Source organism: Microcebus murinus, chromosome 3 (assembly GCF_040939455.1).
Source record: "Microcebus murinus isolate Inina chromosome 3, M.murinus_Inina_mat1.0, whole genome shotgun sequence".
NCBI classification, from domain to species: Eukaryota; Metazoa; Chordata; class Mammalia; order Primates; family Cheirogaleidae; genus Microcebus; species Microcebus murinus.
In genome coordinates, this window is record NC_134106.1 from 39,006,811 (window position 1) to 39,114,530 (window position 107,720).

A 107,720-nucleotide genomic window follows, 5' to 3' on the forward strand; every position below is an offset into this window, starting at 1 on the left:
CCTGATTAGCAGTAAATCTCTGGCATCAATCTTGACTCTGATGACCTAATCAATTTATGTAATAGGGAAATGATGAGTTCCCTGCACATAGGCACGGGTCCTTTAGGGAACCAGCCCCATGATGAATGCGGCTTTTGCCCACTGAATCAATATTTAAGCTACTGACTTCCAGCTGGCTGTGCTCAAAGCCTTTCCTTCAGCCCTGAATTGCTGCAGCAGCCTCCTAAGGATGAGGGCATGCTGTGTCAGATGTCTCCCTGCTTAGGTCCATCCTGCCTGCACCTGCCAGTCATTGCTGTGATCATGAACATCCGATCTGATCACATGACTTATGTCCCTAAACCACAGTCTCCAATGGTTCCTTCAAAGCTATAAGGAATTTAGCCTTTAAACCCTTGAGGTTGGCATTCAAAGCCCTTGATGATGGGTTTCCCAACAAATTATTCCAACCTCACCGTCTACTACCTTTTACTTATTCCCCAAGTACTCCATACTCAACCCAGTCACCAGGCTTTTGCTTGTGCGGTGGCCCCTAATAGAATGCCATCTTCTTTCTTCTTCACTACAGTTCTTTAAAAAAACACCGGCTCAACTCAGATTAGAAATTTTTTTTTACATAAAACTTCTCCTTTGTAGGATATTTTCACCCAATCACTTTGATGCCATCATTGGAACCCCATCATTATTGAATCTGCCATGTACTCAAGAATTTCAGAGAAGATACCTGAACAGGTACAACCTCTCTCTGTCTTTCTTTCTATCCCTCTCTGTGTGTCTTTCTGTTTTTTTATAAAAGAACATACAATGCAAAAGTGTTAGCCAGGAAAATTAGGTAAGGTCAAATGCAACCAATTGGCAAATTGACTCCTAGGTATATACCCAAGATAAAAATGTACATGCACAAAATTTATACATGGATATTCATAGCAGCATTATTTATATTACCCAAAAAGTAGAAATGACCCATATGTCCATCAACTGATGAATGGATAAATAAAATATAGTATATGCACACAATGAAACATTTGGCAACAAAAAAAGAATGAAGTGTTAATATGTGCTACAACATGCATGAATCTGATAACATACCAAGTGAAAGAAACCAGTCACAAAAGACCACATATTGTGTGATTCCATTTGTATGGAATGTCCAGAATAGGCAAGTCCATAAAGATAGAACAACTTAGTGGTTGCTTGGGGTTGGGGTTCCAGGGGGAATGGGAATGATTGCTAGTGGGTATGGAGTTTCTTTGGGGGGTGATGAAAATGTTCTAAATATACTGAAATACTGAAAACATTAAATTGTACACTTTAAATGGATGAATTGTATGGTATGTGAATTATACCTAAATAAAGCCATTAAAAAACAAATACAATACCACTAATTGAACAAATCTTCATTGAAAAAATGGAAATAGAAAAAAATTAATCCCAAGAAAAACAATTTCTTTAAAATAAAAAAATACAGTGATTCACACCCGTTATCCTAGCACTTTAGGAGGCCAGGAGTTTGAGACCAGCCTGAGCCAGAGCAAGATCCCATTTCTACAAAAAATAGAAAAATTAGCCAGGCATGGTAGTATGCTCCTGTAGTCCCAGCTACTCAGGAGGCTAACCCAGGAGGATCACTTGAGCCCAGGAGTTTGACGTTGCAGTGAGCCTGGGTGACAGAGTGAGACTCTGTCTCTTAAAAAATAAATAAATAAAAATTTTTGGCCAGGCGTGGTGGTTCATGCCTGTAATCCTAGCACTCTGGGAGGCTGAGGCAGGAGGATAGCTTGAGGTTAGGAGTTCGAGACCAGCCTGAGCAAGAGTGAGAACCCCCTCTTTACTAAAAAAAATAAAAAGAAATTAATTGGCTAACTAAAAACATATAGAAAAAATTATCCAGGCATGGTAGTGCATGCCTGTAGTCCTAGCTACTCAGGAGGCTGAGGCAGAAGGATTGCTTGAGCCCAGGAGTTTGAAGTTGCTGTGAGCTAGGCTGATGCCATGGCACTCTAGCCCAGGCAACAGAGTGAGACTCTGTCTCAATAAATAAATATATAAATAAAAATTTTGAAAAAATGGTTTAGGAAAATCAAAGATAGTCATCTTTTAAAAAATGGGAAAATTGGAATGGTTTAGCTGTGCTATAAAGAAAATTTTGAAATTAAGTTTGAATAAAGAAATTTGCTCCAGAAAATACTTTCTCTTAAAAAGTAATCTGTAATAGTAGAATTTTGATGAAAAAGTCTGCATACCAAGTAGCAGATGCAAAACTATGTCCTGGGTGCTTCCAAACCTCTTTGATCTTCCTGTTCTCAGAACAGGAAGATCACTCCTCTAATACTCACTGTCTGCATTACTCATTGGTGGTTAGCTGTGTAACAGGATACTTTTTTTTTTTTTTTAATCTGGAGAAGCTGATTATCTCTATCCGGTAAAGGGTCACTTGAATTGCCTTTTAGTTGTGTAGATGCAGCAAACCTCCTCTTGCTGTTCTCCTGGAATTAGGGTTTCATAAAATCTTTTATGTTTTAAGTGATTTGGCAAATGTTTTCTCACATCATGTTTCACAGAGCTGGTGGCTGGGAAGGAGGGAACCAATTTCACCCAGGGCCTTCTGAGATGGAAAGCAAAGACATCTGATCTGTCTTCCCTGAATTTAAGGTCAAGGAGTCTTGCTGAGAAAAGGGAGAGGGTGTCTGGCCACAGCCCAGGAACTGGGAGAACAGCCTCTTGAAATGAAATTATTCTGAGGAAGGAGAAGTCTGACTTGAGGCTCAGGCTCAGACAAGGTACTTTGGTGGCACAGGGCATAACTGATGCTGGATGCTTTGTAGGTCAATCTCCCTGGAACTGTGTGGGATTTGAAGATAAGGGTTGAGCCTGGACTTGTGACCTAAAAAGAAAGCAACCTTGGTGCTCAGGTGGTACCTCATGATAAAGTGCATTTGAGTGGTGACAGACAAGCAATGTCACAAATGGTATAGTGGCTCTTACAATAGCACTTGTAATAGCATTTACAATACCTTGCTCCTTTGTTTTCCAGTTGGCATTTGGAAGAGGGAGTTTTTTGGGTTTTTTTGGAAAAAAACTTATGGGAAATAAGCCTCTATTTCCTTATTGATCTGTGTCTAGATGTTCTATCCATTATTGAAAGTGAGATATTGAAGTCTCCAACTATTATTGTAAAACTATCTTGTTCTTCCTTCAACTCTATCAATGTTTGTGTCATATACTTTGGGGCTCTGTTGTTTGGTGCATATATGTTTATAATTGTTATAGCTTCTTGATGGATTTACCTTTTTACACATGGTATTATGATGGTTTGACTTACGATATTTTACTTTATTGTGGTGTAAAACCATCACAATTTTGACTTAATGTACAATATTCAATAAATTACAGGAGATATTCCATACTTTATTATAAAATAGGCTTTGTGTTAGATAATTTTGCCCAACTATAGGCTACTATAAGTGTTCTGAGCATGTTTAAGGTAGGCTAGGCTAAACTATGATGTTTGGTAGGTTAGGTGTATTAAGTGCACTTTTTGACATAATATTTTCTACTTACAATCGGTTTATTAGAACATAATTTCATCATAAGTTGAGGAACATCTGTGTATAATGTCATTTTTTTTTTTGTCTCTTCTAACAACTTTTGACTTAAAGTCTATTTTGTTTGGTGTTAGTATAGCTACCATAGCTCTCTTTGGTAACTGTTTGCATGGAATATCTTTTTCCACTCTTTCATTTTCAACCTATCTGTGTCTTTAGAACTTAGGTAAGTCTCTTATAGATGACAGCAGATAGTTGGGTTGTGAGAGTCTGTGTCTTATGACTCCACTTGTGAAAAATTACTATAATTGTTCAGTGGTCTTGGGGTGTATTTCCAAATAATCAATGAACAGATATTTATGGAAAATCTACCAGGTACAAAGCAGTGTACTATGAACTCTGTGTATGTGATGCGCCCTGCTTTCCGTGTGAGAGCTTAGAGTTTTTTGGGGAGACAAGACGCACATGTATGAAGCAGTAAGGACTAAGACACAGCAGATGCAGTTAGGAGCTGACTGCATGGTGCTGATCGTGGGAGGTCAGAGAAGGGAGCCTGTCGTGAGGGCTGCAGGGGTCTGAGGAAGCTTTGGATAGCAGGAAGAATGTAGGCTGGGCCTGAAGGATGGGTAAGGTTAGGATAGACTAGAAGAGAAGGAACATCCCAGCCAGGAAAACTGACCTTGGTACAAGTGTGAAGGGAAAAAAAAGCAAAAAAGCATATGTGTTCAAGGAACTGTAGTGGGCTGATGGTGATTGAGGGTGAGAGGAGAGGGAAGAGTCTCTCATAATCCATACCCCACTGGCTAGCTTCTCAGCCTCTCAGTACAACTGTAGTGTATATAATAACCGAAGCTGTGAAACCCAAAGGTAATTTTTTATTAATTCCAGAGTGAAAGTCAGATATCTAAAGTACATGGGCTTGGGTTTGATGGAACCAATTTCATGGCAAACTTTCAGTTTCCCTGCAAACACTGCCATACTGAGAGGCATAAGCTATGTCTGTAGAGGAAAAGGACAAATGAGGAACATATTGGGTGCGAAGTTAGGGGCTGCAGTGTTAAAACCTCCCTGGACCATGTCTGCCTTTGGGAAGAATGCACTGTCATCTCTATGTCATCATGATATTTGAGGATTAATGAAGCTGCTGATCTTGGCCTGTTTGTAAGGAGTCTGGAAATGAAGACCAGAATCCCAGGGCTAAGAGGAGTTCTAAAGCCTTAGGGAGACTCCTTGTCCAGAAAGCTGTGGGATCCTTGTCTGAATATCTCCCATGGAGTCCTCTCTTCTAACACTGAATCACTCTTTATTAAGAAGTACTTGTTTTTAAGAACTGATTTTAAAATATCTATTTCAATTTTTTACTTTTAAAATTTGAGACAGAGTCTCACTGTCATCCAGGCTAAAGTGCAGTAACAGCATCACAGCTCACAGCAACCTCAAACTACTGGGCTCAAGCCATCCTCCTGCCTCAGCCTCCCAAGTAGCTGGGACTATAGGCATGAACTACTACACCCACCTAATTTTTTGGTTTTTTTGTGGAGACAGAGTATTGCTAATATTGCTCACATTTGTCTTGAACTCTTGGCCTCAAGCGATCCCCCTACTTCGGCTTCCCAAAGTGCTAGGATAACAGGTATGAGCCAGCACACTCAGCAATTGATTTTTTATTATTTTAAAATCTGATCCAGATTTTTTTCTGTTGGTAAAGCCATACATGTATTGATTTTGTCTCATATGGATTTTTTTTTTTTTTGAGACAGAGTCTCACTTTGTTGTCCAGGCTAGAGTGAGTGCCGTGGCGTCAGCCTAGCTCACAGCAACCTCAAACTCCTGGGCTTGAGTGATCCTTCTGCCTCAGCCTCCCGAGTAGCTGGGACTACAGGCATGCGCCACCATGCCCAGCTAATTTTTTTTTTTATATATATATCAGTTGGCCAATTAATTTCTTTCTATTTATAGTAGAGACAGGGTCTCGCTCTTGCTCAGGCTGGTTTTGAACTCCTGACCTTGAGCAATCCGCCCGCCTCGGCCTCCCAAGAGCTAGGATTACAGGCGTGAGCCACAGCGCCCGGCCTCATATGGATTTTGATATAACTTTTAAGACTATATAAGTAATACATAATTAAATTTTGATATAACTTTTAAAAACTCTATAAAGTAATGCATAATTAACTTAGAATAATTGGAAAATTCAGAAGACCAAAAAATAAGAAAATAAAAATTACCCCAAATTCTATCCCATTATCAAGAGAGAATTACTGTTATCAATCATTTTAATGACTCCCTTGCCTGGCTGGCTGGCTCTATCTATGTGTCTGTGTATCTATCTATCTATACATTTACACACATATTTGATTTCATTAAAATTATGGGTTATTTTGCATACTGCTTTAAACTTTTAAAATTTAACATCATATGCAATTCAAAAAATATTTCAATTCAAACATATTTGTTGAGCACCTACTACTATGTGCCAAGCACTATTCAAAGTACGTGGGATCGATCAATGAACATGGAGCTTACATTACTTTCATGTTAATAAATATATATAAGGTATCATTTGCTGGCATAGTGTTCCTCAAAATAAAGTTTTAGCTGAATTTCACATTGGCAGGTGTTGCTGGATGTTTAAGATTTCCCCTTCTGCCCTCTCCTCCGTCCTTTGTTCATCACTCCTTTGTTTATTTCTCCATTAAAATATCAGTAAATATTTGGATTTGGCTTCTCAGTGAGACTGCTAGTTCACTCCCAAATCCATGTTCTACCTCTTCTTTTTAGTAACAGAGCACCTATTTTATTTGAAGTGTCAATGTGCCCAATTAAAAACCCCTATTTTCCAGCCTCCTTTGTAGTAAGGTGAGATTGTTTTTACGTTCTAGCAAAATATTATGCGGGACTTCAAGAAAGCCGCATAAAGGAAGCTAATTCTATGGGAAGGAGGTCCTTTTTGTCCTTTCACCATTTCTTCTTCCTCAGTCATGCTTCCTAGAACGTGGATGTAATGGCTGGAGCTGCCATCTTGATCAGGAAGTGACTTTGAGGATGGAAGCCACAGTGCAAAGGAGAAAGATGATGAAATGAACTTGCATAATAGAGAAATGCCTATCTTCTCTCTAATCTTCTTTAATAGGAGAGATTTAACCTTTATGCATTTGGCCTACTGTTGCCCAATCTCTTTTGCTGAGTGTTCTTGAATATTCAAACGCTAATATCTTATCATTTGAATGAGTCAGAGGTCTAAGAATATTGAACTGATCTTTTTAGAGGGTTTGCACACTTGTGTTGGCTGGGCAACTTTCAAAAGTGGGGCGAGGCCCCACGGAGAAAGGAAAGGAAGTCAGTGCTGGAGAGTGGACAGAGTTTATGGAAGCGATTGTTCTTATAACCAAACCATTCTTCATTTCTTAACTTGGCTGCAGGTTGTGAAACACGTGCAAAGACAAGAGATTTGTTCATTAGATGTTAATTAAAACTCCCATGCTGAGGATGGATCACAGCACAGAACATGATGCTCGATTTAAAGAACTGAGGGGGGAAATGGGGCTGTTTTCGTTGCTAGTAGCCCAAAAATGAGTTCTGGGGCAGTCAGAGGAGGGGTGTGGAGTGGGGACTGATGTTTGGAAGGGTAGGATTGGTGGCAGTGGATATGAGGATGGGGTTCAGAGAAGAGGCTTGGGGATGCCTTTCTAGGTATTACTAAAGTCAATAGGGCTTCTGGGGGAAGGAATGTTCCTTGTGGATAGAAGGTCTTCTCTCAATCTGAGGGAATGAGTGTGGTCAGCCTGTCTCCGTCCCTCCCTCCCTCCCTCCCTTCCCTTCTCCCTCGCTCCTCCACCCCCTTCCTTCCTTCTACCTATGCAACAAATATTTCCAAACCTATACTCTGTGCCAGGCACTGTGCTATTCGAGATTCTAAGTCATTACAGATTGCTTTTATTTCAACAGCTGGGGAGGAGGAAGGTTGAGAGTGCCACTGGGGGTGGTTGGAAAGTCAGATAAGGAAGCTAAGCTGGGGGGGTGGGCAGTCAAAGGTGCTCACTCAGCAGCGCATTTGCAATCTCCAGCAAGCCAACCATCCCCTGGACTGGCTGGGGTGAAATGGACTGTGTTTTCCCTCCCTGCGGTCCTGACCTTGCTGCATCCGAGTCCCCTGGACTCTCAGTGAATATGCAGATCCTTCCATTCAGCACGATCAGCAACTCACACCGTGTAGTAGAATAATTGGAGGAGAACTGCCCGGTGGAGAGATGAGGGAGAATGAAAAAGGAGACAGGAGGGACCTGCTCTGGAAATGTTTGCTGGGAAAGTTCAAGTCTTTCCAAGCATATTGAGCAGGAGGGAAAGTGATGACTCAATGCACTCTTGGACAGTGGCTACAATCTGGGAGGGGCTGTGTCACTGTATGAGCCCTCATTATGTTATATGTAAAAAGCATAATGTACTGTAACCTGAGGGTAATCAACCAGCTGAAGCACTAGCCGGATTTGCCCTGGGAGCTGCAGCTGGCCCTGGCATTCCTGGAAAGCCAATTTTATCAGGAGAAAGGCCCAGGCTGGGGTGGAGGAGGCCCCCGGTGAAAATGCCAGGATTCCAGTGACTCTCTCCTCTCTTCCCATTGCCCTTAACAGAAACTACACCTGAAAGGGCCTCAGATTCATTGGAAAGATCCCCGTTTGGTTTGCTCATTCCCTTTTCCAACAAGTATTACGAGACACCAACCATATGCCCGATATGTGGCTAGGTGCTGGATGTAAGGGCCAGAATTGACTTGGTCCCTGCCTTCATGGAGCTTCAGGATCAAAAATTGCACAAGTAAATGATAAGTGACCATGGTGACACTGTGGAGGAAGGACTGCATGCTTCTGGAAGATGCATATAGCAGGATTTGGCCTAGGCAGGGCTGAGATGGGCAGGTACTGACCAGGAAGAGGGGGACGGCGTTCCAAGGCTGTCGGCAGGAGGAGAGAACTGCAGAAGACACCGCCTGACCCTGCAGGGCTTTGGAAGCCCCATAAGAATTCCTCAGAAGAAGGGGAAGCCGTGGAGTTCTAAGCAAAGGGTACTGGGTTCACAGGCTGCCTCTGCCTCTCCCAAAGTCTCATTGTGCGCTGGAGGAGCCTGGTCCAGCACCCTAACTCCCTCTCTCTTGCACCTGCCCCTTCTAGGCAGACACCCAACTACTGTCCATTCAGCCTTAGAAATTCCTCTGACATTGGCTTCTATATGGATTGATTTGAAAAAGAAAAAAATAAAAAAAATAAAAAAAAAATAAAAAGAAATTCCTCTGACATGGACCTTTCCTGCTGCCTGAGCCCACGGCCACTGCCAGAGCGGGAGTGTTGTATCCTGTTTCTCCATTTGAGCTTCTTCCCTCTGTGATCCACCCTCCCTGGCTGGTTTCCTCCTAAAACACACGCTTGGCCTCTGCTGGCTCCCCAGAGTCTAGGGGAGCCCCCAAGGCTCCTGCTGACCTCACCTACCTGGTGCCTTATCTCCTTCCTCCCCAGTCTCTCCCCACCCTCCGTACACATGATGCGACAGCCCTAAGGGACCCGTCAGCCTTCCCCAAACAGCACATCTCTTCCCTGTTCTCTCTTCCTGGAAGATTCTTCCTTTTTCTTTACTAGAAAACCCCTTTTCCTTCGTCAACATAGCAAAAGAAATGCCAGGACACTATTGACTCTGCAGGTCCTCTCCCTGGCTGGCTGGCACCCCTGGAGGACAGACATTCACAGAGTGCCTGGCGCATGGTGGGTGGGTGCTCAAGAGAAGACGAAAGGAAAGGTCACATATCATGTGCTCCTATTTATATGAAATTTCCAGAACAGGCAAATCCATAGAGACAGAAAATAGATTCGTATTTGCCAGGGGCTGGGGAGAGGAGGGAAACGGAAGGCATAAGCTTTCTTTCTGGGGTAATGGAAATGTTCTGGAATTAGGCAGTGGTAATGGTTGCACCATATTGTGAATATACTAAAACCCACTCAATTGTACACTTTAAAATGGTTAAAATGGTGAATTTTATGTTGTATAAATTTAGCTCAATATTTTTATGAAAGAACTGTTGAATACAATTGATAGGAGGCCACTGGTTTGGACTCAGCTCCTGCCCTAGGCCCGACAGATCAAAGCAACATGGAGTCACTCGTGCTGAAGTTCCACGTCATCAAACAGAAACTAAGTTGTTTATCTGACTTTACCTGGAATCAGGAGAAACAGGGAGACACAGAGAGACACAGAGAGACAGCCCTCACGATGAGGAAGTCCCCTCTGCTTTAACCCTTACAAGGAAGGGAACTGAAGTAACCTGATGCTAACCAATCCTCTTTTTGTTCCCTGTTTCTTCTTTCTTCAGTCTTTCTGCCTATAAAGCCAACCTCCTCTGGTCAGCTCATCCCGAGACAGGGAACCAGCAGGCCCTGTTCCAGAAGGAGTCATAAGACCCGCCCCAAGGTCTCTGAGAAGACAGAGGTGGTGGAGAGCAGGCTGAAACCAGCTGGAACCAAGATGGCCACAAAAAAGGACCTCAGCTACCCTCACTGCTCATGACACCGGCGGTAAGGTGTCGGCATACTAAACGAAACTCGCCCCTGCCATGCCATGCCAGTTACAAATGCCATAGAGCAACTCCTGGAAGTTACCCTATATAGTTTAAAAAGAGGAGGAACCCTCAGTTCTGGAAACTCCCCACCCCTTCCCCAGAAATCTAATGAGCAATCCTCCCTCTGCTTAACATAAAATTAAATGAAACATATAAAATAAAACCCAGAACCTTACAAGGTGCTATTCTCTGTTGCTCTAGACATAGCTGCTGCTGTGTCTCAGAGGCAGCCTCCTCTCTCTTTTTCTTTTCTTACCTCAGTGAACTTGCTTTTGCCTTGCTCTGTCTGCTCTCAAGTTCTGTCCTGTGGGAAGCCAAGAATCCACTCGGTCTTCAGGCTAGATCCCCATTTTAGGGTCCACTTTCCTGTATCCATGGGAGCAACTTTTCTAAATTTTTGGAGATGTCAAATCCAATTCATGAATTGCAGATAAAAGCCAATGAGATCATTTAACTAAATGTGTTATAATCTTGCCTTTTGACAGAAATGATGAAAATATGAGGGAATAATAAAATACTATAAAAAACTTTGTGAAGATAGGGTCTCTTACTATGTTGCCTAGCCTAGTCTTGAACTCCTGGTCTCAAGAGATCCTCCCACCTCAGCCTCCCAAAGTGCTGGGATTACAGGTGTGAGCCACCACACCCAGCCGCCCTTTTCTTATTTTCTAATTTGCTTTTATCCCAAATTCTCTTGCTATTCTTCAGTCACTCCCCCATTGGCAAACGTTATAAGTTAAATGGCAGTATTTATAACCACAGACCACATCTGAATTATAATCAAGCACCAATTAGTAGTCTTGGATTGATGGGGTTTGTTTCTTTTGCTGTTTGTCTTTTTCTTGCTCAAGCAGAGGCTGAAGAAGGAGAAGCTTCTAGACCTGGTATGTGTCAACTCTAACACATCCATCTGTCCACTTTGCTAGCAACTGAGCTTGGGCAAATACCTGCAAAACAGAAAGCAGCTAGGAGAGGAGGCATTATTAGGACTGCAGTCAGACTGTGGCAAAAATAACTTTTCAAAGCCCTTCACACACGGGCTCATTTGTTCATCATGAAAACCTGAGTTGGCAGTGGGAGCCTTTTGATGGAGAAAAAAGCTTCTGACCTGTCCTTACTCGTGAGTGGCCTGAAGGGGTGAGCTGGGCTTCTCTGACCTGCTGGTCATCTCTGCTGGTGAAGGAGAGAGAATGTGCTGGATGTTCTCTGCATGTGGATTGTACTTGTTGCTGTCATATTTCCTGAGCAAAGCCCAGCATCCCTGGAACACTGGAAAGCACTAGAAGGTGCAAGCATTGAAGACACCAGTGTGGCCACTTCAGGAGAGAATGGCAACCACAAGCCCTAATTAATGAAATTCCTTACGGCAGCTCCACTTCAGACAGTTGGCTCAAATTCTCATCTTCAGCCCCCAGACATCCATGAGACACACGGTTGAGTATAAATTACAGGGCCCCCTGGACCCCAAATGTCCCAAACACCATTGTAACAAAAGAATTCTAAGCTGAGAAACTTAAGACCTGATTTTTTAAACATGGAATTGGGGAACCAGTTATTCTATGGAAGCTTTTGTAAATATTTTCCATTGAATGATAAAGAAAACCTGTACTCAAATTACACAAACAGAATTTCAACCACAGATGAGACAAATTATGTAAGTTGTCATAGCACATGCTATGTTGCAAGCACTATTTTAAGTGCTTTAGATAGATTAACCCATTTAGTCCTCACAACAGCCCTTTTAGTAGATTACAGTCCTTACCATCTTACATATGAGGAAATTGAGGCACAGGGAGATTGAGTCATTTGCCCAAGGTTATACAACTAGCAAATGTTAGAGCCAGGGTTTGACCTTGGGCAAATGTCAGAGCTGGGGTTTGAACTTGGGCAGCCTGGCTCCAGAATTGGCCCAACAAGTGGAGCCCCCGGGGCTGTGTAGTGAGACAGGCATCAGTGTGAACATGCGACCTGGGCTGGAGTGCTCCGGGCAGAGGACACAGCACAAAGAAGCAAATCTGTACTCAGTAGGGTTTCACAGAAGGCTAAGTTGTGATTGTCAAAGCTTTCTGTTGTGCAGTTTGGGTTTTTTCCCCAGAGAGGAAACAGTCTACATGGACCATCTTTAGGCCAGTCAGGCCAGAAGGAGGGTTCTGGGCTGGTGGGGAAGGGGGTGCAGCTAAGCGGGAGCAGAGAGGAGGCGGCCAGTTGCCCCCCCAGCCCCACCTCCTACGGAGCACTCCTGAGGCTTCCTTTGCCTCTGTCCCCTCCCTTGGCACTGGGTCCCTTCCACATTCACACAGACCCCAGAACAGTCCCTGCTCAGCTGCTGGGGGAGGCACGCCTGGCCGGTGTCTGTCAGTCATTTCATCTGTGCCTTCTGCCTCAGTAGCCCGCCCCAGAGCAGTGCTGAGAGGTCACAGGCTGGTGGGCAGAATTTCAGGCAGGTTCAAGGCTGTGGGATGGTCTGTGTCTCTATAGTTCCAGGGCTTGGGGGCCAAATTGGTTAAGGTCACAGCCACCCCAGCCATCATCAGATATGGGAATGACCATAATAGGTGCTATGGTCTGAGTGTTTGTGTCCTCCCCAAGATTCGTGTGTTGAAATCCTCACCCCCAAGGTGATGGTATTAGGAGGTGGGGTCTTTGAGTGGAGATTAGGAGGGTGGAGCCCTCCTGAATAGGATTAGTGCCCTTTAAGACACCCCAGAGAGCTGCCTCACCTCTTCCCCCATGTGAAGACACACAAAAAAGACACCTTCTATGAGAAGGTGACCCCTCCAGACACAGAATCTGCCAGTGCCTTGATCTTGGACCTGTCAGACTTCAGAATTGGGAGAAATAAATTTCTGCTGTTTATAAGCTACCTGGTTTATGGTATTGTGTTAGAGCAGCCCAAGCAGACTGAGGCATGGGGTGCCCATGGAGAGAGTTGAACCAGGGCCAGGACACTGGACTTTATCTGCCAGCTACCCAGTATGCGACCTTAAGCAAGTCCCTTTCTCTCTCTGGGTCTCAAGTTTCTCAAGTGACAAATGAGAAGGCCTGTTAAATGATTACACCGACAGTCTCAATTCCTGAGCACTTTTCACTCTACCCTGCTCCCAGGCTTTCCTGCTCTCTCTGAATCTTCATAAAAGTGTAGGATTTTGCAGCTGGCAGGAGGCACAGAGATAATCCAGTCCACCTGCTCTGGTCCTGGTCGCTGCTCTCAGAGCCTGCGTGCTGCTTTCTCGGCTGAGCGCAGCGGCGTGTGGGGGTGGGTCCCGGAGGGCAGTCCTTTTAGCGCTGGTGTCCTCTTGTGACCGCCCAGGAGGTGAAGCAGTTGTTACTGACAGGCACGATAAGGGGTGCTCCCCACAGCTGGCCCGTCGTGTGCTGGAGCTCCCCAGGACTGGATGGACGAGGCAGCTTCCCGTCTAAATGCCGAGGCTGGGGACGCCAGTTCCATCCAAACCACCAGGAGCCCCGTAAGTGCCCCCCACGTCTATTCCCAGGGGCCTTGGGGGGCTGAGCAGCTTTGAGGTGTCTCTGTCTTTCTTCAACACACATGTGTGCAACCCTCCCCCAGCTCCTAGGCATTTGCTGGGCGGGCAGGACAGGGGCACAGAGAGGGCCATGGGCTGTTCTAGGGGAGGACCCGCAGAGCCACCACTTCTCCACTAAGCCCGGGCTGCCCAGGGGAGAAGCCTCTGTTCCTGCCCACCTGGAGCCAGCGTCGCCCTTTTGTTTAGACAAAATAGCTGCCTATGTGGTATATATTAAGAATTAGAAAGGACTCCAGTGCTACCCTCAGCCTAGTTCTCTCTTGTGTCCGATGCCCCCTCCTCAGCAGTTCTCACTCTGAGTTGTGGTTTTAAATGGATCTGTCTGGAAGGGGGGAGGGAGCCACACTTGAAGGCCCCTCTCTTCTGCGTTATGTGTCTCCCACGAGAGGAGGGCCCCCGGGTGGCACAACCCTCATCCCCCCAGCCTGGAGCAGGGTGGGGGGAGGTCCCTCGGCGGGGCAGGAAGTCCAGGGTTTCTGACTCGCCCACTGCCGCGAGCATCTCAGCAGTGCGGGCAGGAGTGGGCAGGCAGGGGAAGGGTAGGCTTGTGTGAGCGGCTGCTGTGAATCTTAATTCAACTCAGTCTGGCTGGCTTACTGAATCAATGTTGGGAAAACACAGCACTCTCCTGGGAGGAGAGGTGTTTGGTATAAATAGAAGGTATTATCCTTGTGAGGCAATTGGGGGACGTCACGTCACTCAATACAGCTGATGGCAGCAGCCAAGGCCCCAGCCGTGGGCTGCAGAGCTAGAGCAACTGCTTTCATCTGCTTGTCCCAGGAGAAAGAGCCCTTCCTCCATCCCAGCGCCCTCTCTGGGCCCTGAGCCCCTTCTCTGCGGGAGAAATTGGGCCACCCCCATTCTCAGGGGGTACTCGATAGGGTTCTGACAGCCAAAAGGGGTCACTCTCCACGCACATTCTGAGTGATAGCTGTGCCTTCCCTGACGTACTATCTTGCTCTTTATTTTTAAACAGCTTTATTAAGATATAATTTATCCATCATACAATTCACCCATTTAACGTATATGATTCAATGGTGTTTATTATATTCACAGATATATGCAACCATCACCACAATTTTTCTTTTTTTTTTTGAGTCAGAGTCTCACTCTGTTGCCTGGACTAGAGTGCCATGGCGTTAACCTAGCTCACAGCAACCTCAAACTCCTGGGCTCAAGCAATCCTTCTGCCTCAGCCTCCCGAGTAGCTGGGACTACAGGCATGCGCCACCATGCCCAGCTAATTTTTTGTATATACATATTTTTTAGTTGGTCAATTAATTTATTGCTATTTTTAGTAGAGACGGGGTCTCGTTCTTGCTCAGGCTGGTCTCGAACTCCTGACCTCAAATGGTCCGCCTGCCTTGGCCTCCCAGAGTGCTAGGATTACAGGCGCGAGCGACCACGCCTGGCCACACAATTTTAGAACATTTTCATCACCCCAAAAAGAAACCCTATGCTCTTTAGCTCTCACCACTCTATCTCCCTGTCGCCACCCCTAGTCCTGCGCAATAACTAATCTGCTTTCTGTCCCTGTAGAGACTTATTCTGGACATTTTATGTAAATAGAATCATAAATGGTCTTTTGTGACTGGCTTCTTTCTCTTAGCATAACGTGTTCAAAGTGCATGCATGCTTTGGCCTGTGTCGTCAGTACTCTGCTCCTTTCTCCACGGTATGGATGTGCTGCATTTTGTTTCTCTAGTCATCCGCTGATGGACATTTGGGTTGTTCTCACCTTTTGGCTGTTGTGAACAAGTTTTTGTGTGGACACGTGTTTTCATTTTGTTTGGGAACATGCATAGGAGTAGAATTGTTGGATCCCGTGGTAACTCTATGTTTAATCATTTGAGGGGTTCCTTCTTGTTCTTTTTTTTTTTTTTTTTTTTTGGAGACAGAGTCTCACTTTGGTGCCCAGGCTAGACTGAGTGCCGTGGCGTCAGCCTAGCTCACAGCAACCTCAAACTCCTGGGCTCGAGCGATCCTTCTGCCTCAGCCTCCCGAGTAGCTGGGACTACAGGCATGCGCCACCATGCCCGGCTAATTTTTATATATATATATCAGTTGGCCAATTAGTTTCTTTCTATTTATAGTAGAGACGGGGTCTTGCTCTTGCTCAGGCTGGTTTTGAACTCCTGACCTTGAGCAATCCGCCCACCTCGGCCTCCCAGAGAGCTAGGATTACAGGCGTGAGCCACTGCGCCCGGCCGCTATGTGCTTTTTTTAGTGTAACTTCTTTAATTTGGCATAATTATTTTGAAGTTCATCTATATTGTTGCTTGTATTAATATGAACTAGTTCATTCCTTTTTATCGTTGAGTCGTAGTCCATTGTGTGGGTGCACCACAGTTTGTTTAGCCACTCCCCAGTTGATGGACTTTAGGGTTATTTCCATGCTGGACCTTATGATAAATGTATGCTTAACTTTGTAAGAAACCAACAAACTGTTTTTCAAAGGGATTTGATCATTTTACACCCCCACCAGCAGTGTATAAGAGTTCCAATTGCTCTACATCCTTTCCACATTTGGAATGGTCGATTTTTTTCAATTGTAACCATTCTAATAGGTATGTAGTGATATCTCATCATAATTTTAATTTGCATTTCTCAATGTCTAGTGATGTTGAGCATCTTTTCATATGTTTATTAGCCATCTGTATATCTTCTTTAAAGAAGAGCCTGTTTCAATCTTCTGCCCATTTAAAAAAATTGGGTTTCTTGTTTTCTTGTTGAGTTTTGAGAGTTCATTTTTAAAAGAGTGCTTTCAACAATGTTTTGTAGTTTTCAGCATGCATTCAGATAGTTTTCATATCTCTCTGTGAGATATCTCCACTCCCACATATCCTAGCGTGGAATAGCCACCTACTGGGTGGGCTTGAAGCTCGTTGCAATCGCTATTCTGATTGACTGATAGAGCGAGGATCCCCTCCTGGGGCCACTTGCTGGGAACGAGGAGATAGTTATCAACACATGGTACCAGCAGCTGCCTACTTTCCCTGCCAGAGAGTACCCTGTGGCTGCCACTTGGGAATTGATGAGGTTTTCTGGCTGCCATCCCACAGATCTGCAAGAGTAGCCCCAAGCATTGGTGCTTCATGCTCAACCCAGGCCTAGCGTGTAAACTCACAGAGCAAGGTTGAGCCTACAGGGGAGGAAAAATATCTTTTCTTCACTTGTTGCTAGATTCACAGCTGAGGTCCCTATAACAAAAGATAGATTAACAAAAGAAAGGCATACAAATTTATTTAACATAAGTTTTACATGACATGGGAGCCTTCATCAGGAAATGAAGACCCAAAGAAACAGTTAAACCTTATGTATTTTTATGCTAGATTTAATGAAGAAGTAAATAGTAATGGAGAAATATGATTGCACAAAATGTATGATCTAATGGTAGCAAACTGGGGCAACTCAGCAAGGCCTGTTTGTTCACATTCCTCTCTGGGACCCTGTGTCTTCAGACACAAGGATGTTCCTTTCTTCTGGGCATAGGGAGGGCAGCTCTTGCATGACCTGCTTTAGGTTAAGGTCAGAAAATCCTTCCTGGGCCTTATGACCTGCTTCAGGGGAAAGGGAAGGAGAGTGAGAGTGACCTTCCTGCTTTTGGTGGTTTCTCAAATGCCAAGATGCCATTTTGGGGGGTTGCATGTCCTGCAGAAAGCCAGCTCCTTCCTCCCACTCAGCTTTGTGCACATCTTTGCTGACACAGGCTTGTCACTTGAGCTCTGCATCTGTCCCCTGAATCATTTTCTTGGCCACTACTCTAATTTTTTCCAGGAAAACACCCACAGATGAGAAATAGCTAGACCAGTATTGTTGATGCCAAAAGCCAAGAAGTAGTGGTGGCAGGGTGAGTCTGGAGCCCAGAAGAACTTCTGTGAATTCTTCCACTGGGTGTTTCTAAGATTGGTCTATTCCCCTCACCCATGGCCCATTATCTCATTCTGGGCTCGAGCCATCAATGACAGACAGGTCTTCTTTCCTCTTATCTCTAAACCATTTCTCATAGGGTGGGCTAGATTTATTCTCTTATGTCACAATATTCATCATATTGCTCTCCTGCTCAATAACCACCCATGATTCCCTATTGCCCTCAGGATGGTATCCAAACTCCTTGGTCTTGCATTCAAGAAATCCCAATATCCGGTCCTTCCCTATGTGCCCCCAAAGACTCTATTCCAACCAGACCTGTCTTCTCGCTGGCCCCAGCATGCTCCCACCTCTAAGCCTTTGCTCATGCATGCCCTTCCCACACCCATCTGCCCAAATCTCACCTCTCCTTAAAGGTTAGTTCAAATCCTATTTTCCTATGAAATATTATTGACAATTATGGACCACTTAGCTGTCTTCTGTTCCTAGGGTTTAATTTTACAACCTGCTTTTAACTTTCTCAGTTATAATAGTTCTTCATTGGTTGTTTCTATTCGTTCTATCAGTTCCCTTTTAGTGAGTCTGTCCGTGCCAGACACCACACACACATGCACACAACATACAGACACACACACACTCTTGTACATTTTTTGCTTGGTTTATAAATGTGTATTTCCTTATAAATGTTGTTTCTAACTCAAACAGCAAAAGCCTGGACTCCCAGCAACTTGTGTATAGATGCCGACGTGAAGATTCAGAGAACCTAAGTGGCTTGCCCAGGTCCCACGGTGGTGAGCGGTGCGGGTGGGCTTTGTGCTCGTGCCTGCACCCTTACTGCTCTCACACGCTCCCCAGCCCTGGAGGACAGGCAGGGCCGAGAGCCTTGTGCTACAGGGACTGAAGCACAGAGCGGTTGCTCCCTCCAAGGTCACTCAGGAAAGCAAGTGGACCTTTCCATTTCTAAAAAATTTTGGAAAAATAGCACATACATAAAATTTATTATTTTAACCACTTCAAAGTGAACAATTCAGTGACATTAAATTAAATATACTCCCAATGTTATACAACCATCACCACTATCTAGTTCCAAAACCTTTTCATTACCCCAACAGGAAACCTTGTACCCAGTAAGAAGTCACTCCTATTACCTCCTCCCTCAGCTCCTATAACCACTAATCTGCTTTCTGTCTCCATGGCTCTGCCTATTCTAGGCATTTCAAAGAAATGAAATCATATGATATGTCGGCTTTTGCGTCTAAGTTCTTGAATTTTCTTCCTGTTCTCTCTTTTGCTCTCAACTTCTCAGCAATAAGCATTACACATAGATGTGAAGGCTGATAAATTCTATGCTCAGTGGATAAAGGCAGGTACTGTCTGGGGCAGGTACTGTTACAGACAGGGCTGGCTAGATACAGAATGAAATGACCACCCAGATGCTCTGCAGACTCAGCAGCTGGGGGAGCAGAGGACAAGCCCTCAGGCCTTCTAGAAAGCACTGCCTGCCCAGGCATCATTGTCTTTTTCAGCTTTCCTACCTGGAAAGCAATTCGCAATCATTCTTGCCAACCTGCCCGTCTCACTAAGGCAGAGAACATACTTTGTTGGCAGGGATTTGCACACTATCTTTTGCTCTCAAGGGACCTCCTCCATTGAGGCTAATTTTCTGTTCCTGGCTCTGATGCCTGAAACCCACCATTAGAGAGTCCTTTTGGGGGAGCACAGCTCTGCCCTCTCTGTGCGCCCCTGGTGCCTACTAGAGGCAGTGCCCAGGGGTAGCTAGGAGGGGAGTTAGCTGTAATCTCCACTTCAGAACAAAAACACTGTACTTGCTATGCTAGCACAGTGTCTACCCAAGTCTGCCAGCTTCCTCCTTCCAACCAATGACCCTCTCTAAATCCTTTCTAGATAGACACTCCAGCACCCTCACTGCCCCTCGGTAGGAATGGGTTTATGCAGCCTTTTCCTGTGTGGGAGACACAGCTTGCAGATCGGATCTAGTTGCAGAGTTTCTGCATCTCAAGCTCTGTGCACACATAAAGTCCAGACTTCAGCCCACCCAGGCAGCTTTCAGACCGTGCTTCACCGTGGTCGGCATGGGTGTAAGGAGCTGTGTGGGATACACACCCCAGGGGCAGCATTGGCTTGAGGGCACCCATGGCCCCCTGCTTGGTCTTTAGGCTTTCCTAGGCCTGGAGAAGCTACTGGTATATTTTCCCCCTTGCCCCCTTACCTCCGTGTGACCTAACTGAGATTCAATTGTTTCCAATTGTTAGGCTGTTACAAATGATGCGACAGTGACCATGTTTGTGCTTTCTGGCTGTCATTGAAGCGACCTCAGTGGGAGCCAGACAGACAAGGAGGGATGCTCAGAATCCAATTGGACTTACATATATTCAAGAGGTGTGGCCTGGCCAGATTGGAAGAGCATGAAAAGAATTCAGAATAGCATGAAGCAGTCAGTAGAGGAGTGCCAATGAAGTGAGGAAGGATCTGGGGTCCTTCGCGGGGGTGGGGGGGGGTTGCAAACTCAAATTAGACTTGACAGTTAGGGAAGATACAGAAAGTATAAGGAAAGACATAGTCCAGGTCACAGGCTGTAAGATCACCCCATTTCGAGTGTTTGGACTGGGAATCACAAAGTGTCCCATTATTGTCATGAGAAAAATCTCCCTATTTCTATAGCTCCAGATGTTGTGACCCAGCCAAAAATGGGGTCTATGGGCAAGCTTAGCATAACAAGGAGGTCACCCAATTTGCTTAGAATGGTAATCCCAATTCCTTGGAATGGTAAAAATGTTATTCTCTTAGTGAGTTAGTCTTTAGCCCAAGGAAGATTTAGAATTAAATATGGACATTAAAAAGAAAATTAAAATTATTACTATTAAAAGTATTACTAGCTTCTCTTTTTATTAAGTTTAGTAATAATCTATATATATTTGGTGTTTTTAAAGTGCTTGTTTAGAGTGATTAATAGATTAGCCTTTTAAGTGGGTCTTTCCCTGCTCCTCCCCAAAGTACCTAAAAAAAATAGCAGCATTAATTTTGCTGTCTTCACCTGGCAAAATCAGGGCCTGCCCAATTTCAAGAGGAGCAGAGATAAAGCCCCACTTCGTCATGGGAAGTGGCAAGGTTCCTCAAGAGCACGTAGAACTAGAAATGTTGCTGTGGCCCCCCAGAGCCATCCGGCTTCCCCTGACAGGCTCTTTGAGGCCCTTTAGGTTTTCATTAACCCTTTCATCAAGGCCCTTCAGCCTCCATTGGCCACCCAAGCCCGAAGCCCCATATTTAAGTTTTATTATGGTAGCACCCTACTCCCAGGTACCTACATCTATATCTGGTATCTTTTGCTGCACCCCCAATAAACCACCCCCAAACCAATAAACCACCCCCAAACATAGTTGCAAAAACAATGACAATACTAATTTTTCTCATGGGTCTTCCATTTGGGTGGGACTGCTCATCTCTGCTCTAGTCATGTTAGCTGGAGCAGCTGAAAGACTGGGTCTGGGATCCTCTGGCGGCTCTGTCACTCACACACCTGGCAATTGGTCCTGGCTGTGGGCTGGGACCTTAGCTGGAGCTCTCAGCAAGCAAATCTATACAGACCGTCCCCACGTGGCCTGGGCTTCCTCACAAGTCGTGGCTCGGTTCCAAGGGCGAGGTTGCTAAAAGAGGCAGGTGGAAACAATGTCTCCTTTTATGGCTACTCACAAACTATACAGCATCAGTTCCACTGCATTCTGTGTGAAGATAGTCACAAAAACCCACCCAGTTTCAAGGGGAGGGGGAAATAGATGCCACATCTTGGTGGGGAAGCAACAATGTTCTGGAAGAACATGTAGGACCAGAGATATTGTAGCCATTTTTGGGAACTGCAATCTGCCACACTTCTGCACTGTTCTGCAATGGGCTATGATCTACCCCTGGATTGGAGGTTGGGGGATATAAACTCCTAGGTTATTTCATCTGGGAAAAGTCTCTCCAGTAGCCGAAGGGTTATCTGTTTAAGATAGTCACTGGTGTGGGGTGTTCGTAATAAAGGCATGTGGAAGTTGGGGAAGACGTGTACAGAAACACTCAGGTAGGTCTAGGGCTTATGGGTAGAGCATCAACAGTGTCTGTTATAGGATAATAAAAGAAAATACTGAGGGTGAATTATATCTCTGTCTCTCATCTCATGTGATCACAGGCAGAGAAGGGAGAACCTGACATCTCAGAGTTTCAGGGGACATTAAGTGACAGAAAATGTGAGACCCAGAATAGCTGGAGGCCTGACTTACAGAGTTGGCCTGGCCCAGTGTGCCCATCTCTCAAATCCTTCTGATCTCTGATTGCTGAAGGGGTGGACCAGTGGCTCGCCCATGAATCCCACCATCATTTAGCCATAACTTGCCTTGATCCAACGTAGATTGGAAATCAATCATTTTGTTTTTACACATGGTCCCATATGCATGCAAATAAGGAAGTCTTTATCCACTGAGCATATTGTTTAAATAACAGCAACCAAAATACATCTCGAGATCTGTAGTGTTTGGGGTATGGTGAACTAGCTTCTCTGAGAAGACAATGGGAAAGATCTTTTTCTAAGGGTGAGCAGGCAGAAGGATGGAGCATGTGCACAAAGTAGCTGATGAGCACATGGTCTTGGCTGGCAAAGCTGGCGTTTTGCATATTAGTTAAGACAGTGCCATGGAATAGGATCTTCTGATATAAGATTTTGTACTCTATACCAAACCTAGAAGTTTTACTGCCAAAACTTCACAGGCCCTTAAGACCCCTCCTGCTGTCAGCATTGTAGCTTTGAGGGAGGAAGACAGGATTCCCTGAGGGGTCACAGGAAAGCAGCCAGGGAGGGAGAGGCCGTTCCTGGATATAACAGACATCCTTTGCTCTGAAAAGTGGTCTCTACAGCAACCAGCCATCTCCAGTTATGACATCACAGGAAGATAAACCTGCCACGCTGCCTCAGTTTCCTCAGTGCAACAGGGACAAGACTGGTCTGAAGAGACACTGATGGAGGAAGGAGCACTTAGGGGTCACTTGTGCTTGGCCATCCAGCAGGTGAGCCACACTTCCCACCCACCTCCAGGAGGAACGCACGGGTCATGGCACTCACGGGACACAAATATCCACCCAGTGTCTCCGGGGAGGATCAGGCTCCGGCCTCTCTAAGGGCCTAGGCCTGTGGCTGCGACCTCCATGGCTGTATGCCATCGATTTCTCCTCTAAACCAAGATTCTCTGCTCCTGGTCCATCTCCAAGTCTTTAGTGGAGAAAGGTTATAATATACAAAGTATCTTCTCTGGGGAGATTGCTCATCTAATTCCCGGCCTCTGTCTCACTGGAAGTGGCCCCAAACCATAAGAGAAAGCCATTGCAAACCCACACATGGGTCTGGGCAGCGCTGTAGGAGAAGGGTGGCCGACGCTCGGGAAATACGGCAGACTTTCATTGGATCCCAGGGTCGTACTCCTCCCAGACCTTCCTTCTTTCTTCTTCCTTGGAGGATGCCACGGGAATGCTCAGATCTTCTCTGGGCTTTGCTGCTACAACTGTCTCCCCGGGCAAAGGAAAATGCATCAGATTTGGAGATGCAGAACTGGGGATAAGCCCCAACTGCCCCTCACCCCTCAACACCAGCTGTGTGACTGGGCAAATCCCTTAGCCTCTCTGCGCCTGCTTTCCAGTCTAAGCCTGCCTGCCCCTCACAGGCAGGGCTGGGCCAGCGGAGCCGGCATGGCACAGAGCCCGTTGAGTTCCCAAACTCTGTCCAAATGCAGAAGGTCATAAGTGGAGATGACTTGGTGCAAAGCTTCAGGGTCCTTGTCTTGGGACATTACACAGAGCAGGTTGTGAGTCCTCTGCAGGGTCTCAAAGACAGAACTGTGCATTCTCAGCCGAGCGCCAGGCTTCCCTGGAGACAGACATTGCAGCCGCACTTCCCTGATGCATCCCTCGGGCCCCTCGGGCACTCAGCACCTCAGAGCCGTGGTGCGGAGGGTGGACGGTCTGTGGGTGAGGGGCGGGGTGGATTCCTCCTGTGACTGGCTGCTGACACAGAATACAGAGGGTGGGTTTATGGAATTGATGAAGACTTCAGAGGAAAAAGTTGGAATGAAACACCAGCATGGTGCTGGGCGATGGGATGTGGTCACTAACTCAAATTCATGGCTGAGCACCCTCCTTCTTCAGCTGCCCAGAGTTCCCGCCTGCTGGAACCAACTTTCAGGCAAGGCCTGCTGTCAGTCAGTCGCTTCATCTTTGCTGCAAATGGAGGTCACTTGGCCCCTCTCCTTGGCGGTCTGCCCTCCCGGTGTAGAATGGAAGGCATTGGCCCTGGGGGAGGACTATCAGGCCTTGACTGTCAGGTTGAGGAGAATCTTTAGGGACAGGAAGGTCCCTCTGATGTCCTAAAATCCCTTTCTCTGTCTGAGTCAGGCTGACCTTGGAGAACCCTGAGATCTGGGCTGTGAGAGGTCATGGGAATGATTTTCAACTTTGGGATGAAAGAAACAAGTCTAGAGAAACGTGGCCTCCTCCACTGGGATTCAAACAAGGAGACAAGCAGGCACCTGGGGGCACCAACAGGGCTAAATATAACCATCTGAAGCCGGGCTGGTTCGCTCAGCTTTCTGTTGAAAGGGGCATTTTCATTAGAATGGGCCTCCTCAAGGTCAAAGGCCTCTGGGAAAGAATTACCAAGAGTCCAGACTCCGAGACAGCCCCATGTGCGGTGTGATTTCAGGGGCTGGGAAGAAAGCCTCCCCTTCCCCACAATTAAAAAAATAACAACACATTGTGGAGGGGAAGGGCATACCTCTAACCCTTCCTAGGGAGAGGCAAAGATATAAAATGTAACCAAAATGTTAAGAAAAAAAGAAAAACAAACATTTGTCGGGTGTGGGGCAGGGGGAAGGGGGGAGGAGGGGATGGGTATATACATACATACTGAGTGCGATGTGCAGCATCTGGGGGATGGACACGTTTGAAGCTCTGCCTCGAGGGGGGAGGGGAGACAAGGGCAATGTATGTAACCTTAACAATTGCACCCCATAATATTCTGAAATAAAATAATAATCATAAAACAACAAACAAAAAGCATTGTTCTAATCTGATCCTTAGGCTGTGGCTAAAATGCACATTTCCTTGGGAGGGTCACAGTACTTTCAGTTACTGGTGATTTGCCTTTCAGTGCCAATGAGTTCTACAGACCTATTCTTGGAAATTTTTATTGGAACAAAGCAGGTGATCCCTGAAGGGTATTGAAGGATGAGGCTAATGGTGATGGAGTACTCAGCACCAGGCAATGTTAGACACTAAGGTAGGTTTTCTCATGTTGTCTCACAATAGCTATGCAGAGCGGGGCTTATCCCTACCGTATAGATGAGGAAACGGAGCAACAGACAAGCAATTCATCTGAGGGCGGTCAGCACACAGTGGGGGCTGGAAGCCACATCTGCCTGGCCCCAAAGCAATGAGGATCCCACTGCCCTGCACTCTTCCAAGGCAGAGGAGAGGGATGGGCCAGTGGTATCAGAGGGGAAGGGTGGAGACCAGACAGCAGGTGCAACATCATCAGGCTAAATATCACCAGGCTGTGAGCATCTTAATGCAAAGCCCCAGGGCCTTCAAGGAGAGGCTCTTCCAAATCACCCTCACGGCCACCATGTGCCCTGGACAGTGGATGGTGCCCTGAGTGTGGAAGGAAGAAAACCTAGAGCAGTGGGTCTCAATCTTGGGTTTGGTTCTTAATCTTGGGTGTCGTCAGAGGGCTTTTTGACACATGCATTGTTGGGTACCATCTTCAGAATTTCTGGCTCAGTAGTCTTGGGGGAAGGGATAAAATTTGCAATTAAAACAATTTCCCGGGGGTGCTGATACTGCTGGTCTGGGGACCACACCTTGCAAACTGCTGAGTCAGCGCCTGTCTCACAGAGTCTCTCTCCGTTGGGGGACAGGACATGACCAGCAGAGAGCTTCAGGAGATGGGAGGGTGAGGCTTTTGTGATAAAGAGACCCTACAGTAAACCAGTGACTCAAAGAAGATCAAAGTCTGTCCCTTATGTGACAGCCTACAGTGGATGCTGTGGTGCACCGCTTGGATCCCCCCTTCACCCACCTCCCCTGCTGCTGGATGCGGTGTTTGTTAAGGGCTCATAGCTGAGTCCCAGTCTGGGAATTGCCCTTGGATAAAAGGAGCTGCCTCGCCCAAGTTATGCAACTTGTGGGAGCAGCTCCCACCCAGGAAGGACAGGTAGCTATGGAGTACAAAGGTTCCCTTCCCTCCGCTCAGTCTAGGCACCTTGGAAGGGCCGTCCTAGCTCCAGCGCTCCCCACTGGATCAGCGGAGGGCTCTCATCCCCCTTCTCTGCAGTTCGATTTCTTCTGCCCTGCAACTCGCATAGGCTGCTCCCTAGAGTACACCTCAGTAAACCGCCAGCACACCGAGTCTGTCCCAAGTCACCTGACCTAAGACACAGGCAAGGTGAGCGTTCCTGGTTGGCAGGTGGCTTGGCCGCCCTTGGTCATTGAGGGACCCTTCTTCTTTCCATCTTGTTTCTTTATCATCCCTCCGGCTTTGTCTGGGGGTGAAGCCAGGTGGCAGGCCCCTCTGTGCTCGTTTGTGGAGATGGGAAAGAGGAGGTAGGGGAGACACACTGTGCCTCCCAACACATCGGCCTGGAAGTGGCACACATCCCTTCTGCCACTTCACTGTTTCTTAAAACTTAGTCACGAGGCCATACACAACCTCTGGGGGGCTGGGAACTCCCAGGTGGCTGGGCAGCCCCCGCAGGCCATGACTCCTACTCTGGAAGGAGAGGGAGAGAGATGAGGGGGACGTCCAGGCCCTCCTCTGTGATGAATGTGAAACTGTGGCCCTGATTCCATGTGCCACAAAGCACAAAGCTCTGTAGATGGAACAGTAAATGTGAGCCATTTATAGGCGCAAAGACCCTAAGGCATTGTCATTCACACAGACAAAACCTCCTGGGGCTTCCTGGGGCATTGCTCACTGCCGGCTCTGCATGAAAAAGCTGCACTGCAGATTTTGCACAGTGCTCGGGTATCAGCCATAACTGGTCGTTTCTCTCCCTTTGAAGAAAGCTTGGCTTGATGTAAGTGAGACAGAGTGATGTGATACAGATAACCTTCAACAGACTCAGGCAAAAGAAAATAACCCCCAAGCTTCCATTTTTTATCATTAGTCACAAATTACTTGTAAAAATCTATCTGACACACAGTTGCCTGATCTTGCCTGCGCCCTCCCTACTCGAAGGAGGGGTCGGAGTGGGTGTGACGGTGGCAGGGAGGGCTGGTTTACTGCACCCGGCTGGGGCAGACCAGCCTTGGCAGTCCCCAGAGGTCTTGCCAAAGGCCTGGGCACATCACACTGACCCTATTGTCCCCAGCATAGCGTCCACTGGGGTCCATCTTTGTCATAATTTTGTTGCAAACCCCCTTAACTCCCTCCCCCTTCCCTCTCTGGCAGGCCCTAGCCTCCCCGCTGTGCCCAAGAGGCTGACCCCTGCTGGAGAAAATCCTGCGTCTGGCCCGACTGTGCTGCCCGCCTTCATGTGCACGACCCCAACCCTCAGCTGTACGCTGACAGCGCCAGGCAGCTCTCCCGCTCCCCTGGAGGTCCCTTTCCTGCACCACTCCCCACCCTCCCCTCCCCACACCCACATCCCCTCGCTACCCCGTGGAGAACATGGAACCCATTACTGGGGACTCCTGCCCTGGTGCCCGCAGTGCCCACATGCCCCTCACCCGTCACAGCGGAGCAACCCTCCCTGCTCTGACCTGAGGCCACTCTCCTCTCCCTCCGTAAATCCTGTCCCCAGCCCTGCCTCCCTCTGAACTGTTCAGCACCTGCACTTGGTGCCCAGAGGCAGCAGGGAAGACCGGGCTGGGGAGATGAGGGAGGGGAAGGCGTGGGTTCATCTCCACCAGGGGGGAGCAGCCCACTTCCCCCCACGCACCTCTCATGCCGGCGCAGGTAGCGAATGGGGGTTAGGCACAGGCCCTCTCGTCCTGCTGCCAACAGGCCGCACCGGTGGCTTCCCTTTGGCCTCAGAGATGACCACCTCTCTGGAGGTGACCTCCAGGCCGCTCTCTTCCCAGCAGGTGGGGAGTGGGGCCAGGCTCTGGTGGCGCTTGCCCTGCTCCCTCTCAGGGGCGGCACGTTGCCCAATGCCCACGCCAGGAAGACTTGCTGACAGGCCCGTGTCCTGGAGTTGCTTCTGGGTTAGGGAAGGGACGACTCGCTGGTGAAGAGGGACAGCTGTCACAGAGGAGCCCCTGCCTCCTGCCCTGCCGGGGGGCTGGGCAGATGCGTGGCAGGGACACCTCGTTACAAAGCTGCCTAGTACAGGAGAGGGGCGGACTGTTCACTCACTCCTGTCTCACCCACCCTCTCTTCAACGCCCCACACTGTCCAACCAGCTTGTTCTTGGGCCAGCATCTAGGAGCCAATTTATTCAGGCCCTGAGGTTTGTTTTGTTAAGGACTTTCAAATGTATTAAGAAATGCGTGAAGAGCTTTGTCATCAATTTCCCATTACTGGGGACTCCTGCAAATGTCAGCTGTTTTCTCATGTACCTGAGCAATTGGATCAGGAAGTCCCTGCTCACCTCTCCCCCTGGCAGCCCCCCAGGGCTGCTGACGTCCCGTCCCACGGTGGAGCAGGGAGCTGAGGCTCAGCCCCCTTCCAGCCGTTCCTGCAGCCATGTAGCCTGGGCTGCAATGAGCTGAGTAAAGAGAAGGCGTGTGAGGGAGGAGGGGTAGGAGGGAATGGCCTCCCTCTCTGCTCTGTTTCTTCACTCAGTGTTTTATAGGAACTATGAGTCTCCAGGAGGTGGACCTCAGACCCCACATCCTGGGTGCCCACTAGCATGGCACAATAAAGACTTGAGCCGCCTCTGGGAGGCTGAGGCGGGCGGATCACTCAAGATCAGGAATTCAAAACCAGCCTGAGCAACAGCGAGACCCGTCTCTACTAAAAATAGAAAGAAATTAGCTGGACAACTAAAAATACATATATATAAAAAAATTAGCCGGGCATGGTGGCGCATGCCTGTAGTCCCAGCTACTCGGGAGGCTGAGGCAGGAGGATTGCTTGAGCCCAGGAGTTTGAAGTTGTTGAGCTAGGCTGACGCCACAGCACTCCAGCCCAGGCAACAGAGTGAGACTCTGTCCCAAACAAAAAGAGACTTGAGCTGTGAGGATATATTGAGCAGGGAGGGTGAGGTATCTACCTTCATCTGTCTCTGGGCCTGTTTTCAATCCCCCACATGTGACGTGTCCTCAGACAGGCAGCAGGGCTGGCCAGGGTCTGCCCTGGGAGTTCTTCCTCTGAGTGCAGGGATAACATTTGCTGTTGCTCTCATCTTAGCTCAGGCACTGAAGAGAGAATGCTTGTCTCAAAACGGGTTTAGAGGCTGTTATGGATTCAATCGTGTCCCCCAAAAAGATATGTTGAAATCCTAACCGCTGGTACCCAGAATGTGACCTTACTTGGAAATAGGTTTGTTGTGGAGGTAATTAGTGAAGATGAAGCCATACTGGACTAGAGTGTGTTCCTAATTTAATGTGACAAGAGCCCTTATAAGAAGAGGACAGACAATGGAGACAGAGATTGGGGTGATGCACCCACATCCCGAGGAATGCCAAGGACCAAAGCCAGAAGAGGCAGGGAATAATCCTCCCCTGGGGGTTTCAGAGGGAGCGTGGCCCTGCTAATACCTTGACTTTGGGCTTCCAGCCTCCAGAACTGGCAGACACTACATTTTTGTTCTTTTTAAGCCACCTATTTGTGGTACATTGTAACGGCAGCCCTCAGAAACCAACATAGAGGTGAAAGCAACTTCACTCCACAGCAAGCATGTAAACAGCATTAACTGGCCTGGCGCAGTGGCTCACGCCTATAATCCTAGGATTCTGGGAGGCTGAGGCAGGAGGATGGCTTGAGCTCAAGAGTTTGACACTAGCCTGAGCAAGAGTGAGACCCTGTCTCTACCAAGAAGAAAAAGAAAAGAAAAAAACAAAAATGTAAACAGCATTAGCATTGTCTGTGTGCTGCTAGCTGGTGGAGCCAGCACATACTGGTGACTCATCTGTCACTCTACTCCCGGAAAGCTTTGGACACGACTGGTCACAATCAAGACGGGGGGCTACCTGTGTGATGAGCTCCACTGGGCAGAGGTCAGGCCATTTCACCCTCACAATAACTCTATGAAGGAGTCTGCGGTCTCCTTGTTATAGAGGAGGACACAGCAGCCCAGAGAGGTTGAGGACTGGACCCAAGGTCACACAGCTGGTGATAGGCAAAGCTGGAACATGAGCCCCTGGCCATCTGACTCTGTCCCAGTGAGAGGGTCTCTCTGCCCTCCTCCCAGGGTAGCTGCCTACTTTCTGTCAGGGGCCTTCCACAAAGCCATAATCCTTAAGAATTTTAGGCAGTGCAACATGCTGTGGATGGAAAATGTCGGAGAGGCAAGTCCTTCTGGGGCAGTCTTCATGCTTATGAATTCAGAAGAGTCTCAATGCTCAGTTCTGGATCTATTTTTAGCTCCTCTCAATCTTGCCAGTGGCCCAGGTGTGGCCTAAAATTCAGCTGGCCTCCCCGGGCAGAACTGCAAAGCGGATTAGGCTCTACCTATTTGAAATGTTTGTGGCATTTGAGATGAGGTGCTTTTCTCAGTTAATTCTAACCTGTCAGTTTTCATTTCTTTTTCTTTGAAAACTGAATAGCAATGTGTCTCTTTTCTAGACAAAGGGCCAGCATTGACTTTGACTTTTCTCTTTGGGTTAGAATCATGGAAGGTGCCAGAATCAGGGAGTTGGGGCTTGTGTTTGTGTGTACAGGGGCAATATCATGGTGTTACATAAATTACGGGAAACATATCCCGTGGAAAGTAGTGCAGCTGTTAAAATGCCAATGTATTTATCAGTATGAAAAGGTGCTTATCACATATTGTGGAGTAAAATGAATGGATTACAAAACTGTGCGTAGCATAATCCATTATGTACTTTAAAATATATCTACCTATTTAAAGGATCAGGAAGGTATATTCTGAAATAATTATAATTGTTATCTTTGGGTGATGAGATTTTAGGTGTTTTTATTTTCTTTTATCTGCTTATCAGTTTTTTCCTAAACTTTTCCCCAAACTAAGCATATATATGCTTAAATTTAAACATAAATTTTAATACTCTAACAAATGTACTGATAAGTGTGGAGCTGTAACAGCAAATGCCAGCCCTGAATTTCAGTGGCTACTGGTTTCTCAAATTAGTCACATTAAACTTGACATTTGAATGAATTTCTATGCAAGCCCATGTTTTATTCATTTAAAAAAGTTCTTAGTTTTAAAATTAATTTTGTTTTTACTGACACATAATAATTTTTTATATGTATAGGATATAGTGTGACACTTTAATACACCTATTGTTAGGGTATTTAGCATATCCATCAACTCATACATCTATTATTTGGTTGTAGTGAAAACATTCATAATCCTTTCTTCTAGCTACTTTGAAATATACAATACAATATTATTAACCACAGTCACCCTCCTGTGCAGTAGAACTGCGGTCCCCAACCCCTGGGCCGAAGACCGGTATAGGTCTGTGGCCTGTTAGGAACCAGGCCGCACAGCAGGAAGTGAGTGTTGAGGGAGCCAGGGAAGCTTCATCTGTATTTACAGCCGCTCCCCATGCTCGCATCACTGCCTGAGCTCCACCTCCTGTCAGGTCAGCAGCGGCATTAGATTCCCATGGGAGCATGAACCCTACTATAAACTGCGCATGTGAGGGATCTAGGTTGAGTGCTCCTTATGAGAATCTCATGCCTGATGATCTGAGGTAGAGCTGAGGCAAGGATGCTAGTGCAGGGGAGCGGCTGCAAATACAGATTATCATTAGCAGAGAGGTTTGACTGCACAATAAATGTTATACCCTTGAATGATCCTAAAAGCATCACCACGCCCCACCCCCAGTCTGTAGAAAAATTGTCTTCCATGAAACTGGTGCCTGGTGCCAAAACGTTTGGGAACTGCTGCAATGAAACACCAGAGCTTATGCCTCCTATCTAACTGTAACTTTGTACCCACTGACCAATGTCTCCCTCATCCTCTGTCCTCCCTCACCTCCCAGGCCTCTGGTAACCACTATTCTACTCTCTACGTCCATGAGATCAACTTCTTTAGATTCCGCATGTGTGTGAGATCTTGTGGTATTTATCTTTCTGTGCCTGGCCTATTTCACTTAACGTAATGTACTCTAGGTTCATCCATGTTGCCGTGAACAACAGGAAAATGGCTGGATAGTATTCCATCGTGTGTATGTACCATGTTTTCTTTATCCACTCATCTGATGATGAACATTTAGGTTGAGTCCATGTCTTTGATATTGTGACTGGAGCTGCGACAAGCATGGGAGTGCAGATATCTCTTAAACATACTGATTGCCTTTCCTTTGGATATATACCGAGCAGTGGGATTGTTGGATCATATGGTTGTTCTATTTTTAATTTTTTGAGGAACCTCCATACCGTTTTCCACAGTGGCTGTACTAATTTGCATTCCTACCAACAGTGTATAAGTCCTTTCTCCACACCTGTACTGGCATTTGTTGTTTTTTGTCTTTTTGATAATTGTCATTCTAACAGGTGTGAGGTGATACCTCATTGTGGTTTTGATATGCATTTCCCTGATGATTAGTGATGTCGAGCATTTTTTCATATACCTGTTGGCCATTTGTATGTCTTCCTTTGAGAAGTATCTATTTCAAGTCTTTTGCCCTATTTTTAATTGGAGTCTATTCATTTTTTACCTAGTTTTCTATTTTGAAAAACTTAAAACCCGCAGAAAAATTGTAAGAATGGTACAATCCACACAGCCCATTTCCTTTCACCTAGATGGATTGGCTAAGAGCATTTTTGCCATGTGTGCTTTCTCTCTCCATGTGGTTCTGTTTACTTCTCGGCCCATGACGTAACACACTGTACTCAATGAATGAGTGGCTGGAGTGGCAGGAGGGCAGGTGGGCTGTGCAGTGGGCACCACCCGAGGCCCAATGGGCGTCTAGAGGAGAAGCAGAGGTGCAGGGCAGCATGAGCGTGGAGGGTGGGCAGCACAGAACATCAAGGGGGTCCACAGAGCTGGCCAGCAAGGAGTCGGAGGGCAGGTGGAGGTGGAGCTGGAGGCATGAGCACTGGGGAGAACCCAGGGGTCTCAGGTACCACCCCAAAGTGTCAAAGTGTGAGGGGAGCCATTGAGAGGAGTGACACAAGCAGTTTTGTGCATTTTAAAGATCTCTCTGCCACCATGACGGACATGAACTTCAGAGGTGCAGACGGAGGGAGGGAGGGGAAGCCCAGTTCAGAGGCTGTTAAAGCGGTCCAGGGCAGAGACAAGGAGGGCTGAACAGGCAGGAGGAGGCAGAATCAGGAGCTCTTGGAGTGACTGCCTGGGTGTGGAGAAGAAGGGAGGGATCCAGGACAACTCCTAGGGTCTGGATGGGGACACGTGTGGGGCCAGTGCTGTTTCTCCAGATGGGGAGCACAGAGGAGGAGAAGCCACCAGGAATGGTAAGAGAAGCAGGAGGGGCCAGATTCTGTTTTTCTGCATTGCAGCTGAGTAGCCTACAGGATAACCAAATGCAAACACCAGCAGGCCACTGACTATGGGCCTGGATCTCAGGGCCAAGGACAGGTCTGGGGATGGAAATTTTGGAATCATGAGTCTCATGCACAGGATGACCACTATCATGGATGGTGGGGGCAGCCCCTGTTCATGCCTGTGCTGTGGTGTATTCATTAACAGCCCCCCTTCACTTGTCCCTGTTGAACAATAACTCATGTGGTCACCCTAACAAGGGGAGACTAGTTGTTCCCCGTGTTCACTTGACACTCAGCCCTCCCTGGCCTGGCCTGGTTCTGTGTGTGTCCCCTACCATATGCGGTTAATCACTGGAGGTCTGTGTCCTCTGTCCCTAAGTATCCCGCACAGCGCCTCCGTTGGTGTCTTTCAGCGAGGCAGAGTCTGAGGAGTATTTGTCTGTCCTGTGGTTGAGAGACCCACAGGCCCATCTACTGAGGGGCGAGAAGGAGGGAGAAGCTCTATGGGTTATCTTGCTGGAGGCTGGAGGATTAAGAGGCCCCCTTGGACCAAGCCAGTGCTAGGTATGGGATTTAGGAAATGTCAGAGGGGTGAGGAAACTCTAAAACATCCCCCGTTCTCACAAGTGGCCCACGCTGCTCTGTTTCCTAACTCCATGCTTGGGCAGTGACACTGGGCAGATCTGTCACTGTGTGGACCTGTCCCCCACCGTGCCTCCTCAGGCTGGTATGGCTGCCCAGCCCAGAATGAGTGCTTTGCGGGCACAGTCTACTGACAACAGCCACACTTGGCTGTCCTTGGACAAGCCCTGTTCACCTCCACCCTCTACTGTGCCCCTCTGTGTGGCCTTTTCTCCAGACACACAAACCACTTTTGCCTTTGGGACCAGGAATGTCTTTTTTCTATGCCTTCATTGCCCCTACTCCCTCGCCTAACTGCTAGAATCTACCCACTCTTCAGAGCTGGCTCAAATATGGCCAGGGGCCCAGGAGACATTCTGGCTCCCCTGCTGGGGCAATGCCCCCTTCGTCGATAGTGCCCTTGTGGCCCCCTCTGCCTCCCTGGTGGTTTCGGCTGGGCTCTTGTCTTACTTGCTCTTTGCAACTCAGGGTGGAAACATTCGCTTTTGCATTTTTGTATTTCTTCATAATGCCAAAGATAGGAGTAATTATTCCATGGTGTGTACGGACAGTGTGTGGAGTGAATTGCCAGGGATTTTGTCTCTAGGAAAGAGGGCGCCATTGAGGGTTATGGAACAGGGTTATGGAGCAGGGTAAGAGCAGAATATGCATGCATTCCTTCAACAAGTATTTATTGACAATTTCTGTGTACTAGATGCTATGTGGTATAGTGGATTTAAAGAAATTGTCACCATCTTCAAGGACCTCATTATCTAAAGGAGGGAGGGAAGGAGGCAGACATATAAACAGAGAGTCACCAAACAATGTATAAGTACCATAATTGCAAGACAAATGCTTAGATGCAGGAACTGATTCTGTCCCATAGAGTCTGGAAGCGCCCTTCACCAGGAAAGTAACATTTAAGCTGGGTCTTGAGGCATGCCTAGGAGTTTGCCAGGAGTCAGGGAAAGTGTACTGTTGTGGAGGGAACAGTGAGAGCAAAGGCACTGAGCCGCAGAGAGGCTTGGGTAGGGGACTGGAAGACAGTCACTGGAGGAGGGGGGCAATGAGGACGGGGACGGGGAAGGCAGGGAAATGCCAGGAGATGAAGCAAGGGAGGAGTAAAGGAGCCCAGCATCATAGGCAGAGGGCAGGTGTTAAGGAGAGCTAAGTCCTGGGGACCATAGCGGCCAGGAGAGTGGCAGGGAGGCCGTCCCGAACACGCAGCTGTGCTGCTCTCCACCCACGTTTACCTGGCACTGCCCTGAGCTCTCAGTCACGCCTGCTTCGCTTTGGACTGTCAGTCGCTGCAGGGAGCCACCCACATCGCAGCCCTGAGTTGCCAGCAACTGATCCAGATCCCAGCCACCTCCTCACCTCTTCTTCTGTACAAGCATTTCTGGGGACAGAGTCCTTGGCAGGGCTGGTCCCTGGGTGAAACCTCCTTTACCACCAACAGAGAGATGCATGTGTCCTTGAAGGCAGGCAGATGGCAAGTCCTGCCCTCCCAGCTGGGCAGCCACGCTGCGCTGGCAGTGCCTTTCAAGTGTGCTGGAGCCTGCAGGCCAATCTCCGCCCTCCCAGGTATCCGTACTTGGCAGCCTACCCTGTGTCCAGCCCACTGTGTTCCTGCAGGTGAAACTGGCAGAAGGAAGCAGATTGGCTCCCTGAATTTTTTTATTTTTATTTTATTTTATTTTTTTGAGACACAGTCTCGCTTTGCTGCCTAAGCTAGAGTGAGTGCCGTGGTGTCAGCCTAGCTCACAGCAACCTCAAACTCCTGGGCTCAAGCGATCCTTCTGCCTCAGCCTCCTGAGTAGCTGGGACTACAGGCATGTGCCACCAGGCCCGGCTAATTTTTTCTATATATATTAGTTGGCCAATTAATTTCTTTCTATTTATAGTAGAGACGGGGTCTCGCTCTTGCTCAGGCTGGTTACGAACTTCTGACTTTGAGCAATCTGCCCGCCTCGGCCTCCCAGAGTTCTGGGATTACTGGCATGAGCCACTGCGCCCGGCCTCCGTGAATTTTTTTAAAAAATCACAATTTTGATGTCTCCAATTCTGCTGGGCAACACCATTAGTCCTTGTTTACCACCTCTTAGTGCTCCTTGCATGGTGTTGGTCAGTCCCTGGTCCTCGCTGGCCTGCCTGGAGAGCAGGTGGGCCTTCCTATCTTGTGAATGTTTAAGCGAATGGAAGATGTCAGTGTTGAATCTGTAACAGGAGCCCAGGTTGCAAAGTTCCAAAAGCAAACATCTGAAGGTGCAGTGTGCTTCCCCTGGCTGTGGGATGTCATGATGTCACGTCAGCTCACATCCTCACATCTACTCAGCACCCTCTGCGGGCAAGACCGCCTGGAGGGTAGGGAAGGCTCCCTGCCCTTCTAGAGCTTCCTGAACAAAAAGACAAATTCACAACCTGCTAAATTTTAAAGCCAATGTCACAGTGCTGTGGTGAGCTGCCAGGCAGGCCAGGCAACTTGCCCCGTGCAAGGTGGAGGAAGGGCACAAGGGCTTTCTATGAGCTGGGGGCTGGGCACCGCATGGGGAATGGTGTGAGGGAAGAGATACGAGGGGTGACGAGGGAATTCCAGGCTGAGATATGGTAGGGCAGATAGGTGAAGGGCAGAGCTCAGGGACATGGGTGGCGAGCGAGCCTGAGCATGCTAGAAGATTCAGGGAGCCTTGAGTGCCCGTCCAGGGAGCAGGTCCTTCTGTGTGCGGCAGGGCACCGGCAGGCATGTCCAATCCTGGCTTTGCCGCTGCTCCTCGGCTTGAGCCTTGGGCAAGTTACATCTCCCTCCAATCCAGATGAGGGGAGTGGACCAGAACAGAGCTTCCCAACCGGGAGGACAGGGTGCTATTCAAAAACCACACCTACAACTAGAGCTAGTTCTACTGGTGGATATCTCTGGGTGTGGCCTGGACACATCTGTGTTTAAAGGATACTGGTGCTTCTGGCGTGTGTCACTGGTTTAATGCACTTTAAGATCCTGTTAGCTCTAAAATGACCGCGTTACTGAGGCGTGAGAAGTTGGTGAAATGGCCAGTGGGAAGGGATTCCTGGCTGGCCTTCACCAGCAGAGGAAACTGGTGGCTGAGGATTCGTCTCGCTGTGTAGACTGTGTGTCTGGGGCTCTGGGGCTCTGCGGATAATTTCAGAACAAAGCTGGGGGTGGGGTGGGGGGTGCAGAGACCTGTTTGGGCCTGAGGGATCTAGATAATTGCAGTGCTGGCGCTGCCCCCCCAGGGTGCCCGGGTGGGGGGCGGGCCCCCGTTAGTCTTAGGCTGGGTGACGGGAGGAGGTTGAGGCACAGGGAATAAATAAAAGGAGTGAGCAGTCATGTCTCAAGCAGGACTGCGAGGGCGGGGGGTGGCTGCCAGTGTCCCAGGCAGGGAGGCTGAGACATGAGTCACACCCGGAGACGCTGACCTGGCAGCACCCAGCCTCTCTCGGAGAAGGAAGGAGGAGGCGGGCGCTGGAGGTTCTGAATGTCAGGCCTGCCTCTTGCCATATCCTTGGGCTCCAGATCTTTGTCATCCCTTATCACAGCCCTTTGTGAAGCTGTGTGACAAAGAGACCTCTGTTCGTCATTCTTCTGCCACTCTTTATCCTGAAGCCACCAGAAGCTCCACATCGGGCCTTAAGAGCTATAGCCACCCAGTCATTGTCCTGGGCTGCAGTCACCAGAGCGTTCTTCCCTCGAGCTGCCGCGTGGGACGGTGCTGTTTTAGACAGCGGGGCTGGTGTGTGAAGACGGGAGGAAGAAGTGACTTTCGTTGCTACATTCCCAGCAGTCTGCTTCTCCCCAGGGCCTCAGTCCACTCTTGTTCCCACTCAGATGTAACCCCTGGCCGATACAGGTCTTTCCTAATGCTTTGAGAAGGTCAGAGCCCCACTCCTGAGCAACGTAGGCAGTTCTGCAGGGCCCCCAAAAACCCAGCTGTTGCTGAGTGGAGCTGCCAGGCTGACCACGCCCTGCCTGGAGGGCCAGGGCCACCGGGGAGAGAACAGTCACAGCCCTTCTCCTCCCTCTGGGACCCTCTTTCAAGGGAGCCAGCCCGAGCCCAGTGTCACTGTTCGATCTCCTCCTACTCTTCCAAATCTTCCTGGTTCTGAGTGCTGGAGCAAGTACCCTCCTTTTTTCTCAGCTGTGTTTCGTGGCCTCTTGGGTCACAACCCCTGCCCAGTCCCCTACTCTCCCCTAGATCTGCTCCTGCACCTGCTCAGCCCCCTGGCTCGGCGCTCCAGGCAGGTCTGGAGCTTGGGGCTGGATGCCTTAGGCCTTTAGCCTTGCCCGGGGCAGCCTGGGCAGAAGCTGAGGTTGGATGTCTTTTGCTAACCTTGGCAGAGAAGTGCTGAATCTGTCTAAAGTAATCGAGGCTATTTGCTGCCTGTGGGAAGGATTTTTATTCCCAGGGATTTTACTGGACCACTGAGGGCAGCCCTATTTGGCTAGCTGAAGGTTTACATGTTTTTCCACAACTGGATGTTTACTGTTTGTAAGCACTTGCCTTTTAAAAGTGTCCTCATCAAGAATAGCTGTCTTTTATTTTATGTTTGATCTTCCTTTTTACCTTTTAAGTGGGAAATGGGAGACCAGTAAAATTGGGCAATTGTGAAGCTTGTCCATGCTCCAAGGGAGGGATACGAGTTTGCCCCTGTTGTCCTTCTGGAATTGCAGATCAGGGCTGGTATTCCAGCCACAGTTGGGCCCCTTGACCTTGGTCAAGGCTGACGGCCCTGGAGCAGTTGTGCTGCTGCGAACTAACTCTGATGCATCTTTCCAGAGCAGTGGAGAGGCTGGAAGGAGTCAGGATGCCCCAAATCCTCAGCCTCTGGCTTGCAAAGCACCTTGACGTCCCTGGGTGGGGACGGAGAAGCCATTTTACCCACAGAGGACCCCTTGGTGGGCGCCTCCGTCCCAGCACTGAGATGTGGTTGATAATATGAGATTCTCACCAGGATTGGCTATCTAATATAGGAGTCATAGCCACGTGGGGCTATTTACACCTAAATTTAAGTTAATTAAAATTAAATAAAGCTTAAAAAACAGTTTCTCATTCACACTAGCCACGTTTCAAGTGCTCACAAGCCACATGTGGCTGGTGGCTGCCCCACTGGGCAGCACAGGCACAGAACAGCTCTGTCACCACGGGGTTCTCTTGGCAGGATGCATCAGATTCCCTTTGCACTGACCTGTCCACAGAGCTCATGTTGCCCAGATGCTTTTCCTCCCTTTTGGTGGATGTTCGGAGGCTTCATTTGCCCTGCAGACTCTCCCAAGCTACTTTCTCAACCCATAGAACCAGCTACGTGGCCTAGTGAGGTCTCCCTTCTAGAAAGAACAGGTAGCATGCCTCTGATAACCTGCTGACCAGGCAGCTGTAGGCACCCCTGGGATCAACTAACTACGTGGCGCACACCGCCCAGACTCACATTCTCCCTGTCCTGCAGCAACACTTCTCTGCTAGGCTGTCCTCTGCCTCTCTGCTACTTAGTAACTGGCTGGCACTGGGATGAAGGGACCCTTGAGATACTCCAATGCCTGAAAACATCCCTTCCCTGCTCCTCAGTGTCACCTCTGCCTTCTCCCAAGCATCACCATCACCACATATAAAGCTGTTAATATCCTAGGCGCAGTCCACAAAGCTCCTGCATTATAATTATGTGGTAGGAAGGGACTTGTTTAAAATGCAGATTTCTCTTTCTCTCTCTCTCTCTCTCTCTCTCTTTTTTTTTTTTGAGACAGAGTCTTGCTGTGTCACCCAGGCTAGAGTACCATGGCATCAGCCTAGCTCATAGCAACCTCAAACCCCTGGGTTCAAGGGATCCTCCTGCCTCAGCCTCCTGAGTAGCTGGGACTACAGGGGCTCATCACCACACCCAGATAATTTTTTATTTTTATTTTTAGTTGCCTGGCTTATTTTTCTATTTTTAGTAGAGACGGGGTCTCGCTCTTACTCAGGCTGGTAAAATGCAGATTTCTTTCCCCACACTCAGCCAATGGATTTGAACTCTCTGGGGTGGGGGGATGGGAATTTGAGAACCACTGCAAGTGGGGAAGCAGCCCAGACCCCGCCCTCTGCATCCCTGGAAACTGGGAGTCAACCCCCTTTGCATTGTGAGCTCTCTGGTTTATTGCAGACCCCGTCATCCCAGACCACACTGCTGATGCTGGGAGCTGGCAGGGATCAGAGTGTGACAGAATGTTCCCCATCCCTCTTGTTCTCCTCCTGCCCTCCCCCGACCTGCACACACACAGGCGAGCTCAGATACGCAGGTGCCCACACACGTTCACATGCACACACTACTTAGAAGGCCTGCGGGATGTCTAACAGACCTCAGCTTAAGAAAAGCTTGTTCCGAGCCTGGCTCGTGAGGCACAGTGGCCTCCTCTCACAGGCCCTGGTAGCGGAGGAAAGAATTCTTTTCCTCGCCCATTACTAGGTTCATGGCTGAGGAACCTGTAGTAAAAGACAGATGAACAAGAGAAGAGCAGACAGATCTATTTCATATCTAGGTTTTATGTGACCCAGAAGCCTTCAGAAATGGAGCCCCAGAGAAACATTTGTGTGTTTTCATGCTTAGGTTGGATGGAGCGTGGACAGTTGTGCAGAATTGTGATTGGACAAAGGGGGTATGATCGAGTGGCAATAAACTGGGGGGACTTAGCTAGGCCAGTTTGTTCAGAGTCTTCTCTGTGTCGCTGTGTCTTCAGAGATAAGAACATGCCTTACCTCCAGATAGAGGGTGGGCCCCTCTCACATAAGGGTCTATGACCTACTTTAGAGGAAGACAAGAGAATTGTTTTATGCCCCTTCAGGAGAGAATGGCGGGAAAAGGTCAGAGTGATCTTCCTCCTTCTGCTGTCTTCTCAAATGCCACGTTTTGGGATAGTGTGTCCTGAACCCCATCACCCTGCTACATGAACCCCCACGACCTGAGTCCTCAGGGCCTGTCTCACAGAGACCTCCTTTTTTCCCCTCTAAAGCAGTGTTTTACAACCTTTTTATAAAAAACCCTTGCCCACTTTGGTGAACATAAAACTCTACGTCTGGGATTTTATTTTATTTTATTTTATTTTTTTTTTTTTTGAGACAGAGTCTCGCTTTGTTGCCCAGGCTAGAGTGAGTGCCGTGGCGACAGCCTAGCTCACAGCAACCTCAAACTCCTGGGCTCAAGCAATCCTTCTGCCTCAGCCTCCCGAGTGGCTGGGACTACAGGTATGCGCCACCATGCCCAGCTAATTTTTTATATATATATCAGTTGGCCAATTAATTTCTTTCTATTTATAGTAGAGACGGGGTCTCGCTCTTGCTCAGGCTGGTTTTGAACTCCTGACCTTGAGCAATCCGCCCGCCTCGGCCTCCCAAGAGCTAGGATTACAGGCGTGAGCCACAGCGCCCGGCCTGGGATTTTAATATGCCATTGTCTTCCTTCTTCTTGTCCTCCCCAAACATTTTGTAGTTTGTGTTACAAAAATAAAGTTTCCTCCTCATTTTCCAAATATAAAATTATATGCACATGATACTTGAAAGAGTATAAAGGTAGAGTTCATGACCAGAAAGAAAGTCACACTGCTATAGCAGAGTTTCTCTAGCACAAGCTTGTATCAGAGTCACCTGCAGGGCTTGTTAAAGTGCAGTGCAGATGGCTGTGTCCAACTCCCACTTTCTGATTCAGGAGATCTGGGGTGGCTGGAGGAGCCACACTTTGAGAATCACTGCTCTAGAATGATTACACTCATGCACTCCCTCCCTAGAGCCAGAGGAAAGGCCAAGCCTTTAAGTAGACACAACATGCACCCAGATCATCCTGTGGATCCTCTTTCTGTCTCCTTCTTCAGAGTGGAGCATCTTCCTTGACCTCAGTCACACTGATGGGCTCTCCTGGGCCAGTCTCTGTGTCATGCCGGCCAAGCCTCTGTCTTGGCAGACTCCATCCTCTCCAGTTAGGGAGAAAAGAAGGAGGTGAGGAAGGAGAAGCCTTTCTTGCCAAAGTAATATTGGACACACATTTTCAAACTCCACATCTGGAAGGTTTGGGGTGTGTGTGTGTGTGTGTGTGTGTGTGTGTGTGTGTGTGTGTTTATTATTCCATAGATTTCTGGACACGAAGTACAGTAACCAAAGTAGAGCACTCATCTGGTGAATCTGAACAGCATTAAGGGGGAATGTAGGTCTCCTATTCCAGCCAGGACCTGGAACAGAACAATGGCATAGCTTGCATATTTATTTAGGGCTTGCCATCTCAGCAGTGAAGAAGTTCGTGGAGTAAATGAGCAAAAGATGGAGAACTTTTCTGCTCTGTGTTTATAGGTTTTGGCTTTTCCCAAACAATCCATCTCGAGCTCTCACCATAAAGAAGGCAAGCGGCCCCCTGACACGCACATCTTATTGGAAGTTTTACACTATTTATTTTTGGCTCTGGGAAACAATCTAGTTCTCTGCCACCGAAGCTGTCAGGCAGTAACAGAGCGCCTGAGCACATTCAATTGTTTATGAGGCTTTCTCTGAAATCCTCAGCTCTTTCCAGCGACGGGAAAAGCAATGAAAAATCTCTTAGCAACGACCCAGAGGGGCTCATCTGTCCTCAGCCGTCCTGAGGCTGCTCCTTGTTGAGTATTTATCATGTTGCTCACTAGTCTCTTTCTACCCTAGGCTGGTCAGTCACACCTGGAGTGTTACACTCAGTCACAGGAAGGAACTTGGAGAGGAGAACAACCCATATGGTGAAGGACTTTAAATTATGCCTTGCAAGGAAAGACAGAAGGAACTTGAAGACATAATCTAAAGGAGGGTGCTCGGGAGGACACTACCCCTTGCCTTGAAATAGCCAAAGAGGTGTCAGGTGGAAGCACCTAGAACTTGCTTCCTGGGGCTCTAAAGCCAAGTCCTAAGTTTTCCTTGAGGTTATTTGCCAGGGTTCCCTCTACCAGGCGTCTCACATTAGCAGTCCCTGGAGACGTTTTTCTCTCTTCCCTCTCTGTCTAGGCAATCTCGTTTTTTCTCATGGCTTTAAATATCATCTTTAGGCTGATGACTCCCAACTGCATATCCCCAGCCCAGATCACTTTCTAAAATGTAAACGTGTATTTTCAGCTGCCGGCTCACATCCCCGCATGCTGACACCTCCAATGGAACACGTGTAAAAGTGAACTCTTGATCTGTCCCCCTGACCCAAATCTCACCCTTCCCCAGTCTTCCCCATCTCAGTAAATGGCACCAGCCTTTATCCAGTTGCCAAGTCAAGAGTGTTGGAGTCATTTTTGGCACTCCCTTGTCATTCACACCCCGCATCCAATCCGTCACCCAGTTCTGTCTATTCTGCCTCCAAAATAGGCATTGAGCTTCTCTACTGCTCTCCACCATCCTCATTCAAGATGCTGTCGCCTCTCAAGGGGGACTCTGACAACTACCCTCTAAATCGGTCTTCCCACTTCCATCTGGCCTGCCACCCTCCTGCACAACAGCCCAAGAGACATCTGACCGTGTCATTCCCCTGCTTAAAACGCTTCACTCGTATCTGTCATCATTGTGATAAAGCCCAAGGCTCCCACTGAGATCTACAGGGTCCCGCCTGACCTCTGTCACCTCACCTGGGACCGTCTTCCCCATCACTCTGCACTTGGGCCACACTGGCCCTCCAGTGTGTCCAGCTCTCCCCTGACGCCTCACTCCGGCTTGCCATCCCTCAGCGCCCTCCCTCAGTCCTTTAGTTCTCACTTTACATGCCACCTGTTCAAAGAAGCTGTCCATTGTAGTTATCTTTTGCTGCAAGACAAACCATCCCCAAACTCAGTGGCCTGGAACAACGACCACCTTATTATTTCTCATGATTCTGTGAGTTGCCTGGGGCTCAGCTAGGTGGATCTTCTGCAGGTCTTGCTTGGGCCTCTTGCAAGTGGCCGCAGCTGGAGATGAAATATTTGAGACATCTTTACTCACATCTGTCTGGCATCTTGGCAGGAACATCTCACCTGGGACGCCGGGATGGCTGGGCCTCGCTGTGCTGTCCCAGGACCTCACTCCCCCCAAGGTGGCCTCTCCCTGTGGTCTCTCTAGTAGGATGTCTAGACTGATTTAAACCTGGAATGATCCCATTAAAAGCCTTGTTAGAATAGAGAGCTGTGGATATGTATATTCATTAGTGTGGATAATGGATGGTTCCCAGGAGTGACCGTGTGGTACAGTGGAAAAGAACATGTCTTTGGAGTCCAAAGTTCAAATCCCACCTATACCATATGTGACTCTTGCTTATTAATTAAGGTGCCCTTGGTTGCTAATGATAGAAATAGATTCTAGCTAGCTTAAGCCCAAAAGGGGAATTCGTTAAAATGTATTAGGCAGGGTTCTTCAGCAAAACAGAACCCACAGGATATGGACAGATATATAGAAAGAGATTTATTATGAGGGATTAGCTCAAACAGTTATGAAGGCTGAGAAATCTCATGATCTTCCCTTCACAAGCTGTAATTCCAGGAAAGCTAATAGTGTAGTTCCAGTGCAAACCCACAGGCCAGAGAACTAGGGGGTTGTGTGTTCGTGTTCGTGTGAGTGTGTGTGTGTTTGTTGGGAGGGAGTGAGGTTTGCTGTGTAAGAACTAGTCTAAGTCAGAAAGCCCAGGAACCAGGAGTGCTGATGTCTGAGAGCAGGAGAACATGGATGTCTCAGCCCAAGCGGAGGGAAAACACACCCTTCCTCTGCCTTTTTATTCTATCTGGGCCCCCAACGGATTTGATGCTGCCCACCTGCATTGGCAAGGGCCATCTTCTTCAGTCTACCTATTCAAATGGTAATCTCTTCTGGAAACACTCTCACAGTCACACCCAGAGATAACATTTCATCAGCTACCTGGGCATCTCCTAGCCCAGTCAAGCTGACCCATAGAATTAACCATCACAGATCACATGGAAGGGTTGACAACCACGACTCAACAGTCGGAGTCAGTGGGCCTTTTTCCAGAGTGCTACCATTAACCCGTCTCCACCTCAATGATGCCTTATCTTTGTGTCTCTCATTCTTTAGCTCCAAGTCTCACATCTCCCTTTCTCTCAAGATTCTGTTTGACCCAGCTTGGTTCCAGTATCAAATTCCTTGGTTGACCAACCAGCTGAGGCCAGGGGGTATAGTCACATGGTATAGGCCAGGATACGTAGGGCCCTCGAGGATGAGGTACACATCAGAAAAAGGGGAATCAGTGGGAGGCCACTAGAGAACCCAAGATGGAATGGCTGTACTGGTTCAAGTTACTGGAAAGCCTCAGTTTTCCTCACATATAAAGTAGGATCCTCTACTTCTCAAATTTTTATAAGGATTAATCAAAGTAATGTCAAAAAGTAACAAACATAAAAATTAAAAAAAAAAAGTAACAAACACATAGTAAACACTAAATGTATGGTGTCATTATTGGTTTTAAAACAGTATTTTTGTTTTGCTATTTATTTATTTTTTGAGATGGGGTCTTGCTTTTGCTCAGGCCGGTCTTGAACTCCTGAGCTCAAGCGATCCTCCCACCTTGGCCTCCCAGAGTGCTAGGATTAAAGGTGTGAGCCACCAGACCCACCTTTAAAACAGTTTTAATACTAGTGAAGAAATGAATAGACTGGTAATAGCTTCAAAACATCATCATGGTCTTAAAGGAAGGTTCTGGGCTTATCTTATACATATCTCGCTCTAGCCCTGGAATCAGCCATTTCTCCAAGGAACACTTGTTCCTTTTCTAAAAAATGGTATTCAGATGCCAAGACCTGGTTCCTAGGTATGCTCACTGCTGTTAACATGTCAGTTCTTTCAGGTGCTGTCGGGGGACAGAGCTGGGGAACACACACACCCATTTATATGTACACTTATTTCTGTGCCACTGTGTGGAAAATCATGAGTTCGCACTGATACCTTCAATCCCAGTCCAACAACATAGGGTTCGTTCTGGGTGTCTCCTTGTCATATTTGTTAATTTCCTGATTTTTGATGGCTGTATTGTGGTTATGAGGGACAATGTTCTTATTTGGAAGAAATACACACTAAAGTGCTTACCCAGTGAAGGGGCATAAAGTCAGCAATTTATGCCCAAACGATTCAGGGGAAAAAGAAACAGTTCTTTGAGCCATACTTGCCACTCTTCTATAAGTTTGAGATTTTTGAAAATACAATTAAAAACAAACACTTCTCGGAGGCTGAAGCAGGAGGATCACTTGAGCCCAAGAGTTCAAGGCTGCGGTGAGTTATGATTGCAGCAGGGCACTGCAGCCTCGTGACAGGGTGAGATACTGTCTCTAAAAAAAAGTGAAAAAAGAAAAGAAAAGAATGAAAAACAAACAAAATCCTACAATGAATAACCTCATGGATGTATAATTTCCTCACACCGGCAGGCGAATTACCAAAGGGAGAAATGTTGCATCAGAGGGCCCGTGCATTTGTAATTTTAATGGGTGTTGTTCCAGTTGCCCTCCATAGTGGTGATTTACATAAACCAATTTACCAATTTACATAAACCCCCACCTGGACTGAACAAGAGCCCCTACTTTCCCTTCCCTAAGATAGTGTTTTATCAAACTTTACATTTTTTACAAATAATTCATTTTGTGAAAGCTATTCTCTTGTGTAGTTTTAATTTGAATTACTCTTATTATGAGGGAGTTTGAGCTTCTTTTCAGAGACTTAAACACCAGTGTGTTTCCTTCTCCTTGAGTGCTGGTGCGCAATCTTTACCCATGTTTTTGTTGGTTTATTTTTCTTTTATTATTATTGATTTAGCATCTCTAGATATGATGGCAATTAGCCCTATATGAGTAGCAAATATTTTTCCCCATTTGTCTTTTTACTTTTTTGAAGATAATTTTGGCATGCAGATAGGCTTTATTATGTAGTCACATTTATCATTCTTTTATTTTATAGCTTTCTGGGTTTCGTTTTACACCAACAAAGGATTATTGAAAAGTTGTTTCTCTATGGTTTCTTCTAGTACATGATTTTAAAATTTATTATACATTTAGATATTGGACCCATTTAAAATTTATACTCATCCAACTTCACTTTTTTTTTTTTTTCCTAGAAGGCAACCTCATTTATTGAATAATTTCTTTTTCCTATGTGGCTTAAAATGCTGCCTTTACTGTACACTAAATTTCTGTAACTACTGCATTTGGGACTATTTCTGAGACTTCTGGTCCACAGATCTCTCTCCCCTCTCCCTCTCTTCTCACTTATGTCTCTGGCTGCTTCTCCCCCACCCCTTTCTTGTGGCGTTCCCTATTGTTCTATCCTCGTACATCTTCCCTCAGTTCTCCCAAGCTGATTTCCCCAGGCTTCCTGGTTTCGATACCAGATGCGTGTTGAAGGTATATGATATTTATACCTCTACCTGTCCCTGTCCCCTGATCTCCAGACTCATGCAGCAACTGTCCCCTCAGTGGCTCCACTTGGAAGCTTAATCTGCATTTCAAAAATAATATTTCCAAATGCAAACTCCCCATCCTCCCCAGAACCTGCCGCTCCTACAACATCCTCCCCTTGAGAAACGGCAGCTCCATTTTCTCTGTAGCTCCAGTCAAAACTCTTCAAGTCTGGACTCCACTTCTATCCTCTCCAGCTACTCTATCAAGTCCTGTCCACTCTGCCCCCCCGATAGATCCAGAATACAACCAGCTCCCCAACCTCCACCTCTGCCCCCATACCTGTCTTTGCCCTGGGGTAGGGCAGGAGCTTTTCTTTGTGGCCCCAATCCCACCCACTGACCCCATGTCCATTCTCCTTAGCAGCCAGAGTGATCCTTTTAAATGTAAGTCAGATCATGTCTTCCTCTGCTCAAAATTATGCAGTGGGTCTCAAAGTCCCACAAAGGCCCCCGTAGCCTACCTGACCTTCCCCCATCTAACTCTTAGAACTTAATCTTCCTCCTTGCATCCATTCTCTTGGTGAGCCCCAGGCACCCTGGCTCCCCTTCTGCTCCTTGAATAGGACAAGAAGACTCTTGCCTCAGGGCCTTTGCACAGGCTGTCTCCTCTACTTACAATGCTCTTTCCCCAGCTACACATATGGCTCTCTCCTTCACCTTCTTCAGGTCTCTACTCCAATGTACCTCCTTTGAATAATTCTACATAAACTTGTAACTTATACATCTATAAGACTTACATAAACTGTAGACTTAAGTGGACAGAAGTTTATCATATATGACACTTGGACATACATTTAAAAAATAAGCAAAATAAATTGGCTAAGGTAGTCCTAAAATTTCTTAATATTAAGAGTCTGTCTCTTCTTAATCATATTTTGATTCTGACTACTGATGTTCTTGTTTTTCCAAACAACATTGTCCTCTGTGCCTTCAAGAGTGCTAGTTTGATGAGGCAGCCTTTCTTAAAGGACTACCCTACCATCATCTCCAGGATTTCTTCCAATTTGCTGACAATCTTGGCTGGTGCTGCTGCATATGGACAGGTGACAACAACTATATCCTGACTGCCACCTGAATGGCAGGGTTGTAAGAAATACTGCAATTTCTGAGATTTTTTTTTCTTGCTAGCCACTAGACAACCATGGAAATTTCAGAGATGTTAAATTGTAAAAACAACAAGAAACAGAAAACAGAATTAGTGAATGATGCTACTATCTGGTAGGGCTAATATCCGTTATTTTCTTTTCCAATTTTTTTTTCTGGTTATTCTTGCTAATTTTTATCTTATGAGTAGCTAAAGTCAGGAAATCTTATTAATACAAATGATTGATAATGAATGACAAGCAAATAAATGATAATAGCAAATAGCAGCACAATCAGAACCAGACCTAATCACTTGGTTAATTATTTCATATATCAATTATAAGAGCCTTCTGCCTCAGTGTGGAATTAAATACTTGCCAGTTTCTCCCATCCCATGCTCTTGGCAGACATTGCTAATCAATCAAGGTTCTGTTTTTCACTGATACCAGAGGAGGCCTTAGACGCTTTCTCAGCACGGCATTCCAGGTAACCATTACCAGTTGATTAGAGGTGGCACATGGGGGATTAAATCCCCCCAAGCCAATAGTCACCCAGGACATGTGAAGGTAAAAGGCAGAGAAGTCAAAACCTGTTATCAGTTCTTCACCAAGGCGGGATGCACACTCTGAATAGCACTACCCCTCCTTTGGGTATCGGCACACTATCCCTGTATCAATTGGAGGACGTTCACAGACTCCCCCTACCCCACACACACACAGGCCTGCTGAGTCCAAGGCCCTGGATCAAACTACTCATAAGCAGAGCCATGTAAGACTCCTCTTCAGCGAAGCTGAGAGGCCAGCAGCTATTTTAAGTTCCACAGTGTTCTCCTTTCCCGCCCTAATGTATTCAGCAGCCTCCACTGAAGCTCCCTGATTCACACTGAAGAGTAAATGACTGAGGCCCAGGCAGACCCTCCCAGGGCCCCCACACCTTATTTTAAGCAGTGCTTCTAAATCACCTGGGCATCTGGCTGCAACGCGGGCCGACTGAGCAGGCCTGGGCGTGGGCTCGGCGATGCTGGCTCACGGACTGGAGAAGCAAGGCGCTCCGTGTATTCGCTCACTCAGGCTGTGCAGCAAAATACCATAATCTGATGGCTCAAACAACAGAAATTTGTTTTTCACAGTTACAGAGGCTAGAAGTCCAAGATCAAGGTGGCAGCAAGGTAGTATTTATGATGGGGCCTCTTCTCTTAGCTGGTAGGCAGCCACCATCTCGCTGTGTGCTCGTATGACCTGTTCCTAGTGCAAGGGAGGAGACGGAGTGAGCGCTCCGCTCTCTTTTTATAAAGACACAAATCTTATCCGATCACAGCGCCACCCTTGAGACCTCATCTAACCTTAGTTACTTCCTTAGAGGCCCCATCTCCAAATACAGCCACCCTGTGGGGTTAGGGCCTCAGTGTATGTGTCCCACCAGGGGGACACAGAGTTAAGTCTATTACTGAGGAACAGAACGGGGGTGCGGGGGACGTCCTACTTTGTCAGGTCACTGTGGAAAGTGAGTATTCTCAGGACACCCACACCCGGCCTGTCCGCAACACCTGCAGCCAATCTGGAAGATTTCTCAGTGACTAAGGCCAGCAGTGTTGTGCTGCTGGCAGGAAAGATCCATTGTCTAATTATGGACCTCGGCATCTGAGAGTTGCGGGGAGAAGCCAGTTTTCAATTCATTTTAACAGAGCTTCTCTCTGTGGCAATTCCAGCCAAATAAGCCGACTCTGCAGGTTCCAGGCGGAGAGGGCTTTGTGCGTGGGCTATATTTAGTGCCCAGGTGGCAGGTGGACATCTGCCACGCTGAGCCCAGCACTGCTGTGCTCACTGCCGCAGCATGTCAGGGTGACTTCCGAGGGCTTGTGTGGCAGCGTGGAGGCTCCCATGGCCAGCCACCTCCGCCCTGCCCTGGATGGCTTTGGAAAAGCTGCCTTAGGTGGCACTGTGCCTTTTTATGGGCACCATGCCCTGGGCCTACTGGCTTTTTATTTTTATTTTTATTTTTTTTATTTATTTATTTTTTTTTTTGAGACAGAGTCTCACTTTGTTGCCCAGGCTAGAGTGAGTGCCGTGGCGTCAGCCTGGCTCACAGCAACCTCAATCTCTGGGGCTCAGTGATCCTACTGCTAACTTTTTGTATATATATTTTTAGTTGGTCAATTAATTTATTTCTATTTTTGGTAGAGACGGGGTCTCCCTCAGGCTGGTTTCGAACGCCTGACCTTGAGCAATCTGCCCGCCTCAGCCTCCCAAAGTGCTAGGATTACAGGCGTGAGCCACCACGCCCGGCCCCTACTGGCTTTTTAAAGGGCTATCGACATGCTATGGTTTGAATGTGTCCCCCGAAAAGCATATGTTGGAAACTTAATCCCCAATGCAACGGTGTTGAGAGGTGGAGCTAAGTCTTCCTTTGTGAAAGGATTAATGCTGATTATAAAACGGTTTGAGGCTGCAAGTTCACTTTCTTGCCCTCTCTCACCTCTCTGCCTTCCACCATGGGAGGGTACAGCAAGGAGGCTCTCGCCAGAGGCAGGTCCTGGATTTTGGACTTCCCAGCCTTCTGAAGGGAGAGCCGATAAATTTCTGTTCAATAGAGATTGCCCACTCTCTGGTATTCTTTTATAGCAGTAAAAACAGACTAAAACAAGGAAATATTTGAAACCTGAATTAAAAATTTATTGGCTTCAAGGGATAAATTTCTAAATTGAATTTAGTAAATGTCAACTGAATGTCCATAAAATGTCAATGGTCATCTATGATTCAACTCTACTGTTTTTTTTTGTTTTTTTTTTGTTTTTTTTGTTTTTTTTTTATTGAGACAGAGTCTCGCTTTGTTGCCTAGGCTAGAGTGAGTGCCGTGGCGTCAGCCTAGCTCACAGCAACCTCAAACTCCTGGGCTCAAGCAATCCTTCTGTCTCAGCCTCCCAAGTAGCTGGGACTACAGGCATGAGCCGCCATGCCCGGCTAATTTTTTCTATATATATTAGTTGGCCAATTAGTTTCTTTCTATTTATAGTAGAGACGGGGTCTCGCTCTTGCTCAGGCTGGTTTTGAACTCCTGACCTCGAGCAATCCACCCGCCTCGGCCTCCCAGAGAGCTAGGATTACAGGCGTGAGCCACCGCGCCCGGCCTAACTCTACTGTTGTGTAATATATATCTAATAACTATACAGTTATTGTATAATATAGCATTTATATATAAAAGGATAATATGAATAAGTTATTTTTAAAAGGCATAAAAACCCTTTCAAATTTTCTAGAGCAAAGAGATATAGTTAATCTGGGCTATGGGTGCATTTTCATGTTTGGTATGATATGGTGGAAGGCCTTGCCCAGGTATGTCCTCTGATGACCACAGAGACCGTGGCCCTCACACAAGGCCTGGTTCCCGCCCCACTTATGGCCATGTTTTCAAGGACACTCAGCTTGGCCCATATGGTCTAAGAATCACCTGGGCTCAATGCTCCACAGAAGACCAGTGTCATCCAGGAACTCTCTGCAATAATGGGAGTGCTTGTTAAAAATGCAATTTCCTGGGCCTCAGGAAATACTGGATCAGATTATCTGGAGGAGGGCCCCAGGAAGTGTACTTTTAGCAAGCTCCCTGGTGATTCTGATACACAGTAAGCTGTATGAACCAGAGGTCTAAGGGGTCTGCTTCCTGTTTGGCAAAGAGCTGAGATGAGATCGTGAAAAGCCAATCTCAGCGCATGAAACCAGGACACTCTGAAGGTTCATGGCAGAGGGCTGGCACCAGACTCAGGATCCAGGGAAGAGGTTTTGAGCCAGATGAAACATCAGGTAAAGCCGCAGACATGGGTTTGTGCCCTCTCTGGCTCCTGAATTCTCCCACATGTGCCAAGCCACTCAGGGCTCAGGGCTCAGGATTCAGGCCCTGGCAAGAGCTCTTTGGAGCTGGATTAAATATCCACAGCAGGATCAAAGGGATAGACATGGGGGTGTGGGTGGGGGAGGGAAGATATGTACTCATTTATTCAGGGTGCATTCATTCATCCAATATTGATTGAGCACCTCCTCTGCCCCAGGCACTAGGCCTTGGCCGTACAGCAGTAGGCACAAATGGATATTCTTACTTGCCTTGTGGGGCATGCAGAGATCTGGCACAGCTTCTGGGCAGATGGTGACAGGCCTGCTTGGAACTACTAGGTGTTGCTGTGAAGTGAAGGCAGGGTCATTGGCCACAGGAAGGGGTCTGTCTTAGTCTGTTTTGTGCTACTATAACAGAATACTTGAGGCTGGGTAATTTATAAAGAACAAAGATTTATTACTTTGGGTTCTGGAGGCTGGGAAGTCCAAGGTCAAGGGGCTTGCATCTGGCAAGGGCTTTTTTGCTGCATCATAACATGGTAGGAGGTATCACATAGGCAAGAGAGAGAGAGAGAAAGGGAGAGAAGGAGGGGGGAGATGAGGGGAAGAAAGGAGAGGGGAGGGAAAGGGAGAGGAGGGGAGGGAAGGGGAAAGGAGAGACATGGAGAGAAGAAGGGAGCCAAATATCTTTATCAGAAATTCACTCCCACTCCTGTGATAACAGTATTAATCCATTCATGAAGGCAGAGCCCTCATGACCTAGTCATGAGGTTCCACCTCTCAACGCTGTCTGTTTTTTCTAGTTTTATTTTTTCATTTATTTTTATTTGACATAGCCATGGAGTATAAGTGCAGTTTTGCTGCATTGATACATAGCACTCCAGTAGAGTCATGGCCATCAGTGCATCCATCACTGGAGCACATTGTACCCACCAAGCAACCTTCCATAATCTACCCGCCATCCCTCTGAGTCTTTCCATTGTCCATCATTCCACACTCTGCTTCCAAGTGTACACATTATTTTGTTCCCACTTATAAATGAGAACATGTGGTATCTGTCATTCTGTGTCTGAGTTGTTTCACTTAAGATAATGGCCTCCAGTTCCATCCATGTTGCTGCAAAAGACATTTTATTCTTTTTTATGGCTGAATAGTATTCCACTACATATATATACACACCACCTTTTATTTATCTAATCTTTAGTTGATGAACACTTAGGTTAATTCCATATCTTTGCTGTTGTGAATAGTGCTTTGATAAACATACAAATGCAGGTTTTTTTTAAATATATTCTTTTTTTTTTTGAGACAGAGTCTCACTTTGTTGCCCAGGCTGGAGTGAGTGCCGTGGCGTCAGCCTGGCTCACAGCAACCTCAAACTCCAGGGCTCAGCGATCCTCCTGCCTCAGCCTCCCGAGTAGCTGGGACTACAGGCATGCACCACCATGCCCGGCTAAATTTTTGTATATATATATTTTAGTTGGTCAATTAATTTATTTCTATTTTTGGTAGAGACGGGGTCTCGCTCAGGCTGGTTTCGAACTCCTGACCTTGAGCAATCCGCCCGCCTCGGCCTCCCAAAGTGCTAGGATTACAGGCGTGAGCCACCACGCCCGGCTTAAAATATATTCTTTTCCCTTGGGTAGATACCCATTGGTGAAATTGCTGGAGCATGTGATAGTTCTATTTTTAGTTCTTTGAGAAATCTCCATACTGCTTTCCATACAAGTTGCACTAATTTACATTCCCACTAACAGTGTATAGAGTCCTCTTTTCTCTATATCCTCATCAACATCTGTTATGTTTTATCTTTTTTTTTTTTTTTTTTTTTTTTTTTTTTTTTTTTTTTTAGGGGGCCAAACCACGTGGCTTTATTATACACTCGTGGACGAGGTTCTGGGGCCCCAAGAGCGGGGCCCGGGAAGTCGCCGCCCTGTTTTATCTTTTTAATAATAGCCATTCTGATTGATATAAGATGATATCATATCTCATTGTGGTTTTAATTTGCATTTCTCTGGTGATTAGTGATGTTGAAAATTTTTTCATATGCTTGTTGGCCATTTGTCTTATTTTGAAAAATGTCTATTAATGACCTTAGCCCCTTTTTAATGGATTTTTAAAATTCTTTTTTATTGTTGAGTTGAGTTCCTTGTAAATTCTGGATATTAGTCCTCTGTTGGATTATAGTATGCAAATATTTCCCCCCATTCTATAGGTTGCTTGTTCATTCTGTTGATTATTTCCTCAATAATTCTGTTGATTATTCCCTTTACTGTGCAGAAGCTATGTAGTTTAATTAAGTCCCATTTGTCTATTTTTGTTTTTGTTTTTGATTTTGAGGTCTTAATCATGAATTCTTTTCCTAGACCAATGTCCAAAAGTGTTTTCCCTAGGTTTTCTTCCAGTGTTTTTATAGTTTCAGGTCTCACATTCAAGGCTTTAATTAATCTTGAGTTATTTTTTGTATATGGTCCAAGTTTCATTCTTCTGTGTATGATAATCAAATTTTCCCAGCACCATTTATTGAAGAGGGTATTCCTTCCCTAGTGTTTATTTTTATTGACTTTAACAAAGATCAGGAGACTGTAAGTATGTGGCTTTATTTCTGGGTTCTTTATTATGTTCCATTGATCTAGGTGTCTGTTTTTATACCAGTACCGTGCTGTTTTGGTGACTATACCCTTATGGTATAATTTAAAGTCAGGCAATGTGATGCTTCTAGCTTTGTTTTTTTGGTCAAGGTTGCTTGAGCTATTTGAGCTCCTTTTTGGTTTCATATAAACTTTAGAATTGTTTTTTCTAATTTTTTTTTTTTTTTTTTTTTTTTGAGACAGAGTATTACTCTGTTGCTCAGGCTAGAGTGCTGTGGCATCAGCCTAGCTCACAGCAACCTCAAACTCCTGGGCTCGAGCAGCCATTCTGCCTCAGCCTGTAGCTGAGTCTGCAGGCATGTGCCACCATGCCAGGCTAATTTTTTCTATATATTTTTAGTTGTCCAGCTAATTTCTTTCTATTTTTAGGAGAGACGGGGTCTTGCTCTTGCTCAGGCTGGTCTTCAACTCCTGAGCTCAAACGATCCTCCCACTTCAGCCTCCCAGAGTACTAGGATTACAGGTATGAGCCTCTGCACCTGGCCTGTTTCTTCTAATTCTATAAAAAATTTGATAAGGATTGCATTGAACTTGTAGATTGCTTTGGACAGTATGGTCATTTTAACAACATTAATTCTTTTTTTTTAAATTGTTTTTTCTTTTTTTTTTCTGACTTACACCATAAGTACTTCTGGTTGTAACAATATTAATTCTTGAGATCCATAAGCATGGGATGTTTTTTCATTTGTGTCATCTACAATTTCTTTCATCAGTGTTTTGTATTTTTTCTTGTAGAGATCTTTTAGCTCCTTGGTCAAATATATTCCTAGGCATTTTATGTTATTTTTTCATATCTATCATAAATGGGATTGTCTCTTGATTTGTTTCTCCTCTAGATCGTTATTAGTGTATAGAAATGTTACTGATTTTTGTACATTGATTTTGTATCCTGAAACTTTACTGAATTTATTTTTCAAGTCTAAGGTTTTTTTGGTGGTCTTTAGAGTTTTCCAGATGTAAGATCATAGCATCAGTGAACAGAGAAAATTTGACTTACTCTTTTCCAATTGGGATGCCTTTATTTTTTTTTCTCTTGACTGATTGCTATGGCAAAGACTTCCAGTACTATGCTGAATATGAATGGTGAAAGTGAGCTTCCTTGTCTTGTTTCAGTTCTTAGGGAGTATGCTTTCAACTTTTCTCTTCTTAGTTTGTAGTCCTCTAAGACATCTGAATTTTTTGTTGTTGTTATTTTGTTTTTTTGTTTTTTTGAGACAGGGTCTTGCCTTGTTGCTCAGACATGAGGGCAGTGGCTCAAACTCCTGAGCTCAAGCAATCCTCCTGCCTTGGCCTCCCAAAGTGCTAGGATTACAGGTGTGAGCCACTGCACCCAGCCTGTGCTTTCAACTTTTCCCCATTAGGTATGATGTTGGCTATAGGTTTGTCATATTACTTTTTTTTTATTGGCCTTTATTATTTTGAGGTATTTTCCTTCTATGTCTAGTTTCCTGAGGATTTTTTATCATGAAGCAATGCTGAATTTTATTGAATGTCTCTTCTGCATCTATTGAGATGATCATATAGGTTTTGCCCTTAATTCTGTGTGTTGATATATCACATTTACTGATTTGTGTATGTTGAACCATCCTTGCTTCTCTGGTGTAATACTCACTTGATTGTGGTGTATTGTCTTTTTGATGTGCTGTTGGATTCAATTTGCTGGTATTTTGTTGAAGATTTTTATGTCTATATTCATCAGGGATATTGATCTGTATTTTCTTTTTTGTTGTATCTTTGTCTGGTTTTGGTATCAAGGTAATACTAGCCTCATAGAAAGAGTTAGGGAGAATTTCCCCCTTCTTGATTTTTTGGAACAGTTTCAAGAGGATTCATATCAGTTCCTTGTATGTTTGGTAGAATCTGTCCATGAATCAATCTAGTCCTGGACTTTATTTTTAGTTGAGAAATTTTTTAAATTTCCAATTCAATCTCACTACTTGTGATTGATCTGTTCAGGAGTTCTATTTCTCCCTGGTTCAATCTTGGGAGGTTGTATGTTTCTGGAAATTTATCCATTTCCTCTGGGGTTTTCTAATTTGTAAGCATATAGTTGTTCATAAGTTGATTTTTTTTTTTTCGAGACAGGGTCTTGCTTTGTTGCTCAGGCATGAGGGCAATAGCATGATCATAGCTCACTGCAACCTCAATATCCTTGGTTCAAATGATCCTCCTTCCTCAGCCTCCCAAGTAGCTGGGACTACAGGTATGCATCACTGTGCTCAGCTAATTTTTCTATTTTTGTAGATGGGTTCTCACTATGTTGCCCAGTCTGGTCTTGAACTTCTGACCTCAAGTGATCCTTACACTTTGAGCTCCCAAAGTGCTGGGATTACAGATGGGATCCACCACACCCGGCCTCTGATGATCTTTTGTAGTTCTGTGTTATCAGTTATAATAGCTCCTTTTTCATTTCTGATTTTGTTTATTTGTTTTTTGTGGGTTTTTTTTGAGACAGAGTCTCACTTTGTTGCCCAGGCTAGAGTGAGTGCTGTGGCATCAGCCTAGCTCACAGCAACTTCAAACTCCTGGGCTCAAGCAATCCTTCTGCCTCAGCCTCCCGAGTAGCTGGGACTACAGGCATGTGTCCTGGCTAATGCCTGGCTAATTTTTTGTATATATATATTTTAGTTGGTCAATTAATTTCTTTCTATTTTTGGTAGAGATGGGGTCTTGCTCAGGCTGGTTTCAAACTCCTAACCTCGAGCAATCCACCTGCCTCGGCCTCCCAGAGTGCTAGGATTACAGGTGTGAGCCACCACACCCGGCCTGATTTTGTTTATTTGGATCCTGTCTGTTTTTTTCTTGGTTAGTCTGGATGGTGGTTTATCAATTTTGTTTATTTTTTTTAAAGAATCAACTTTTTGTTTCATTTATCCTTTTTTTGTGCATGTAGTCTATTTAGTTCTGCTCTGAATTTTCTTATTTATTTTCTTCTCCTAACTTTGAGTTTAGTTTGTTCTTGTTTTTTACTTTCTTGAGGTGTGACAGTAGGTTGTTAATTTGTGATCTTTCTACTTTTTTGAAGGCATTTAGGCATTTAGTGCTATCAACTTCCCTTGTAGCACTGCTTTTGCCGTATTTCACAGGTTTGGGTATGTTGTGTTTTCATTTTCATTCATTTAAAAAAAATTAATTTCCATCTTAATTTCCTCTTTGACTCAGTGATCATTCAGGAACATGTTGATTAATTTCTATATATTTTCATAGCGTCTGAAGTTCCTCTACATATTGATTTCTAGCTTTGTTCCACTGTGGTCTGAGAAGACATTTGATAAGATACTTGATAAGATTTCAATTTTTGTTCACTGCAGCACAATTCACAATTGCAAAGATATGGAATCAACCCAAATGCCCATCAGTTCATGAATGGATTGACAGAATGTGGTATATGTATACTATGAAATACTACACAGCCAGGAGGAAGGATGAATTAAAGCCTTTTGCAATATTTGGATGGAACTAGAGAGCATTATCCTAAGTGAAGTATCTAAAGAATGGAAAAACAAACACCACATTTACTTGTTATTAAATTGGAACTAACTTATGAACACACGTGCACAGAGGGAAGTAAGACTCAGTGGAAATCAAGCAGGTGGGAAGGGGGAGGAGGGGATGAATGAAAACCTACTTATGGGTACAATGGACACTATCTCAGTGATGAGTACACATAACCCTGATTCAAGCATAACAAAAGCGATCCATGTAACAAAAACATTTGTACCCCCATAATATTTTGAAACAAAAAGAAAAAAATGTTTCAATTTTTAAAAATTTTGTTAGGACTTATTGTTTGGCCTAACATGTGGTTTATCTTGAGGAATGTTCTGTGTGATGAAAAGAATGTATATACTGTAGTTGTCAGGTAGAATGTTCTGTAAATGTCTGTTAAGTGCATTTGGTCTAAAGTCCAATTTAAGTCCAATGTTTATTTTTTTATCTTCTGTTTTGATTGATCTGTCTAGTGCTGTGAGTGGGGTATTGAAGTCTCCCACTATTATTGTATTGCTATCCCCCACTATTCTTTAGGTCTTGTAATATTTGTTTTGCCAATCTAGGTGTTCTGATGTTGAGTGCGTATGTATTTAGGATTGTTATAGCCACTTGCTGAATTGATCCCTTTATCATTATATAATGACCTTCTTTGTCTTTTTTACTGTTTTTGATTTAAAGACTGTTTTATCTGATATAAGTATAGCTACTCCTGCTCACTTGTGTTTCCATTTGCATGGAATATCTTTTTCCACTCAGTCTATGTGCATCTTTATGGGTAAGATGAGTTTCTTGTAAGTAGTAAATAGTTGAATCATGCTTTTTAAATCCATTCTGCTGGCCAGGTGTGGTGGCTCATGCCTGTAATCTTAGCACTCTGGGAGGCTGAGGCAGGAGGATTGCTTGAGGTCAGGAATTTGAAACCAACCTGAACAAGAGTGAGACCCCGTCTCTACTATAAATAGAAAGAAATTAATTGGCCAACTAATATATATAGAAAAAATTAGCCAGGCACAGTGGCATATGCCTGTAGTTCCAGCTATTCGGGAGGCTGAGGCAGGAGGATTGCTTGAGCCCAGGACTTTGAGATTGCTGTGAGCTAGGCTGACGCCATGGCACTCACTCTAGCCTGGGCAACAAAGCGAGACTCTGTCTCAAAAAAATAAATAAATAAATTCTGCCAATCTATCTTTTAAGTGGAGCATTTAACCCATTTATGTTCAAGGTTAATATTGATACATGCGGCTTCATTCTCATATTGTTAATTGCTTTCTAGTTGTTTTATAAATTCTTTGTTTCTTTTTCTCTTTGTGATGTGATAAAATTCTGTCATGTTGCCATTTGATTCCTTTCTCTTTCTCCTTTGTGTGATAGTTTTACAAGACCTGTGAGCTTTATATTTTCATGTGTTTTTATGATGGTGAATATTGACCTTTTATTTCCATGTTTAAGACTACTTTGAGCATTTCCTGTAGGGCTAATCTAGAAATGACAAATTCCCTAAGTATTTGCTTGTTTGAGAAAGACCATTTCCCCTTCATTTATGAAGTTTATTCTGGCAAGATATAAAATTCTTGGCTGGCAGGGTTTTTTTTTTCTTTCAGCACTTTGGAAATACCATCCCATTCTCTCCTGGCCTATAAGGTTTCTGATGAGAAGTCCACTGTTAGTCTGATGGGGTTTCCTTTATAGGTGACTAGATGCTTTTCTCCTGCTAATTTTAAAATTCTTTCTTTCACTTTGACTTTAGACATTTTGAATATCACATGCTGTGTTGATGTGCGTTTTGCAGTGTATTTGCCTGGGGATCTCTGGGTCTCCTATGTCTGGAAATCTAGATCTCTAGTCTTCAGCCCCACAGCTGCCCATAGCAGGATGGTGGGTATGGTCCTAAGTGACCATTAGGACACAGCCAGCATTAACCTCTCTAAATGGCACTGGCTGCGGGCCTGTGACTGGAGAGTGTGGGCTCCAGTCAGGAGAGCAGCACGGACAAGAAGCTGTGGGGAGTGCAGTCCACTTGTGTCTCGGTCTCACAGCAGCCCACTGCAGGGTGGTGGCATTGTCCTGGGTATGTGTAAGACAGCCTGGTTTCCCTGTCCCTCCCTGGCCAGGAAGCAGCTATTGCCACTTTAGCCCAAACTCAGTCCAAGGGCAGCGCACAGCCCAACACTAAACTCTCAAAATGGTGCCTTGGGCCTGTGACTAGGGAGGATGGGGGCTCTCCCAGGCATGCAGCATGAGCAAGAAGCTGTAGGGAATGCAGTCCACCCATGTCTCCATCTCACAGCAGCCTGCTGCAGGGGCAGGGAGTGTTGTCCTAGGTATGTGTCAGGAAGACTAGTTTATCTGTCCCTCCCCCACCTCTTAACACTGTTGCATTCGGGGTTATGGTTCCAATAATGTGAAGTTTGGGGGACACATTGAAACCACAGCAGGGTCCCATTTTCACTCCAAGAGAGGAAGGGACCCCAGCTAAGGCTGTGGAACATCTGCTGAAAGACTTGACATCATCAACCAATCAGCTAGTAAATCTTAACACCTGCCTCTCTCACTCTCTTCCATCCATTTCCAGTTCCTGTCTATTCTACTTTTAAAATATCTCTTGCAACCATCTACTTCTCTTCATTCCTATTGCCACTATCCCAGCCCAAGCCACTGGCATCTCTTCCCCAGGATAATACCACTGACTGCATCATCATAACCTCATTTTTAACCATCTCCAAAACATTATCCTCATAATCTCCACCAGGGACACCAGTCCTCTGTTTATAGCCCCTCCAGTAACTTCTCAGTGCACTTAGAATAAAATCCAAACCATGTAACATGATTCACAGACTCCTGATGATCTGGCCCTGGGCTTCCTCACTGATCTGTCCCATGCCGGTGCCTTCCCAGCTAACTCTGCTTCCTGCAAAAATCTGTTGGACCCAGGACACTCATGTATACCTGAGTATATATGCTTCTCCTTGCTTCCTTTCCCATTGCCTAGGTGACTTCTGCACATTCTTTAGGCTTCTTCTTAAATGTTACTTCCACAGAGAAGCCTGATTTCATCCTCCCTACTCTAACATGAATGAGGTCCCTTGTGTCTTTTACCTTTACTTATTATTCAGAGCATTTACATGGTAATTTTTGTGATTATGTGTTTGATGGCTAGATCATAAGTTTCTTTTTTGCTTCTTTTTGTAAACACAGTGCCTAGCACAAAAGTATTCCATAAATATTTTGTAGAATGAATGAACAAACAAGTGCATCCTCATCCTGTGCATGTCCTAAAGTGTCTGTCTTTGTAGCAGAAGTCAAGGGAAGTACAAGGAAGAAAGACAAATGATAGTCTCTGAATTTTAATAGATTTGAGAAGATGTTTCTTGAATAAGACAGGTATATTAATTATTTACTACGGAATGACAAATTACCCCAAAATTTAACAGCTTAAAGCAATAAAATTTACCATCTTACTATTTGTGTAGGTCAGGTATTTGGAAGCAGTTCTTCTGGGTGGTCTGGCTCTGGGTCTCTCATGAGGCTGCAGTCATCTGAGGGCCTGACTGGAGCAGGAAGACCCACATCCAAGATGGCCCGCTCACATGCCTGCCAAGTTAGTGCTGGTGGCTGCCTAGTGGCCTCAGTTCATCACCATGTGAACTTCTCCGCAGGGCTGCTTAACTGTCATCCTGACACGGTGGCTAAATTCCTCCAGAGCAGGAGATCCAAGAGAGCACAAATCAGAAATCATAATGTCTCATATGACCTAGCCTTGGAATTCACGCTGTGTCACTTCTGCAACCTCCTATTGATTCCACAGGCCAACTCTATTCAGTGAGGGAGAGGCCTACACAAGGGCATGAGGACCAGGAGATGAGGGGCCATCCCAGAGGCTGGCTACCAAGTGCTCAAGTGGAGTGCCCTGTATGTAAGTGTGAGTTCAGAGGCAGGAACAATCTCTGGGTGAATTAGGATTGGCTTGATGAAAGAGGCTGACTTGCTCTGTATCCTGAAGAATAACTAGCAACTGGAGGATTATCCAGGGGTGATGGGAAGGCAGGCAGGTGGGATCGCAGCATGTGCAAAGGCCTGGAGGCAGCCATAGGTATTGTGAATTTGTTAATTCGAGAGGACAGTGGTCTGGCTAGAGCAGAGAGTGCATGTAGTGAAGTAGAGGTAATAAGACAATGAATGGATGGGTGTGGTGGCTCATGCCTGTAATATCAGCTACCCAGAAGGCTGAGGCAGGAGGATCACTTGAGGCTGCAGTACAAGACCAGCCTGGGCAAGAAAATGAGACCCTGTCTCTTAAAAAAAAAAAAAAAGGACTATGGAGTTGGGGGATACCAAATTCAAGAGGGCTTTGGAAGCAGGCGGTAGCATTCAGTTTTGATGAGTTGTCAACATTCAATGCTACGTGCTGTGATGATCATGATGAAAGCAGTGATTCAGGAAGAATAATCTAGTGGCCTTAGGAATGGGAAAGGAGGCAGAGTTTTAATTGTTCCTACAAAGGAAGAATTGACAGTACCCAGAAAGCCAGGGAAATGGAGGCTGGGGTAGGAGGATGGGTTGGGCCTCACTTCCTCCATGTACCAGAGGAGAAGTAGCACCTGCTGCACTCGCCCCGCAGGACGGAGCCGAGCATCACGCGCTGTGGCTGTGAGACCACTCGGATAGAAGAGAAGTTTTAGACACCCAAGGGATTACTGTTGTTGCAGGGATGATTCACTTGGTGAGCAGTGTTTATTTTAGGACCGAGGGAGGTAAGGTTGGGAAAGAATAGGACTTATTTGTGGACATGTCTGCCCAGCTCCCCACCCCCCTTTATCCTCTCCAGCCGGACGGATCCACAGCCTAACGCATCTCTTCTCCCCTCTCCTAGTCTGTGCCCGCTGTTCTCCCAGTCTCCCAGCTTCAGTCTGAGCACCTGACTCCAGCTGCCTTACGGACCTGAAATTTTCCCCTCTCCCTCCGCCCCACCACAGCACACAGCAGTCGGGAGACTGTGCCGGGGACAGCGTTTGTCCTGGCGGCTCTTGCCAGCTACTGCGATTGGAGAGCAGCCTGGGAGCCTGAAGCTGTCCCTGAAATGGCCCCGTCGGAGGAGACACTGACCCAGCCCGTAGACTCTGACTGCAGTGTCCTGTCTTAATCTTCATATCTCCTAATCTCTGCTGGTCTACTTAGTTCCCTGCCCCAAGTTAATTTGCTGAGAAAACAGAGCCCTTTCCACTTTGCTGTGCTCATTCTGCACTGCCCTGTGTTGTTATTTTCTAGACTAAATGTTTGTATGTGTCCCCCACAAATGCTTATGTCGAAACCTAATTCCCGAGATGATGGTGTTAGGAGATGAGGCTTTGGGAGGTGATTAGAGCATGAGGGCAGAACCTCATAAATGGGACTGGTGGCCTTATGTTAAATAAAAGGGCCCCCAGAGCTCCCTCGCCTCTTCTACCACATGAGGACACAGTGCAAAGACGGCCATCTATGAACCAGCATGCAGACCCTCACCACACACTGAATCTGCTGGCGCCTCGATCTTGGACTTCCCAGCCTCCAGAACTGTGAGAAATAAATTCTGTTGTTTATAAGCCACCCAGTCTATGGTATTCTGTTATAGCAGCCCAAATGAACTGAGACATTTTAACAATAATGAAATTCTGGGTTTGCATTGTCCTAGTCATTTCCAAGTATGTTCACAGACATTTTCACTAAAGGGCATATAGCAAAGGATAGCATTATTGTGTGTGGGTTTCAGTTCCAGCTTGACAACTTACCAACCCGTTACTTGTGTTCTGTAGGCCTTGGTCTCCTCATCTGTGAAATGGGATAGCAATAGGACCTACTTCCTGAGCAATGTGAGGATTGAACGAGGCTCCCAGGGGTGCCTGGCAGGTCATGGTGATGGGGTAGGGCCCCCCTCTCAAAGTGCCTGCAGGCTAGTTGGAGAGACACATGAAAAGAAAAAAAGTCTGCTTTTTTGGGCTGCCTGGGCTTTTGTTAATAAATTTCCAGCGGGACGTTTCCGCCACTTGCCTTTTTTTAGAGACATGAAGGGAGGAGAATTGAAAACATTTCCTATGTTGAAATGAAAGGCACTATTTAATCTTGTCACCATCTGCCTTCGCTGCAGGCTGGGAGCCCGCAGGCCGGCTCCCTGTTTCCTAGCGACAGGGCAGGCACACCTTCCCCATGGGAGAAAAACACCAACTGCGGGGAACGTTCTTGCCCAGGGAGCTGGGAATGAGCCACCCCAGACCTTGAGTGCGGCCCATCCTCCCCGGGGCGTTTCTCTTCACCCAAACAGGCCAACGTGCTCTCCCTCCCCAGGGTCCCGCTGCAGCAGGGCCAGCCCTTCGTTTGTCCTGAGGCTGCTGAAGCAGCCCTCCGTGCCCCAGGCCTCTCTTCTTCCTCAGCAAGGGCCCCAGGGCCGCCATGACAGAATGCCACAAACTGGATGGCTCACAGCAGAAGATATCCATTTTCTCTCCGTTCTGGAGACCAGAAGTCCACAATTGAGGTGTGTGCAGAGCTGGTTCTTTCTGGAGGCTGAGAGGGAAGACCTGCTCCATGCCTGTCTGGGGCTCTCGGTGGCCCCGCCATGCCTGGGGCTTTGGCCTGCAGGTGCGCTCCCGTCTCTCCTTCCTCTTCGCCTGGCTTTGCTTTCTGTGGCTGTCTGCGTCTCCTCCTTTCCTGACTCCCATAAGGACACTCATCATTGGATTTAGGGCTCACCCTAATCCAGAATGTTCTCCTCTTGAGATCCTTACTTAATTGCCTCTGCAGAGGCCCTTATTCTAAATAAGATCACATCCTGAGATCCCAGGTGGACATATCTCGTGGGGGAGGACCACTATGCATAATTCATAATTGCTGCTGCAGAGTTTATTATTTCACTTGGGCTCCTCCCATGTGGGAGAGAAGGTTTGATAAACTACTGTTAGGGACAGGATGTGGGATGCCCCTTGATCCACAGCCGAGGGGTAGATATTTTGAAAGTGGAGCTTGGGACAGGGCAGCACCTTAACCAAAGAGGATGCAGCCCTCATGGTGGAGTTTGGGGTGTGGTGATCCCCCAGGGAGACATTTACTGGCAAAGTGTCTCCCTGGCTATCTTGCTACTCCGGGAGACGCCATGCCCCGTGCAGCTGTGCAAACAGGAGTCACACCTGCATTGCTGTTGGAGCCCTTCTTCCTCTGCCATCATTCGAGTATCTTACTGGTGGTTCTGACCCATCTGGAAGTAGGGTGTGCCAGGGGGGTCCCCAGGCTCTGGAAAGGACCCTCCCTCTTTACCTTCCCATCCACAAACAACACAGCTGCTTCCAGATCTGAGTGGGTCTCCAGCTCCCCAGAGAGCCCCCTCACTGATGGCTGGCCCCTGACCACCTGAAATTCATTTCTTATAGTTCTTATTTTTATTTTTTAAAATGTCATATGCAAAAACAAAACAAAACCCACGACTATAACATGTGTTTATTTTTATTTGAACAGGTAATACATTCTCATAGTTTTAGAATCAAAAGGAACAAAAGGGTATGCTGTGAAAATTCTCCCTCCCACTCCCGTCTCCCAACCACCCAGTTCGTCTCAGCCTTCAGGCTTTTGTATTCTCCAGAGACATATGCACAGCCGCATATTTTCTTTTTCCCTTCTCTTCATCATAAGTGGTAGCTCTGTGCCTAGTTTTGTAACTTGCTGTTTTCACCTCATAATATATTTGGGGGATCTTTCTATATCATTCAGGGAAAGCCTGCCTGTAATTTTTTAGGGTGTATGCATTGATACTCCAATTGATAATGCATTGAAACATTACCCACCCTCCTGCTGTAGGACACAAAGATTGTTTCTTATTTTTCCTGCTGCTACAAACAAGGCTGCAATGAATTACTTTGTATATGCACCATGTCATGCACGTGTGTGGGTAAATCTATAGAAGTGGCATTGCTGGGCTCTACTTCACTCTGCCACACACTTTCCACTCTCCCAGGCATGGAACTAAATGGCACCGCCTCCCAGGTATTGGCTGGTTTATTTTACGATGGTACATGCTCTGCAGGTGGAAATGAGAAACTCGCCTTGATGTGATAGTTACCGATGCAGCATATTAAATCTAGTGTGATTTAAAAGACCATGTAATTTTTATGCTGCTATTAAACCTGCCGTAAGCTGAAGTCTTGCCGCCATACAAGATCTGCATTGAGCCGCCTCAGGATGGACTGGTGCTGGGGACTGCGGGCTGGGTCCTAGATCCTAGCTCTAGCTCTGCTCTGTGAGACCTGGGCAAGTCACTCAACTTGGGACACTTGGGACACTCCCTGACTTTCAGACCATGTGCTAGTATTACAGGTATGAGCTGCCACATCCAGCCCATAAAATGTTTTTTAAAAAATTTTGTTGTTGTTGTGCCAATCTCTGCCCCTGCCATCCCACCTGTCCTTGGCGGCCAAGGCAAGTGCCCCTCCTTGGGAAGCCATTCCCGACTCCCTGGCCTCCACTGAGTGGACCCTCCTCTGTGTACCTGGCCCACACTCTGCCTCGCTCCAGGGCTGTCTCCTGAGGGTGATGGGCCACACTGGAAAAAGAATCCAGGCTGCAAAAATGCCCAAACAGTGGCAGACCCAGCATGGGAGGAGTTGAGACCCTGGGAACCAGGGGAGGTGTTCCCCTCCTCCAACTGTGGGGCTCAAAAGCAGCTGCCACCCTTGAGTTTGCCTCTGAGACTGCCCCTTTATTGCCACCAGGAAACCTGTTCTGGTCGTTTGAGTCATTCTGTGTGTGTACAGCTGTGTGCACCATGGTATTGTTCCTGCAGCAAAAGGCCAGATATTTTTCTCTGTCAGAGAATTTTTTTTTTAGCTCGACTTGATAACAGGTGCTTTCTGAAACTACTTTGTTACAGCCCAAAGCCAGTATTTATGGTGGTATTTGTGGCTGTAGTAATGAGCCTTTGGGAGAAACACGAAAGGCAAAAGCCAAAGCCCTGGTGGCAGACCGTGTGCACTGCCTGATGTCCCCTGCACTGCTGGGCGGTGGGGGGGATGTGGGGTTCACTCTGAAACCCTGCTGCAGACAATGTCTCCGAGCTCTAGACGTCACCTCTGGAGGAAGCCCCTCACCCACACCCACACCCACACCCACACATGCCCTGTCCCTTCCCCTAATGGCAGTGTCAGTGGCTCCCTGCTGTAGAGAATGCTGGAGCAAGGCAGCCGGGGCCATGTAGAGCAAGGAAGCTCTGCTCCCACCAGGCCAACTCTCCCTGAGCAGGAGCCAGCAACTCAACCACAGCCCAGGACACCAGAGGCTTCCATGGGTCCCGTATTCCATGGGGCTGCCAGGGTGCCAGGGGAGACGGTCACTCCTGACCTCTGACCTCTCCAAGTTGTGTTTTTTTCCACTGCCTGTGTCCAGACAACATGAACTGTCAGAGTCCTTAGGCAGGGTCCTTGCTGAGTGATGGTGAATCCCACTCAAGTCACCCCCAGTGACTCTCAGCATCATGGAACAGAGGAACTGCAAAGCCATTTAACTCCCGGAGTTAGTGAATCCCAGGGAGGTTAAGTGATTTGCCCAGGGGCCTTGGCTGGTTAAGGGAAACTGTGGGGCTAGAACTCAGTTCTCCCAAACATTTGGGTCACTCACCCCTCTCACTGCCCCAAACTGTTGGGTGAATGACGACCAGAAAGAGCAGTGTTTCCACACTGACCTGCTTGAGAGCCCGCACACACAGGCATCTGGGTAGGCATAGACGCCCCCGTGCCAGATTTGGAGTTCATATGCCATGCATGTGTGGATACCCACATACATGCACATGTCTAAATTTCTTGTATCCACAGCAGAGCTTGAGAAGCGGAAACCAAGGATGTGTTCAACACAGTAGACCCCTGGCCTGTCCCCACACACTTACTCAGCCCAGGAGGGGCTGTGCAGCTTGGTGGTAAGTGCAGATGATGCCAGGAGCACCGAGGGCCACACAGCTTGTCACATCTGAGGGGTGGGGTAGCTCAGGAGTGTGGGGCGGACAGGAGAAGAGAGGGAACTATAGAGGAGGAAAGGTTTCCCCTCTACTCTCTGAGGGTCCCATCACTGAGTCTATGGAATAAACTGACTGCAGCAGATTAACAGGAGAAAAGATACACAAATTGACTACATGCACAGAAGGCATCACAGGAAAGAAGTGAGTGCCCCAAACCCAGTGAGATCTAGAAGCTCATGTACCCTCTTCATAGAGGGGAGTGGGGATGTAGGCAACTTAGGGCAGAGTGAATGATTTTGGGAAAGGTGAATGGGCCTTGAGAAGAGGAGGTGACAGCCTGTAACAAAGTCTGTCTAGGGAGTGTTGACTCCCAGTCTGCTGTGACAGGAGTTAATCTTCCCTGGCTGATGAGGTAGACCCCAGAAATTCTCAACAATTGTGTTCTATTCCCAAGGTCTGTCTCTAGGCTGACAAGGGGAGCTCAGGGAAATCCTCTGTCTATATCTTCTGTCCCTCCCGTACCCTCAATTTGAAGCAAACAGCTCACCAAAGTGGCATATTTGGCGGTGGCATTTTCTGAACTCCAAACTCAACCCCACCATCTCCTCCTACCTGCGGACTCCCTCTGGCCCAGTGAAATGCTGACTCTGAGTGCATCCAGAGGATGACCAGTTGCCAAGACCCAGCTGGAGCTGTGGAGAACCCCCCTACTCAGACCTCTGTTCTCATCCTGCCCTGATGTCACTCACTGGGGGACCTGGGAGAGAGACCGAGAGTGGGGAGGGGCGGAGGGAGCCCTGCGCAGAGATGCCAGGCCAGGGCAAAGGCTTTCGGCGCTACTGCTGCAGCACAGGCGGGCACCCTGAGGCTGATGGCACTGTCCTCCAAGAGCCAGGTAGACCCGTTCTAGAGTCATGTTGGTGGCTGTTCTCAGGTGTGACTTTGTGACTTACAGCAAGACTCAGGAGTGACAGGGCCTGAAGCCTCACCATTAGTGTTTCGGGGGTACTGCACATCCTCACCCCAGAGGGCCACAGGTGCACTATGATCAGATGAAATACGGGGTGCACTCTGAGGAGACCCACACACTTTGGTGGCCTTTGCCCCGAGGCCTTCGCTCCATCCCATGGGGCGGGCCACTGAGGGTAGAGTCCAAGTGGGGAGGATACAGGTTGGGTCATGGCAGAGAGATCACTTGACTGTACAGGGTTCGGTCCAATAAGGCATGCCTCTAGATTTGGGGAGGGCACAAATGCTCGGTGGGCACCACAGGGCCCTGCAGGGGGCGATACAGACCACATCCCCCATCTAACAGTTTCCCTAGGGCTGGCACCATGCACAGCCCAGGTGCACATGCTGGCCTGGCATCATGGTGAAGGGAGCCCCTTTGCCCAGTTTGGATGATGTGGTTGAACAGTGCCTCCCCAAGATATGTCCGTCTGGAATCTGTGAATGTGACCTTATTTGGAAAAAAGGGGTTTTGCAGATATAATGAAGTTAAGGATTTTAAGATGAGATCATCCTGATTGTCTGGGTGGACCCTAAAATCCTATAATGATTATCTTTATGAAGGAAAGGCAGACAGAGGCTTGGGCTGGAAGGAGACAAGGAGAAGGCCATGTGAACAGGGAGCAGGGCAGAGGTGAGAGTCATGCAGCAATAAGCCAAAGAGTATCTGGAGCCTCCATTGTCACTCAGCCAGGTTCATTTGCCTGTTGCCCAAGAAGCCAGTATGCTGAGATAGCAGGTTTTAGGGCGGAGGAAGAGTGTTTATTCTGAATAGTGCTAAGCAGGGAGACAGGAGAAATTTCTCAAATTCTCCTCCCTGAGAATTTGGTAGGCAGAGTTTTTAAGGATAGTTTGGCAGGCAAGGGATTAGGCAATTAGGTTTATTAATTGGAGAAAAATTATAGGGGTGTAGAAATCATCTTCTTTATGTTGCTACAGTCCCTGGGGTCACATTTCCAATTGTTCCAAGTCCCCTCCTTGGGTGAGGGGCTGACAGCTGTGGCAGGTTCCAGGCTGGCCAGGCCTGGGCCCTTCATTTCCCTCTGGAACCCGGGTTCTAGCACTGATGCTGGGGCTGGTATCCACAAACAGAGCTACCAGCTGGGAGTGCAGCATCTTGCAAAAGGGCTCTTTGTGACTCTTGGGGCATTGCTGAGCCTCCCACCAGCCATGGGAGAATCAAGGGACTCACAAGCCTAGCCACTGAGGGGGGCCAGAATATGCCACCCCAAAAATATGGCCGTAGGAGACCAGGGATAGGCTACCCCAAAATATGCCTCTTTGGCATAAGGATTATTTTGAGAAACAAGAATGACAGGAAAAGCTCTGAAAACAGAGCTTTTGTAAGGGAAATTTACACCTATAAAGGAAATCTCCATTTGTAGAGGTGTCTCCCTCTCTGACTCAGGAAGAATTGGTTGACTCTAAATCACCAGAGACCCTTAGCAATTGAGAAGGCAAGTACTTAAATCTACATAACAAACCTTACCCTGATATATGGTTCTTTCCCTCTGTGTTTCCCCATAACTGGCCTTCCCCACACCCTTCCTTTGTTTCAGTGGACAATGGTATTGAAGTCTGAATTCAAGCAACTTCTTTGAGATTTACTTATTTCTTTGGGTATCTCCACCTGTACATTGGTATGTATATTATTAAACGTTTGTTTTTCTCTTGTTAATATTGTAATCATCTCCAAGAACACATCTCAGTGACCCCTAATATGTTTTTGAAAATCCCTTCCTTTAACTAACTACTTGACATTTTGAGTTGTTTCCCAGAAATTATGGAGTTTTTGCAAGACAAAGGAGTTGGGATTTTGAAGGCCTCATGGCAGACTTCCTGAGATGCCAAAGTGTTCCGGCAGGTGTGAACAGCTCTGAGCGCCCCTTTTTCGTTTTCTTTCCTCATTGTCTCAATAATTGGATCTTTGTATAATGAGCAGCTAGACCTAGGCCAAAACTCCCTTGCAGTTTTGATGACAATGATGGGGGCTCGTCCAGGATGGCGTTGCTTGTGGTTCGGTGGCTGCATAGCGGGGAGAGACCACAAGCCTCCCTTAGCCAAGTGCCTGGCCACATTTGCCAGACGGCAGCTTTGGACTCTCCCACCAGGTCTTGTGTCACCTACCTCCAATGCATTCTCGATTGCCTCCAGATTTCCTGTGAACAAAGGACCTTTGGATTTTGACATTTGCATCAGTCATCAGTGAGTGCTATTTGAAGGTACTGCACAGTAGCGGATGCCCCTCTCTATTTAGGGAATTTCAAGGGAATTCCTGTTTGTGTTAAGTTACATAAACTCTCAACCATTTGTGCGAGTGGGAACTAAACTAACTGTTTCGATTTGGCACTCCCAGGGCTTATTTGTTGAATTATAGTTTATTTGTTTGGAACCTCTCCAATATCTCTTTATATTGAGTACTTACCTGCATTGGGGTGCCACATGTATTTGTGGGGTCTGTTAACCTATCTCTGTTACCTTTTCTGCCTACTGTCCCGACCCGCGGGACCTTCTGTTACTCGCGGGGGCGAGGGGGACCGTGCCTGAAAGAGATGAGCGAGAGAAAGAAACGAGACCAAGCGAATGATTGTCAAGGTCTACCTTACTTGGATTTTTAGTAGGTTTTATATACAGAAAACAAGGAAGTAGAAACAGAAAAATAGAATGGGGGAATAATGAGGCTTTCCTGTGGGCTAATCAGCCTCAATCAGCATCCCAATGGCACCGGAAGCTCTTTGTGATGGATCACTCAACCCCAACCTGGCAGGGGGTTGGGAACAATTGCAGGTGGCATGCCCTGGAGCAAGCATGGCATGGAATGCATTCTTCTTGGAACTACAGCTGGGGGGCTGGGTGCTATTTTCCCGGATGAGGAGGCCCGTGCATAGGGCAAGTCTTAGGAATGTGAAGGGTCTTAGTCTCCAACAGCCTACTTGGAATTTGCTATTGATGGTACTACAAGTGTAGTCCAAGGTCTGGGAGGTTGAAAGACAGCCCTCCCCCCAAAAGTCTATGAGGTTAGAAGGCATCTCTGTCCTAAGGGGTCTAAGAGACTGAAAGACATCTCCATACCTGGAGGCGACCCAGCCAAGTTATGGGGATGTCTTCTGTTGGAAGGGGAAAGAGAGGAATGGAAACATAATGCATATAGATTTATATGGAACTTAAGAGGATCTCAAGCTAGAGTTCTGTGATAAAAGCTATTGCATGCGTGCATGTGTTTAGATGTGTTTTATGTATGTACATGTATTATATGTTATGTCTACATGGTAGCAAAATTGGCTTATAAATGAAAGGAGCTCCCATAAATTAAGTAAATAAGGCCAAAGGCTTTTCAGGTTCACGTGAATTTAGTAATCTTTAGTAAATAAGCTGTTTTTTAAAAAATATTATTGATAAAATAAAAATGTCTTCAAAGTTGTCAGCATACATTTTTGCCTGGGTTTACTGGTCATTTTAGTATTTGAAGGTGTCAAGGTTTGACACGAAATTTATAAAACTATAAACCCAACCAAAACTGTGTGTTTTTGATAGGTGGGTGTAATGAAAACAGTTAAATCTCCTCAGTTACTAACAAAGTTACCTATGTGTTTAACTTTAAGGTAAAAAGTAGGCATGATTAAACAAAAATAAGTGTCAGTATTAAAATAAACAAAACTCTAAGTAAATGATAGCACAAAAACAGAAACTTAAGGTCAAAGGTTTATGAAGATATTTTGGTTTTGGTGTCTTCATTCCAGTTGTAGATGCAGTTTCTTCCACTTACTGTATGTGGAAAGGTACACACAAAATCTGTTTAAATCAAATTGGAGGCTTCCTTTTGGTCTGGCTCACTCTTGATTTGTTCTGAATACTGGTTGCAAGCCAGCCTGTTATGTGTACATTGTGTTGCCATAGCAAAGGCCTTTGGCTGAGAAAAATTTTAAAAGAATCCCTGAACTGTTAATTTTTATATAGTAATTATTCTTAGAATCCAAAGAGACTCTTAAAACAATCTTACTCTTTTGGAAGTCTTACATGTTCTCAAATTTATACTTAAGTAGAAAAGCGTTTTGAGACCATTGAGATTGTTTTTAAAATAGCTTCATCTTGATCCTTATGTAAAAATGTTATGACTTTGTGTCATTATTTCAGATGCTAAGGATTGATGTTGGAGATTTATTCAGTCTATAATCAGGTAATGTCATGTCAATAAATTTTATTTTGGGGTATTGGTATTTTAGAAAGATCTAATTAGTTAACATCTTTAAGCAGAATGTGTTCTAAAACTTCTACTGTATTTATAGAACTTAAAGATGTTACATATTCAGAATAGCAAGTCTTACTAGAATACTTATGGTTGTTATCTTAGTAGGTTTTTTTTTAAGTTTAAAAGTAATAATTAAAACTATATTGTGATTGTTTCTTGGTCTTTTCCTTCTCTTTTCTTTCAATTTTGTTTAGGAAAATATGTTTAGATATTGAATTTGTTTAGACGTTGAATGACTTTGTTGAGGGCACAATTAACCAAGTTGGTTGGATATCTGATATTCACAGGCTATAAAAATGGCTAACAGAAAATATCTTGAAATGATAACTAGGATCTAAGGATTTTGCCTCCCAGCTGTACTGGTGCTAAAATTATGGGCTTTCTTCACACTGTTCCTTTAAGGGGCTTCACCCTAAGCCTAGTAATCTAATTAAGAAACAAGCTAGGCCGGGCGCTGTGGCTCACGCCTGTAATCCTAGCTCTTGGGAGGCCGAGGCGGGCGGATTGCTCAAGGTCAGGAGTTCAAAACCAGCCTGAGCGAGACCCCCGTCTCTACTATAAATAGAAAGAAATTAATTGGCCAACTGATATATATATAAAAAATTAGCCAGGCATGGTGGCGCATGCCTGTAGTCCCAGCTACTCGGGAGGCTGAGGCAGAAGGATCACTCGAGCCCAGGAGTTTAAGGTTGCTGTGAGCTAGGCTGACGCCACGGCACTCACTCTAGCCTGGGCAACAAAGCGAGACTCTGTCTCAAAAAAAAAAAAAAAAAAAAGAAACAAGCTAAATTAAAAAGATCACCTACAAAACTAAATCGGCCTATTGATCAATGGGCTATTTTTAAAGCTCTTTGTAAGAGAAATTTAACTCTATAAAAAGAACATCTCCATTTGTAAGGGCATCTTCCTCTAGGAACCTCACTCACTGCAGATGGGATCTTGGGAACACTGGCAGAAAGTAATCTGATGTTTTCCTGAAAGCTTTTGCAAGCAACTCTAATCCAAAGTGCTTTATCTTCAAGGACATTCCATGAAAAAAACTCTGGTAATTACAGGTTTCTGATAACTTTAAGATTATATCATTGAACTGGATAAGAATTTCTAGAAATCTCTTAAAGAGACTGATTGATTCATAAAACTGCTAACCCAATATCAAACAAAATAAGAATTAATCACGTGAAGCGGGGCTGGGCTCAGTGGCTCACACCTGTAATGCTAGCACTCTGGTAGGCTGAGGCAGGCGGATTGCTCAAGGTCAGGAGTTCGAAAACCAGCCTAAGCAAGAGCAAGACCTCGTCTCTACTAAAAATAGAAAGAAATTAATTGGCCAACTAAAAATATATAGAAAAAATTAGCCGGGCATGATGGCGCATGCCTGTAGTCCCAGTTACTTGGGAGGCTGAAGCAGAAAGATCTCTTGAGCCCAGGAGTTGGAGGTTGCTGTGAGCTAGTCTAACACCATGCACGCCACTCTAGCCCCGGCAACAGACTGAAACTCTGTCTCAAAAAAAAAAAAAAAAAGAAAGAAAGAAAGAAATTAATCACTTGGGACTAAGTGAACTGATGAGGATGATTATACTTTTTATGATTTTTTTGTTTAAAACATTGCTGGGGCTGGGCACAGTGGCTCCTGCCTATAATTCTAGCACTTTGGGAGGCTAAGATGGGAGGATTGCTTGAGGCCAGAAGTTCAAGACCTGCCTAAGGAACATAGTGAGACCCAGTCTCTACAAAAGAAAGTAAGAAAAATTAACAGGTCATGGCAGTGCATGCTTTTAGACCCAGTTACTTGAGAGGCTGAGGCAGGAGTATTGCTTGAGCCCAGGAGTTTGAGGTTGCAGGGAGGTATGATTGCACCCCTGCACTCCAGCTTGGATGTCAGAGCAAGACTCTGTCTCTAAAAAAAAAAAAAATTTTTTTAAACTAACTAAATAAATAAAAACATTGCTGGTTCTTTAGTGTTTTGTTTTCTAAACACCTTTTTCTTTTTTCTTTCCTTTTTCTTTTTTAGAGACAGGGTCTCACTATCACACAGGCTGGAATGCAGTGACATGATCATAGCTCACTGTAACCTTGAATTTCTGGGCTCTAGCAATCCTCCCACCGCAGCCACCTGAGTAGCTAGGACTATAGGTGCACACCACCATGTCCAGCTAATTGTTTTAATGTTTGTAAAGATGGGTTCTTGCTATGTTGCCCAGGCTGGTCTTGAACTCCTGGCCTCAAATGATCCTCCTGCCTTGGCCTCCCAATGTGCTGGTATTACAGGTGTGAGTTACCATAACTGGCCTCTTTTTTCGTAAACTATCTATAACTTACAGCAATTTGTTAGATGAAAATTGAAACATTTATCATTTTCTTCCAACCTCATTCCTCTAGCATTCAGAAACTCTAATTGAGTGCTTTTATTTTCATGGCAATATAGTTATTTGCATAAATTAAATAAAAATCTGTGCTTCTTGTGACAGGACACGATTGGAAACATTAGTTATATTACCAAGGCTTTCACTGGAATGTCATATTTGAGAATTATGTGCATAGAATCAGATATAACTAGATAGTTTTAAGGAACTAAGGTTGCCTTTTAGAGCCAATAAAGCCTCTTGGGGAAAAAAATAATTCTTGTACCTTGCATATATCGTTGTCTTACATGGTGCCTCATGAATAAGTAAAGCTAGTCACTTCCTGGCATGCTCAAGAACTTTAGGATACTTTGGGGACTTTGACAAGGAATTCAGCCAAATTTATACATATTATAGGCAAAATCTGGTGAGGAGTCCTTAGCTTGGTTGTCTAGACAGAAGGAGCTTTTAAAAACACACCCTGAGATTCCTTATGAAAAGTTCCAGCAAAACAGACTTAAAAAGAGCTTATATGATCAATCATTATTCTTGCTGCAGTTACATAAATGAGTAGACCAAATATAAGGGTTCTAAAGTTATTTTTCAAACAAATTAGTCTTACTGTGATTATCTGTAATAGAAATGGAGTGACTGTGGAGAGAAAAATTATGTTTCAAGAGAAAATTATAGTGCGCCATTAGATCCTAGTCCTATTCATTAACTTTGAGGTTTGCTACCTACTTCCAAACGAGATTGGATCCTGAATTCTCCTAGTTTCCTCCAATATCTGGCTGTGACTCCCCAGACTAATGTTTCTGATTTTTCTCCCACCCTTTTGACTTGGCATCACTAAAACCAAAATCTGCCCTTTCCCCAAAGCAGTGCAAGCTGAAGCTGGATGACTTGATAAGAACTTCAGAGAAATCCCAACAGCTTATGTATGGACACGGCCTTTGTGCCTATTGCTGCGTGGGCCACTCAGAAAGTTCACCCAAACACCAGGAGGTAACACCGGGGACATTCAACCTACAAAAGATGCTTCAAGCCCAGTATCCATTGATAGGAATCTTCTCTCCTAGCTGCCCTCTGGACCTGGAAACTGGGTTTATAATCTGTTCTAATCATTACCTTTGTTTTTCTTTTGTTTCCATAGGAATGTGTCTTCAGGAGGATGGGAGGTCCAACCTGAAGTTGACCACCTGCACACACAGAACCCAAATTTTCATGCCCCAATAGGCGAGAAGCCAAGCCACGCTCTCAAGACACAAAATGAGGCAAACAGGGAAAAAAATGGCAGGCTCTAGGAGGCAAAGGATCCATAACTAATGGGTACCTCAAAACCAAATTTTAACCAGAATCATGATCCAAACAAATATTTTTCTCCTGCTACTCTGAATTTGGAAAGGAAAGGACAAGGATAAGTTTTTATCTTCCTCTCTTGACTGAGTACTGCAGACAGAGATCCAAAAGACTAACAATGGTGAGAATTCTTCCCTTCTGCTGGCTTCTGTCAGTTTTCCTGGGATCTCATCCGCAGGCTCTGGAGCAAGTGGGGTGTCTCAGCTGTCCCTTGTTGGATACCAGCGACTATAGGGGGGAATATCTTTTCCTCTGTTCATCTTAGGTTCGTGGCTGAGGCCATTATAACAAAAGACATTAACAAGAGGAAAGCATGCAAATTTATTTAACATTAGTTTTACATGACATGAGAGCCTCCAGAAGGTAATGAAGACCTAAGGAATTCATTAAACCTCTGTATTTATTTATTTATTTATTTATTTATTTTTTAATGAGACAGACTCTTTCTCTGTCACTCCAGGTAGAGTGCAGTGATATCAGCCTAGCTCACAGCAACCTCAAACTCGTTGGCCCAAGCGATCCTCCTGTCTCAGCCTCCCAAGTAGCTGGAACTATAGGCACTTGACATCACACCCAGCTAATTTTTTCTATTTTTAGTAGAGACAGGGTCTCACTCTTGCTGAGGCTGGTCTCAAACTCCCAAGATGAAGCAATCCTCCCACCATGGCCCTGGAGTGCCAGGATTACAGATGTGATCCTGGTAGTGCCCGGCCAAACCAGTGTATTTTTGTGCTAGGTTTGATAAAGAATGGATAGTAGTGGAGAAATATGATAGGGCAAAAAGGCTGTGATCTAATGATGTAATAATAAACTGGGGGACAGTTAGCAAGGCCTGTTCATTCATGTTCCTCTCTGAGTCCCTTCATCTTGGGATATAAGGATGTTCGTTTCCTCCTGGTACCAGGAAGGCACCTCTCACATTTGGTCTCATGAATTGCTTCAGGGAAGAAGAGTGAGGGAAGGTAAGAGAGGCCCTTTCTGTTTCTGTCATTTTCTCAAATTTCTTCAGATTTTGGAGTGGTATGTCCTGAGCCCCACCAAATGTTATGAGCAACTTTTACAAGGATATAAAACAAGAGTGAGTAGACCCGAGACTCAAGCCTGGATTTCCTGATTCTTGTGATTTCCAAGACTGATCTCTGTCTTCAGCTCTGAACCCAGACCCTACCCAGGATAGGCCGCAGCCTCGACTCCTGCAGTCCAGGTCTGTGCAGCTTTGGCAGGGTCCTCTCTCTGCCCAGCATCAGCCCAGGACTGGACTGTGTGTCGTGCTCCTGGATTCTAAATGCTGGTGCTTCTGGAAAGGCCCCCAGGGGATGGGGGGACTATCCTGGATGACTTCAGTGCACCCTAAATATAATCACAAGTGCCCTTATAGGAGGGAGGCGGAAGATCCGCTGACAGAGCAAGAAGTTAGAGTGACACAGAGGAGAGGTGAGGAGCCAGGGACCACAGGAAGCTAGAAGAAGGAAGGAACCAGATTCTCCCCTGCAGCCTCCAGAAGGTTCTAGTCCTGCCAACGCCTTGAGTTTGGCCTTGCAAGTCATCGTGGACTCCTGACCTCCAGGATGAAAGAGAATAGACTTGTGTAGTTTTATTTATTTATTTTTTTTGAGACAGAGTCTCACTTTGTTGCCCAGGCTAGAGTGGGTGCCGTGGCGTCAGCCTAGCTCACTGCAACCTCAATCTCCTGGGCTCAAGTGATCCTCCTACCTCAGCCTCCCGAGTAGCTGGGACTACAGGTATGTGCCACCATGCCTGGCTAATTTTTTCTCTATAAATATTAATTGGCCAATTAGTTTCTATTTATAGTAGAGACAGGGTTTCACTCTTGCTTAGGCTAGTTTCGAACTCCTAACCTCGAGCAATCCACCCGCCTCGGGCTCCCAGAGTGCTAGGATTACAGGCGTGAGCCACCGCGCCCGGCTGACTAGTGTAGTTTTAAACCAACAAGTGTCAGTTGTGTGTTACAGGAGCATTGGGAAACCAATGCAGGATCTTTCCAGGGAGACACACAGGGACTTGCCTGTGGGTAAGGCAGCCCAGGAAAGCAGGGCGGAGAAGGGTGCCTCAGGCCTCCTCTCCCAAGGCAGCCTTGGAGGCTCAGCGGAGGCCCACACAGGAGCAGAGCCGCAGCTCTCTGACCAGCCCAGCGGTGTGTTCACGCCCCAGCGTCTTCCCTTTGCACTGCATAGTCCACAGCTCCCACCCCGCCCGGGGCCCCGCCCTGCCCCGCCTCTCCTCTCCCCTGGTCCGCAGCCTCTCTGTCTTCTTGGCCTCTATCAGAGAGCTCCTCGTTTCTCCTCTGACCACAGACTGCTCAAAACCCAGAATCCGATGTCATTCTTCTTGGGTTTATAGCAGGTGAGAAAACAGTATGCGCCACCTTAACAGGCAGCACCTGCATTCTGATTGGGGTGGGATTGTCCTGGTTTAGGAAATCATCCCCAGGGCCATCTGGCTGTGAGGAGGGAGGCCCTGGGCAGGACCTGAAGGGAGGAACTGGAGAACGTGAGGCCTCCATTGCTTTCCGCAGGACACGCGGCGTGGGGTGCGAGGAGCAGGCAGGGGAGGGCAACTTGCTTGTGAAAGGGAAGGGACAGAGTCCCAGTGACAGGCGGGAGACAGGCTGGCAGATGCCCAACAGGGGCTTTTAAACACCGGACGTCCACATCTTAAGTTGTTTGTGTAAGTCTCCTCCACTTCTTTCAGTTCTTCAGTTCTTCGGTAAGGCCAAAATGGCCAGTGTGTGAAGGTGCCTTTTTGCTTTTGTCTTTGCCTTTGTTTTTAAGTAAGCTGGGGACACAGGGAGAACGCCGTGTGAAGATGAAGGCAGAGGTCACGCTGCCGTCAGTAAACCACCAGAAGCTGGGAGAGAGGCGCAGCACAGATTCTATTCGCAGCCCTCAGAAGGAACCAACCTGCTGACACCTTGATCTCAAACTTCAAGCCTCCAGAACTGTGAGACGATAAATTTCTGTTGTTTAAGATAATAATAAAATAAGCCAAGGAGAGGGGTTGAGGTCCATGGTGTGCACAGGGTAGGGTGTGCACGTTTGGGGTGGGGAGATGATCTGTAAACTGCTCCTTGTTTAGGTGAACTTGGAGCTGGAGGGGAGCAAACCCTCAATGCTTTTCTAAGCGCTTTGTAAGACACTTTGCTCACAACTTCATTTAATCCTCACAACAATCTAATGATGTATGTGCCATTATCCTCATTTCATGGATGAGGAAACTGAGGCACAGAGAGGTCACCCAACTCGTTTAGGTTCACGCAGATGGTGAACTCACATTCCAACCCAGATGGTCCACTCCACAGCCCCTGTTCTAACTACTGGGCTGTACTCCTCCCAGCCCCAGCCCTGCTGCAGTGAGACTGTAAACTCTGCCCCTCTCCTCAAGAAGGCAAAGGAACCGTGGGCAGGGCAAGCTGTGGAAGGGGAGTTCAAGGCCATCTTATCTAGCTCCTAAGGGGGCAGGGTGCCCCTAGGTCACACTTGGGCTGTACTTTGTCATTCCATTGTCCTGTGCCTTCTTGCCAAGTAGGCTGGTGCTCCTGGATGGGACAGTGGGTACAATGTGCCCTTGCTAAATAACACTATGCCTATCATTAGTAGAGTGCTTTCTACTTTTGTCAGGTTTCAGTCTGAAATGTCAGTTCTTGGTGCACCCATGGCTGAAGAATCACCAGACACACCAAAGTAAGGCAAGCACAGAAATGAGGTTTAGGATTATAAAGCAAGAGCAAGATAAAGGTTTACAGGCTGGGCGCTGTGGCTCACGCCTGTAATTCTAGCACTCTGTGAGGCCGGAGTCAGGAGTTCGAAACCAGCCTGAGCAAGAGCAAGACCCCGTCTCTACTAAAAATAGAAAGAAATTAATTGGCCAACTAAAATATATATATAAAAAAATTAGCCGAGCATGGTGGCGCATGCCTGTAGTTCCAGCTACTCGGGAGGCTAAAGCAGTAGGATCGCTTGAGCCCAGGAGTTTGAGGTTGCTGTGAACTAAGCTGATGCCATGGCACTCTAGCCTGGGCAACAAAGCAAGACTCTGTCTCAAAAAAAAAAAAAAAAAAGAAAGGTTTACAAAGTGTGAGGCATATGCCACAGATGACGACCAGACCCATTGTTGCAGTAGGAACAGAGCAAGGGGAAGTGGCAGAAAAAGGGGCCTGGTTATGGTCTGTGTTGTGTTTTATGGTACCTGGATGGGGACCTCCTTCATGCTTCAGAGGTCACCATGGAACTACTTTGATTGGACAGCTGGGAGTTGCATTACTACATATGTGGGGTGCTCTAGGTCACTTCCGTATTCTATGGTACCTATGCTGCTTGGCCCGTGGGCTAGAGAGTCCCCTGCAGTCTTTTGCAGCTGGTGCGCTTAAGTTATAATTGACAGATTCATAGGGTGGTCCCTCCTCCCCAGATATGGCAGTTGCTCTGGAGAGGACTAGGGTGGAGCAGGACCAAGATAGGGGCCTGAGGCCCACCCTTGTCCTTCTTCCCAGGTGGGGCGATTGCACCAAGGCAACAGCACCCACTTCTGTCCCTAGGAGCCCGGAATTCCTCCCTATCTACCTAACACTTTCACTATGTACTCTCTCATGTACTATCTAAGGTAATTGACATAATTGTCCCAGGAAGTAGACAAAAATCATTGCCTCCACTGTAAGCGAGGAAATCGAGGCTTACAGAAGCTGCGAGGCTTGCATGGGTCATGTAGCTGGTAAGTGGCAGAATTCTGAACTGGAACATGAGATTTTTCTTTCTACCCCACTGTGCTCTCTCATCAGTTTAACTACTTTTAAAAAACATTACCACCACCCCTTCAAAAAGAGACCTTTCTAATTTGCTTTCCATTTTGAAAGTGCAGCCCCTATCTGCAGATGGTGTTGAGCTGGAAATAGTGCAGTATCAGGATGATTTCCTCTGGCTTCAGGGCAGGGCTCCTTGGGATTCAGCATTAACCACTAATCTTTGGTTTGTCCTTCCAGAAAAGGACTCAGGCCATGGGATAATTGTTGCACATTCATCCCCAAGGCCACTTTTTAATGCAGAGCTGAAGGCCAAACTCTCACTGTTCTGATTAACACTGCTACTTGCAAAGAAAGAAAAACAGCCTTCCATTAGCTGCTGCTCCAGCTCGGGAGAGGCCAGTTCAATCAAAAACCACTTCAGCTAAGGGAGGACCGGGTGGCACAGAGCAGCACTCTCCCTGATCCTAATTTCCTTTTCCTTTTCAGTTTCTCCTTTATTTAAGAATCTTTTCCTCGGAAATGACTAACTAGTGTCACTGTCCTTTATCCAGGGACTTTCTCAACAAATGCATCCAAGGCTTTGAGCAAAAAGGCCGCTGCCCATCTAAATGATGTGGGCTTTTGCAATGATGGAGTGCAGAGATGCTGCCCCAAAATCTGGCACTTTGGACACTGAGAAAACAGCAGAAGCAGAAGGCCACCTTCCCTTCCACCTTTCCCTCCCCCTTCATCTCTGCAGCAGGCCATAAAACCTAGCAAGGTCACTCTCTGATCTTCTCCCTGCCTTCTCCCCTAAAGACCTTACCCTGCCCCTTAAGAGCTAGAAAGGTGGCCTTGAACTCCCATTCCATAGCTTGCCCTGCCCAGGGTTTCTTTTTTTTTTTATTTTCGACAGCAGTGCATTACAGAACCTGCCTAGGATTTCTTTGCCTTCTTAGGAAGAGAAGCAGTTTGCCATCTCACTGCAGCAGGGCCGAGTTACAATAGGGGCTGTGGAGTAGACTGCTGGGGTTGGAATGTAAATTCAACATCTGTGTGAACCTGGGTCAGTTAGGTGACCTCTCTGTGCCTCAGTTTCCTCACCCTTAAAATGAGGATAAAGGCGTATACCTCATTAAATTGTTGTGAGGACTAAATGAAATTGTGAGCAAATGGTTTAAAAAGTACTTAGAGGGTTTAAAAGTACTTAGAGAAGCATGTGACAAGTGTCCTGCCCCATAACCAGGGAGGGAAGAAATGTCACACAGAAACATCAAGAAGAATGGGAGCCAGCAGTCCTCGCTAGGTTCCCCCAGAGTTTATTCCCATTAAACCGTGCCCCTTTGTCCTCCAATCATACTTTAGTATAAATAGACATAGATTTCTTCGTTTCTGTGGGTCTTCATTTCTGAAGGCTCCTGTGTCACATAAAACTTACATTAAATAAATTCGTTATGGCTTTCCCCTGTTAATCTGTCTGGTGTTGTAGGGGTATCGGCCATGAACCTACAGATGGGCGAGGAAAAGATATTGCCCTTTCTGCCCTATGCAAGGTGTGCCTGCTGCCCTCTCCCGAAAAGCCAGAATCAAGACTTCCTGGGTTCCTGGGGCAGGCTTCAAGCCATGCTTGATGCCAGGGGAAGAAAAGACATGGCCCCTGCGCTCAGGAGCTCACAGGCAAGTGTGGGGGCTGTGGAGGGACGTAACTAACACACAGGAAGAAATGCAAGAAAACAAATGCTTTAGGGCTGGGAGAAGGGAGTTAATGAAGGCTGTGGTGCGGGGGAGGCTTCTAGGAGGAGTGAAATTTGATCTGAGTCTCCAGGGCCTCCTCATTCATTCATCTGCAGCTTCCTGAATGTATTCCATATGCCCGCCCTGGGGAAGTAGCATCGAATGGAATGGAGCAAAATCCCTGCCATCTTGGTAGAGAGTGAGACAATAAGAAAACTACAGAACAAATTGGAAGGCAGTGAGTGCAATGGAGGGAAATAAAACAGGGCATGGGGTGGGGTGGAAAAGGGGTCGCAATGTCAGGTTAATATTTAGGGGTGTCTGAGGAAAGCTTCACTGAGAACATGACCTTTGAGTCAAGATCAGAGGGAGGAGAGGGAGCAAGCCCTGCAGATATCTGGGGGTGTCCTGGGAAGGGGCACAGAGAGGTCAAAGGAACTTCCCTAGAAGTTTCACACACTATACGATGAGTTTGTGGCTGTGGAGAGAGAAATCTGGTCAGTGACTGAGTGCAAAGGATCCCCTTAAACCAGTCTCTCATTTCTGAGAACAGGCCAGTTCAAACAGGGGTGTCTCATTGTAAAAGATGGTGTTGCAGGTGGGATCTCAAAGATAGGCCTCTGTATATGATGCAGGAAAACATCTTTAATAAGAGGCATTTTAGGCCGGCTGCAATGGCTCAAGCCTGTAATCCTAGCGCTCTGGGAGGCTGAGGCGGGTGGATTGCTCAAAGTCAGGAGTTCAAGACCAGACTGAGCAAGAGTGAGACTCCCATCTCTACTAAATAGCAAGAAATTATCTGGACAACTAAAAATATATAGAGAGAAAATATTAGCCGGGCATGGTAGTGCATGCCTATAGTCCCAGCTACTTGGGAGGCTGAGGCAGTAGGATCGCTTGAGCCCAGGAGTTTGAGGTTGCTGTGAGCTAGGCTGACGCCACGGCACTCTAGCCTGCACAACAGAGCCAGACTCTGTCTCAGAAAAAAAAAAAAAAGAGGCATTTTATGGAAAAACAGAAGAAAAGCAAAGGCCAATGTCTGGAGCAGTCTAAGAACTAATCCTTCTAAAATCTGGAGGGCAGTTAGCTGAGAAGCAATCTGACAGATTTTTCTAGATTATAGTTTACATGTCAAGTTTGTCCAAATATGAGCTGCTGTGGTGGTTTTTCTTCAAAGCCAAGTTGACTAGCTTCAGCTTGTAGGGCCTCAGGAAAAAGGCAGTTTAATTTCAACGAGTCCAAGTCAGAAAAATGGGCGAAAAATTTGGAAACAGTAGTTTGCAGACTTGTAGCCAGGAAAGAATTCAGGATTCAGTCCAAATTGCAGGCAAATAATAAAAACTCAAAAACAGTGGACAGGGATAGAAACTAATATGGGTACACTATAGTTTTCTTCTGAAACATAATTTTTTTCTCTCTAGTTCCCATTTCTACCAAAGAAAAATCATAGTAAGACACATTTATTTGCAACATAAGTTTAGTCTTTGGCCTGATTATATCAAAGTTTAGCAAGAATAGGGATTTATCATATGGGCTCTTGTTTTTTCTTTTTTTTTTGAGACAGAATCTCACTTTGTTGCCCTGGCTAGAGTGCCGTGGCATCAGCCTATCACAGCAAACTCAAACTCCTGGGCTCAAGCAATTCTTCTGCCTCAGCCTCCCGAGTAGCTGGGTCTACAGGCATGTGCCACCATGCCCGGCTAATTTTATCTATATGTTTTCAGTTGGCCAATTAATTTTTTTCTATTTTTATTAGAGATGGGGTCTTGCTCTTGCTCAGAGCTGGTTTTGAACTCCTGACCTTGAGCGATCCGCCCACCTCAGCCTCCCAGAGTGCCAGGATTACAAGTGTGAGCCACCGCAGCCGGCCCATATGGACTCTTTTTTTTTTTGAGACAGAGTCTCCCTTTATTGCCCAGACTAGAGTGAGTGCCATGGCATCAGCTCACAGCAACCTTAAACTCCTGGGCTCAAGTGATCCTCCTGCCTCAGCCTCCCGAGTAGCTGGGACCACAGGCATGCGCCACCATGCCCAGCTCATTTTTTGTATATATACTTTTAGTTGGCCAATTAATTTCTTTCTATTTTTAGTAGAGACAGGGTCTCGCTCAGGCTGGTTTCGAACTCCTGACCTTGAGCAATCCACCCGCCTCGGCCTCCCAGAGTGCTAGGAGTACAGGTGTGAGCCACTGCGCCCAGCCCCATATGGACTCTTTTTAAGTTGGCTTTTGCTGAAACTTTTCATCAGGAATCTCAAATTTGATTTTTCAAAAGCCTTTTGAGACTAGCAAGCCAAGCCAAGGGTTTGACTCACAGACTGTGTCTGTGACCTGAATGAATTGGGTGAATTCTTCCCTTCTTCAGGTTCCTGGGCCTTCCAGAAAGTGACATTCTTTTATTACTGCAAGGTGTCCAAAATAGAAAGAAACACAGGACCCTCTGGCAGTTGAGCCAGGTGGGGTATGTGGCAGAACTACCCAGAGAGGACTTCATGTTCTAGCCTTCTTCCTAGAAACCTCCCTGATGTCGACCGCCTGAGACCATAAGCCACTGGAATGCCCAGTCTCAGAGCAGAGAGAACATCTTCACTCTCCTGAGACTCCCAGGCCCTAGGCCCAGCTGCCAAGGATTTTCTGCACCTGGACGTGCAAACAAACAAGTGTTATGATTTTCATGTGGACCACATCAGTGTACTCTGCCAGCATGGCGCTGGGGCTTTGTAGGGGCATCAGTGGGGAAAGACAGAGCTTTATACTTGGGGTCAAGCCATGTGCCTTGGATGCTGGCCAAGGCTGCCTGGCAACTGGCTCTGTTCAGTCGGGGAGATGGTGGGAGGCAGATAGGAGGGTGGGATGTGGGGTGCTGTCCTCCACCCAGGATCTGCGGGTTACTTCCTGAGCGCTGTTCCAGCCTTTCTTCCACAAGGATGCCTGGGAAGATTTTATCTAAAAGGAAAACCAGATTTTTTTTTCTAATAGTTAATTTGCTTCCAAGTTTTTATTACCCAGAAGAAAGCATTCCAGTCACCAATCCAAGGTTTGTGTGAGTGTGAAATCAGCAAGGTTGTTGCATAGGTGATGTAATTCCAGCTCAAGGTGAAGAAATTGGGGCCTCAGTTAAGCAGTCTAAGTCTAAGCCTCATCCCAGGGTACTTTAAGCTTTCACTTAGGTTTTTTGAAATACTGTGAATAGCCTGGTAACCCCCTGCCATCCTACTCTAGCCCCTGCCCAGGTTGAGAAGCAGGGCCTCAACTCTAAGAACCGACTCCCGCTCTCAGAGGGCAGCCCTTTGAGCAGGTGTTTTGCTCTCATTCAGGGGTTCCCAGGGGCCACCAACCATCTGCAGTGACTCAGGCTGAGTCCTGACCTGGGCTGTCACATTCCTAGAAATTCTGGCAAGTTCTTCATACACCAGAGGGTGGAGAGTGGGAAGAGCAGGGGGTGTGTACGCATGCAGTGGAGGGCTGGGAGGAGGAAGGGGAATTGGGTTTCCTGAAAAAGCTAATTTTGTGACTAATTATATCTGAAAAGATGTGAAAAGGCCTAGCACCAAAGTGCAACACTCCTCACACCTGCAGGCTACCCAAAGGGTTGTTTTTATAGGAAGAGGAGCAAAACAGTCGCCCCTAGACTTTGTCCTTCTCTGAGAGGGTCCCTGTCCCTCCCTTACTTCCTGTGTGACCTTGGGCACATTACTCAACCTCTGAGAACCTTATTTCCTGACCTGAAAAGCAGTGTTATGAAAATCAAATGAAAAACTTACACAGAGCATTTAGTGGCTGTGACACGTAGCATCCTAGCCCTGGGAGCGCTTCCTGTGTTGTTGACCATAGTCTCTGCCTTTATTATCCACCCCCAATCCTCCCAAGAGGTTGATCTGTGACTCCTGGGTCTGGCTGGGAGCAGTGCTGTCCCACCGGAGCTCCGGCAGGGCAGGGGGGTGCCCCCTCGTTCCAGGGCCTCCATCCCCGTTCCTCCCACTACATGCCCAGTGCTGAATCAACTGGGTGAGGACTCACTGGCTGACCAACCCACATCTTATCTAACAGCATCCGAGTCGTGAGGTTCTCCAGGAACTTTCAGTCTGTTGGCACTGAAGAGGGCGTGCGATTGTAACTGAGAACTCGCCCAGGGGAAGGGCAAAGGGAGACAGACCTTTGGGAGGGCATCGAGTCCCCTCTGGTGCTTCATTTCCTAGGCCCAGAAACTCATTGCTCTGTGCCCAGAAGTGATCAGTCTCTACAGAACGTCTCACGGTCGCCAAGCCCACAAAAATTGATGTGGAAGACAAGCACAGGGAAGGACAAATGGTGACCAGATGTTGCTTGGTGAGCGCTGGACACCGAGTAGGTGAAGAGTGTTTGATGATCCTAGTGGCTAGATCCAGCCCAATACAAGGCCACTGCATTGCACAGCTCGGGGGGCACCATCCTCAGGTAGACCATGAGAAGGGAGCCCCCCGCCCCCGATTGTGCAATTCACATCACGCCTAGACCACAATCATCTGGGGTGTGTCTGTTGCAGTGTGAGTTTCTGGGCACCAATTCGCCACCTCTGGCTTTGGGCTCAAGTGCTTGCAGGTGTAACCAAGTCTCCAGGTGATTCTCATAGGCTCGGGGAAGTCCCAGGGCCTCAGTTCCTGGGACGTACCTGCAGGGAGCAAGCTGCCAGCTACAGCTTCTGCAGTTCTCTCTCCACGTGCTGCCCTTCCCATGCTTGGATTTCTTCTTTAGGTATGTCAGTTTTTTCAATGACATTCTTTTGGGCATCTAGGGAGCTATTTAATCCCTAGAAACTATGCCCATGTCTCAGCTCTGTTGTAGTAAGTATCTTACATTTTGGCCTCAGAGGTCAATTTGACTTAGCTAGCAATGGTGAGGACATTTTAAATGTTTTGATCCCGTTAGCTAGAAAGCCTGCCATTTTAAAGTTGCCAGGTGCTCCTCTGTCTGCGTGGCAGTGGGAGGGCCTTGGACTCAACCGGGGGACCTCGGGGCTCCCTTTGTGCACGCCAGTGTAAGGTGAGTAGGTGGCCTTTGTTCTGGTTGAAAGGCTAAGCCAGTGTGTTTGGGGTTTTGTCTGTTTTGCTTTGTCTGACCAGGGTCTGCTCTGCCCCTGTGCTTGGGAGCTTGACTGCTGGTGAGGAAGGAGTGAGTGTGTTTGCATCCGGAGTCTGGGAAGGGTGGCTGTGCTGCCTGGTTTGGGGAAATGGCCCATTTGCACCCGCCATGCTGAGGCTATAGTAACAGTGCCCATGTTGGAGCTGTGCCAGTTTGAGCAATGAATTATAGGGTTACTATTTAGGAGCCTGTTGGGAGCCAGAGGATCAAGATTCTGCACCTTTTCCTTTTGAGGATTGATGTTCTATGAGTAGCTCTGTGGCCTAGGGTACCCTGACTGAGAGTAGAAAATGACACCGGGGACCTGGGAAACTGCTAGAAGGGAATGGGGAGGCTGGACCAGAGACATTGGCCCAATGCCAGTGTGGAGGGAATGGTTGCGGGCATTATGTGGCCCTGGGGCTGCAAACATCCAGCCCCACAGCCCCCGGCTGTGTGTGCGTATGTACGCATGCAACACGTTTCCACGCCTTTGTGCATTCTGGAATGTTCGTTGTACCTGTGCCGTGCCAGGCCCTGATCAAGCTGGGGGATACAGCAGTGAAAAATATCTAACCTTCCTCACTGAAGCTTGTTTTCTAGTGGGGAGAGAAAAACAGTTTTATAAAAAGAAGTGAAATACTGTGTCATATAGAATCAATACGATTGAGGAAAATCAGGGTAAAGAGAATAGCAGATCCTATGTGGAAACTTGAGGCAAAAAATTTAAAAAAAAAGAATGGCAGGGGCAGTTATTTTATATGGGTTGGTCAGGGAAGGCCTTGCCGATAGAGGGAACAAGAAATATCTTTCCTCATGTGAACTAACATAAAATCTTAAGGGCTCCGCCCCAAGCTGACTGAATGGACCCCGTCTGGGCCAAGGGGACCCCAGAAACACCCTAAAACTGAGTTGCCGGCCATTAGAAGGGAGGTCAGACTTGCCTGTTATGCCTCCCTTCTCAGAGTCATCCATTGTAACTCATTAACTGGCCTAAGGCTATGCAGGACAAAGCTTGAACCACACCTGCAGGTCCTCAATATACTTGACAGATCACTTGAGTCTGGGTAAATGTCCATGGCTTGTTTCTGATTAACAGACTTCCTTAATTTAAAACATTCCAACCTTTAGACAAAGCTTCATTTTTTAAATCAATTACAACATCAATGTAATTTAATCAATTACAATCAATTACAAATCAAAGAATCTTTAAACCTACCTATAACCTGTAATTCTCTGCTTCGAGATGTCCTATCTTTTCAGGCCAAACCAATGTATGCTTTCCATATATTGATTTATGACCTTAACGTGTAATTCCTGTTTCCCTGAAATATATAAAACCAAACCGTAGCCCAACCATGGGGAGACCACTTGCCCCAGGCTTCCAGGGTGTGGCTCTCCAGACCATGGTCACACACATTGGCTGTTTTATATTTTAACATATAAACACATTGGCTGGTTTATATGTTAACATATATTTTAACTATGCAGAGTTCAGGCCCTTACCACAGTTTCCATCTTGTGGCCCTTTATGAATTTTATAAAGGGCAGTTTCAGTCATGCAAACTTACTTTTTGTATTTATAGGGAGTTTTGAGCAGAAAAGTAACAATCTAACTTATGTTTGTAATCACTTAAATTTTTTAATTAAGATTTCAACTTATTCAAAAGTAGAGAAAATAGCACAGTGAACTCCCATATACCCAGATTCAATAGTTTGCAAGATTTTGTCAGATTTGCTTCATCTATCTCATTTTCTTCTCTGCTCAAGTATTTTAAAAGAAATTTCAGACATCATGTTGTTTTACTCCTACATATTGCAATGTGCATCTCAAAAAAAAGTCATTTTCTTATATAACCATGTTGTCCTTATTTCACCAATAACAAAAGTAATGGTGATTCCTCGGTACCGCATAATAGTCATAACATAAACATGTTTGTTACTTGTTTGTTTAACATTTGATGTATTTTAATTGGGATCCAAACAAGATTCTTAACTGTCTTAAACACATGCTTATTTGTTTGTTTAATATTTGTGTTTTAATCAAGATCCAAACAAGATTCACCCAGTAGATTTGCTTGTTCTGTGACTTAAGTTTGAAACAACGAATTTCGCTGCTGTGTCGAGAACAGACGGCAGCAGGACAAGGCAGGCAGAGGATCAGTTCAGAGGCCACCACTGTGATCTCTGTTAGGTTTGTTCCGGGTGGAAACCCAAAAATTATCATAAAGCCTGTGAAACAAAAGCCACAGGAGTCTGGAGAGTCCAAGGTTATAAATCTAACTTCAACCACAGGCAGCTGCAGCCACACTGGCATTCCTATCCCCCCTCATAAGGAGAAAGCTACCCCCTCCCCTATCTCTGCAGGTGTTACTCACTCCCCCGGAAAAAACCCAAGGCTTTCCCCTCCCTTGGAGTGGATGCTTTTCCCCCTTCACCCATCTGCACCAGATGCTCAAAATAAACAGCATTTTGCTACACATGAGGCTTCGCGTGTCTCCTTCCTCTCTTCTCCGGACCTAACAATCTCATTAAGAGATGCTGGCAGGTGGAGAAGGTGGTGGAAAGTGGCAGATTCTGAGTATGTTTTGTAGGTGATACTGACATGCATTTATTGATTGGATACGGAATATGAGAGAGAGGGGATCACAGTTTGGGCATAAAGATTTTTTTAAGTGAAAACATTTTGGAATCTTATCTAAACTTCCCTTATCCAACTAAAGCAGAGTCTCCTGAAAATTCAGCTGCTTTTAGCCCTACTCTGAGGGAGTTTCCTGCAAAATCCAGGAAGGAGACAGACTACCCCATCCTATTAGCATCAAAAAAATCCAATAGAACTTTCCATACCGTTGGAGACCATGCAACAAAATACAGATTAAGGAGAGAAAAGCATACAAATTGATTTAATGTAAGTTTTATGTGACATGGCAGCCTTCATAAGGAAATGACCTGAAGCAGTGGTTAAACCTGAGTGTTTTTATGCTAAGTTTGATGAATAGTAGAAAGTTGTGGAAGGATGTGATGGGACAAAGGTGGGAGCTAAGTACAGTAAACTGGAGAAAACTTAGCCCGTCTGTTCAGATTCCTGCCCATGTTCTTTCATCTTTGGTGGTGAGGATGCTCCTGTCCTCTGGATAGAGAGAGGTCACCTCTCACATGAGGGTCTTATGACTTGCTTCAGGGGGAAGTCAGAAAATTCTTGCTGCACGTGCTGTTTCTCAAATTCCTTCAGCTTAAAATATACAATATGCCAGGGTGCCATATTTCAGGGTAGTGTGTCCTGAACCCCATCAATAGTTTCCTACTGAAGCTATAACCTGCCTCCCTCCCTGCCTTTTTGTTAAGTTGGTATATAAATCTTTACCTCCAGGTGTTCAGTGAGTTGCTCATTACCGAGTAACTCCAATGTACAAGTGGACAGAAATGTTGGCTTTTCTCCTATTAATCTGTCTTCAGTTACTCCACAGGTCTCTGACCATTCTTGAACCTAAGTTGATAAAGAAGAAGTTTTTCCTCCCAGCAAAGGAAAATTTCTAAGGTTTTTGGTTTCAATAACTAGAAAAATGGAGTTGCCACTTGCTGAGATAGGGAACCACATTGGGGGGGGGGATCAGCTTGGGTTATGGGCATTTTTGAGTTTGAGATGTTTGTTAGATGTCTAAGTGGAGTTTGATGTATGTTCAGCAGATGTCAGGAATTCAGAAGAGAGGTCTGAGCTAGGAGTAAGAATGTGGCAGTTGCCAGCACCTGGCTGGTATCAAAAGCACAGTTCTGGATGAGATGACCCGAAGGGATGAAAATGGTTAGAGAACACAATGCCTGAGCCATGGGCTGCTCCATCGTTTAGACCAGGGTAAGCAAACTTTTCCTAGAAAGGGCTAGATAGTAAATATTTTCAGCTTTGCTGGCCATTCATCTACTCAATACTGTCAGCAAAGATGCCATTGACAAGATGTGAGTGAGGGGTTGTGTTCTCATAAAACTTATTTGCTAAAACAAAAGGGCCACGTGGTGGGCTAGATTTGGCATAGATTTCCTATCCCTGCTTTAGAAGACCAGGGGATAAGAAAGAAGGGCCTGTGAGGTAGGGAGAGAACCAAGAGAGGTACCTTAAAAGTCAAAGAAATGTTTGAGAAGGAAGGAGAAATGCTCCGAATCAAGTTCTCCTGATAGGTCAAGGAAGACAAGGCCTGGGAACAGACTTGAATTTGGCAGCCTGACCATCACGCAGAGGACTGGAGGGTGTAGACCTGATCGGAAGGTTCAAACGAAAATGGAAGGAGAGGAATTGGTGACAGTGATTTCAGACAACTCTTTTGAAGAGTTTCACTATCGAGAGAAACGGGGTAGTAGTTGAAGGGGGGATATGGATCAAGAGAGAGAAACCATTTTTCTAGCTGAGAGAAATTATACGTGTATGTTTGGGAGAGTGACCCAGGAGGGAGGAAAATATGCTGACCGTAGGGAGGAGGAGCAGTCACTATGTTCTTGAGCAGATGAGAGGGGAAGGGATCTCGTGTGTGAGTGGGAAGGGAAGGTTGACCTTATGGAAGCAGGGACAGTTGATCATCCATAGTGACAGCCAGGAAGGCAGAGTTCATGGCGCCGAGGCAAGCGGGTGGGTAGCTGAGGTGGCGGGAGTCTGCAGACGTTCTTGCTCTGGTTCTCTTGGTGAAATGGAAAGCTTGTGTACACACGCATGTTTACACATGTTCATGCAAGCAAACACCAGGAGTCTGGTCTGTCGTAGCATCTGGCTACTTAGGTGAGTGTGACACTGAGGAGAAAGGCCCAGGAGGGCCCGCTGTGCTCCAGGGCCTCAGGCACTGAGGACAGGGACTGGTCTGACCAGGCAGGACCGGGCACTTTCAGTAGCGACCCTGCGAGGGAGGGACAGCAGCCCTCCCCTGTGCGGACTGGCCCCTGGGGCTGAGCAAGCTGAGGGGTTCTGGAACTCATCACTAAAGGTAGGGGCCTGCGGGAGGACTCTGAGACATCAGTTTGGATGTTAAAAGATAAATGCCCTTATTTTGTTCCCCAAAATGGTGAAGCAGGATATCTTGGATATACTCATTTCCATATTCTCTGGGTATTTTGAAGATAATTGGGAGAATGTACTGAACATCTTAGTACAATATCTGGCTTACAGTAAGTGTACAGTAACTCATAGCCATTGTGGTGGTGATGATGATGATATTGTTGGATGCCCATCCATCCACAATGGTGATCCTGGGGGTGAGTGACTGTCTTATTCATCTGTGTATTTTCAATGACTATCACAGTCCCTGGCACACAGAAGACATGCAAACCTGAGGCAGGAGGACCATTTGAGCCCACCACACACTAGCCCTTGTGACACAGTGAGACCCTGTCACTAAAAAAAAAAAAAAAAAGAGAGAGACACATACCATGTTTGTTAAATTGATAAATATAATTGACTGAACCCTGCAGCCTACAGTGATCTGAGAACACATCATAGGGGAAGTAAGCTGGACCCCAAAGAATGCGTTTTCCTCTTTTCTGTTTCCAAACATTGTCTACTCTAGGGCAGGCATCAACTCATTGGATTTAACTTCCTTTAGTTACAAGGTGGTGATGCGTAAGATCCTTGTTCCTGGGTTTGGGGCCATCTGAAGGCATGTGTTCTTAAAGGTCTCTGGGGGCGTCCTGGGGGAAGCAGGATGGGATTCCCAGCTCCAGGTTTTGTGAAGGTTCACCAGGAGCCCCAAGGCCTCTACCTTGGTAAGGGCAGCAGCTATGCTCTGGGCCTCAGCCCTGGGTGTTCAATTGTTATTGAATTCACCAGAATTTCAAGGTTTCTCTTACCAAAGCTGGCACTTGTCCCCAAGGCAGCATCACAAGAACACAGACAAGAGGTTTGAGGAGAAGGAAAGAGAAGTTTATTAACTTACTGGCAAATGAGGCTGGCAGACTCCCATCTTAAAGTACCAACCTCCTGCCTCTGAGCAGGAATACAGAGCTTTTAAAGGGGAGGTTTTCAGCTTCAGGCTATTCCTGTTTAACTATAGTTGATGGTTCTGATTCATCCAGTCTTCAGCTAAGATAATCTCATGACCACAAGACAATTTCCTTCAGCCACCTCCTGTGGAACAAAGAACACTCCCGTGCTCCTCCTGACCACTGGCCTGGGGCAGGAATGCAGATTTTCATTCCCAAAAGGAGCGGGGGAGGTTTTAGAAAGACAGAAAACATTTCTACCTTTTTCCAGGCCATTCTCCCTGTTACATTTCTAGGAAAACAACTCGGCTCCCATTTCAAAGGGAATGTACCATCCTTTCACATGCTGAACTGCTCAAGCGTTGGTTTGTGCAAGTTGTAAGGCCTCTGAAACCATGGGTTTCACTGTGCATTTCCGGTGGTCGGTGTTAGTTCTACACTTTCTAATTCCCTATTGCTGCTCTCCACTTGTTACTCTTACAGACACCACAATCTGTATCAGCAGCTCAAAATGTATTTCCTCACTTGAGAGATGACAGGGCTGTGAGGTTCTTAGAGATCATCTGGGTTCAGTCTCGCCATCTGTAAAATGGGGATAACACCTTCCTCACAGTAGTGTTCTCTAACTGGAGTCTAGGTTCTTGCAGGAAGAGGTAGCTAAATTCCTTTCCAAGGCAAATGAAAGAACACAACTCTGACTTAAAGAGAAAAAGAGGAAGGATACTGGGATATCTCATAGAATTGAAGGAAAAATGGGGCAAGTGAAACTGAGGAGGAAATAGAGCTAAATCAGCTGTGGAGAGCTTAGTTAAAAAAGTGGTGCTGGCCTAGTCTCTAGCCGTTCATGCCAACGATCACAGGCAACAGGTGAGCCTGTGAATAAGTGACAGCTGGTGCCCATATAATTTTAAAGGCCTAGTTATCTAATTATGATTTGTCCAAATGTATTAAATCCAAAAGTTGTCCCCATCTTGGCCTTAAGGATATCAGGGGATGTTCGTCAAATATCTTCCTGACAAATATGTGTATTATGGTTTCAACATTCCCTTTGCTGAACATTCTAGTAATGTAATAAAAGTGAGTATGGCTATAAGAGGGGAATAGGAGGGATCCATGTGGTGAGAGGACTGCTCTGCATCTTGACTGTGTCTGTGTCAGTCCTGGTCGTGACAGTGGTTATAGTTTTCAAGATGTTACCACTGGGGGAAACTGAGTAAAGGGTATGTGGGATCACTCTGTATTATTTTTTACAACTGCATGTGAATCTATAATTTTCTCAAAAATGTGAAGTTTACTTACACAGCCTTTGAGAAGTTGGATATTATAGGCAATTTAAAGAAACATTAGAATAAGATTGCTGCATTATATACGTGCATGTATGTATCTGTGTGTGTGTTAACGTCCTGTGGGAAGTAAATGGAAACCTTTGGGATTTTCTCTTATACATAAACCACATGCATTTCTGCAAGACACAAATCTTCAGGTTAACATGCTACTTTACAGATTCTGAGCCCCTAATTTGTAGTAAATAGCAAAGCCAAAGAATGGTACATTCTCCTTAAAAATTAAATAATCTTTAAAAGTACAGAGTCTTGGCCTTGTTTATAGGTTTTAGATATATATTTTTTAATACCAGGTATACTTGGATTCCCTGGAATTCCAGCCTTCTAGGGCTGTCCCACCCCCCCCTCACATGATCTAGTTATTGTAGGGCTAGTACCCTACAATACCCTATTGTAGGGCTACCTGGACCTCAAGATGCCGAACACTCTCTTCTTTACCTGTGTTCACCACAGCCCCTGGGTACTCACCCTGTATCCTCCACCTACAGGAAATCTTCTCAGCCAAGGTTTATCTGGTGGTGGGGCTAGTACCAATAGTTCTTCCCTCTGAGCATATCTTTTATGCTCAGGGAAAAGACACCGAAGTATTTTTCACTTAGTCTCTCAAAGGGAAAATAAAACCAAGCCAGCAAGATAGCACACATTGTTCAACTTCCACAGGGAAGATCATCTGCACAGAAATCCTTCAGGAAAGCCCACTGGGCTCTCCATCCTGCCTGCACGACCCTGGCCGCCCTCCTCATGGCTCCCTGGGCTCACCCCAGCACAGTCCACTCTCCAGAGCATGCCGGGCAGCTGCACCATCGCCTGAGCACAGGCTCTGAGGCAGAGCAGTAAAGGCCCAGCCTGGAAATCAAAGAGAATCCATTAGGGAAATTAATGTGTCCAATAACCACTGCCTCTACTTTTATTGGAACAAACTTGCTCAGGAGTGGGGAAGCTGTCCCTGTGGACAGCGTTTCTAGACAAGCATAGTGTCTGTATCTTGTTTCTGAGATTAAAGTGGTCTCTTTATTACAAAAGGGGTGATTCTAGCAGAGGTTTCCTTCTTCCAGCACCAGTGATAGGCTCCAGTTACCCCACCCTTGACCCTCCCAAACTTTGAGGGGAGGAAAGGGTATGGATGGGAGGGCTTCAGGACTGCCCTCCCAAAAGGTGAGTCAGCCACCTGCCTGGGCTCTACACACTCAGGGCCACAGAATCCTCCCTATGTTTTGCTCAGGGTTGACAGTAGGTGGGCACTAAAGAATGGGTATTCAGATTAAGCTATTGTACTTAACCCTTTCTTGGATTTTCTTCCCTACTCAGGTCTCTCAGCTTCTCCTTCTGTATGGTCCCCCCAAAATGATTAAGCTGTTCTCTTTTAGAGGTTCTATTGCTAGTCACTGTTAAAATATTATTATTATTATTATTTTTTTTTTTTTTTTTTGAGACAGAGTCTTGCTTTGTTGCCCAGGCTAGAGTGAGTGCTGTGGCATCAGCCTAGCTCACAGCAACCTCAAACTCCTGGGCTCAAGCGATCCTTCTGTCTCAGCCTCCCGAGTAGCTGGGACTACAGGCATGCGCCACCATGCCCGGCTAATTTTTATATATATATATCAGTTGGCCAATTAGTTTCTTTCTATTTATAGTAGAGACGGGGTCTCGCTCTTGCTCAGGCTGGTTTCGAACTCCTGACCTTGAGCAATCCGCCCGCCTCGGCCTCCCAGAGAGCTAGGATTACAGGCGTGAGCCACCGCGCCCGGCCTAAAATATTATTTTAAAGGTAAAATCATGACACTCATAACTATAAAGCACATGTCAAAGATTTCATTTAACTCATTAATTAATGAGAGGACCAGGGAAATGGTTCAAAGGAGTACTCAAAGAATACACATGCACATAGGCAATACAGAATACTGAAATGAATTTACAAAGGGAAGGAAAATTGGTAAATGTCTGCATGTGTTCCCCTGGGCAAAGTTCATTTTCATTTCTATGCACTGATCACTTGCACCACTGCATGCTCAGAAGATGAATGACTCACAGAACCTGGAAGGATACCCTGAACAGGACACAGAACATCCTGAAATTTTTGCCCATTCCAAAGTCTCTCACAATTTTTCCTGATATCTTCAGTGGGAAACAAATGGGCTGGAAACCACATGGCCACGGGGATATTACCAAGATTCCTACTGCTCTCACAGCTGGTTTCTGATTTTTCTCCTCAAGGGGCCTCGAGCAGCCCTAGTCACAAGAGCAGGAATTAAAGCAAAACTTTTGCAACTCCCTCTTCCCCCTTGCAAGACCTCCATAGGTTTTTATAACTCAGTTACAGACCCTGTGTCTGCTTATGCTATTACCTGTTTTCTTGCTCCTCCACCCACTACGCTATGAGCTCCTGTGGGATGAGACCCCTGTCTCATTGGCTTTGCCTAGAATGAATGAATCAATGAATGAATTGTATCAGTCTGGGTCCAATCAAGAGAGAGAAAACACACAGTAATTTGAATAGGAGAAGTTTAATGTAAAGAATTATTAACCATAACATGAGATTGGAGTAACCAGGGATTGGGTGGTATGAAATAAAGAGAACTCTAATGAATACAGGAATAGCAGATATAATTGATATGGTAATGGTAGATTATAATTAATATTATAATATAAAGCAGCCATTCCTCCTAGGGCTGAGACAACGTACCCAGGGAAGAACCTCCACTTCCCCCTGGGCTGAGATACAGACCTTGCTGGAAAAGCATGGTCATGCCTAACTGGACATCAGACAAGTCACTGAGGTGCCACACCAGTGGAACTTGCTGGAAATATGCCCCCTGGAACTTGCTAGAAATCTGTTTTGCACAGTGCTGGGGAAAGCTGTTGAAAAGGAAGTGTCTTTTTTTCTTTTTTTTTTTGAGACAGAGTCTCGCTTTGTTGCCCAGGCTAGAGTGAGTACTGTGGTGTCAGCCTAGCTCACAGAAACCTCAAACTCCTGGGCTCAAGCGATCCTCCTGCCTCAGCCTCCCGGGTAGCTGGGACTACAGGCATGCACCACCATGCACTAATTTTTTGTATATATTTTTAGTTGGCCAATTAATTTCTTTCCATTTATAGTAGAGACGGGTCTCGCTCTTGCTCAGGCTGGTTTAGAACTCCTGACCTCGAGCAATCCGCCCACCTCGGCCTCCCAGAGTGCTAAGATTACAGGTATAAGCCACTGCACCCAGCCCACAAGTGTCTTAATGGACGCACTCTGCTTAAAAAAAAAAAAGTCAGAAGGGATACTGGGGAAAGCTACTATCACTGGGTGCTACTGGCTACCCACTGCAAGAACCAGACACTGAGGGAACCAGGTGTGCTGGTGGAGGAGAACCTCAGAGAGGCTTCAATCACTGAAGGAGCCATGCTGGAAAAGCCACCCTTGCTGCAGGCATGAGGCACTGGGAAACCACACCCACTGCAGAAGCCTGGTGCTGAGGAAGGCTAGGCACACTACAGGGGCCTGCAGAGCAAGCATGCAGGAACCTGGAAGCAAAACCCTTTTCCTCCTGCAATGACTCTTCACTGCCCTCTACTGACAATTTAGTGGCAGGTGGCAAAGGAAAAATCCTTTAAAGGCCCAGATACATTTTTACAGAGCAGGTGAAAAAGGATGATTTTTGAAGCTGAGAGGGAAAATATCAATAAGCAGCACAGAATGCAGTCTCCATGCCTCAGTACATCCACCTATTTCTCCTTTAGGCCATTTGTTGCTACTGATAATTTCTTGAATGAAAACTGATTGACAAAGGGTTAAGGGAGAGCAATGATATTTAAAAGAACTTTTCAGAGTCCTTTCCATGAATTTCCTTGAAGACACAACACTTTACAATTTGCAAAAAGCTTTTTCAAAAAAAGCATCAGAATAAAGTAATTTACTACATATGCCAAGACATGAGATTTTTAGGAATCTCATACAATTTTGGAACACATTTAATAACATATCCATACAAATATAACTCAAAGAAAGTTAAACACTATTTCTTGGCCAGACCCAATGGCTCATGCCTGTAATCCTAGCACTCTGGGAGGCTGAGGCAGGAGGATCACTTGAGGCCAGGAGTTCCACACCAGCCTGAGCACAAGCGAGACCTCATCTCTACAAAACATAGAAAAATTAGCCAAGCATGTGGTGGTGCTTGCTTTTAGTCCCAGCTACTCGGGAGACTGAGGCAGAAGGATCACTTGCATCCAGTAGTTTGAGGTTGAGGTTGCAGTAAGCCATGATGATGCCACTGCACTCTAGCCCCTGGATGACAGAGCAAGACCTTGTCTCAAAAAACAAAAACTAAGCTACAAAACACTATTTTTTATTCGACTATGGTTTCCATATTATTTTAACATACCAAATAAGCCTAATATGTCTCTCTTGAACCTCCAGAGGCCCTATTTGGCCTTCCAGAGAACTTAATGTCCAAAAACTAGTTCAAATTGAAAAAGACTTACGAGTTTGACAAACGTTCCAAAATCAAACTTCAAATATCAAAGATTTAAAACACTTGATATCAAAATAGAATCACAGATCACTATAAAATAATAGCAATTCATTTTGCCAAAGTGATTATTCAAAGATTTTAAAAAGGAAAGACCTTTACCGTAAAACCTTTATTTTAAAAAGGAAAAACCTTTGATAGGAAGGAGACTCAGTTTTCCAAAGAATCAAAAGACCTAATAAAGACAGCATCAGACAAACAGAATCTGTTTTTTCCTCTCTTTCTCCACTCTGTTTTTTTTTTTTTTTTGGTAGTTTCAAAAGGTAAACAAAAACCTTTTAATATCTTTTATTAATACTATATGGAAATCTTGTTCAAAAGATAAAACTAAATTTCACCCTTGTATCTGTATTATTATTAAACCTAACTTTAAGAAAACCTTATAAACAATCAGCTTTGACTACACAAGATTTTCATAAACCTATTAAAACCTTTAAAATTTTTTTTCCATTTCCTTTCATTTCCTCACTTTCTATAGCCACATTGTTTTATCTATTATTTTTTATCCCTTTAATCTAAAACAACCTTTAAATAACTTTTAAACTAGCCAAAATTACTTTTTCTTTAACGAAAACCACATTTTTATCTTTTTTTTATAACCACCTTTACCAAAAAAACACATCTTTCTCTATACACTTTGTGTAGAGAATTGTTTCTCTTATATCTGGTAGTTTTCCTTATATATTAATTACAATGTTAACTCTTAATAACCCAAATTTTCAGTAAAAAACCTAGGAAGTAAGCAATTTTAGTTCTATATTAGATGTAGAACTCAGGACAGAGGAAAGCGCTGTGAAGACAATGCCTGGAAGACCTGACTGCTCCTAGCATGGCCAGGAGGCAAAGCTGGGTCAGGAAGGGCATATTGCGCTTGATTCTGCCCTGTAGATGGTGGCCAAGGCCACCAGACCTTGCTGTGCCTTTGTCTAGACCCTATAACCTAAAGGCTCAAAACCAGACATAAGCTCATAGACAAACAAGTATCAAAAATATCACAGAAGCAACAGTTTTATGACCTTAAAACATCTAGCAGGGATATCCTAAACCTGCCTGACCAGTAGACCCAGGCAAAATGTCTGAATTATATTTATTGATAAAACTGACAATTCTGAAGTTATAATTTTATTTTACCAACAATTTAAAAACTTTTATTTAACACAGATTACTAGGGTCACATGAACTTGAAAAGTACATGTGCTTATTTCCTTAATTTATGAGTACTCACTTATTTATAAGTCGTTTTTTTTTTTAAGACAAAGTCTCAGTCTGTTGCTCTGGCTAGAGTGCTGTGGCGTCAGCCTAGCTCACAGCAATCTCAAACTCCTGAGCTCAAACGATCCTCCCGCCTTGGCCTCCCAGAGTTTGTAGTCCTAGGATTACAGGTGTGAGCCACCATGCCTGGCCTATAAATCTATTTAGTACCATATAGACAATATACAAACACCGCAGGCATACATAAAAAGACAAATAAAGATTTTATAGCTTTGATTTTTAAAATTTAGTGGCCGGGTATGGTGGCTCATACCCGTAATCCTAGCACTTTGGGAGGCCAAGGTGGGAGATTACTTGAGGCCAGGAGTTTGAGGCCAGCTTGAGCAACATAGCAAGACCCTGTCTCTACAAAAAATAATTTTTTAAATTACCCAGGTGTGATGACACATGCCTGTAGTTCCAGCTACTCAAGAGGCTGAGGCAGAAGGATCACTGGAGCCCAGGAGTTGGAGGTTGCAGTGAGCTATCATGATGCCATGGCACTCTAGCCTGGGTGACAGAGTGAGACCCTGTCTCAAAAAAATTTTTTTGACCATGAGACAGGTAAAACTCACTAGTTTAAAAGGACAATCTGATTAAATGGTGACTCTGTAAATAGAACAAGTTAAAATTTATCTGTCCCAAATGCAAATCAAAACCACAATGAGGTATCACTTAACTCCAGTGAGAATGGCCTTTATCAAAAAGTCCCCAAACAATAAATGTTGGCGTGGATGTGGGGAGATAGGAACACTCCTACACTGCTGGTGGGACTGCAAACTAGTTCAACCTCTACGGAAAGCAATATGGAGATACCTTAAAGCAATACAAGTAGATCTACCATTTGATCCAGCAATTCCACTACTGGGCATCTACCCAAAAGATCAAAAGTCACTTTATGAAAAAGACACCTGCACTCGAATGTTTTTAGTAGCACAATTCACAATTGCAAAGTTGTGGAAACAACCCAAGTGCCCATCAATTCATGAGTGGATTAATAAAATGTGGTATATGTATACCATGGAGTACTATTCAGCTTTAAGAAACAATGGTGATATAGCTCCTCTTGTATTTTCCTGGATAGAGCTGGAACCCATTCTACTAAGTGACGTATCTCAAGAATGGAAAAACCAGCACCACATGTACTCACCAGCAAATTGGTATTAATGGATCAACACCCAAGTGGACATACAGGAAAAACATTTATCGGGTGTCAGGCGAGAGGGAGAGGAGGGGATGGGTATATACAAACACAATGAGAGATGTGCAGGGTTTGGGGGATGGTCATGCTTGAAGCTCTGACTCAAGGGGGGAGGGGGGCATGGGCAATATATGTAACCTTAACATTTATACTCCCATAATATGCTGAAATTAAAAAAAGTTTATCTTCCCCACATGGCCAAAACCCTTACTATGTTTTAGAGAAAATAATGTAGCAAATTTACATCTTAGAGTACAGAGCAAAAATTTAAGCCTTTTCAAGAGAGTTTGGGTGTGTTAGAGGAAGATTTAAGATGGATGCCAAGGTAACTCAAAATTATAGAAATTCACTGTAGGATTTAATAAGGAGACCAATTTCGTTTACATAGGTAGCTTCTGATTTAGTCTCCATTTTCAACTGGAGTCAACAAAGCATTTGCAGTTTTCAGAGCCTAATATTTAAATATGTGAAAAGCAGGAGTAGCTGGAAGCAGAGCACCTAGATTTTTAAGAACTAAGTATCCTACTTTTACATGGAATCCTGGGTCTCCCAGGAGAGGGAACTGCCACAGACTGGGCTGTGCAGTGTTTCCACAGTGCATCCCACTGCAAAGGCATCCCCACAAGGCTGGTTGGTGACCCAGTGCCAATCAGCCCACTCTGTGATCAGCCTATCTCCATTGGGAGTCTTAGCCCCTGGTGGGGAGTGTTTTTACAGCCTCTAAGTGTCCACACTGGGCTTTTCATATCTGAACATGCAATGCAATGTATAGCCCCCTATAGTAATAACCATTCGTCACAACTGCTGTCAGCCATCTCCAAAACTGCAGCCCTCGCCCGTGACCTGCCAGCCATCACACACAGAAAGGAGTCTGTCTAATTTAAGGGATCCATCTTTTGGCCACTGATGACTAGAATTTTCAGTGTTGTACTCATTCCAATAGTGACTCAACTCAATAAGCCATTTCATGGAAAGCCCAGGAAGTAACTTTCCAGATTTAGAAAAGTTTTTACCACATAAGCAAGAGGTGTTCCTGGAGAGGGCATAGAAAAGGCAGTCCTAGTGATCCATCCCCCAAAATATTCACTCCCAGGAATAGGCTAAGATAGCAAAAGGGTCTTGCTGCCACAGATGGTTAAGGATGTTGCTTGTGTGTACAGCGCTTCCAGTATCCCACAGATTTGTTGGGTGTGGGGGGGTGGCCACTAGTCATAGACCAGTTAATCTATGACACTGGGTAGGCCGTCCTGGGATTGGGTTTTTCCAGGACTAGCCAGGAAACAAGGGTGGAGATGCCATAAGAGGTTCCCTTATGGATGGGACCTCTTACTAAAACAAACTCCCCCGACAGCGTGACACATTTGGATCAAAAAGTGTGCTGCTTAAGATCTTACATGTCTCAGGGTTCCCAATCTTTTCAGACTGGCCGCAGGACATAACCCCAAAATCATGCCCCCTGGATGGCAGACCGAGAGAATGCTCGCACTCAGTCACAAGTCAGGCTCCCAAAGACATAAAACAAGATGAGAGACAAACTCTGCCAATTTTTATTTTGGGGACCCAAAATAATATAGTTGGGGACCCAAAATTATAGTTGCCAGTCTGGTCAGAACATTAAACTGACCAGCTTGCAAGGGCTGGCCTGCATATGGGTTTATGGGGGTTTGGGGCCCATGTTCCAGCCTGTGGTACCCTTTTTAAGGCAGACCAACACAAAAAGAGAAAGGAAAAAAACTATTTCTGGAACGAAAGGGATCGAACAATATGAATATTCATACCAAAAATTACACCAGAGTCACTACACCCAAGACTGTCACACAAATCCCTTTCTCCCATGAATCACGATTTTGGAGAGGAAAACAAGACAGTGATTTTTACTGTCTGCTCAACTGGATTCCAGAAAGGGCCCTGGAGCCTGACTGCTAAGAAAATCTTACTCTTCTGCTTGCTTGTCAGGTCCTGGGTCTCCTTAACTGTGGCTTCCAGATCAGAGTGGCTTTGGTATCCTGCTTACAGTGCAAAAACTTCAGGATCCAAAGGAATACTTCCTCTCACCCTCTGAAGTTTCACCGAAAATCACGGACAAAAGGAAGATTAATAGGAGAAAAGGTAGAATGGCTATTATCCAAAAGAAAAGAAACAAAAGTAGGAGAAAAGGCATGCAAATGTATTTGATCATAGTTTTATGTGACACTGGAGCCTTCAGAATGAATACCCAAAGATACAGGGGAAACTGTCCGTTTTTATGCTTAAGTTCAACAAAGTATGGGCAGCCATGTGGAAATATGCTTGGACCAAAAGGGTATGATCTAATGCTAATAAGCTCAGTGGGGAAACCCAGCAACCCTGTCTAGTTTGTTCCTGGCCTTTCTGAGCATGCATTCCTTCCTTCTGGGTGTGGAACAGCGCCCTCTCTGGAATGGGGGTCTTATGACCTACAATCACACAAGGTAGATCAACTAATTTGTTTAAGGCCAGTTTTTACACAGAAAGACAGAGGAAAAGTTAGAGTAATATTTTTAGGTCTTATGTCTGGCTTTGGGGAAAGGGAGTTTTGGTTTCCATGACTCACCTTGGGGAAAAGGATTGTAGTTTCTATTGCTAGCCTCAAGAGGGAATGAAGGGCCAGAGATGGGAGGGTAGAAGATCAGAGGAACCAACTTTTTGTTTCTGAAGCTCTTCAGAGGCCTTCATTTTGGGGTGTCATTTTCTGAGCCCCAACAGAAGGAAAGGATGAATTACCAATGGGAACCCTAAACCAAATTTACAAGATTCGCAATCCAAAGAAGTAATTTTTTTTAGTTCTTTGTTATTAGAGACACAAGGTTTTACCCTGTCACCCAGGCTGGACTGCAGTGATATGATCATAGCTCACTGCAACCTCAAATTCTTGGGCTCAAGCTATCTTCCGATATAGCTAGGATTACAGGCACATACCACCACACCTGGCTCATTTTTAAACTTTTTGTAGAGACAAAGTCATGCTATGTTGCCCAGGCTGACCTTGAATTCCGAGCCTCAAACAATGCTCCCTCCTTGGCCTCTGAAAGCACTAGGTGGCATGAGCCACCACTGCACCCTGCCCAAATAACTGATTCTTACAAACGTTTTTTTCCTGCTAATCTGAATTTTAAAAGTTAAGGACAATGAGAAGTTTTTACCTCTAGACTGGGCACTACAGACAGGAGTGCAGAGAGGAGATATGGTGAGAATTCGTACCTTTGCCAGCTACTGCCAGTTTTCCAAGGATACCATCTGGCTGTGTAGTGAGGGGGGTGTCCAGCAGTCCCATCCTCCTCACCAGAAATGTAGGGGAGAAAAAAAAAATTTCCCTCTACCTTTTTGAGTTCTTAGCTGTTATGCCTTAATAAAAGATATATATTAGTAGTAAGAGAAAAACAAATATAAGTTTATTAACATTTATACATGGGAGATACCCAGGGAAAAATGAGTAGCTCTCAAAGAGGTGGCTTAGAATTCAGCCTTATATCACACCTTCAGCTAAATACAAAGAAAAAAGGAGTCCAGTTATGGGGAAGTGCCCAGGAAAAGCATAGGAAACAAGACTAAAGTTTGTCATGCACATTTGAGTTGGTGCTTTCTTTGTAGATAAGAGCTTCCTGTGATTTGGTTATCCTTCTCTTCCTGGTAAAGAGCCTGAGACACCCTTACAAATGGAGATTTTCTTTATAGATATAAATTTCCTTTACAAAAGGATAACTTCTACTCTGTTTTTAGAGCTTCTCTTGTGTCTGCTGTTTCTCGAAATAATCAGCTCAAAATAAACTTTATGCCAAAGAGGCATATTTTGGGGTGGCACATTCTGGTCTCCAGCATTACCCATTTAAATATTGTCCTTCACCTCTCATTATAGACTTCATTTTTTGTATTAAATATATTTACTTTTATGGAGATAGTAGATGGTATAAATTTTCCTTTTCTGTTTTTACATGACAGAATGAAATTTGCCAACCTTACTGAGAAAGTATAATTTTCAAAATGTTAAAAACATGAATCTCATGCAAATAAGAAAATGAGCATGTCAAGTATTTAACTCATTAAAGAGGGAACTATAACCAGCTCTGTGAACAAATTTCAGTGACCCCTGTATGTTTTTTACAATCTTCTCCCTTAACTAGTTGACCTTTCTTATAGAAAATCCACCATTTCTGTAAGAAAGATCAACTAACTGTAGGACAAAGGAGTTACAATTCTGAAGGTCCTGGATAGACTTCCTGATACCAGGACTCACCCACTCCCTGCCCCCAATGCACCCTTGTTAGTTACACCACAATCTGCCCCAAGGCATGTGGCCCCTCCTTTAAAAGTCCACAGTCTCCCATTAGTCAGCAGCATGGATTTGAGGCAGCTTCTCCCATTCTCCCAGAAAAGATGTCTTTCATACTAAAAAATATTTGTACCACAAGTAACTGGACCTATGCTGAAACCCCCTTGCAGTTTTGATAATGGAACCAGCAAGGTGGTTAGGTTAGTTCAAAGAGAATTGGACAGAGTGTAACCATTATAGTGTCTAATAGAATGTTTGCAAAAGTTGGCTAATTTAGATACAAAACTGATTAAAATTCTACATTAACCATCACATTTGGGATTATCTTCTCTAAGGGACAGAAATAGTTAGCATCTCTATAAGACGAGTTTAATTTGAATTACTCTTTGTTTTCTACAAGTTAGTCTTCTGGTAAAATATTCA

At 45.7% G+C, this 107,720-nt stretch overlaps 1 long non-coding RNA gene across 1 annotated transcript; it reads left to right on the forward strand.

The window, feature by feature from the left end:
• Positions 1–22,255: 22,255 nt before the first annotated feature.
• LOC105866340 (uncharacterized) lies at positions 22,256–63,517 on the forward strand. Its single transcript, XR_012918485.1, has 3 exons — positions 22,256–22,622; positions 62,058–62,165; positions 63,123–63,517. It is a non-coding gene; the product is annotated as an uncharacterized LOC105866340 (long non-coding RNA).
• Positions 63,518–107,720: the final 44,203 nt, after the last annotated feature.